At 42.7% G+C, this 144,179-nt stretch overlaps 2 protein-coding genes across 4 annotated transcripts; one reads left to right on the forward strand and one right to left on the reverse strand.

Moving 5' to 3' along the window:
* The first annotated feature begins 16,256 nt into the window (after positions 1 to 16,256).
* PGRMC2 (progesterone receptor membrane component 2) lies at positions 16,257 to 31,758 on the forward strand. Its single transcript, XM_088476105.1, has 3 exons — positions 16,257 to 16,874; positions 26,426 to 26,581; positions 30,340 to 31,758. The coding sequence occupies exons 1-3, from the start codon at positions 16,550 to 16,552 to the stop codon at positions 30,435 to 30,437; spliced, it is 579 nt and encodes a 192-aa protein (XP_088332231.1). The 5' UTR covers positions 16,257 to 16,549; the 3' UTR covers positions 30,438 to 31,758.
* Positions 31,759 to 66,264: 34,506 nt separating this feature from the next.
* Positions 66,265 to 121,563, reverse strand: LARP1B (La ribonucleoprotein 1B). Of its 3 annotated transcripts, none has more exons than XM_088476107.1 (19): positions 120,871 to 121,563; positions 113,895 to 113,941; positions 105,386 to 105,436; positions 104,042 to 104,183; positions 102,890 to 103,030; positions 101,733 to 101,864; positions 101,115 to 101,274; positions 100,818 to 100,962; positions 99,104 to 99,278; positions 98,686 to 98,858; positions 96,236 to 96,586; positions 85,572 to 85,698; positions 84,942 to 85,063; positions 84,555 to 84,661; positions 79,799 to 79,956; positions 75,143 to 75,287; positions 70,140 to 70,249; positions 69,942 to 70,069; positions 66,265 to 67,675 (listed from the first exon to the last, which is right to left on the reverse strand). In XM_088476107.1, exons 1-19 carry the CDS (start codon positions 121,142 to 121,144, stop codon positions 67,523 to 67,525), a joined length of 2,841 nt encoding a protein of 946 aa, XP_088332233.1. In that variant the 5' UTR covers positions 121,145 to 121,563; the 3' UTR covers positions 66,265 to 67,522. The 3 variants fall into 3 exon arrangements, with proteins under 3 accessions (XP_088332233.1, XP_088332232.1, XP_088332234.1); XM_088476106.1 differs by having other exon boundaries at positions 79,799 to 79,959; XM_088476108.1 differs by lacking the exon at positions 105,386 to 105,436 and having other exon boundaries at positions 79,799 to 79,959.
* Positions 121,564 to 144,179: the final 22,616 nt, after the last annotated feature.

Consider the following 144,179-nt stretch of genomic DNA (forward strand, 5'->3'; position numbering starts at 1 on the left):
CTTACTCTAGGGGAGCACCGCCAACTTTATTTGTTGATGGCATTTCTGATTATATAATTATTTCTTCTGAATGTAATAATTTTTTGCTCTCTTGTCATACAACTTCAGACATTGGCTGTATACAATTGTTTCCAAACTTGTGCGGAGACACTTCTCCCCTTTTTTGACTACCAATAAATACGATGTTGCCATTTGGGTTACATGCACAGCCACCTCTCAGAGTATGATGGACAGAATTCTAAGGCCCCATAGACAGTATGCTGCTGCTTATGTCACTGATGTAGTAATCTATAGTCCTGAGTGGCAGTCTCATTTACTCAGGGTACAAGCAGTGTGGACGCCATCTGTAAGGTGGAATTAACATGATCCAAACCAATAAAGTGTTAGGGATGGAAGAGGTGAAGTGTCTTGGATACACTATAGGCAGAGGTTTGATAAAGTGCTAACGTGAAAAACTGAGGAAATACAAAATTGGTAATGACCCCTAAATGTGAAGCATGTGAGATCTTTCTTAGGAATTCAGGGAATTATAGATGATTTATACCCAATATTGCCACCATTGCAATCCCTTTCCAAGGGTAAATAGTAAGTTATGGTTAAGTGGAATCCTGAGTCAGAAAAGGTTTTGATGACACTGACTTTAAATATGAATTTGTTGTGCAGACAGATGCATCATATGTAGGGACAGGTGTTGTCAAAACAAAGCATCTTCTTATTTATTTAAGTTGGTGTGGCCTGGGAGCCGTGTGGAGAAGCTGGTAGCGTGGAAGCTACTTGGAGCGGCCTGGGAGCCGTAGGTGAAAGATGGTAGCATGGAAGCTACTTGGTGCGGCCTTGGAGCCGTGTGGAGAAGCTGGTAGCGTGGAAGCTACTTGGAGCGGCCTGGGAGCCGTAGGTGAGAGGCTGGTAGCGTGGATAGCTGAACGCAGCAGGTTTACGGATAGCACTGGTCTAGGAACCAGCAGGAGCCTGGGACATACTGGTACTCAGAGGTACAGCTATAGCATAAGTTGTACACCACGGAATGTAACAAGATGTTCAAGCACTGAGTGCTATTAGAGGAGGATCTATATACCTAGAGTCTGGCAGCGATTGGTGGATACAGACAGGTGGTCTGGCAGTGGCATTCTGAGTGGAGCAAGGCACAACATGCAGAGGGAGTATTCATCTCTGCATCCCTTGAGAATCAGGACTACACCTGTGATTCCAATTAAGACTAGCAATGCTCACAGACAGAGCAGGGTCCAGGTGTTTAATCAGTGTGGGGGAAGAGCAGTCTACACACACAGAGATGTTACAGCCAGCATGATTCAGCCAGAGCAGATGTCCCAGGAGAATTACAAACACAGATCCATGGAGCAGCTGGCAGAGGTTAGTCACAAAAGGTAAACACTAGCCAGGATTGTGACAGTAGGCACTTCTCCCGCATCCTGCATCATAGTGCAGAATGCAGAGAACTTTCACGCAGATCGGCAGTCCCCGAGTAGGAGGCGGAGCTTAATGATGCGATTCTTCAAGAATCTGTCCCCTATTTAAATATGCTATTCGCGGCAATTTACAGTGAGGAAGCAGGACTTCCCAGGGAGGAAGAATAAAAACTAGGCAAGTATGGCCTGATGCAGAATAGATATATATAAACAAAAGAAACCAGCGCTGCATAGTATAATAGTATTACTATGTATTCTACTTAGGAAATACAATGTTTCAAAAACGCAAGTCTGTGTGATGAACCCTGGTTCCATGCAGAGTAAGATTTCTATTTCTCCTTAGATCTTTCTCTTTTAATACAACCAGACCGACACTTACATTAGTGTTCTGGCTGGGTATGCAATTATGGTATGCAATTATTCCAAAATATGGAATATTCCGATATCCAAAATACCCCTGGTCCCAAGCATTTTGGATATGGGAGACTCAACCTTTATATAAAAAAACTGATGAAACCAGCCTGGTTTCACCCAAAAACAAATGCCAATTTAAATCTTGCTGCTAAATTGCCAAAATTTTCGGCAACCCATGAGCAATTACATTTAGATGTGCTTGTTGAATTCAATAAAAATGGATCTTTTATTTTAAATATTCTTTTCTATCAAATATCAACTCCTAGGGGGAAATGTACTAATAATCATTTTGGTCAATTTGGCAAATTCCATAATAAAGATGCAATTTTGCAAATCGGTAATTTCTATTGGTCAAACCGCATGGATTTCGTATGTCAAACACGACTTCGCAAACCAAATTGTGTCAATTCACCATCGAAACAAACATCGTTAAAATAACATTGGAACCAATGTAAATCACAAATTTACTGAGAATTGTGGAGCGCTAGTTTGATCAACTGACCACAATGTTTCCAATGTAGAAAATTTATTAAAATAGCAATAAGTCAATAAAAATGCATTAGCATTACATGGATACACTTTTAACACACAAGATGAGTACAATGTATAAAGGGTATGTGGATAGGAAGGAGCATATTCGGGGCATGATGAGAAAGAATACGGAACCTCCGAATAAGTCTCTCTCCTTTATGTGTCCACAATACCTTCTGATGAAACCGTGAGTGCTTATGCCCAGAGAAATGCATCAAGGTTAAAGACTTCCATCTAATCATCTGACAGCCAAAAAAGGAGACGGAGCACTAAGGACTTTCACCTTTTAAAAGCAGTGCGGCCCTACATAGAGTTACTGCAGTCTATACACACCGGACGGTGCCTCAGCCCCCAGCCACACGGATACACGGGAGCAGCACCCGGCACACTGCCAGGACTACTACCAGCGGCAGATACCCGGGATCTCGTGAGGAGCGTAGAGGGTAAACGGTGACTGTACTATACTCTATTATCCATTATCAATTATTATTGAACATATACTCTAAATATCTCTGACTATCTTTGCTTTCAATATGGAACTTTTATTCCTCCGATAGAGGACACAATTTCCTGACCAGAGGATTTCGATTTTAAGGAGTGGATGATCTAGTAGAGCCTGTTATTGTGGACACATAAAAGAGAGAGACTTATTCAGAGGTTCTGTATTCTATCTCAGCGTGCCCCAAATGTGCTCCTTCTTATCCACATCCCTTTATACATTGTACTCATCTTGTGTGGTAAACATTTATCTGTGTAATGCTAATGCATTTTTATTGACTTATTGTTATTTTGTCTTTCTACATTGGAAACATTGTGGTCACTTGATCAAACTAGCGCTCCACTTTTCTTTCTGTCTAAACTGGTATAGCAGGTGCAGATCCTGCTGTGTGAGCAGCCTGTTTCTTCAGGGGCATACAATCTGGCTAATCAGCGCACCATGATTATTCTCTTACTGAGAATTGTGTTTACCAAAACAACAAAATTCGCCCCCAAATCGCACCTCAATGCACAAAATCAATGCACTTGTTTTAAAAATCATCTTATCATGTAGAAATCATTTTAATTAGCCCCAACTCAGTGAGGATGCTTACAAATGCCCACAAATTCAACAGCAACACTCTCCTTCTACTTGCAAGCATGGTCAAGGTAGGATACTATGTTCTGTCTACATAGATGCTTATTTCATGTGGGCTGCACCAGCTGACTGCAAGGGCCTAGTAGCAAGAAACAGAACACAGGACCCAGCAGGTAGGGGTGTCGCAAAGCATATGTAGGCCTACGTTCTTTCGTGGGCGGCTGAACCTCAGTGCAGTGTCTGATGACGATGTCAAACAGATGTTCTGCCTCAACCACAACAACTTAATGAACCTGTATGACCTCGTCAAGGCTCAGCTTAAGCCAGACACTGCACTGTATCAAGCCTTATCAGGCCTACACAAACTGCTCGCTGTTCTGCACATCTTTGGGAACTTTCAGTCAGTGATGGGTAGGATGGTAGCCATATCGCAAGCCACCTTCTTCTGTTACCTGGGCCAAGTCCTTACTGCACTGAGTACCCTCTCTTACACTTATATTTGCTTCCCTAGACAGGAGTCACAGTGGCATGATGTCAGGTTAGATTTTTTATAGAATCGGGAGGAATGCCCAATGTCCTGGGTGCTATAGACTGCACACATTGAACTGAGACCACCTAGTGCGTGTGCCCATGTGTACTTAAACAGGCACCACAGCCATTACACCAACGTCCAGGTGGTTTGTAATGCAAACCTAAGAATCATGAGTGTTGTGGTCGGCTAACCTGGCTCATGCCATGATTCCTTTATCCTCAGTTAGTCATCCCTGTGTGCTAAGTTTGAGGCGGGCCAAATGCCAGAGGGTTGGTTGGTTGGTAAGTACACATTCCTCTGGTTACTTACTCACTATTCACCTACAAATGTTGGCATGTTAACCTTCAAATACCTTTATTTATTTGCTTCACAGGGGATTCAGGATACGGATGTTTCTCCTGGCTTCTGACTCCATTGTCGCTTCCTGAAAGTCCCGCTGAGTGCAAGTATAATGAAGTACATAAGTCCACTACATCAGTGTTAGAACGTACATTTGGGCTATTAAAATCTAGGTTCTGCACTCTTGCTAATTCTGGAGGGACTATATTGTATTCTTTTGGTAAGATCTCCGACATTGTGCCCTGCTGCTATATTTTTAATAATCTGTACCTTAATCAACCTCCCCCACCACATTATGCAATGCACAGTCAGCAGGCTTGGTTACTGGTTTCATCTGGCAACTCTGTGAACACAGAAAGTGGGAGGCAGGTTAGGGTTTTGGTGATTACCAACTATTTCAATGTAAGTATATTACACAACATTGTTATTTTTACCTTCAATACCAATTTTTTAGATAAAATATAATAAAATAGTGTTCATACACCACAGTTTAACCATTGCAGCAAATGTTTAATTATGTATGTGTCTTGGTTTCCCTCTAAATGAATTTATTACCTCACCTGTGGTGAACTACTTATCCAAGGTTTTAAAACTCAGGTGATGTCTTGCAACGTGAAATGTGTAAGAATACTTGCAAATCTTGTAGCAACTCCTGTAATGTATCCTATTGCCTTTTCTCAAAAAGTGTTTCACTTCTGCATTTGTAACCGTGCTAAAGTAAAATCAACTAAGTAAGGTCAATGGCCCTCATTCAGAGGTGCTCGCAAAATGCGAGCGCTCGTTCTGAATGTGGGCGGCCGCTTCTCTTTTGAAGTGCGGCCTCCTGGTCGCTAGCTAAGCTGTGGGTTACCACCCACAGCTTTAGTGACCTACCAGGTTGATGGTCGCGATGGTCAAGACCACCGCGACCATCGGGGCTTGCAACGAGACCTTGAGGTTGGGTCTCGGCAACCACAAGCCTCAGGGGGCTTCCTGCTCTGATCAAGCAGAAAGCACCCCACTGACATCACTGCTGATGTCAGTGCGGCCGCCCACAAAACGGCATGCGTTCCTTAAGGAACGCCTCCGTTTGTGAAACCACCCACCCGCCACGCCTACAAAACGGGGCGAGCTGTCGATCACCATCGACAGCCGCCCCTTTTGTAGTGAGCTCCGGAGCGAGAGAATTTCTCTGTCGCTCTGGGGCTTGCACACGCGCAGTGCGGCCGCTGTGCGTGCGCAGGGCCTAAACATCGACCCGCTTGCGAGCGCTCAGCGCTTGCGAGCAGATCTGAATGTGGTCCAATGTCTCTTGAAACGTTACTACCGTCTGTCACTTTAAATTTCAAAAACACATTACATACAATGTATTTGATAAAATACATCTCTGAAAAACACACTATTAGGGTGCCTCTGTATTTTTCAGCAGCATATAACTGGAGTGCTAATTAGTAACATCGATAAAAACTTTACTTTGTGGTGAAGTATGTAACTATTTAGCACACACACTTTTTAAATAAGATGTCAGTGTGTTTACATATTTTTGACATAAAAAGTTTTCCTATTCATTTAGCCATTATTTTAAGGTGTGTTATATACAAAATACAAATTAGTACATGATAACATGTTTTAAAGTCTAATAGAAAAATAATAAAACAATTAACTTTTAACTAACAAGTATGTCAACACCTGCATATAATGTTGTTACAGGTTTTTTGTGAAAGTCGTCTTGTTATAAAAATGCCTTAAAAAGGGAACAAACATAAATATAAAGAGCTCTGTTATTTTTCTACATACAAATATAACTTCTTTTGTTTTCAGCATAGAAATATAATTGCACCATATTTGTATTTTTTTCAGCATACAAAACCAACTGGAAAACATATTAATCAACATTTTTGTGAATATCTCCTTTTAGGTGGCTGACTAGGGGAGGGTGATGAGCCTTGGACATGCAGCTCCATCTGTTGTCCAGGCCCTACACCTAGGTGGTGTTTGTGCAGGTGAGGGGTTTAAACTGCTACTGGTACTACTTGTAACCTCAGGAAAATATGGAACTAAAACTCATCATGTTTTGATTCGTGTTAGAACATTGGGCCTGATTCAGAGCCGGACGCTCTGACAGAGCGCTCGCTCTGAATCAGGGCCGCCCCTCTGGTTTTTTAGAGCGGCCTCCTGGGTGCTCGCATAGCTGTGGGTCACCACCCACAGGCTTGCGACGAGACCCTTGTGGTAGGGCCGAAAGCACTCCCACTGACATCACTTGTGATGTCAGTGGGGCCGGCCCCAGACGGTAGGCGTTCCCATGGGAACACCTCCGTCTGGGCAGCCATGCCCCCGGCCCGCCCACCAAAGGGGGTGTGCTGTCACTCAACATCGACAGCATGCCCCCTTTGGTACGAGATCTAGAGTGACGGTTTGCCCGTCGCTATCCGGGGCTCGCGCATGCGCACGACGGAGCCACCATTGACCCGCTTGCGAGCACATAGCGCTTGCGAGAGGGTCTGAATCAGGCCCATTGTCTTTAGTTTGGAACATGCATAAAAAACTCATTAAAACTGGTGTTAGCACTAGTTTGTGTTCTGGTTAACATTTCTATATTCCCTGTTAAATTGCTATTAAGCCTACTGACATTTTCATTTAGACACAAAAAACTTACATTTATGGCAGAAAGTCTGCTGTCACACCTACACAAATGCCTGGTAATTTGAGACAAATGTCTCATTTGTGTGTCCATTAGGGCCACATGACGGTCATGGAATGCTGCCACGGAGGATAAAAAAGCAAAGGCAGCATCAGCAAGGTGGGCTTGTTGTTTGTGGCCGTTGTGGTGTGACTGGGAACATGTTTAATGTCACCATTTCTTCTTCTTCTCAGGATAACCAAGTGGCTCTAAGGTTGGTGACCAAGGACCTTCAGTCTGTGGATTAAAAGGAAAATAATACATAAGTATGAGTTCGTAGATTAAACACAAGTCTACACACAACAGAATAACCAATTGGCAGGCAGGGGCACTATAAAAAATCAGCTTGCCATTCCAATATGCAGATGTTTCATTTAGCGATGGAAAGGACGGTTGATGTACAGTATGATGCTTATTACAAAGTCGAACATATGATCATTTGTGGATAGTAAACATTTAGCTGTACACAAGCATTTCTCATGAAGTGTTTGTCATTTTTGAAGTACAAGCAGAAATTTCCTTATGTTAAACTTGGTGCTTCGCCACTTTTTAGAGCAGTTTCAGACATGAAACCCTAAGTTTACTTTTTTTAAAGTACTTAAGAAGATATTTGCCTGAAATTCAAAATGATAATGCATGTTGTTTTTCATTACAGGTACTCACCAAATGGCTGCACACAGGGAAGTGTCTGTGGTGTGGGTGGTATTTGGGAGTGTTGGGTCTTCCTACTGCCAAGAGAAGGCAGCAGCGATGGTAGCTGTCTGGCAGATTTGCCTACTGAAGATGGACCTTAAAGAAATAAAGCATGTGTAAAATGCAAGCCAACAATGTGTTTATTCATTTACCAAGGCACAGGGGGTATTCAAGTACAGGCGAAATCGGACGTTTTCGCCGTCGTTGGTGAAATCGGCCGTCCGATCGCCCAATATTGCAGCCGATATCGGCCGATTTTGCGGCCGATTTCGCCAACGATGGCCTGGAGAAAACTTTTCTCCAGCCTAGGGCAGGTGAAAACATTTGCAGAATCTCTATTTTTGGGTAAAAATGTGGGGATTTCTTACAGAACACTTTAGACAGCCCCCCTAATGATACTTTAGCAGAAAAAAAATCATAAGTTGCACACTTTTGCGAAAAACGACCGCTGAAACTTCGGTTCAAATTGTTTTTTTCCACGAAAAATGCGTTTAACATATTGGGGCTGGTATTTCAGAGGGCCATAAGGATGCGCCAATTGTTTTAAACATTGACGCATCCCAATGGCACTCCGAAATACCAGCCCCAATACACGTTAAACGGATTTTTCACGAAAAAAAAAAAAATTTGACCGAAGTTTCAGCGGTCGTTTTTTGCCAAAGTGCGCAAATTACGATTCTTTTTCTCTATAAAGTATCATTAGGGGGGCTGTCCAAAGGGTTCTGAAAGAAATCCCCACGTTTAGAGCCAAAAATAGCGATTTTGCATTTTTTTCGCCTGATCTGGGATGGAGAAAACTTTTCTCCAGTTTTTTTTATCCAGTTTTTTGGCGAAAATATTGCCGTTTTCGCCGCTAATTGAATACAGCCCACAATCTGAAAAATTTATTTACCTGGCCGTACGTCATTCTTCCTTAAGGGTGGTCGGACAGTTTTTTTAATCCCACTACCGCTTTTGCCTTTAATGTAATATTGTGATATTAAGCAAATTGCATTCATGGAAAAACTTTTTTTTTATTTCTTGAAATATGTGTGTGTGTGTACATTTGAACCCAAAAAAAAAAAGACAACAATTGTACAGTGTACAAAACATTACTAGAGCAGACAAGCAGCTGCACATGTCAACCCAGTTGTAATGCATTTATAAATGGCATAAACACATAAACCTGCCTTTTACTTTGTAACTACTAAAGTTCATGTTTTGATTTTTTTTTACCACACAACATGCGCAAGCAGAATAAAATGGCTGTGTGGCAACATATATTAGCTAACTTCAATAATTCACATATACAGGTATGCACAAAACAATGGACATTGGGCCTGATTCAGCTTAGGACGGAATTGAAAAGCTGCACACAAGCAGTCCTTGTAATTACGGTAATGCAGCAGTAGGCATCACACCTCCTGCAAGCATTACTTATCCAAGCTGCGTTGTCCAACGCAGCATCGCATAATCGTCTAAGAGAGCCATGGGGTCACACAAGCCGATGAGAGAAAGAGGCCAGGAAATCTCTGTCGGCCGACAAAGATCCTGGCCTCTTCCCTACCCCTCCCAACGATGGCAACATGTCTCCATTTTGGGAAACAGAGGCCGTTGTCGCCCCCTCCCACCCACTGACAGTCTCCTGGTACTCTGCGTGCGAACACGCAGGACCAGTACTGCACATGCACAGTATGGGTCAGGCACCTGCGCAGATTCCCGACCTGCTGAATCAGGCCCATTGTGTGCTAAGTACTATGGTAATTGGTTCAAATTTCATTGATAAGAATAAAAATTTTACCGTAAACACATTAAAATGACACGACAAAGGTAATGATTAGAATATTACTCACTCTGTTTGTGTCATGGACATGCACAGCCTGAACCACTTCTTGTGGGATGATGGAGTGCAATGGCTCTTTATATTCAAGCCATTCCTGCTGGAAGTGAGGGGCCGGCATCAATCTGCCTCTGGTGTTTGGCCTCTGTGGCCATTCTTAGTTTTACGTGCCGCTTTATGTAGCTGATTTGCTTTTTACACCATACTCGCCAACTCTCCCTCATTGTCAGGGAGACTCCCTGAAATAGTAGCAATCTCCCTGTCTCCCTGAAGAGTCTAGCAATCTCCCTCATTTCATCCTTACCCCCATTATGAAGCTGTTGTATTAAAAAACAGAGATAAATACATTCAAATGGGATCATTAGTGTCATTTCCTTGCATTGGTTATTATAAGGCACAATGGCCCTGATTCAGAGCCGGACGCTCTGACAGAGCGCTCGCTCTGAATCAGGGCCGTCCATGCTACTTTTTGGAGCGGCCTCCTGGCCGCTCGCATAGCTGTGGGTGACCACCCACAGCTATAGCGAGCGGCCAAAATGATGGTCGCGATGGTCAAGACCATCGCTCATGGTCAAGACCATCGCGACCATCGGGCTTGTGACGAGACCCTTGCGGTAGGGTCTCGCTGCCGCAAGCCCTGGAGTGCTTTTGGCTCTATCAGAGCCAAAAGCACTACCACTGACATCACTAGTGATGTCAGTGGGGCCGGCCCCAGACGGTAGGCGTTCCCATGGGAACGCCTCCGTCTGGGCAACCACACCCCCGGCACGCCCACCAAAGGGGACGTGCTGTCAATCACCATCGACAGCACACCCCCTTTGGTGCGAGACCCATAACGACGGCTTGGCCGTCGTCATTCGGGTCTCGCGCATGCGCACGATGTAGCCGCCTCCGTCGTGCGCATGCGCACTTGAGCAACATCGACCCGCTTGCGAGCGCTCAGCGCTCACGAGTGGGTCTGAATTAGGCCCAATAATCCCTATGAATTTCTGAAAAGTATTAGTGTGTTTTCATCAACAAACAGATCTTACTAACTGCTGTTGGGCTGGTTTACATTTGGATGTAAGTCAGGTTTAGGACAGGCCTCTCAGATTTATCAGTACACGCCCACTGTAACACGCGCTCATAGGTGCTGCTTTCACAATCTCCCTGAAATGCTTTTTCAAAAGTAGGCAAGTATGCACTACCACTTATAAGTGCTGAGAACAAGATTTGTACATTAACATTTGAGGTAGTAGGAACTCCACCATAAAATGTCTGACAGCACATTTAATTCCTTCATATACTATAAATGTCTACGAGGCTAGTTAGCTTCTTATTCGGCCAGCTTCAATTCACTTCTTATTCATGCTTCAGTTTCATATTCAGAACATGTTATATTAATACAATTAAATCAAGTTAACATTGTATAAACAAAAAATCATGGGATATTTAGTAATTTTTTTTACTAAAGTCAGAGGCCCTCATTCAGAGCCACTCGCTATTTGCGGTCGTTCGTTCTAAAACAAGGGGTGGCTATTCAAATGAACCGTTCGCTGTTTGCGGTCTGTTCACGCCTCTATGTCTGAACGAGCGAACAAAACTTGCGTTCGTTTTTTGAAAAAATACGCCCCCTGGCCGCTCGCATCCTACGTCATGTCCGCTATTTATTAGATTAATCGAGTACATCGACCAGGGTATGAACTGCTCGCTTTTCTTGGGGCTGGTGTTTGCTACCACAATTTTGCGAGCAGTTCTGGCTCTAAAATAACCCAGTGACGTGGTCAATGACGCTGCTGTTTTAAATATGCACACCCATAAAACGCCCGTTAGGACCTTTAAGCACGCCTGCGATCGGATCTCCACTCCCCGTTTTCAAGCACCTTCCCCTGTTACCACCCACATATGCCTCTTTCTGTCACTCAAATTATCAGGCATTCGCTATTTTGCGAGCACATGAATTTCGGCCGCACCGAGTTGTTCGCGCATGCGTATAACGATCCGTACGCATGCGCAGTTGGGCAAACATCGCTCGGAGCGAACGAGCAGCGACTTGCGTCCGGCTCTGAATCAGGGCCAGAGTCTTTAAAAGTGGAGATTTTGCCTATAGTAACCAATCAGATTCTATCTATTATCTTCTAGAAGGTGATAGATAAATGTTAAGTAAAATCTGATTTGTTGCTATGGGCAACAACTCTATGTACAAAAATTCTCACTTTAGTAAATATACCCCATAGTCTCTTACACAAATTTCAATTGTATTTTACTTGGCAAAACAAGGTTTTAGGCATAGGTGTTATCGCGGGCACCAGATCGCGGGCAACAGATTTTGTAGGAGTTGTGCAAGGGTTAAATAGCCTCGGTCAACACATTTGACACTTCTAGACAACAGAGGGTGGTCACGTACATATGACCCACTTGTGCTTTTCCTTGTTCAACAAAGTTTTGGGCATGAAATAGGGTGGTAAAGCGAGCACAGGCACCAAAGTTTGTCATTTTGAATAAGTAGCTGTAGTTGTGTAGGGGTTAAATAGCCTTGGTCAACAAATTTGACACTTGGAACCCACAGAGGGTGGTCCCTTACATATGACCCACTTGCCATTTGCCTTGACCAATAAGGATTTGGGTATAAATAGATCATTAAAGTGGACACAGGCACCAGATTTTGTCAATTTGAATAAGTAGCTGTAATTGTGGAAGCCTTAAATAGTCTTGGTCAACAAATTTCACACATGGAACCCACAGAGTGTGGTCATTTACATGTGTCACTCTTGCAATTTGCCTTGACCAACAAGGTTTAGGGCATAACACTGAGGATGGTTACTTATATTTGACCTACTTACATTGTCTATACCAACAAGGTTTTGGCCTTAAATAGATTGGTAAAGCTAGCAAAGGCACCAGATTTCATTTTGAATATGTAGCTGTAGTTGTGCAAAGGTTAAATAGCTTTGTTCAACACATTTCACACTTGGAAATCATAGAGGGTGGTCACTTACATATGCCCAACAAGGTTTTGGGCATGAAATAAGGTGGGCACAGGTAATACACTTATTGATTTGAAAAAGTAAATGTAGTTGTGCAAGGGTTAAATAGCCTACTGAGTCTGAGGCATACTTGTCTACCCTCCCGGAACCTGCGGGAGACTCACGATTTTTCAGGTAACCCCCCGATTAGACACTTCTCCCGCAGCCCGTCCACTTCCTGTCACAGCGCGCCGGACACCGGCTGTCACCCACCGGGTCTGGCGGCGCTGGAGTGCGGGCAGCGGGCAGTGTGTATTCCCGGCGTCCACTGTCCTCTGCTGTCTCCTCCCCGGCGACTCGCCGCTCTCTCTCGCCTGGTGGCTTTGTGTGCAGGCAGACGCGACTCCCATAGGGACACGCGCGCTGCTCTGCTTTAGATTTAAAGGGGCAGGCACAGGAAGTAGGTGGTGCTAATTGAGGCTGGTTGGACCCTTACCTATTTAAGGAAGTTCCTGGGATTGATCCAGTGCCAGAGTATAGGCTCTATTACCTTACTCCAGTGTTCCTGTGTATATCCTCTGAAAACGTTCCTGACCTTTGGCTTGCCTTTGACTCAGATTCTGCCTGATCCTTGGTACTGCGTTATATCTGGTTCTGACCTCGGCTATTCCCTGCGACCTGCTCCTTGTCTGCTCCCTGGTACCGTATTGTCTGTTTGGTCCTGAGCCGGCTTGTCGACTACGCTGAATATCCGCTACACTCCATCCAGAGTTTTCCAGCACCTGTATAAGGGAACCTATCCTGAGGGCCGCAACCTGTGTTTCAGACGCAGCCAAGCCCATACCTTCTTGCGAGGGTCCCTGGTGAATACCGCGGGCATATCAAGAGTCCGCGCCTCAGGCTAAATCTACCCGAGAATTGCGACACTTCCTAGTGTAGTGTGTAGAATGGGGAGAATTTTCGGTGGTCCACGAGTAGGGTGCGGAGCTTAATTACGCAATTCTATAAGAATTGCGTCATTTGGCCCCACCCATTTAAATATGCGGTATTTGTGGCAATTTACAGTGAGGGGCGGGACTTAATGATGCAAAAAAGTCAGACCTGTCCCAATCATGCCCACCTGCTTCACCTTCCCGGGCTTCACCCGGGGAGGAAGAAGAAAAAGTTGGTAAGTATGGTCTGAGGCCAAAAGTGCCAATGATGACGATCCACAGACCTCAGTGGAGGTCACACAGACTCAGCACGTTGTCTTCCTTTACAGGGCACAAGAGTGGTAGCATCCTTGTGTTCGACCTGCATTAAAGGGCCGTTGACCGGTGTTTCATCAATGGACTAAGGTTAAGAGCGAGTGGCGCAAGGTAAGATCCCACCTACATGGATCGAAGAGGACCTGATCCAACAATTTTGTGAGTATTAAATTGGAGAATGAGGGATGAGTGGGTGGAGTATTTATTAAAATTCTACAACAATAGGTGTGTGTGTCTTGTGTTATTTTTTTATTTTAAATAATATTTTACAAGAGGACTACAGGTACCAGCAGGCCCTTAATGTTCGTGCATGCTGGCACTTGTGATGGAGCATGCTTGCTGAGATCTGTAGTCCATCTGTAAAAAACAATATTATGTACTATTTTGTTCACTATTACCCCCGCACCCAAAGCCCAGGGGGTGCAGGAAAGAGCCTTGAGTAAAAGTCTATTTTCTGAGGTATTCTAGTCCTGCGCTAACCAGTTAGGAGCTGGTTAATGTTACAGCATGGGGACATCACACCGTGTGTCTCTCTACTATAGCATAACTATAGCAAATTTGTTGACCAAGGCTATTTAACCCTTGCACATACTTGCCTACACTCCCGGAATGGCCGGGAGACTCCTGAAAATCGGGTGGTAGGCAGGCAAGTTTCCCGTACCCTCCTCCACAGCCCGCAACCCCCCATGGCTCACTGTCCACCCTCTCACCCCTCCTCCCCGCGGCTGCCCACTCACAGAGCACAAATGGGGGCCAATGACGCAATTCGTGGTGAATCGCATCATCATAGCCCCGCCCCCACTATACAATGTGTTTTCCCGGCACTGTATAGCAGGGGTGGGGCCACGATCGTGATACCAGGCCCCCTGTACTGCCCACTTTCCCTGCCGTCACGCCCCCTCTCTGTCCCATAGGAAGGGGCAGAAAAGTCGGTAAGTATGCCCTCGCACAACTACAGCTACTTATGCAAAATGACAAAATCTGGTGCCTGTTTTACCACCCTATTTTATGTCCAAATACTTGTTGGTCAAGGCATATTGCAAGTGGGTCAGATATAAGAATCTGGAGCATGAATAAGAAGCTAACTTCAGCCTCGTTTAATGTCATATATTGCAGCAGTAATGTCAGAACAGAATACATAGCATGCTTGTTGGTTATACTTGAGTTGATGATAACACCGCTGCAGCATAAACCAGTAGGGCGCTAGGCAGCAGCCCAGGCCTACTACTAGTACTACTAATGCATAGGGATGGGAATCATATGATGTTTCATCGAAACATCAGTCAGATGGTTCCTATGTTTAACCCTGCAATGTTTAGAATCCAATGTTTCATCACCATCACTAGATTTCTTCCCCAATGTTTTTCCCTGCTTTTCCAATGTTTTTTTTTTTATTGTTTGTGACACTGTGTGGTGCTGTCACTGCTTTGGGCTGCCAGCTGGCTCTCTTCTTGTTTTATATTCAATCACAACTTAAGAAGAGAGTACAGAACACACTGACTGGGCTACTACTGCTGCGTGCATGCTGCTGCTGGGGGTGGTGGCTGACAGAGTGAAAGGCACTCTGGACAGCCAATCAGCTGCAGCACATAGGACAGTCCCACCCCTGGCTCACTGTCACTGGTGCTGCTGGGGTGTCTGGCTGCTGCAGCTCTTGGTAACTGAGCATATGTTGTACTGTATGTACAATTTTTGTTATTGCTACTTATTAGCCTGTTGCTATTGTTACAAAATACATTTAAATAGCACTGTGTGAGAAGCAGTGAGCTGTTTCATTGAAGTTTTTTAAAACAAGTTTGATTTACCACAAAACGTTTCTAAAAAACGCACACATCCTTATTTTTGCACCATTTGTGTGTGTACATATATATTTATCAGGGCCGTAGGGCAGGGTTGTGGGGCCGGTGCCATCGCACAGGGCACCACAGGTCAGGGGGCGGCTGTTTGGGCCTGTCAAATTTCTGTTTATCATCATTCTTGCTTGTAGCTTCCTCTTATTTCATCCCCAGCATCTCCTGGCCTCCCCTATCTCTTCCCTGGCCCTTCCCCATGAAGCCATGGCCCTTTTTTGGGTGCATTATGTCCCTTTGAAAAATGAGGAGGCGCCAATGCTCTCTCTGTCACAGGGCACCAAAAAGTCTAGTTACGGCTCTGATATTTATCATAGAAATTATACACATTTTGAATTGTATGCATTTGGGTATAAATATTTATGAAATGACAGAGCAATGTGCTCCAAATCAGACTAACATTTGTAATATATATCAAATGTCCCCATCTGTTTATTATGCTGCATTTGTATGCAAAAGAATGTATATTTTCAATTATATATATATATATATATAGTTTGCTTCCATGAAGATACACATAGTATAAGCATTATTTAAAAAGTTTATTAGTCTTTTATATGTTTTTAAGTACAGCGTTTGCTTTAAAAAAACATCGGTTTCAGAGAACCAATGTTTATATCTACATGTTTTCTATTCAATGTTAAAAACATCGGTACTTCCAATGTGTTCTGTCGATGTAGTGCATACGTATTGTTAAACAAATAAACCCGCGCATGGCCACTTCCGCCTTCCCTGACTCCCAGCAGCCGCCACCAGCGCGCTTCAACTACGTCATCGAAGCGCGCGCCCTGTCGCCTAGTCGTAACCGTCACCTGGTAAACGCGGCGTGTATCAGCTGTCCGTCCTGTCCCGCCCCCTACCCGGTCACCGGGTCCCGCCGCTACGCCCGGTCTGTGCCTGCTTCCCTTCCCGGCCGCCGTCATACTAGTCTCGAGGAGCTGCACGTTCTGCTTCGCGTGTTCTCTTCCCGGCGCGTGTCGTGTAGTGGTGACCCGGGGGTTACCCGATTCGGGTGATGTCGGAGGGTGTGGAGGAGCAGCAGCCGGCCGGCGCCTCGTTAGGCCGGGAGCAGGAGCCCTCATGGCTGGGCTGGGGATGTTGCTGGACGCTGCTGCTGAACGCGGGGCTGTTAACGCTGTTGGCTTACGGGGCCTGGCGGGTGTATGGGCGCTGGCGGGTCACCGGGAGCCGGGCTGCCGCCCCCGTACCCCGCATGAAGCGCAGAGACTTCAGCCTGCAGCAGCTGCGGGGCTACGACGGGACCAAGGACCCCCACATCCTGCTGGCTGTGAACGGGAAGGTGTTTGACGTGACGGAGGGCAGCAAGTTTTATGGCCCAGGTGAGGGGAGGGCATCGGGGTATCTGAGGAAGGTGGGATGGGCACCGGGAGGGCATAGGGGGGAGGGGGTAAGGGTGCAGCAGTGTGCGTCTTGGCCATGTGTTCTACAGCAGCGGTGGGGGCGGCTGCAGCAGTGTGATATGTCATTATTCAGATACAGACAAATCTGGCAGGCAGCATGCAATGACTATAGACCGGTAACACTAGTGATGGGGAGCACGGTGGCGTAGTGTCTGGCCTTGCGCCTCATACAGTACTTATGGGGCCATGGGTTTGATCCTAACTAGTGTCCCACCTATGTATATGCTACTACGTGATGTTTTGTTTCTTGTGCATATTGGTAAACACCTTGAAACAGGGCTCTAGTGGTGTTTTATTATCTTGAACTGTTTAATTATTGGAAATAAAGCAACCTGGTTATTAAAAGCAGAAGGTGGGTTTGGCATGAATATATATATATATATATATATATATATATATATATGTATGTATGCATGTATGCGACAGGTGGCACTCAGACTGTACATTCGTGAAAAAAAAATCCCACTCAATGTTTTGAAAAACTTATCCCCTTCCTCTGGGCATAGGTATGAGTCCCGCCTGTCTTTTTGGATGTATTTAGGGGAGCTGACCCTCTAGGAAGGCATCAGAGCAAGTACTCACAAAGGGCCTGCTGGAATGCCGGGGACGAGATGGGGAAAAATATATATACATTTCTTTTCTTTTTTTTTTCTCTTCCCTTGTACCAGTTATTTAGCAACAATGGCTGTTCAACATTCCATTCTGCAGCCAACACTCTGTATGGAAGGTTATATGCTTCTGACCTTGGTGAAATGTACTTGAAAAGTTGTGGATCGTATATCAGGGCTTCCATTCAAAACATATGCACATGGTGTCTCTAAATTCCAAGCAGATACGAATGGACTTTTAATGCTGAGTTTCCCTTTAATGGTCCATAACTGCCCCAGAGGATCAAAGTTTATCACTTTTTAGAAGACGGGGTACATTTGTAGCTTATCTCCTTGACGTGGAAAAAAGTTGCAGCTGCTTCATCGCAGCACTTTGTTTACAGATTCAGACCAGACTCGGGCGTATCCAATAAGCTGTGAATTTTGCGCATCGAATAGCTTTCACTATCTCAAAGCATGTGAAAAATGTGTAAACCCCACTTTTTGGCTAAAAATGCGGGGACTTGTTCAGAACCCCTTGGACATCCCCCCCCAATGACTAATAAGGCAAAACATTTCTTTTAATTAACTCAATTCCTCCTAGTAGTATTTAATTTTTGGGGTCAAAATGTAAAAAGTGTTGGAAAATGGGTTTTAAGTAGTGTGGTAGGTCATTTCGGGGACTGTATGGATGGGACAAGTGTTTTTGGAGTTGCAGGTGCATTTTTAATTTTATTAGTAAATAACAGTGCTTCGTAAATTGTTACGAATAGATGCTCTCTACACATTCAAATAAGTAAAATTTAAAGTGCATTTAATAAACTGAACAAAATTCAGACATGAGTAAGATAAAAAAATATATGCAAATATCCATGAAATTCTTACACCGAATAAAACATGTTAAAGCATAAGTCTGGGTGTAGCGTTCCCACGCGGCACCCTTCCCTCCTTCTGGAGGGCAAAAAGCGCCCTGCCCTCACAGCCTGCGGGTGCCGTCTTCAACCACGGGTCGCAGTGTCCCGCGGGTGGGGAACTGCGCATGCGCCCGGCATCTATTCTCCCTGTCAGCAGCGCTTGGGGGCTGCCCAGCGTGTCTGTAAGTGCTGGGCATGCCCCCAAGAGTAACGAAAAGGGTGATGCGTGTTATAGACACGCCCCCTTTTCAATGGCCACGCCCCCTTTTCGGGTGCGCTCGCAGAAGTGCCTTCTCTAGCTCCGGCGCCCTGCCTGCCGCCGGAGCTAGAGTGAACACTATGGGTGTACACGTAAAGATTTTCTGTCCAACCATCCAACTAGTTGATTGGTTGGAATGAAAATCTGGTAACGTATGGGAGTAACTGATGATCAGCAATTTGCTCCTAAATGCCAGAAAACAGATGAAAATGGTCGTCAGACAAGTTTGTTAAATGTTTGATCTAAACAATTTGTTCAAACAGTTTCTGTCCATATTCCAGCATTTGGGAGCAAATTGCTGATTGTCATTTGCTTTCATTCCTTACCAGCTTTTCATTCCAACCAATCAAGTAGTTGGATGGTTGGACAAAAAAATCTTTGTGTGTGTATGCACCTTTAGTGAAAGGGTCTCTCTGTGGATCACAAATGTGAGAAACTCCTTTGGATTGTGAATTAATTGCAGTCTTTTAGCATGTGTTCAAAGGAGGGGAAAAAAATGTTACGTCCTGAAGATGCAGTTGTTACCATGCAGGGTTAATTCGGCGATGGCTTGCCGCTTTGCAGAAATAGTCCCCTCTGTTTCATGGATAAATGCTGGACTTGTTTGTAATAGCAGCTTAATTTCGATATATAGGCTGCACAAGGACTTCGCTGATTAATATCACCTCTCACGGATATGACCGGCCAATCCAACTCCACAGGGGTCCTGTCGGCTTCCTTGAAATATTTAGGGGATGTTTGAATTGCCCACTTAACGCGTGTTGCTGGTACCCCAACTTTGTCATTGGTGTATGTGGGTTCCACAAAGACACTTTATATACCACTAACAATATGGCTGCAAATTAGCAGCTAGTTCCAATTCATCATAGGAAACCTATTTAGCATAAGAAAAAATATTAAATACCTATACACATACACTTAGAGCATCTAAAACAATATAGTGGAGGCAAACCCATTTTGACAAAGATTTATACTCTATAGGATAGATTATTAATACTAATCCAAATAGTGTCCGAGGTCCCGATCATGTGACTCTGGCCTTGGTGTTTATTACTGAAATGAGCTGTTTATATCAACAAACAGCCTGCTATTCTTATTCATAGACCATACAAGATATGTCATATATTAACATAATAAAAAATGTAGCTTAAACCGACCACTTTTGTATATACACCAAACTTAATATACATTATATTTGCTGTGAGATCATATACTTTTGAATGAAAAGATAGCAGTCTAAAATGATAGTTAAATAAAGGATTGTTAAAAGATGCTGTATAAAATACTGCACATTTCTCCTGTCCTATACCTTAGGCATTTTAATAATATGTCACTAAGATTAATTGTTAAAGGTATGTCACTGGAGCAGTCAGTGTCAAATCCAGGCAACAGAATAATACTCCTTTCACATTGCCATCAAATAACCCGGTTACTGCACATGAGCGCGCAGCAACCCGGGTTGCTGTGCAGTGTGAAAGGGACCAGTTGAAATAACCCGGGTCGAGCTACCTGGCATTTCGACTCGGGTAGCGAGTAGGGTTGAACATGAGTACTTTTTTTTTAATTAAAATTTCAATAAACAACAAACTAAGGTACTAAACATACAAGATGAGATTAAATACAAAGCATCTTGCAGTTCATAGAATGTAGCCATCATATTAAAAATACTTAGGTTTACCACATATGTAATTTGCAGAACACATACAATGGTATTAGATATACTATACAAACATACAAAACAATAGTAACTGGTGCAGATTGAGAAAAGTATAATCTTTACAGAGTATAGAATACAGTTTCCCCCAAAAAACAAGGAGACACACAGCAGAACACGAGAATGTACTATCCTCCATTTACCAAATGCGGTAAAACACTACAGTAGAAAAATATCAGCTGTAGTATAACTCCAAATCCATATACAACCCCGTAAACTTTACTCCAGACAGCTTGGACTGATTCAACAGCATTTAGGCGTATTTAGATTGTAGCCATCTCTGCTAAATCCGGTCGTACTTGGATTCAGCTTTACAATTAATATATAAATGTTTTTTCATGGGATATTGTTGTATTTACTACTAGAGCACAGGTTCTCAAACTCGGTCCTCAGGACCCCCAAACAGTGCATGTTTTCCATGTCTCCACACTGAATCAAGTGAAATAATTAGCTCCACCTGTGGACCTTTTGAAATGTGTCATTGAGTAATGATTACACCTGTGCACCTGCTGGGTGACATGCAAAACGTGAACTGTGTGGGGTCCTGAGGACCGAGTTTGAGAACCACTGTACCAGAGCAACCCATATTTGAAACTCAGGACCTGTAGTAGCCATCCAAACTCGTGCAATACAGACCTTGGCCAACGTGCAAAGATTGAAGCTGCATATACACACACCGATTTTTTGAACGATTATCGTTGAACGATAATTGTTTGAAAAAATCGTTCACTTTCTGACTCAAACGATGAACGATTTTCGTTCATGCGCGTTCACGTTTGTAGTTCAGTCAGACTTGTCAACTCAACGATTTTCATTAAGGGAATATGCAAAAATCGTTTGTAGTTCAAAAAAATCGTTCATTACACTTTAAAAAAAATCTGACAGATAATCTGACAGAAAATCGTTCATAAAATCTTTGGTAACAAAATCGTTGTGTGTTTGCAGCTTAAGAATGTTTTGTCTGGTGGACCTGTCAAAAACATCCTCAGCCAAGGTATCAAGAGTACAACCCACTGTGGTTAATACAGACTCAGGTATATCTAACGAAGCAATCACTCCAGTCACCTGACCCCAGGTGCCAAAAGTTACCTTGGGAACTCATGCATTTGGTGCAAATATCGTCAGCCCGACCCCAAATTAAAGGCGCACAGGGGTAAGATGGTTCCTATTAAGTATGAATAATTGAATTTGCTAGAACCTGATAGCTGCCGTATGTTCTCTTGGACTACCAAGGGATATAGTCCAGTATTCATCACGTATTGGCCCAACCTCCACCGTCCATTTTTTTTAAAGACCAGGTAGATTAGATGAATGAAAAGCATTCCATTTGTGTATAAAGACACGAGAGAGATTTACGAGGACCTAAGGACAACAAAAATAGCTTGAGTGCAGAGTCCTGTCAGGGGTGCAACTGCAAACTGAACATTTTAAAGTGTGCCTAAGTTGTAAATATCTATAGAATAGCATGGAAGTAAGATTAAATTCACTACACAATTGGACAAATGATTTTAACACTGTACCATCATAGACCTTACTCAGTGACACTTCCCCTGCTACCTCATACTTTCCCAGCCTCTAAGGATAGTAATTCTGTTGGCACCTTAGCATTTAATAAGAGACTATTAGCGTCAATATCCATACAACCAAGAAGTTTGTGGACCTCCATCCATATTTTAATAGCTTGCATAAGTAACCAGGCCCATTCTGTATTCCTTGTCAGCCAAAAGGGCCTGCAAGGGCGTATGTCTCAGGGATGCCAGAGTTACTGGCAAATTATGCAGAGCACTAACTGAGGTGTCCTGCAGCCAAAGCCTTAAATGTGAAAGTTGAGCTGCATAATAGTAGAACCGAAAATGAGGCAATGCCAGACCACTGTCGGCTTTGGCTCTAGTAAGGGTAATTAATATAACTGATTTGAGCACGTTTATCCACCCAGATCAGAGAGATCAAGCCCTCGACCTTACGGAAAGTTGATTTTTGATCAGAATTTTTCATTATGAAAGAAAGCATGAACAAATTAGTTTAAGCAGCAGTCGTGGTGGACCTTATCTGCAAGATCTTGGTCATTGTTTTACCCATAAGGAAATACGTACAAGCTATGGTACAATAGTTGGCCTATATCTTATTATTAAAAAAATGAACTTTGTTTAAAAATGACTTAAGTAGCCACACTCTTAAAATAGTCTCATCTCATTCAGATATTGACAATGTGACCTTACAGACTTGAATTCTCTCTTCTTATTCGTTGACCTTCATACAACCTTTTAATATATAACGTAGTAATCTCAATTATGCTGTTCTATTTTTACTTCTTAAACCAGAACCTCACTAAAGAAATGATCTTCCTCATAAAGGCCTAGACAAGGGCCACATCCCCCCGCCCCCCCATCCTCTCAGATCTCATATGTACTTGTAACACCGCAACATGACACTTGGATCTCCACTTAAACTTCCCCACCTGGTCCCACTCTCTATCTGTTAAACTTTAGAATAAATACTTTTAGTATGGAGCCCACAGTCTGCAAAAGAAGGAATGCGAGTGTGTGACTTTATTGGTTGTGCTACATCACCTACCTACAAAAAAACAGAATAAGCGAGTGGGGCACAGAGCTGATTGCCATAAGTGATGTCTCACCAAGCACCTGATTGGCTGCTGTCCACAACTGGCTGAGACATACAAGCTGTTATCCTACCAATTTTCTTCTTTGCCACAGAAAGTTCTAAATAATGCACAAAGTGCCAATGTCACTTTAGCATATCTGGCAGTACACACTTGTGTATTTGTTTATTTTTGTTTGCTTTCTTAAATTTTTTTGGTTACTATAATACTATCAATGCAGAAAAACTGCATATAATAAGTAGATAATGCAGAACAAACTACATCTGGAAAGAGCAATAGCAGTAAAGTGGAAGCCATCTTCCATACTTAAACCTCTGTTATCAGTGAATTAACATCGACCAGCGCGCATACAGGGTTCTCACACTTCGCTCTCCATTGCTGGGGGGACGCATGGACTTGGCCTGCACTTTGAGGTATGGTAAGTTTAAGTAGCATTTGATACTTGATGAAAGGCACATCAAATAATGCAAACTGTTCTCTATGACAGAGTACGCGCCTGAAGACCTGGTGTAGAGATTAAGGTATGCCTGTTTGCATAATATATCTTTTATAAATGTGCACTGCACACACTGAAGATGACAAAACACAAACTAACGGCGCTAAATATGACCAATAACGTAAAATAAAATATATATTAAATACCGTAGATGATAATGTGGACTGCAGCTACCTACTGTGGGATGCTAAACCCCGCCAACAGACACATTGATCAGGAAAAAGAAGGAATATAGGAGCACTGACCACCGATATTATTCACGGTTTATTGGATGGTGTGGGTACATATAATATGGAAAAACCCCACATGTCCCAAATAGGTGTGGATTCTCTGATTGGGTAGGGTATCTCCGGGCTGGTTATCCCACTGGGGGTTGGACTTGACACGTTTCTCAGCCTTAATCGAACGGCTGTTTCCTCAGAAGTCTTCCCCTATTTGGGACGCCACTCCACGTGTCTACACACAGACGCTAGCGTGAGAGACGAGCAGCAGGTGCAAACACTGTCTGGGATACCAGCTCACACTGTGCTGCCGGAGCCAGTGACCGGACCCGTACAGATAAATGAACAGAACAGATAAGTGCCTTTTTCATATAGCAGTGTTGGGATTTGATACCAATATAAGGGCCCCCCTTTGTACCCGGACATCTATTATTCCCATGTGAGGTTAGTTTATGGAAAGTGAGAGGACGTTATCACTACTAGCCGTGCACGGCAAAACTACCAATACTAACCTCTGATTACACTGCTGGATTGTGGATTAGACTGTTTAGTTCTATCTGATTGGGAAGCAGGAGGCTGTGATTTTCCAATACTCTGACAGAGCAAGGATACTACTAAAGGTTTCTTTACACTGGTACATCAATTTTTATTGTTCAAAAATTCTCTCAGACGTTGGAAAATTGTGTACTGACACTCATTAAGACTTATCTTTATATATAACTCAGTCATCTCACGACGACAACTGAGAGTATAAGGGTTAATAAGGATACAGCTCTATTTTTATTGGTATATTGCATTATTCTCTGTCCACTGTGCAATTTATTTCCAATTTCATTGGTTATACCCGTGATCTAACCATCGTATTTAGTATCTGCTCTCAATATATACAGCTGGTTCTGTATTTTAGGCAACCTTTATTTAGTATTGCCAATTTTTAAATTCATTGTATGTTGTCTATTTTTATAGGCATATGTCAATTACATGTGGGGTTTTTCCATATTATATGTAACCACACCATCCAATAAACTGTGAATAATATCTGTGGTCAGCACTCCTATATTCCTCCTTCTTCCTGATCAGCACACTGAAGATGACTGCTCAGAACTACAAAACTGCAGGCTCAAACACATTCCGAATGTATGTACACTTACAATAAGGTTTGCGGAATGAGGGTGTGACAGGGCGTTAAGTAAGGGTGTGATCACACCCATTTAGACAAGCACGTAAGCCTATATATACCTGTTTGGATGCATATATTTTACATCTAGTACAGGGCAGGTGCACACTAATGACTAATAGTAGACCAGATGTATAAGCTGCCAATGCAGAGCCATGCATAACTTGAGATGCATATGTGCAATATTACATTTTTTCTTAAGCCAATTTGTTTGTGTAGTGTACGCTTATTTTTGTGTCGGCCCCAGAGTTTTCATGTGGAATACATATTGAGGTCTAAGCATTGGGCAGCAAGTACCTGAATGCTGTTCTAGCTGTCAGTACCACGGGTGTTGTATGCCTAGATGGGCAGCAAGTGCCTGAATGCTGTTCTAGCTGTCAGTACCACGGGTGTTGTATGCCTAGATTGGATAGCAATATCAAGGGCTCAGAAATATAGAGAAGTTCCAGCTGCAGTTTTGAGGTAAGAGTGTGATAACTTGGGGGAGACTCTTACCTGATTGCTAGTGGAAATCTTCCTCAGTGAGGAGAGAGTAGACTTATCTTCAGTTACATTTACTGTGTGGAGACAGTTAAAAAAAATATTCTAGAGAATGACTCTGAGTCTACATGATCAGTTATTGCTATAGTGTACAAATTGCTCATCTTTGTCAGTGGCAGGACTACGATCATATGTTGGAAGTACAGTTTAGAGCATATCAAACATGGTTAAACACAGTTTATTTTCATGTTTATGGATATAAAGGAAATCCTTGTGTCTGGTATAAGATGTTAATATTTTGTTATGTAGAAGTGTATTTTTTTTACCTATAATTTTTATATAGTGTAAAGGGGGTATCCACTAGACGATTAAGTTGAACGATAACGATAGTTTGCAAAAGTGTCTGAAACGACCAGCGATGCGCGAGCCCGCTGGTCGTATAGACATCTATCATCTTTCCAACATGCTGGTCAACCTGACGATATCGTCAGGTTCAGCATGTTTCCAGATGATTGATTGACCCTGCACTGAATGACTGCTTGTTCAGTGCCGGCTCATCACACGACTGACAAATGACTGAACGATTACAATGTCGTAATCGTGCAGTCGTTTTCAGATCTTGTAGTGGATACCCGCCTTAAGGGGTTTATATTTTTCAACCCATTACAAAATACGAAATGAATAGGCATACAAATCCCATTTTTTTTAAAGGCATTTCCTCTTTTGCCAGTAGAAATCTTCAGTTGATGATGTGGTCAGACACCTGCAGTGGGTAACAGGAAGTGTGAGGCTGCACTTATGACTGAAAGTCTCATGTCACAGCGGGATACTAGCTTAAATATCTAACAAATAGAACTTGTGAGCTGTTCTAGCAATATTCTCCTTTATTTCTGTAACATAACCAATTTCAAGCACATCTATACCAGTTGCAGGCCTTTAGTGCTGTGTTGAATGTGTACATTTAGTAGCTTGTGCGTCAGTATGGCATTCTATTCTTTGCAGATGGACCATATGGAATCTTTGCTGGCAGGGATGCTTCCAGGGGACTTGCCACATTTTGCCTCGATAGAGAGGCACTTCGAGATGAATATGATGACCTGTCAGATCTGAATGCTGTGCAAATGGAAAGTGTTCGAGAGTGGGAGATGCAGTTTAAAGGTATGAACAAGCTGTAAACTGTATGATGTTCATGTAATAACACTGCTCTAGCAGTGATGATGTATGTAGCCATAATCCAATTGATTTTTTTTTTTCTTAATACATTATATATTTTAGCTGTCCCCTGTCTTGAGCACAGATAAAGACTGGCCAAATTCACTGCATTTTCCTCAAGGTGACGTGCTTGTTAGCTTAGAGAGAATACAATTCTCGGTTGACATGACAGTCTTTTCATGAAAAATAATTGATAGCTAAACCATTATCCATGAGAATGAAACCTGCCACCACTGTGTAGGTGACAGGGCACATTAGTACCTAAGGGCTGACTGAGTACATAACCATCCTATCTTCTGATAAAGGAGGCAGTCACAGATCTTGCACCATATCTCTGTGCGGTTATTAGTGTTTTGAACAGTTCTGTTTCATTAAACACTGTTTATTTAGAGTTACTAAATGTACAATTGTGCCTTGTATAACAGTTGCTAATAATATATATGTATTATACACATACACTTGGGGACACCTTCTCATTCAATGGTTTTTGTTTATTTAAATTATCTTCAGCATAGATTAATACTGAAGATCTCAAAACTGTGAAAGAACACACATGGCATTATGTTGTAAACAAAACAAATCAAAATGTTTTATATTTTAGATTCCTCAAAGTAACTCCCTTTTGCTTGGATGACAGCTTTGCACACTCGTGGCATTCTCTCAATCAGCTTCATGAGGTAGTCTCCTGGAATGGTTTTCCAACAGTCTTGAAGGAGTTCCCAGAGGTGCTGAGCACTTGTTGGCTGCTTTTCCTTCACTGCGGTCCAACTCATCCCAAACCAGCTCAATTGGGTTTAGATCGGGTGATTGTAGAGGCCAGGTCATCTGACGCAGCACTCCATCACTTTCCTTCTTGGTAAAGTAGCCCTTACATAGCCTGGAGGTGTGTTTAGGGTCATTGTCTTGTTGAAAAACAAATGATGGTCCCAGTAAGTGCAAACCAGATGGGATGGCATGGCGCTGCAGAATGCTGTGGTAGCCATGCTGGTTAAGTGTGCCTTGAATTTTGAATAAATCACCAACAGTGTCACCAGCAAAGCACCATCACACCTTCTCCTCCATGCTTCACAGTGGGAACCACACATGCAGAAACCATCAGCTTACCTTCTGTGTCTCACAAAGACACGGAGGTTGGAACCAAATATCTCAAATTTGGACTCACCAGACCAAAGTATAGATTTCCACTAGTCTAATGTCCATTCCTTGTGTTTCTTGGCCCAAACAATTCTCTTTTTCTTGTTGTTCATCCTCATTAGTGGATTCTTTGCAGCAATACGACCATGAAGGCCTGATTCACGCAGTCTCCTCTGAACAGTTGATGTTGAGATTTGTCTGCTACTTGAACTCTGAAGACTTTATGTGGTCTCTAATCTGAGGTGCTGTTAAGTAGCTGTTTCTGAGGCTGGTAACTCTCTAGAACTTATCCTCTGCAGCTGAGTTAACTCTTGGTCTTCCTTGCCTGAGGCGGTCATCATGAGAGCCAGTTTCATCATAGCGTTTGATGGTTTTTGCAACTATACTTGAGGATACATTCAAAGTTCTTGAAATTTTCTGTATCGACTGACCATCATGTGTTAAAGTAATGATGGACTGTCGTTTCTCTTTACTGGGTTGAGTGGTTGGTGCCATAATATGGATTACAACAGTGGTCAAATAGTGGTGTCGACTGTGTACTTAACCCTACCTCTTTACAACACAAGTGATGGTCTCAAATGCATTATGAAGGCAAGTAATTCCACAGATTGACTCTTGACAAGGCACACCTGTTAATTCAAAACCATTCCAGGAGACTACCTCATGAAGCTGATTGAGAGAATGCCAAGAGTGTGCAAAGCTGTCATCCAAGCAAAAGGGGGCTACTATAAGGAATCTAAAATATAGAACATATTTTGATTTGTTTAACACTATTTTGCTTACAACATAATTCCATATGGGTTCTTTCATAGTTTTGATGTCTTCAGTATTAATCTACTATTTTGAAAATAATTTAAATAAACAAAAACCATTGAATGATAAGGTGTCCAAACTTTTGACAGTACTGTGTGTGTGTGTGTGTGTGTGTATGTATGTATGTATGTATGTGTGTGTGTGTGTATATATGTATATATATATATATATATATATATATATATATATATATATTCGCAAAAGTGCGGCACTCGGCGGACTAATAACATGCAATGCAAGGTTCCTTGGCAAGCTTTCGGGCTTTAATGGCCCGTCCTCAGGCTACAGACATGATGTCTGTAGCCTGAGGACGGGCCATTAAAGCCCGAAAGCTTGCCAAGGAACCTTGCATTGCATGTTATTAGTCCGCCGAGTGCCGCACTTTTGCGATTATACATTGATGTGGTAGCGGGCGCCGCGGCATACAAACGTTTGGAAGGAGAGTGTGGGTATCTGGAAATATATAAATATAAATTTTATATATATATATATATATATATATATATATATATATATTACACATACATTATACTCACACTATTTTCAATTAGGTGCGAAAAGTAAAATTTTTCGCCGTCATCACTGGTTTTTCATGGAGAAAAGTATCACGCGTGTCCCCGTTTATCCCCTTATTCAATTAGATATTGGTGAAAACAGCACCCGGTGAAACGCAAACAGGCAAAGTGCCGTCAGATTTTGGGAAATCAGCCTGACACCCCTAATAGATGCACTAACATTGGGGAACATAGTAGATGCCCCTGAATAGCCCTGCTGAAGCTATTTGGGGTACTTTAATGCTCTCATTAGCTGCTAAATAGCGTCTTTGCACAAGTGGTGAAGAATAGCATTTAGCAGGTTTTTATTAACTAGTCCCAGCAAATTTGGGGTACATGAGAATGGGTGCAAGCATGGTTAAAAATCACAAAAGTTTGACACAGTTCACCTTTGGGGACCTGTCCCAAGGGTGCAGGGTGGTTTCCCCACCTTTGCACCCCAAAACCGCAATTCTGCACTTTTTTTTCTGCCTGGTTTCATAGGCGAATCTTTTTCACCTATACATTGAGTTTCCGCACCTGCGAAAAGTCGACACAAATGAATACGGGGATAAGTTTTTGTCTGGCGAAAAGATGTCACCGGCGAAACTTTTTTGCAGAAAGTAGCTTTCCGCACCTAATTGAATATGCCCCATAGTGTTTCAGCACCCTCTCTTTATTTTAACTTTATTGAAACAATTTAGAAATTATACAAATATAAAAAAATAAGTAAAAAAAAAAAATGTATAAATCCTCAATGAATAAAACTGTTTCAGTATGGGACCAATATACCATGCAGTATACTAGTTATGTTCTATGCTTTGGAACATTACAGGAAATGTTCCATATAGATCTCTGAATAATATTCATAGATATTTTATTTAAGGCAACACGTATTTTGGGCATGGATTTCTTTATTATAGCTGTTGGAGCAGTGTGTTTGGAAGGAGATATGAAAGCACAGCTGCATGTTTTTAGATGGTCGATTCCCAAGTAGCTGTAATGTGGCTTCCATCCCTGTAACTCTCTATCCTTAAGCAGTTTTATTACTTTCCAGAGATACGTAAGAGGGAGAATGTAGTAAAGGTTTCTTCATTTTGGTCAGTTGACATTTTCAAGGAACAGTCCAAAGTATCTTCAGACTTTAATGTCCATGTGCCACAGATGTTCTTTGACAGTGCGGGATCTGCAAATTGTTACTTATTGAGACATTTCTCTTAACAGAAAAGTACGACTACGTTGGCCGATTACTGAAACCAGGAGAAGAGCCATCTGAGTATACAGATGAGGAAGATGCACGGGATCATTCAAAACAGGAATGAACGTTGTTAGTAACCAAAGTCAGGGGCCTTTCAGAAACTGCAACCTGTTATTTCCCAACAACAAACAAACATGGGTCTTTTGGGGGGAACATGTGCTCAACACTATTGTCCAGATTTTGTACAAAGAAATAAGCATAATGCATAATATTTCAAAAGAAGATTTTTAATAGGCATCGTGATCCTTACTGCCAACCATTTTGCTCCCCACAACTCCCTTCCCCATCCAGGAGTTGCTGATTCAGTATAATGAACCATAGTCCAGGAATACAGTTTTGTGAAAAACGTGTGTATAGCTATACCTGTGTTTTGTCAGTAATTTCGGACATGTATTAGAAAACTGTCAGTAGCTCCTTCAATTGCTTGTTGGCCGATAACTAGCCGGGCATGGTCCATGCAGGCAGAGCTTTAGAAATGCAACAGAGGAACCAGGATGCCACAGTGTGTGCGCTCTTCCCAAGCGAAGTAGAAACGTTGAATTCCCTGTTTAGACCTTCTTCAGACTGCACTACTGAACCCAATGTTTCCATGTGAAGTCCACAAGTTGTTTTGTACGTACTTATTCACTAGCAAAGTCAGGTTGCCATCTCATTTTTCTGAAAGAACTGCAGGTGAAAGTAACATATTGATGTTACTTCCTTTTTTTTTTTCTTTGAGGGAAGGGGTTAATTTTTTTTTTTCCACTGACTAAATGTTCAACACTTCAATAACAGCAGCTGTTGGCCTGGTTAGATTTAGGGGGAGAGGGAGTATAAATCCACTTGTATTAAAGGCAGCCTTTCCAGCAAATGGTAGGATAATGTTTAATCTGCACTCCTCATGAAATCAATTGGAACTACTTTGCTGCTGCAGAGGGCTCTACCACATGGATGAAATGCATTTGTCTTCTGCAACAGCACAGCTGTTCTCTACGTGCCTTACTTCTTCTAAAGACTTGAATTGCTTTAAGGGAAAAAGAAAACCCATGATGTATTAGTTCAAGGTCACTGCAAGCAGCTTTGATACTGAAGTTGATGTTGTGTATTGACTGGAAAACCTTGATGTCATTCTGTGTAAATAGAATGGGAAAAAAAGGAATCTTCAGTATTACTGCCATATATATACATGTTAGATTACATAAAGGTAGCATAGTAATTGGCAGAAGCACCCCCCTCATACCCCGACACTGCTTTATTTTGCTCAGAAGAGAAGTTCAGTCTACATGTTTATGTGGAATAGTTTGTATGTCTGGGAGAATGTGTGGATATGAGAGGTGTGAGCTGTGTTTTCTGAGGAAACTGTAAATATGGGTACCATTTTAATAAAGCATGTACATTAAACCAAATTAGTCCTTTTCTATCATTGTAAAGTTTTAATGGTGCAGTGTCCTGGTAATGTACAGTATAATGACTGGAGAGTGACAATTGTAAGGTACTTGCTAAACTACACAGAACTAAGCATAAGACAAGTATATAATATGTGCTCTGGGTGGCTAATGGGAAAATAGAATCTCATGAACACATGCTGTATAGAGGTACTGTCCTTATGTCTGCGGCATGCTCCCTGCAATCTTACACCAACATAAGTGTGTTCTGTCTGTACAGACATGAGTCCAGTTACAACCTAAAGCTGGCCATCCACTATACAATTATCTGTCAGATGTCTGTCCAATCTGGCTGGTTGGAATGAAAACCTGGTAATGTATGGGAGCAAATGACAATCGTCCATTTGCTCACAAACACTGGAAGATAGCCAAAAATGGTCATTCAGACAAATTGTTTAAAACACAAATTTAACCAATTTTATTTATTTTTTTCCCTCTTTTTCAGTGTTTAAAACCATATGATCGACTTATTTGCTCCCATACATTACCAGGTTTTCATTCCAACCAGCCAAATTGGACAGATACCTGACAGAAAACTGTATAGTGGATGCCCAGCTTTACAAACTGCTGAAGCATTGGTCCTGCGTAACCAATTAATACTTTGCTAATAAATTAAATGCACCTAAGAATGGAGAGAGACACAAGTATTTGATAAATGAATTTACACTCTCTTTAGGTATCTAATGCTGGTTGCATTGTTTCAAAATTCCTTGTGTGGCCTTGAGCGAGCAAGATTTCCCCGGATGATCTCTTGCGAGTAGGTCTAGGACGCGGAGTTCTACATGTTATCCGGAAACTTAGCCCAAGTGCTTAAATGTCCAGATCTGTACGTATACTTTGGCTACGTGTGGCTTACTTTTTTAATTTTAATAATGTGAAGGAGAATTTTATAACAGCTTACTGATGTGCTTATATAATCAACTATGCTGGACACCTATATGTGAGAGTGCATGTTTATAAACCACAATTCAAATTTGTGATTGCACTTTACTAAAAAAGCTGCTGTACCTGGGTCCCTGTTTTCAAACAGAATGCTTTCTGGTCCAAAGACTAGACCCTCAAGCTCGATTTGATTCTTGGTCCCATGACCACAGCAATGAAAAGAACACTATTTATAGTGCAGAGCTCTTTACACTTCCTCATTAGACATGAACATCTTGTGATGTAGCAAAGACATCCCCCACAGTATTAGAGGTGACAATATGGTTTCCTCTATCATCCTGCACAAATAGAGCCAGATACTAGATGGTAACAGAATGGAACAGCAGCTTCAGAAGATTGTGTGTAGCCATAGACATTGATATAGTAAAGGGATGAGCTCAGCATTAAGATGGAAAATAAGAATGATAGATTGTGGTGCACATTATTACAGTAGACAAGCTAGCATTATCTATTATGACACATAAGGAAATCCACTGATGTATATAAAAGTCTGTTTTGTTGTCATAGATGTCATTGTTGACATCAGACAGCTGTTAATATGTCCAAATCTAAAAATGGGTTTATGTCTGCACTTCAGAATTCACTAGGACTGTTTATCTTAACTACTCAAATACAGGATATCATAGATGGAGGCGTAAGAGGATGTGATGTGGGATGTTTGCGCATTCTGCATCGAACAAATGACGTGGCGTAAGGAGTCTAAAGGGGTAGGAACAAATCAGTGTGTTTGTATGTGCTTCAGATCCGAGTGGCTGAGAGCAATGAAACAGAGATGGAAACAATGCTAGAGTATGCCTGCAGAATAAGGGTATGCCAGAAGTACCCAGGTTATCCGGCAGGGGAAACAAAGATGACTTGCTGTAAAGCCACTGAGGACGGAGTGATGGTTCCGCCACAATTCTATGAACATATTATTTGACATGTCTAAGGATGGATGGATGAGATGCTATTTTATACCATAAAGTCAGCTAACCATGTGAAATGTATTCTGAAGTGATGTGACAAAAAACTGTATATATTGTGACTGTAAATAAATCTATATCGTGATCAACAAAGATGACATGTCACCTATTATTTTCACCTTCTGTGCACCACTTCACCTCTACATCCTGTGACATAGAAGGCAATTCAATTCAGTGCAATGTTAAATAGCCTTGGGAAGGAGTTCCCGGAGTTATTCAATTGACAGTGCTGTTAAGCCTGACTAGAACCACTAAGTTGCTGTTACTGTGCCTTAAGCTGAGTGTTTAGTTGGAGAATGCAGGTTACCGTGACTAAAGTGCTAGGTGGGATGTTGTTAGCGCTCCGCTAAGCCGGAAAACAGCATTGCAGCCAACACTTAAGTCAAATTTCTGCTCGCACCTCAGGAGGGTGCTAGCAGGAGTCCTTGTCGGACTTAACAGCGCGGCCAATTGAATAGCTCTGGGAATTTCTTCCTGGGAATTTATGAATTGAATTGCCCCCTATGTGTGTTCAGACCTTCATGTGCTGGATTTCCCTGTTTGGATAAATCTTTTTTTCCCCCACTAGTTTGTTTTTATATTGATGTTTGTGGGTAGAAAAAGACACCGGAAGATCCAGATGTGGTAAAGGCAGCCACATACAGAGACTGGTGAAGAATTGGATTCATTCTTCACCAACAATTATGGCTCAAGATGCATTGAGTTCTGTAAGGGTAGTTTATAGGGCAGTTTTATGTAGAACAGTAGTATATGTGCTTGGTTTATGACATTGGTGGGGTTTCATAAAGTTTCAGCAACCAAATTGTGTACAATATAGTAATTTAAGTATATCCATAAGACAGTGTTTGAGTCTGAACAGTCTTATTAATAAATGTTCAGTTGCATTTACCATATTAATTAAAGCTAAATACAAAAGTGTTAATTAACTTTAAATACAAACATCAGTGGTCTTTCCCTTTAAAACAACCAAATGTGCATTCTTTTGTGCTGTAAACCAATTGCAAATATCAAAACAATGAGAATACCAGCCACACTAAAAATAGTAATAATAACGGTGGGAGGGATCAAAAAGGCAGTCAGCCAATCAGAAGCGACTGCCATGCATCAGTGCTTACTTCTCCTACATCTACTAGTGCACACTAAACTATACACTATCCTGAGGAAAACTGTTGATGTCAGTGTACTACCCCAGATCACATAACAGCCACTGTTACAAAACCGCCATAGTTAGCAGGCTGGGGTTGCGTTTTAGTGGTGGCACAGCCATTCCCGTACCTCCACTCAAATAGCTGTGCTGGGAGCCTCCTGCTGGAGCTCCTTATTGGCCCGGCCATTCTGCAAGCCTGGGAAGAAGTCTCTCCTGTTTGGTGCACGTTCCTCATGTGAACCCCGCCATTTTACACAGCAAGAGTGGCACAGCAACAGCTCACTGGCCTCCTCTCTATAGCTGACTACTGTGTCTAACCCAGCCCTTCCTCTCTTCGAGCAGGCTTCTGTATGCTGCCTGCCTGGGAAATGGGCTCATCTGTGGGGGTCTGAGTTACTTTGATATTGCACTATACAGTAGATGCACTTAATTTTGTACTTATGTAGCTTATGGCCAGCCTTGGGTCACATTCAGCAGGAATGTGTTAAAGTTCACTTCTGCTTGGCTGAATATTGTGCTGGTTTAATCCTGTTCAGCACTGTCTTCAGTGTCTGAAGTTAGATTAATTTGCTGCTTAGCAAGGTCCTTATGGCATGGCTGCTAGATTGTCTGTCTGCTAAATTCTAAACCTACTGGTCTTTACCCTGTCACAATATGGCTGACAAAGGCACGTAGAGCTCCCCCTGAAAAGTGGACTGGTACAAACAGTCTTGCTTGTGTGAATGGCTCTGATGATGTTACAGTATTCTATAATTGATAAGATTGTAATAATCTGATACTAGCTTTAAAACCTGCTGCAGGTTTCACATCAAAACAAGCTGCAGCCACCTCCAGCATGACTGACACAACATGCACACCTATCAGTGAGCTTATCACTGGTAATGCTGATAGCATGATACAAAACAAAGTGTCTGTCAGACAATGCATATCGCTCCAGGAAGGAGGGATAATGGCTGGAGTAGAACTACGGAAATTATATATATATAATATATACACACACACACACACGCCGAGAGATGTGCTAAGAAGTGATAGTCTTAAGGCAATATGGAAAATTATGCTGTACCCAATAATGGATGTAACTTCATAAGGAGATAGGGTAGATACAGGAAACTGAAAAATCCCAATTGTCTGACCAGGTATATCTAACATAGGGGAATGGAGAACTAGTGGAACAACTAACATAGAGGGGCATATTCAATTGAGCGTGAGGTTTAGCGAGGAAAAAACCTTGCGGCCAATTTCGGATTACTGCGGATATGTGTGCTCCCAATACCCGCGGTATGCAATTAAAAAAAAAAAAAGTCACAGGGTTTTCAGCACTGAACACCACATGCCGCGTAAAAAGAAAAAAAAATTACACTTACCTACCCCGGGGTCTCCGCTCCATCTTCTCACTAGGGATGGGGCTGCTGAGAGATACAGTGAACCCAGTGTCCATTATGGGGGAAGCATACATACACTTGGGGGGGAGCGACGACTACACACCAGCGGTCACAGACACTCATACAAACACTGCATACTCACTGCTGCTGCAGACCTGACTCTGTATGCAGAAGACAGTGCTGCAGAAGGTAAGTAATTAAGGACTAATTAAGCTAATTGGAAACTTCCAATTGCTTAATTAACGATTTTAGGAAAAATCAGACTTGCTCTGGAGGTACGAGAAAAAAAAATTCCCGGCGCTCATTATAGAAAAACCCATGCACCTAATTGAATAGCTAAAATTCTGCACCTGCAGGAAAAACCTTGCAGGTGCGGGATTTTTGCTATTCTCGCCAATTGAATATGCACCATAGTATCAGATGTAATAGTTGCTGTACCCCTGGTCAGGGTGAAACATTGATGTATGAGGAAATATTGATGTAGGAAGTCTCCTAGGGTGGGCGGCCAAACTGATGAGAAACTGCTTATCCTATAGGGACATATATCTGCTTAGTATAGGTGCTAAGGTCCTAAGATGTTAGGTGTGCACTGTCGTACAGTGAACTTGTTACCCTTCTAAAGGGAACTGTGTCAAGAGTGTCTGCCTAGAAATGGGTGGAGCAAGGCCCTTACCTGCGAGCGACCAGGAGCCCCCTGATTGTACATTGTACAGTTTTACTGACCCCTGTCCAACGTCGCAGATACCAGCACCCTCAGCAAGGTAGCGTATCATATTTTCCATAGTAGTTAGTGGAGACAGGTATGGTCACACTAAGAGACCACTCTCTGACTCACAGAATCACAACTGTGCACACACTAGAAAATCTATATGTACTCAACATGGGAGGAGAAAGGAACTGGGTCAGGGGAGAGATACTACTAACACCCGCATAACCTGAGAGTGCTCCATTAGGGGTGTACCTATACATAGAAATATACATATACACAACAAGGCGATCTACACTGACCAATCTATTTGTTGTGAGATCGAAAGGCCCATCATTAAAGTACAAACAAGAAAGCTTAGCGTGAGCATTGTTATACTAACACTTAGGCCCTGATTCAGAGCCGGACGCTCTGACAGAGCGCTCGCTCTGAATCAGGGCGTCTTTTCTTTTTTTTTTTTTTTTTATAGAGCAGCCTCCTGGCCCCTCGCATTACTGTGCATTGCAACCCACAGCTAATGCGAGCGGCCAGGATGATGGTCGCGATGGTCAAGACCATCACGACCATAGGGCTAGCGACGAGACCCTTGTGGTAGGGCAGTGTTGGCTAATCTTGACACTCCATCTGTTGTGGAACTATATATCCCAGCATGCCCTGCCACAGTTTTAGCATGCCCTAATAGCAAAACTGTAGCTGTGCATGCTGGGTTATGTAGTTCCATAACAGCTGGAGTGTCAAGGTTAGCCAACACTGTGGTAGGGTCTCATGGCCGCAAGGCCCTGAGAGCTTTCAGCTCAAACAGAGCCGAAAGCTCTCCCACTGACATCACTTGTGATGTCAGTGGGGCCGCCCCTAGACGGTAGGTGTTCTCATGGGAACAAAAAAAAAAGAGAGAATACCCAAATAGGTATACACAGGCACTGGAATGAGCTGTTAATCTAGCAGTTACTATGATATGGGATCGTCACTCCCTATACAATAGAAAACACCAACACAGATAGCAGCGCTATTAAATAAAGTTATATAAGCAGGTAATGAAATTCAATTCAGTGCCAAATAAAATAAACAATAATTTAATAGTTAAAATTGCATGGTATTCACCATATTAGCTGGGATATAAAAGCGTCATATACAATAATAACATACAATCTCACCCACAACTTTAGGTTAGAATGTCCTGATGGTAACGGACCGATTGGTAAGTTCTTATAAAGTCTGCCAAATGGAGAATACAGATATTTATAGCAGCATAGTCCTCCTGGTATCCGCTAGAGGGATGTCCCTTGATCAGATTACTGGATCCTCAGTAATGCGGTATCCATGGGCAACACGCTGGAATCTGATATAATGTACCTCCTTTATGGCTGATAACTTTAGCTACAAAGAGCTCAGTTGGGACAAATTAATGCGCTTATGTAGGCATCCGCTAGAGGAAAATCCCTTAAGGTGGTGGATCAGTAGAGTATGTCCTCAAATAGTGCGGTGTCCATCAACAAGCAACTGGCTTTAGATGATATATAGCTCCTCCGTGGCTCAATTTTTATGGTCCCAAGAACTCAGTAGTAGCAGTAAGATGAATCCAAATCAGGGTAGGTGGTGAGAATGGTGAGAATGGAAAAGGCAATGTGTCTTGCATACCTCTCATTACTCAAGAACAAGTCTCTTTCAACTTTAAACATAAAGGAGTTCACGTAAACAGGGGCCACACAGGACCCCATCGTACATCCCAATAGTTGCAGGTAAATCGTATCATCAAATAGGAAGTCATTTCTAGTTAAAACTAGATTCAAGAGTTCCAAAAAGAAAGATATATCTGGACCCTGGAATTGTCAGCAATTCCTTTGTTGCTTGAATACCCCTTTGATGAGGCATACTAGTATACAGGGATATGACGTCGATTGTGTCTAAGGTTAGTTGAGAGTCTGTAGTTTACAAAGGAAGGTAGTAGTATATTTTAAAAACGTTGATTCAGTCTGAATGACAGTTGTAAATAGTGATCCAGATATCTTGATGCCTCATAAAAGAGAGAGCCCCAGGCAGAAATAATAGGTCTACACGGGGGACTATTTAGGTCTTTATGGACTTTCGGTAAAGTGTAAAAGAGTGGTATACGAGGAGAGTCCACTGTTAAAGCTGTTGTCACTGTTTTTGAGATAAGTCCCTCATCTAATGCATTATTCAGGACTTATTGCCGTTCCAATCCATCGGAAATCGTCAAATTGTTGAAAATATCGTCTAGTGTGTACCCAGCTTAACAGTGTTATAGATTGTATAAAATGGTAATCACTGTACCACTCACTATCACAGTAGTTTCATTTATAAAGACAAGCTTGTGAAACTCTTCCCTGCCAGCTTTTCCCAGCCCTGTTTAGACAGGGGAAGGCACAGTAGCAGACTACATAGCAACAGCAATTAACCTCATTTCAGACACCGAAAGGATTAAGCGCGCACACAAAATTCATGCTAAAGACTGTTGTTATTCATCAGAAAAGCTCAGACCCCTACTGCGTGACAGGAGGCAGAAGTCAGTGCAGCATTGCAGCTGCTCATAGTGTCAGGCAGCCTATGTGTGCTCCAGGGGGAGGGCTAGATCTCTTCCTCCTGCAGGCTAACCGACAAAACTGGGAAACAATGGGAGCCCTCCCGAAACGGGAAAGGCTCCCAACGCAGCTCCTGAACGAGGGCAACCCTGTGGTGGGTGCCGACGTTAAGCCCTGCCACCCAGCCGCGGCTCAGCATTATTATAATGGCCTCTGCAAGCAGATGGCAGTAAAAGTGGGAAGACCTCTTCCCCCTGTATTAAAATGTGAATAGCCTCCGGTAGAGGAGAACAGTACAGTGCTGTCTAATTGAATATGAAAATGGCGCTGCTGCGCTAGCCGCTATCTAGTACTGGGAGCACCTGCGACTGTGCAATACCTATACCCCTTGCTAATCAAGGGTGGTGGTATACACTCTCCACTGCCCGGTCGACTGGTGCGCGGGGGCACCTAGGGTCCAGTGGCTAGGGAGTCGGACACTAGTCTCAATTAGCTGTGACTGGTCCCCTCTGGACGAAAATAAATTAAAACTGTAAATAAACTAAAAAAGTCTGGAGACCGCCTTACAAGCACCCGACACTAATCTAAAACTGAGGCCAGTGGGGTATAGAGGGGGAGTAGCCAACTTTTATTCTAAAGAATTTTTAAAGTGCCAGACTCCACTCATCACCCATCTACAGTATACCCCAATGTAACTCTAGTGTCCCCTAGTGGATGAAGGAGAAAAAAAGAAATACTGAAACAGTCACAGCCAGCTTACTGGCATCCTGGGAACCTTACAGAGCACAGATTCATTGGAGACTGTAATGCAGTCACATCCTCGGCTTCACTAACTACCAATGTTCCATTGGGCAGCAAGGTAATCATTTATAGGTCAAGAAACACTGTGGCCGACGCCTGCAAGACATTCAAAGCAACCTATACTTTATTGAACTCTCTCCCTCTCCCCGTCAGACTCTCCACAATCATTCAAAAGGGCTCTCAAGACCCACTATTTCATTAAAGCCTTCCAGCTCTCATCCTAACTTGCTGCTACATACTCCTTCCTCCGCGTCTACCCCATCTGTGTCACACCTGTTTGTCTGCCCTTCCCATGGGCGCCGAGAGAGGGGGGGGGAGCGGGTACAGTTTACCCGGGCCCGGGCTTGCTAGAGGGGCCCGGTGTCGCCCCCCTCCCCTTACAGCAGCTCAGCACACAGCTTGTGCTGGGCTGCTGTGTGAGACTGCTCACGGCTGCTGCAGCAGCCGGAGCAGTCCCCTATGGCTGTGGGGGAGAGCGATCACACTGATTGTGCCCACCCCCTGCTTAGCGCTGGGCTGGGGGGCTACAGCGCCCCCCTCCCCGGCGCGCTGCAAAAGTGATCTTTTTTTTTTCTTTCAAGGGGGCGTGGTCACGCCTCCCGTGATTAGGCCATGCCCCCTCCTTTGCCTGGGCCCGGCTCTCTATGGCCCTGGCCCTTCCCCTTATGAGCAGGGCCCTCTACCCTCTTGTGCTTCTCCCTACTTTACTTTCATCTACTTCTTACTCCCCACTAGGGCATCTAACGCTAAAGGCCCCCACACATCAGAACGATATCGTTCCAACCAGCTGGCTGGTTGGAATGATAATCGTCTAGTGTGTGGGAGCAAACGATAGTCAGCCGTTTGCTCCCACACGATGAAAAACGGCCAAAAACGGTCGTTCCAACTAGTTGGGGAAAATCAAACATGTTTGATTTTCCCCAACTATCGTTCTAGTGTAGGGGGATAGTTCCCCCCGACTGAGCGATAAGTAGGCGGACACTGCCGGGAGTGTCCGCCTACTGCTGTCACTCACCTCTGATGACTGCCCCTCGGAGATCCGCCGGTACCGCTGCCACCGCTGTCTCTCTGCTGGGGGGAGACATCCGGGAGCTGTGTGCTGCCATTAGCCGGCCCTGCAGAGGAAGCGCCACTTCAGCGCTCCTATACTCCCCCAGTAGATATACAAGCGGTACCACTAAACCTCAACCCCCCCCCGTGCAGGCGGCATCTCAGCGTCGATCGCCCCCCACCAGCAGCACCTCTCCTTCATGTGCTCGGAACACAGTGTCCCCCCCCCCCCCCCCCGTGCAGGCGGAACTCTGATCCTCCCCCCTTCTGGTACAAGCGGCACCTCTTCACTGATGTGTCTCTCCGGTGCAGACAGAGCTCCGATCCTCCCCCCCATATGGTACAAGCGGCACCTCTCCTCATATGATCCCCCCGCCTCCCACCTTCTAAAAACGGCGACTCTCCTCTGATCCCCACAAGCAGCACCTCTCCTTCTGTTCCCCCCTACCGCCCCAGTACAGGGGGCACTGCACCTCAGACCCCCCTATCAAGACAAGCTGCTCTGCACATGTTACTCTTCCCCCCCCCATTAAGTAAGGTTGGCACTGTGAACCCCCCTCCACCCAGTTCAGCTGGCAAATGAGTAGAACCCCCCCTGAAGCTGGCGCTGAGCACATTTCCCCCACCTCACTAAGTACAGCTGGCACTGTGCACCCCCCTCTGCCAGTACAGCAGGCTCAGGAGGGTCACAGAGCCAGAATCGGTATGAAATACCAGCTGACGCATGGCCGGCAGTTCGATTCTCGGCAGCGTCAGTCCGACAGATGCAGAGATCCCGACAGCGGCAGCACGACAGCGCTGGAAATCCCGATCGGCCCTAGGTAAGTACAAACTAACCTAATCCCCCTAACCCTCCTTAGGGGTGCCTCTTGTGCCTAACCCTAATCCCCCCTCTAAGTGCCTAAAACCCGGGGGGTGCCTAACCCTAACCTCCCCCCCCCGGGGTGCCTAACCCTAAGTCCCCCTTCCCCTAGCCTTACCCTCCCGGGGGGGGTGCCTAATACTAAGTCCCCCCCGGGTGCCCTAAACCTAACCCCCCCCCTGCGGCTTTCTGCTTGCGGTGCTCTGCATCACTTCGATCGGTATGCCTGTCTCCCGGCGTCAGAAAAATGACAGGCGTCTAGATTTAGATGCCTGTCATTTTACCCTCGCCGGGATAAAGCAATCGGGAAGCCAGCTGTCGGGCTTACGTCAGCCAGTTTCCCGATTGAATACCCACTGAGCTCAAGAGCTTACCACTACAGGACTGTCTTCCCAGTACCCACCAGCTCTATCTCCGGCGTGTGATTGGGGGGGGATCCTCCTGCTGCCCCGCTCCCTCTGGTGTCATGGCTGCAATATATATACTCATGAGGTGTAAGCATAAACCAGCTGGGTGCCCTCCACAGGTGATCTGTAAATTGTATCCATAAGGTGGCACTCCGTAATAAAAAAAAGACATGTCACCTTAGCTCATATTGCAACGTTTCAGCGCTTTAATGCGCTCTTTAATTTGACAAAAGCGCGCATTACAGCGCTGAAATGTTGCATTATGAGCTAAGGTGACTTATGTCTTTTTTTTACTACGGAGTGCCACCTTATGGATAATTATATATATATATACACAAACAATGGCGGCACTCAGCGTCTTAGATAAATGCAGAAAGGTGTCCTTTATTCCTGATGACGGGTTACAGGCCCGAAACGTAGGAGGAACAAAGGACACCTTCTTGCATTTATCTAAGACGCTGAGTGCTGCCATTGTTTGTTTTAAGTGTTTGGAGACAGTGAGTGAGAGAGTGTGAGTGAGAGTGTGTGTGTGTGTGTGTGTGTGTGTGTGTGGCCCATTTATCAATGATCGCATTTGCAATGCGATCTAAGCGCCATGTTAACACTCATGATCATACCACCCGGATGTATGAATTTGCACTCACAGAAACCACAATCACTTCACACCTGAGCCAGGGATCCTGCGCATGCGCAGCCTATGGAATCCTCTCCCATACAGATTTGTGATGTGTAGTATATATATATATATATATATATATATATATATATATTAGTATATTTCCAGTACATTCAGTGTGTGTATGTATATATACATACACACACACACATATATATATATATACACACACATATACATATACACAGATATATATGTATTCAATATATTTATTTAAATCATGCAGAAGTAGGCAGGCACTCTCCGCCTACTTCTGTGACATCACCAGTTGAACAGAAGTTGGCTGGTCTGTTGAAAAAGTTGTCAAAGAAAAAAAGAAAGAACTCTGTTTGGTGAGCACTCTTTTTTTAGGATGAATAGTCAAATAATTAAATCTTAACTTTTAATAAATATCTTAAAATAAGAAGAATAATTCATATATAAACAGACACAACATTGAGTAGAGATCCACAAATACTATAATGTACAAAATAAGACAAAAATTAATAAATAAATTAGCACATATAGCAATAAACAGGAAAGTGTCACTATGATGACATCAATGTTTATTAATCCATCTAATTTGGGGCGAAATATTAAGAACCTTAAGTGTATAATTGTCTGGCATCAAAATTGATAAGACATGCGGTATAAATACTTAAAGTGTCCTTGAAATCATATATTCAAACATATCAAGTGTTGAATCGGAACCCCCATTTTTTAAAACTCCAAAAAGAATCTAATCAATTCAACACAATAGTAACATATAGAAAATATCCGAGTTTATCCCTCTAACATATCATTTCGTGAGGGCATAAAGAACATGAAGTATCAGAAAAGTCTGGGTATAGTGCTACTATTCCTCATTCTGCTGCTCCCCACCTATGCAAATTGCTATTTGTGAGGAGTGAGAGATTACCGGATAATAGTTTACCCTTGGAAACAACAGAATAACAGGGACGTTACTCAGGTTTCATTTCTGCTTTTGGGTGTCATACTAATGCATTGGACACTCAATGAGAGAACTATTGACTAGAGATTGTCCTCAGTTAATAGAGATAAAGAAAAGTAACACACTAAGAATAAATGGCATATGATTAGAACGTATGAAGGTTTGATAAGTGTGTTTATAAACTCCTGTTGTCACGTTCAAAAATTACATTATTCATACATTTAAGCATTAAACCATGTTACATAGTATTTAGCAACTTATGATAAGTCATATAATAAAAGAAAAAAAAGGGGAAAAAAATTTATATCATGAAAATACCGCTGTATACAAAGTGTTCAGTATCCATCATAATACATGCATAGATATTATACTGATAGGGTCTATATTTATCCAAACCCAACACCACACAGGCAAGGTTAAAATACTCAGCCAAAAGATGGTATGAAATCAAAGATTCACTTGCTGTGTTTGGGTTCGACACTTATGCATATATGAAAAAAATCCCTTGTTGCAGATTTGGGAATGTGTTAACAATAATATAAATACATATATTGCATATTAAACTCCCCACAGTGCATAAGTCAAATGCCTGATTATAACATAATTAAGGGGTAGATTACAAGCAATGTTTAACATTACTGTCACAATATGCAAATGACAGTACTAAATTACCAGTAACATGGCTACCATAGCAAACAACAAATATAAAGATGAACGTGATTCCTTAGAAAAATGAATAGACTATATGCTGATCATCAAGGAATAATACCCTGCTACTGTCCAAATGGTATAGCCTCTATGAGAGTAATTACTCGGATATAGTTAATTCAAGGAATAATACCCTGCTACTGTCCAAATGGTATAGCCTCTATGAGAGTAATTACTCGGATATAGTTACCGGGATTGGAACAGACTTGAGACGTACGCGTCCATCATAATATGGGCGCACATAGTCCAAAAATGTAAATAGATATAGACCACAATCAATAAGATCCTGATTCGGGTACAAACTTGTGGTAAAGATGCTGCGCCGTGCAGCCACAGGCATCCATCCGTCCCGTCCTTCCCCGTCCCGTACGTCCTCGACGCGCGTTTCGCCGCTAGAGCTTGATCACGAGGGTGATCACATGTGACAGTGTTCCTGTTAAGTACAGGTGTGTATGTTAGGCTAACCAATCAATTCCCTAAGTTTAGACTGACTCTCGTCCAGCCTATCGATGTGCCGGTTCAAGAGAGATAGAGTATGAGGACAGCTCGTCAGAAATTAACCCTTATTAATACCGGGCTTTCTTACCATTGATGTGACTACAGAAATTCATACTCGATAGTATATATTATCCATTACATTATAAGAGGTTTAACATCAAGGGGATCAAGAAGGATATCAGTAAAGAATACTTGATACTATATTCAGCTGTTTAGGATAGAATAAAAATAATTAAGTATTACGTGATATATGGGTGAAAATTATGTAAAATATCAATAAGAGGAATTACTTATACTCATGTTATTAAGCGGACACTAATACATGTGAGGGTCAGTTGCACTACTGACCATTCTAGGTACTGAGAAAATTTGACATTTGAGTTGCAAATTTGCATTCCATGGTGTCACTGTTTTCTAATAGCCATTACCTCATATATAAATGAACGAGGTAACAATAATAGTTCACTCCCACCTTAGTATGTGTTCTCATATACCAGAAACTGGTACTGATGCTCTACATCTAATATAGTCTAAATCACTCAGGGTTTATCATACTCATACTTGATTGAGTAAGGCATCCTGGAGTTGCATATTGGTAATTAATGGATGAACAAACTATTAGTGAGTCCATAATTGTGAATACTTATCAAAAGTGAATAAAAGTGACAAGTGCAAATAACCTAGATTTTGTAATAATATGTGTGTCGAATGGAAAATAAAAATAATAAATATAAAAATAAATATAAAACCAAAAATAAAATAAATATAAATATAAAAATAATAATAAAAAAGGGGGGGGATTATATAGATGTGAGTGCAGAGAAAATAATTAATCAGACTGTGAACATTACTGTTGGTGTAGTTATGAGGACAAGTGTTACTGTTGAAAAATGTTGCATGCTAGCCTAACTGATGATGTGCTCGTAATAAGACTAAAAAACAATTCTGGACCAAAAGAAAAAAATTATTGGGTGAGAAATTTTTTTAATTTTTTATTAAATAAATATCCATACTCATGTAAAATAACACCTAAGTTTGCGGTGAATAAACCTATAGATAGAATTGATGCCCCACTCAGGGTTATTTAAGTTGTTTAACAATCAAAAATAGGGATTAGAACAATAATAAAAAGGTGCCATAATACTATTTACAAGAATGCCTGATAGCTGTTAAACTCATTCAGACCGCCAGGTGTAAGAGTGCCCAGTTTGAATATCCATTCTGTTTCTTTTTTAAGTAGGGTTGTACTCAAATCTCCACCTCTTATGCCCATTTTCACCTGTTCTAAACAGAAGACTTTGAGACTCTTAGTGTCACTGTTATGTTGTCGTGCAAAATGCCTAGCCACTGAAGTGATCTTCTTCATCTTGCTCATATCAGTTAGTGCATTCCTGATATTGCCCAAATGTTCCAATACACAAATTTTTAGGGCTCTTGTTGTCATGCCTATATACTTGTAGCCACATTCACATGTTAGGCAATAAATGACTCCAACTGTATTACAGTTGTAGAAGCCTCATAGAGAAATATGATTGCCATACCTGTCTTGGATACTAGGAGTCAATTTGACATAGCTGCAGGCTCTGCAACCCCCACAGGGATAGGTGCCCTCCAATATGGGTTTCTTCCTAGGATTCTGTTCAAAGTGGCTGTGAGTTAAGTAATCTCCTAAATTTTTAGCTCGCCTCCAACTTAGTGAGACGTTTGTTTTAAGGTGTGTCCTCAAGTCCGCATCTAATAAGAGAATTGCCCAGTGTTTCTGTAAAATCCCCTTCAATTCTTTCCACTCCCTACAGAAATCTCCTACAAATCTTAGTTCCTTGTCCTCTCCTTTCTCCTTTAGTTCTGGAAACACCAATGTTTCCCTATTAGTCTGAGAGACTTGATATTTGGCTTTTTTGATGATCCTGTTACTATAGCCTCTGTTTTTTAATCTCACAGTGAGGGCCTCACATTGTTCAGAATACTCCACTTCATTGGAGCAATTTCGTTTTAGACGAAGGAATTCTCCTTTAGGGATATTGGAGATTGTAGGAGGAAAGTGGCAACTTTGTTCATGTAACAGGCTGTTCGTAGCTGTAGATTTTCTAAACAAGTTAGTAGTGATTTCCCCATCAATCTCCTTACTGATGGTTAGATCCAAAAACGTAATTTTTTGTGCACTGATTTCCCATGTAAATTTTAAATTAAGGTTATTGGTATTCAACACTCCCATAAATTCAGAGAATGCTGATTCACCTCCCCCCCAGATGACAAATATGTCATCAATATACCTCAGCCATTGTATTACATGCTGGGTATATCTGTCATTGGTTTCTGAGAAGACCACCTCCCGCTCCCACCACCCCAAAAAAAGATTGGCGTAAGTGGGAGCGCAAGTGGTCCCCATGGCAGTTCCTCTCGTTTGAAGATAGAAACTATTGAGGAAGGTGAAATAATTTCTGTTGAGAATAAATGACAGTAATTTGATCAAAAAATCGTTAAAGTCACTTTTACTGTCCATTTCCAGAAAATAACTCACCGCTTTTAAGCCATCTAGATGCTGTATGGATGTATAGAGAGATTCTACATCTATGGAGGCAAGTATATAGTGATCTTCCAGTTTGATCCCATGTATTTTCTGTAATACATCTCTGGTGTCCCTCAGATATGATGGGAGAGTAAGGACATATTCCCTCAGATGGATATCCACAAACTTGCTTCCTTGTTCTGACAGGCTGCCTATGCCTGACACTATCGGCCTGCCAGGGGGGTTCTCCAGATTTTTATGTACCTTTGGGAGTGCATAAAATGTAGGTACCTTGGGGGATTTGACTTGTAAAAAGTCAAATTCACTTTTCGTAATAATGCCTTCTCTAAGAGCTCCCTGAATCAACTTATTGTAAAGTGAGTGAAAATTCTCAGTTGGATTAAACAGCAGTTTAGTATAGCACGAAGTGTCATTTAATTGTCTGAGTACCTCTCTCATGTACATTTCCTTAGGCCACAATACCACATTGCCTCCTTTGTCTGATGGTTTTATAACTATATGTTTCCATTCTTGCATGGTTTTCAATGCTAATTTCTCAGCTTTTGTGATATTATGGCTCATTGTACGGAATTGTTGTTGTTTTTCCTGTAATCTATCCATATCTTTGGAGACCAATTCCATAAAGACTTGTACTTGTGCACATGTATTATCTGGTGGAAAGAAAGTAGATTTCTTTTTACATGTAGGTCTCTTTCTTCCAATCCTAGGCATGGTTGAAAAAGAAGAAGACTCTTCTGCTAATTCTTCCAGAATTTTAAGTGCTTCTTGATCTTGTATGGTATCCAATGTCGATGTTTTACTAACCATCCTATTATCTCCTGTTTCCTGTGAAATGGAACAAGATAGTTCCATATTTCGTCTTTGGTTCTGAAAAAATTTGATTAGGAGGAGCTTCCTCCCGAAAAGCTGTAAATCTTTTTCCCATAGGAAACGGTTAAAATTGGTGGTTGGGGAGAAGGTAAGTCCCTTCTTTAGTAGAGAGAGTTGTACTGATGAGAGGGTCTCGTCCGATAAATGAATTACTTTAAGTCCGTCCTCTTGTATATTATCCCCTATCTCCGCCTGTTGATTCTTGCTGATTGTCGTGGTGGTAGGGGTGGGTCCCAATTTGGGGTACCTCTTCCTCTTCTTCCCCCTCCGCGTTGCCCTCCTATATGATATCTGCCTCTGATATCCCTTGCCTCCTCTAAAAAAGGGACCGCAGCTAGTGGGGAATCTAACCTAGAATCTCTTCTCAAATCCGGGTATTCCTCTGTGCCTGATGATTCGGCTTCAGATGAGGAATAGTTGTACTTATCTCTATTCTGGAATATCTGTTTGGGTTGTTGATTCCATTTGAATATTTTCCCAGACGAGAAGTCTTTCTTGTCCCTTGAGAACTTGTGACGTTTACGTTCTATGATCGTTTTTTCAAAATTCTCCAGATCTTTTTTGTTTCTCAAAACATCTCTGAAATTGCTGATCTTGTTCCCACTGTATCAGTTTTTTACCTTGGCTCTCTATTTCTTTCTCAAGTTCTTCCAGTACTAGATGGTTATGTTTAATGAGTATAGTCATTAAATCCTGTGAGCATTTTAATAGGCTAGATTCCCACTCTTTCTGGAGGTTATTGGTAATCAAGTTGAAAGAGGGGAAAATTTTAGGTCTAAGACCACGGGGGGAGATTTTGTTTTTCTGATAGTTTTCCAGTGTCGTAAGATCCCAATTGACCCTAAGTTGTTTATGTAAGAGGTATTTCAACTGCGCAAAGTCCTCCTCCCAATTTATATTGAAATTATCATCCAGTCCTGTAGATGAAAAAATACTGTCCAAATCCTCATGCGTTCTTCGCTTCGTGGTCAGCTCATCTTTTAGGCTAAATCCAGCCATATTCTAAGTAGTATTCCTAAAGGATGTTGCACTATTATCCCCTAGTACTATAACTCAAAATTGTGTAACAGTAACACTATGCCGTGCTGTCGTCGTGGTTAGACTGAGAAGACCTCAGTATAGTCAGATATAACGTAAGGGAAGGGGAACACACAGGAATGATGACGCACAGACAAATAAACAGATTAAATAGTAATACAAAGTATTAACCACCGTTCCTAAGAATAATGAGGGGAAAAAATTCAAAAGTATATGTTGGCAGTGGTGGTGCTCACTACAGTTAGATACAGATTGTCAAAAAGAAAAAAAGAAAGAACTCTGTTTGGTGAGCACTCTTTTTTTAGGATGAATAGTCAAATAATTAAATCTTAACTTTTAATAAATATCTTAAAATAAGAAGAATAATTCATATATAAACAGACACAAAATAAGACAAAAATTAATAAATAGGCATTTGACTTATGCACTGTGGGGAGTTTAATATGCAATATATGTATTTATATTATTGTTAACACATTCCCAAATCTGCAACAAGGGATTTTTTTCATATATGCATAAGTGTCGAACCCAAACACAGCAAGTGAGTCTTTGATTTCATACCATCTTTTGGCTGAGTATTTTAACCTTGCCTGTGTGGTGTTGGGTTTGGATAAATATAGACCCTATCAGTATAATATCTATGCATGTATTATGATGGATACTGAACACTTTGTATACAGCGGTATTTTCATGATATAAATTTTTTTTCCCTTTTTTTTCTTTTATTATATGACTTATCATAAGTTGCTAAATACTATGTAACATGGTTTAATGCTTAAATGTATGAATAATGTAATTTTTGAACGTGACAACAGGAGTTTATAAACACACTTATCAAACCTTCATACGTTCTAATCATATGCCATTTATTCTTAGTGTGTTACTTTTCTTTATCTCTATTAACTGAGGACAATCTCTAGTCAATAGTTCTCTCATTGAGTGTCCAATGCATTAGTATGACACCCAAAAGCAGAAATGAAACCTGAGTAACGTCCCTGTTATTCTGTTGTTTCCAAGGGTAAACTATTATCCGGTAATCTCTCACTCCTCACAAATAGCAATTTGCATAGGTGGGGAGCAGCAGAATGAGGAATAGTAGCACTATACCCAGACTTTTCTGATACTTCATGTTCTTTATGCCCTCACGAAATGATATGTTAGAGGGATAAACTCGGATATTTTCTATATGTTACTATTGTGTTGAATTGATTAGATTCTTTTTGGAGTTTTAAAAAATGGGGGTTCCGATTCAACACTTGATATGTTTGAATATATGATTTCAAGGACACTTTAAGTATTTATACCGCATGTCTTATCAATTTTGATGCCAGACAGTTATACACTTAAGGTTCTTAATATTTTGCCCCAAATTAGATGGATTAATAAACATTGATGTCATCATAGTGACACTTTCCTGTTTATTGCTATATGTGCTAATTTATTTATTAATTTTTGTCTTATTTTGTACATTATAGTATTTGTGGATCTCTACTCAATGTTGTGTCTGTTTATATATGAATTCTTATTATTATTTTAAGATATTTATTAAAAGTTAAGATTTAATTATTTGACTATTCATCCTAAAAAAAAGAGTGCTCACCAAACAGAGTTCTTTCTTTTTTTCTTTCTTAGGAACAGTGGTTAATATTTTGTATTACTATTTAATCTGTTTATTTGCCTGTGCGTCATCATTCCCGTGTGTTCCCCTTCCCTTACGTTATTACTGTTGAAAAAGTTGGCAGGTTGCCTGGTTGGATGAAAAGTTGGTTAGATGTGTGGGGAAGCATTTTAGTTGGACAGACAAGTTGGACGGTTGGTCAGTTGGCTGGTTGGACAGATAATCTGTAGATGTGTGGCCAGCTTAAGGGGTCTATGTTCTAAGCAGTGATAAGAGACAGAGTGAAAAGTGATAAGGTGCCAGCTAGTCAGCTCCCAACTGTCATCTCACAGGCTGTGTTTGAAAAATGACAGTTGGGAGCTGACTGGCTGGCACCTTATCACAGACTTATCACTTTTCACTCTGTCTCTTATCACTGCTTAGTACATAGACCCCTTAGTTGCTTAAGCTCTGCTGCTTATGTGGGAGTTATGGTCGCTAATGGAGCAATGTCCTTGTCCTGCATTGCATTGTATTGTACTGTAAGTCTTTGGTCATGTCTTTGTTTATATACTTTGTAAGGCGCTGCGGAACACTTGTGGCACCATATAAATAAATTATGATAATAATAATAATAATTTGCCTCAGAAGACAAACTGGTTAATAACATTCCATGTTTACGAATATCTTGTTGTGGATATTTATAACAACCACTGGATGGATCACTAATTTACTTTCACAAGACTTCTACTAACCAAGTTTACAGTTTTTGCTTGATGATGAAAGGTTTTCTGACTTGTGAATGTTATGGTTTCTGGTTTCCTCAAGAAGTCATTCAAAACAATAGTAGAAATCTACCCAACTCCCAGCGCTAGTATTAAATTGTAAATGAATCGTCAATAGTGATCTGCGGCAAATGTTGTGAGTTTAGTGTGAACTCCCTAAAATAGATATATTCAAACAACACAAACATTGGGCTGTGATCACAGCGCAATGTTTGTGTTGTTTGTTTGAATATTTCCTCATGAAGTCACACTAACATTTAAAATGTTACTTTCTCTTTCAACTTTATTACCAGTTATTTATATAGCGCACACATATTCCGCAGCGCTTTACAGAGAACATTTGGCCATTCACATCAGTCCCTGCCCCAGTGGAGCTTACAATCTATGAGCCTGATTCAGACATGGTCGCAAGCGCTGAACGCTCGCAACCGGGTCGATGGTGGCTCAGAGCGCATGCGCACGATGGAGCCGGCTCCGTCGTGCGCATGCGCGAGACCCGGATAGCGACGGGCAATCCGTCGCTCCGGGCGCTCGTACCACGGGGGGCGTGCTGTCGATGTTGAGTGACAGCATGCCCCCTTTGGTGGGCAGGCCGGGGGAGTGGCTGCCCAAACGGAGGCGTTCCCAAAAGAACGCCTCCGTTTTGGGGGCGGCCCCACTGACATCACGAGTGATGTCAGTGGGAGAGAATTCGGCTCTGTTAGAGCCGAAATCTCTCTGGGGCTTGCGGCAACGAGACTCTACCACAAGGGTCTCGTAGCAAGCCCGATGGTCGCGATGGTCGTGACCATCGCAACCATCTTCCTGGCCGCTCGCTATAGCTGTGGGTGGTCACCCACAGCTGTGCGAGCGGCCAGGAGGCCGTTCTAAAAAAAAATAGCCCGGCCCTGATTCAGACCGAGAGCTCTGTCAGAGCATCCGACTCTGAATCAGGGCCTATGTTCCCTATCACATGCTCACACACATACACACTAGGGTTAATTTTTGTTGAGAGCCAATTAACCTACCAGTATATTTTTGGCGTGTGGGAGGAAACCGGAGTACCCGGCGGAAACCCACGCAAGCACAGGGAGAATATACAAACTCCACACAGTTAGGGCAGTGGTGGGAATTGAACCCATGACCTCAGTGCTGTGAGGCAGTAATGCTAACCATTACACCGCCTGTGCTGCCATGGGGTTCTTTGTGGGGATCGAAGGGAGCTGGCACTTAATTTAGACAACTATAACTTTAAGGGAGTAGCTCATCCCCTCTGAGATCCTCCCCACTGCAACCCGTGGTCTTCAGTTTGTTCAGCCCTGTACTTTAGTTTTTATTTTATTTCTTAACTTTATTTTTATTTCTACTTAGTCTGCAATGTGTGCTGTATCCGCAGCACACATCAAGAGATCCGGCAGCTGTTTTAATCAGCACTGCTGCCGGACTACTGGGGATGTGAACTGCTTTCACTCCCGGCCTGCTGTTGATCGGGTCTCCGCTCCAGAGCCCGGAGGTCCTGCGGCTATAAAGCTGGTCTAGGGCCCACAATATGGCTAGCACTAGCCACTGGGGTCGATTGTTACCAAAAGTTGATTTCTGATCCGGGAGTTGGAATCTCCGCTGGATTCTACATTGCCTTGGTGCAGAGTCTGTCCCACGTGGACTTACGCACTAGTTCTGGGCTGCTCTACATGTCGTCATCATTGGAGCGTACAGGTCTCTATCCTGTGGCGGGGGGGGGGGTGGGGGGAGGTTGTTTTTTTCCTCTGTGTTTTATAAGTAGAATGTGTCAGACTGCCTTTTGTTTCAACATTGCTGCCTGGATGGCTTAGAGTATGTATCCTCTTCTTTTGGGGTACAAAGAGTGGGTCTGAATCCCTGGATCCTATTTCCAATTTCTCTTATTGGACGTGAGTGCTGCTTACAAGTCTTATGTTTTAGGACTCCCTGACGTCCTCTCAGACGCTTATTCGAAGTGAATATCGGCTGCAGTTTCTCGACTCCTTAGTTTAGTCTTCGCAGTGGTCTGATTAAAGTCTGTTCCTTTTCATTCTCTCGTCCTTGAGGCGGTAGCGGACTTGCCATTGCAGTGGCGACTATATAGGGTGGGCCGAATCCGGTTGCATTCTGGCTTCTCCAAATTGTTTTCTCCCAGATTAATTTGGTCGTTGAAGCTGCTTCTGTCAGATACTTGCACTTTTTGCTCATATTGTCTAGGTGGCCCGACATTGTTGTATGGGTTGGTACTCTGTGATCAGAGGGAGTCTCAACTTGTTACCGTACTTGTCTTGCAGTCATTGCCTCTGCAGATCAGGTATCCACATTGAAGTCAGCATCAGCCTGGTGGCTCTGGTTGACCTCAGGTTCACCAGGTTAAGTAAGACAGGTTTCCTGGCCCAGGTTGTCCACAGGGCATGTCTGGGCCAAGGGGTGGATCATACGTGGGTTTACGCCTAGACAGGGCCAGTATTCTACAGTCTTGATATCAAATCAGGACGCTGTCTTTTTTATTTTGTGAATGCGATTTAAGCTTCTTTCCTTCCTCTGGGGAGAGTCCTTCGGGGTCTGGTATCCACGCAGCCCTGACGGGGCGGCTCCCTACTAAACTCACAGGGACTGTTTTCCTATTCTGTAAGGCTCCCTCCATGCGTGCTGTGGCTTTCTGTAGAAGCCATTCTGTCAGTGATGGTGAAGTCAACTGTTCACCAACAGGTTCACCAGGTTTTTCTTGCTTTCCGAAGTTCGCATCTTAGAATACTAGTTTCGGTCGGAAAGTCTTACGTTCAGGTTTTCTGAGCGTACCCTCCCCTAGGGGCGGCTTTTGAACGTCCCCATAGTCCAGTGTTCCCCAGAGGGGATGAAAGAGAAATTCGAATTTTTGTACTTACCGTTAAATCCTTTTCTCTGAATCCATCTGGGGGACACTGCGTTCCCACCCTTAGGCTCAATTCTTTGTTCGTTTGTGGGTTGTGGTTGATCTGTAAGTTACACTAGGTGGTTTACCCTTGGTTTAGGGCTACTTTTGAAGTTGTACTGAAGACCACGGGTTGCAGTGGGGAGCAGCTACTCCCTTAAAGTTATACTAGTCTAACTTAAGTGCCAGCTCCCTTTGGTCCCCACAAGCAACCCCATGGTCAAGTGTCCCCGAGATGGATTCAGAGAAAAGGATTTAACAGTAAGTACAAACATCCGAAGTTTTGCGTGTTTGGTAATTTTTTATTTTTTTTTACTCATTTGCTTATGGTGCATACACACGGTCAGATTTTGTAGGACGATATACACTATATTGTTTATCGTTATATTGTCCATTTTTTTGGCCCCTTCCAACCCCCAAACAACGGACGATGCGCGGGCACGGATGGTTGATAACGATAACGACCATCGCCCGTGCATGCAGTCCAACCTGGTCGATATCGACCAGGTTACTATAGGGACCCGCGATCGTTGATTGCGGGTTGTTATAGTGGTTTGGGGGTTGGTGGTGTGCTGGATGATCGATATTGATCATCCAGCACAGGACGATCAGACAATGATATCGTTATCGTCTGATCTGACCGTGTGTATGCACCATAAGAGTTTGCTCCCTTGGATATTGGTATTTTTATATTTCTATTTTTTTGTATAAAATATATTAGTATTTAGACTATTCCATGTAATTTATTGCTGAAACATTAGCAGTTACATTTCTGTGTATTTGTATTATATTTATTTTTATGTAACATTTATGATTCAACATACAGCACCATCTCATCTTGGCCTCATGGTGACTAGCCTTCTCTCTCTCCTTTCCATTCCCTCACTCCCAGATCTCATCCTATTCCTTTATCATTTCCCTCACACCAAACCCAACCTTCCCCAGTGTAATACTTCTCCATCATCTCTCATCCCTTCTCATGCATTCTTTTTGCTTCCAGGTCAGTTTGCAATATGCTTACCCCCATCCATGACTTAAATTCTAACTCCCTCATCCTCCTTCCTTCCATTGACATCTGACTATCTCCTACTAACACCACCGCTCCAGGTGACCTATCCTCCCACACCAGAAGGCCATCATGGTAGAGACATCACCCAATTGCACCTTCTGTGACATTCCCCTGGACCAATCTTTCCTCTGCTGGTCTGGTCTCTCAATATCTTAATAACGTAGCTGCTACTTTCTCTCATCTAACCTACCCTCCTCCATCCTGGAGGACTTTAATATCCTGATGAAGATGCTCTCCAACCCTCCTAACTTCTATCCTTTGGTTGGTCTCTCTCAATAGACCTTCTCTCCCTCTCGTATCAATGGTCACTCCTTTAACTTTGTATAGTCTTGTCTCTGTACTTTTTCTGACTTCAACAACTCCCCCCCCTCCCTATATTTACTAAAGTGTGGGTTTTTAGAAATGGAGATGTTGCCCATAGCAACCAATGATTACATTTAACATTTATCTAGCACCTTATAGAAGATAGCTAGAATCTGATTGGTTGCTATGGGCAACATCTCCGCTTCTAAACCTACTAGTCTCTCCTCCTCAAGACTCTCCTGTATTATTACACTCACCTGCCCAAACTACGTTGTCCTTCACTACTGCCCTTGACTCTTGTGCCCCAACTGCTACCATAAACCTTTGTCGGTCCACGCACCCTGGTACTCTTCTCTGACCTGCTTTCTCCAAAAGTGCTCTCAATTGCTGAGCACCTCTAAAGGAAGTCGCTCTCTTGCCAACTTTTTCAATTTCAGGTTCATTCTCCAATTCTTTTCCTAAACAATCCTACTTCTAGAGATTTGTCAGCTGAATCAAATCTATACACTCACAACTACTTGTTCTACCTACAGATCCGCCACTTTGCTTCTTCTCTGGGAGGTCTTGCTAAATTCAATAGACATGACTCCTTTTGAGACTGTGTTCTCATCTTAATGGTCCTGTTCATGTAATTTCCGGCATATATCAAATACTTTTGACATCCCATTTACCTGATAGTCCAGGATTCCAAGATGTTTGGGAATGGGAATTTCATTCTAGGGGTATACAAATTAATTGGGAGGTGTATCAGACTGCTAGTACCTGTTCTTCAAGTATGGAAGTTGTGGAAACGCAATATAAAGTACTGTCGAGGTGATATCGTTGCCCGGTTACATTACATAAATTTTCTCCAGGAGTGTCTACGCTCTGCTGGCGATGTCATCAGGACAGGGGTTCGTTATTCCATATATGGTGGGACTGCCCATTGATTGTCCTGTTTTGGAGAAAGATTATAGCCTTGGCATCAGAGATTCTGGGTTCACCTTTCCCGACTGGGCCTGATTTTTGGCTCTTATCGCACTCAGATATACACATTTCTAAATATAAAAAAATCTTTACTTAAACATCTGAATAATGCAGCCAGAGCGGTGATACCAGTCCGTTGGCGTTCTTCTGTACTTCACTCACCCTGGGAATGGTTCCAACGCATAGATTTCTTTGACAATGGACGAAATTTTTTATTCGACCGCTGAAAAGCATTCTGATTATGTGACACTCTGGTTTGGTTGGATGGACTTCAAATCATCTTCTTCCTATAAGGATTTGATACCCCGAGATCAAGTATAAGTAACTTTTCCTGGGCTATAATATGTAGCTTTGGTTGCCAACTAGATCTTGAATGGCCACATACTTTTATTTTTATTATATATTAGATATCAGTGTTCTGTTATAGATCATTCTTTATGCCCCCCCCCCCCCCCCCTCCCCCCTCCTTTTTTCCTTTGTGTATCCCTGTAGTTTGTCTTGTATTATGTTTTTGATTGTATTATTATTATTTTTTGCAGTTTTATGGCTATATACAATTTGGATGTCGCACTGGTGTCTTTTTGTGTATCTTGTTTATTATATTGAATGACATTGTTTGTACAGTATTTATTTTTCTCTGTTCTGCTATCATATGTTTATTGAAAAACATACAAAAATAACTTTGAAAATAACAGGAGATATAGGTGAGTTCTTACCATGTTATCTCAGTTTCTACAAAGTCCTTAGGGTCCACAGGGATACCTTGGGGTATAGGGCTTGGCTCCAGCCATGGGCACCACATAGTTAAAGATGTCCATCCCAGGATGCACCGACCCCCCCTCCTATACCCCGCCCCCAGGCCAAAGCACCTCAGTTTTAGTATCCAGCCATAGGCCGGGAGAGAGGAAAAAGGAAGAAGAAAGTCTGAAACGCACAAGATTCACATTCTCACAGACAAAGGAGACAGAAACTGGCAACCAGAACAACACCCTACAGAAGCACAGGGCATCAGGGCGGGCACCCTGTGGACCCTAAGGACTTCGTAGAAACAGAAATAACAAAGGTAAGTTCTTACCATATCGTCTGTTTTCTACCTCAGGGTCCTTAGGGATGCACAGGGATACCTTGGGGATGTCCCAAAGTAGTATCCTTCAAGGGAGGGAATGCTCCTGTGCCGAGAGGAGGACCCCCCCGCCCAAAGGAAGCATTCTGAGAAGCAAATGTGTCAAAGGCGTAATGCCTGATGAAAGTATGGACAGAGGACCACGTGGCCGCCTAGCAAAGCTGAACAGCCGAGGATCCACGTCGAGCTGCCCACGAAGGCCCCACAGACCTTGTAGAAGGAGCCTTCACAGAGGGTGGCACTGGAAGCCACTCATGAGTGTATGCCTCAGAGATCACCATGCAGATCCAGCGTTCCAAAGTCTGTGTATTGACAGGCCAACCCCTCTTATGAAATCCATATAGGACAAACAAAGAGTCCGATTTTCTTAAAGAACTGGTACGGTCCACGTGAATTTGCAGAGCCCGTACCACATCCAAAGAAGCCTCATCAGCCGAGAGATCAGATGAATTAAAGCCTGGGACCACAATTTCCTTGTTAATGTGGAAACTAGACTACTTTAGGAAGGAAGTCGGAACGGGTACGAAGTAGCGCCCTATCCAAATGAAAAATTAGAAATGGGGGACGACACGAAAGAGCCCCCAAATCAGACACCCTTCTGGCTGAAGCAATAGCCAAAAGGAACACTGTCTTTGCCGTAAGCCATTTAAAATCCACGGAACCCAAAAGTTCAAATGGAGGACCCTGGAGCGCCTTCAGGACCACAGCCAGATCCCATGGAGCTACCGGATGGACATAGGGAGGCTGGATGCGAAGGACACCCTGCATAAAGGTACGGATATCAGGCTGCATAGCAATCCTACGTTGAAACCAAACAGACAGGGCAGAAACATGCACCTTCAGTGAGGCGAGGCGTAGACCTAAATCCAAGCCCGCCTGTAGTAAAGCCAACACTCTTGATATCCGAAACTCGTGAGGATCATACGCTTTAGGGAGCAACATCACTCAAAATAGGTATGCCACACCCTGTGGTAAATTCTAGCTGAAGCCGGCTTCCGAGCATGTAGCATGGTATTCACCACTGCTCTAGAGAATCCCTTGGACCTCAAGAGGGAAGTCTCAAGAGCCACGCCGTCAAAGATAGCCGACTCAGGTCCGGGTAGAGGCAAGGGCCCTGAGACAACAGGTCTGGCTGCTGACGTAACAGCAATGGAGTGTCGATGGACAGACACTGAAGATCAGAGTACCAACTCTGTCTGGGCCACGCAGGGGACACCAGCAGGATCTTACCTCCTTCCTGCCTGAACTTTCTCGAGGCAGCAGGGAGAAGGGAGGAAACAGGTACGCAAATTGGAATTTCAATCGTGCCGACAGAGTGTCGACCAGGAGAGCGCCTGCGTGTCTTGTTCGGGATCTGTACGCCCACAGCTTGCGATTGTGTCTGGAGGCCATGAGGTCTATTTCAGGAAGACCCCACTTGTCCACCAGGAGTTGGAACACCACCTGGTGAAGAGACCATTCCCCCGGGTGTACATCGTGGCGGCTGAGGAAGTCCACTTCCCAGTTGAGCACACCCGGAATGAAGACGGCCGAAATCGCTGGAAGATTGCCTTCTGCCCAAGTCAGGATGCGGGACACCTCCCTTAGAGCCGCTTGGCTTCGAGTTCCTCCCTGACGATTTAGGTAAGCCACCGTGGTGGCGTTGTCTGACTGAACCTGCACAGGTTTCCCCAGCAGGAACGGTCTTGCATGCTGCAGCGCCTTGAACACTGCTCGAATTTCCAATATATTGATCAGCAGGTCCGATTCATCTGATGTCCATCGGCCCTGAAAGACGTGTGGGCCTGTCAAAGCGCCCCAGCCCCGAAGGCAGGCATCCGTTATTAGAAGGACCCAATCCGAAATCCAAAACGGACGTCCCCTGCTGAGATGGGACTTTTGTAACCACCAAGTCAAAGACAGGCGCACTTCCGGAGCGAGCCTGATCATCTGCGTCTTTATTCGACAGGGATTTCTGTCCCATCTGGACAGGATCAACATCTACAGAAGCCTGGAGTGGAACTGGGCATACTCCACCATGTCGAACGTTGACACCATGGAACCCAGTAACTTTATCGCTGAGAGAAGAGACACTCGGCGATTGCTTAGAACATTGCGTATCTTGGACTGCAACAGGGCTATCTTTTCCTCCATCAAGAAGATCCTCTGTTGCTGAGAGTCCAACAATGCCCCGAGATGGACCATTCTCTGAAAAGAAATTAGAGAAGACTTCTTCCAGTTCACTATCCAGCCGTGAGCCTGCAATACTGATATTGTCAGTTGTAGATGGCTGCAAAGGACCTGTGGTGACCATGCCAACAACAGAAGTAGTCCTATTAAGGTAACAGGCGAACTCCCTGCAACCGCAGGTGTGCCGCCATGACCGCCATTACTTTTGTGAACACCCGAGGAGCCGTGGAGAGGCCAAACGGTAGAGCCTGAAACTGGTAATGGAGGTCCGACACTGCAAATCTGAGGTAACGTTGATGAACCCTGGCAATGGGGATATGCAGGTAAGCATCCTGAATATCCAGGGACACCATAAAATCCCCAGGCTGCATAGCTAAAACAATAGAACGCAGAGTCTCCATTCGGAACCGAGGGACCCTTAAAAACCTGTTCAGGGACTTGAGGTTGAGTATAGGTCGGAATGATCCATTTGGCTTTTGAACCAGAAAAAGGTTGGAGTAATATCCGGTCCCTCTCAGGGAATAACGGAACAGGTTCTATTACTCCCATCTGAAGCATAGAACGCACCGCCTCTTGGATCGCTAGAGCCTTCGTTGGATCTGAAGGTCGTGCTGTTACAAACAACTGATGAGGAGGCCTTCTGCGGAAGGAGAGGGCATATCACTGAGATACCACCTCCCTTACCCAAGTGTCTGTGGTGGTTTTGTACCAACACTGGGCGTATCGCAGAAGTCGGCCTCCCACCTTGGGGTCCCCCAAGGGGAGGCCCAACCAGTCAGGCTGAGGGTTTGTCGTCCGGCTTGGCAGCTGGACGTCTGGTACTCCAAGCTTGTCTCTTGGTTTTAGTGGTCTTTTTGCGGCCTGAAGGTCTCGGAAAGGACTGAACCTTAGGTTTTCCCGAAGGGCGATAGGGCCAAAAGGACGAATTTTTAGACCCAGATGGAGTCGGGGCTGAAGGTAGACATGCAGATTTGTCCACAGCTGGCCCAAACAGGACCTGCCCATTGTAGGGTAAGCATTCCAAGCCTTTCTTGGATTCAGCATCCGCCCTCAAAGAACGTAACCACAAGGAGCGTCGAGCGGCCACAGCCGCTGCGGAAATCCTAGAAGTAAGCAGGCTGAAATCCAAAGCTGCTTCGTTAATGTACAGAGCAGAATCCCGAAGGTTACCCACTAACACCACCTGTTCGCTGGTACCCTCAGAAGCAAATGATGCTTCCAAAGTGTCCGCCCATCTTTCCATAGCCTGAGCCACCCAGCAGACAGTCATAGCTGGTCTAGATCCTCCTCCAGCTAGAGAATAGATAGACTTAAGGCACACCTTACGGTCTGTAGCATCCGTCAGAGAAGAAGGAGACGGCATAGGCAAAGTTGCGGTCTTTACTAAGCGCGTCACATGAGAATCCACCTGAGGAGGAGACTCCTATTTAGTGAAATAATCTTCCGCAAGGTTGAAATCTTTTTCCCGGAGATTTCCATGCCTCCTCCATGTGATCAACTAGCTGACCAGATAGAGGAAAAACTGCTGCAGCTCCTTTAACCTCCTTAAAATAAGCATGAGTAGGCGCTGCAGATAAGTTGTCGTCCATAATTACCATGGCCGCACGGACTGCCCGTATGAGCCCTGGAATGTAAATACTAGACTTAGCCTCTGCCCCTGCTTGAGGAGTATTCGTGTCCGACAGATCTAGAATTTCGCCCTTATCAGATGACCCATCAGATGGATGAGACAATAATGGTCTTTTAGCAGGTCTAGACTGATCCTGCTGAGTGCTCCGCACCCCAGAATTAGACAGACCTGGGTCTGCCGGAGTAAGGACCTGTTGCGGGGGGCACTTTGTCATTACTATCGGCCCCTGAACCCCTAGAACTGGAGGTGGGACTACCGCCTGCTGTGTGAACTCCAATTGTGGAAAAGCAGGAGGGGCTGCCAGACTATTTACAAGGACAGTCAAGGCTTGCACAAAACAAGCCCAAGGTGGTTCCCGAGAGGTACCAGGAATAGCCAAACATGCAGCACATAACCCGGCCTGAAGTACCGCCCCCTCCCCTTTACATCTGGAGCAGGAAAATAGGAGAGGTGCTCCGCTAACAGAGTCCTCACTGGACATAGTGGTATGTGACACTCTCTCACAGTAATAACTTCTTAAACTGTGAGGCAGAATCCCACCCTCACAGTACTGGCACTGAGAGGGCTGGTCAGGAGGAAGAAATAGGGTTAGCTAAAATGGCTGACAGGAGAATATATTCAGACACACAGTCACATACAATGCAGAAATTCCTGCACTAAGTGCACGATCACATACACAGACTTACAGCCTGGCAGTGACAGTGCTACATACGCTGACCTTACTGGAGGAGAGGTATGTAAGGGGCACCCAGGCTCCACACCCTGCACCACAGCGTCTGTCTCATAAAATGGCCGCTGGAGGATGAAGGGAGGAGGGCCTGGGGAGGATCACTGCCTCAGCCAAAACCACAAGTAAGGCGCCGGAGAGCAGTGATGGGGAGGAGCCTCCTGTGCGCTACAGGGAAGGCGTCCTCCCCTGGAAGGCCATTAACCCCCGGGATGCTGGAGCGTGTTCCACAATGCTCCAGCCCCGCATCCCTGGCGGTCTAGTGGAGAGCGCAGGCATTAGCCTGGCTCCACTATACTGCAGTCCCCAGGGAGCCCCCAGCCCTGGGGATGCCGGACTGTGAGCCAGTGGGCGCCTACCGCAGACGCCCGCTGCTTACCTTATGCAGACCCCCGTACAACCGGCTATAGTCCGCGGTCCCCGGGGGTTCCGCTAGCTAGAACCCCCAAGAGCCCACCGAGCTCCCCGAATAGGCGCCTGCGGGGGTGTCGGAGCGGTAGCATGGACGTCCACTGGACTATCCAATGCTACCGCTCTTTGAAGATCTTCAGGGGCTGTTACACACAGCCCCCCTTTGTGATGACCCAGCTCCCGGCCGGGCACCTACTGAAACTGAGGTGCCTTGGCCTGGGGGCGGGGTATAGGAGGGGGCCTGGTGCATCCTGGGATGGACATCTTTAACTATGTGGTGCCCATGGCTAGAGCCAAGCCCTATGCCCCAAGGTATCCCTGTGGATCCCTAAGGACCCTGCGGTAGAAAAAGCATTTTTTTAAAAAACAAATCCTACTTCAATGCACTCATCTCCTCACATCAACTTTTGCTACCTTTAATTGCTACCATATCCTCCTCCCTCATTGCGCTTAATTTTACCACACACTTAATATTCAAAAATAGATTCCATCCGCCATGCCACCTTACGCCCCCCTTCCCTCTCCCTCCTACCAAGACTGCCAATCTGGTCCTTCTTCAATCCTGTTTCCAAGGCAGGTCAGTGTTCTCTTCATCTGCTACCTTGACCCCATTCCCCCTGATCTACTTCAATCCCACCCACCTAAGTTTGTTCTCATATTGCCCACCTCATCAACTAATCAATATCTAGCATTCCTTCATCTGTCAAACCTGTCTTGGTCTACCCCATTCTTAAAAACCCTCTCTTGACCCCTCTTCCCTTGCCAACTACCATCTCTTCTACCGTATCCGCTTTGTACACAAGCGTGAGGAATATGGGAGGCAACCACCTCACCTCTTTCCTCCCAATCCCTTCTAGATCCTCTCCAATCTGGCATTTAGTCTCTTCATTCTGCTGAAGTGCCCTAAACAAGGTGACATTCTTATGGCCAAATCCAAAGACCAGTTCTCTATCCTACTCTTCTGTTCGTCAAACCACTGCTCCTGTATCTGCCACTCACCTCTATCTCCCCTAGGCTTCCCCTTCCCGTTGGAGCCCCCCCAGGTTCTGTCCTGCCCCTTTCTATTAATCTTCCAGATATCTTCCCTTGGTGAGCTTATTTGTTCAATTAGACTCGCTATCACATCTGTGGTGACAATACAGAAATATACCACTCTTCCCCGGACCTACAGTGCATCCGGAAAGTATTCACAATGCTTCACTTTTTTCACATTTTATGTTAAATGAATTTATTCCATTTTAGAATAAGGCTGTTTGTCCTCAAAATTCTACACACAATACCCCATAATGACAACGTGTAAAGTTTTTTTTTGAGATTTTTGCAAACTTATAAAAAAATAAATAAATAAATAAAACTAAGAAATCACATGTACATAAGTATTCACAGCCTTTACTCAATACTTTGTTGATGCACCTTTGGCAGCAATTACAGCCTCGTCTTTTTGAATATGATGCCACAAACTTGGCACTTCTATCTTTGGGCAGTTTCGCCCATTCCTCTTTGTAGCACCTCTCAAGCTCCATCAGGTTGATGGGAAGTGTCAGTGCACAGCCATTTTCAGATCTCTCCAGAGATGTTCATTCGGATTAAAGTCTGGGCTCTGGCTGGGCCACTCAAGGATATTCACAGAGTTGTCCTTAAGCCACTCCTTTGATATCTTGACTGTGTGTTTAGGGTCATTGTCCTGCTGGAAAATGTACCGTTGCCCTAGTCTGAGGTCAAGAGCGCTCTGCAGCAGGTTTTCATCCAGGATGTCTCTGTACATTGCTGCATTCATCTTTCCCTCTATCCTGACTAGTCTCCCAGATCCTGCCGCTGAAAAACATCCCCGCAGCATGACGCTGCCATCACCATGCTTCACTGTAGGAATGGTATTGGCCTGGTGATGAGCGGTGCCTGGTTTCCTCCAAACATAACACCTGGCATTCACGCCAAACAGTTCAATCTTTGTCTCAACCGACCAGAGAATTTTGTTTCTCATGGTCAGAGTCCTTCAGGTGATTTGGGCAAACTCCAGGTGGGCTGCCATGTGCTTTTTACTAAGGAGTGGCTTCAGTCTTGCCACTTTACCATACCGGCCTGATTGGTGGATTGCTGCAGAGATGGTTGTCCTTCTGGAAGGTTCTCCTCTCTCCACAGAGGAATGCTGTAAGCTCTGACAGAGTGGAATCCAATTAAGCTGTAGGAACATCTCAAGGATGATCAGTGGAAACAGGATGCACCTGAGCTCAATTTTGAGCTTCATGGCAAAGGCTGTGAATACTTAAGTACATGTGATTTCTTAGTTGTTTTTTTTTTATTAAATTGGCACCTTTTTACACATTGTCATTATGGGTATTGTGTGTAGAATTTTGAGGAAAAAATTAATTTATTCCATTTTGGAATAAGGCTGTAACATAAAATGAGGAAAAAGTGAAGCGCTGTGAATACTTTCCGGATGCACTGTATATCCACCTGTGTCACCTGTATGTTAACCATCTCATCCTGGATGGCACAACACTACCTGAAATTAAATATATCTAAAAACATATACACATTGTCTTTGCCCTAATACAGTGATGAAAATACATAATTACATTTAGCAATCCTGTGCAATTGCTCTCAGGTTCTCTTTCCTATGATGGCTAACTTTGGAGGTAGTGGAATACTTGGAAGAAAAAAAAGCAGAAATAGCAGCTTGTAAACCTGACACAACTAGGAATGAAATACAAACAAGTTGCATAAAAAATATATCGTTTATTTTATAAAAAAAAAATTGCCACAATTTCACAAATTTCCACAAATGTTTGCAAAGCAATAGCATACTAAATTGTATTATACTTTATATACACAGATATAATAGAAATAAATTACTATTGCATAATTTTTCAGATAAAGTTTAGTTGAAATGAGATAATCAGCAGACAGCACTGAACTATACAAAAATGTGCATCAATCCAATATCAAAAATAGAATATTGAACAAAGCAGATTACTGCCATTGGTAAAAAAAAAAATAAAGGACTACAAATAATGACTTGTGCTTAACGCTGTATGTAGCACATTTTTACACACTACGGATTTTGTGAAATTACCAGATTATAAATGAGGGCAGTGGGGTAAAAGTTCAGGGGATAAAAATGTGCATATTGTCAAAAGAAACATTTATTGACCACTGGTCAAGGTTAAAGTCAGAAAGAATCACAATTTGCATGTTAAGGAAATACTTGTCTTGCGAAAAACATTTCATTATTGTAAAGGAAAAATATATATTTTTAGAAATCTGCTGCACACAAGATATCATACAAAGACAAATAACTTTTGAAAAGGAAAATAAAGGATGCTTTACAGCCAAAATACATATTAGCAAATAATTCTGATGGCAAAAGCGAGATCATTAAACGTACAGTAATACGGAATAAGGACAATTTATAAGACTTAATTGAGTAATGAAATTAACATGTAAAAATGCTGTATTCTGAAATTGGTGGAAACGTTACTTTGAAAAGCGTTCCACATAAATCATTGTTTTATTAAGTTTGCAGATATCTAGCAACAGAGAACTACACCTCTAATTTCTACATACTGAAATATCAGGATGAGAGCGCACCTCCATTTCCCAAACCCTTGGATTAAAATACTTAATGTTGTATGCCTACATTTTATTTTCTATAGTTTTTACAATTATAAACACAAGCTGGTATTTAATGTAGATGAAAAGTTACTAATATGGCTAGTTTAAAAAGGTTTTAAAGCACCCTTTAGCGATATAAGGCATCCGCATTACCTGGAGCAATTACAAGGAGTGCAAATTCTGAAATCCATTTTCATATTAAAATCCATTTTTGAAAAAAGTATTTAAAACTACATTGTAACAGCATAAATAATGCATTGCTGGTCTTTATCCTTACTGCACAGCTTCCACCCTTGCCTCGGAGGTGCCTTAAGCTAAAATACTGGTGCCTCATCTGTCATCCTGGGCATAATCAGTATAGATGGCATTATTATCCCAGCAGTGTGATTATTTAGTGCGGCCATGAGTATGACTAGCAGCTGATTGTTTAGTTGCCAGACTGTTCTTGGAGAAGCCAGATCGGTGTTTTCGATGGGCAGTATCTTCATCTGCAGAATTAGATGGATGTCTGCGTTGCCCGCATTCCTCAGCTATAGGAGGCTGTAATGTATGCAGATCAGATACATGAGGCCTCACATATAGGATTACAACAGTAGACTAATTTAGAATTGAGGTGAATGTTTTGCTACAGTGTTATTATAAAGATCCATGTCTATCAGAGCCTGGCAACAAGTCAACAGTTCACTTCTCAACAGCAAAAGGCTGTCCCACCAACTACTGAAATCATTGTGGCATGTGCAGCATAATGTATAAAAGGATTACTTTGTATAATGTAGTGCTACACACACACACACACACACACACCACACACACACACACGTTTCCTAGTAGGGTTTTGGATCTTTCCTAGTGCACTACTCTGGTTTCTTATTATTGCAATTCATGCTGAAAATAGGTGCAGAGACATATCCACTAAGGAACATTTGGATTAACTTTCTCAACATTTTTTTTTGTTTAAGACAAATGTGTAATGACCCTTATTATTTATTATGGCCTCAACCATTTATGATGTTTTGTTCGTTAGAGGAAAGTGTATAAAGCGCATCTGGTTTCCTATACCAAGATATTACACTGGGATGTGCAGTGTTCACTGTTGGCAGGAAACTCACTGTGTGACTGATAGCACTGCAAGGGATTAATTTAGAGGAGGATACTCTGATGTTCCTTTCTATACAGAGCAGAGCAATTACAGTACTGCAAGGGATAAATTCAGAGGAGGCGGATACTCTGATGTTTCTTCCTGTAAAGAGCAGGAAACATTAGGGCCTCATCCGATGATGAACGTACATCTCTGATGGTTAGGGGTCTGCACTTGAGCAGAACTGTTCCTACGATCACACCTGCAGATTCCCCCCCCCCCCCCCCAAAGCTGCATGATTGACATGCTGCAGCGTTTGGCTAGTCACCATTCCCGGAAACGGGGGCATCGCCCCCATTTTAATGGGAGGGAGCGTAGGCAGATTCCTGGCCTCTGAAGTAACCAGCACCCGGTCAGGCTGCGGGAAGCTTCAGCTCCAGCAGCCTGACCAAAAGAGCAACCATTTGCGATGGTGCTAGCAAATGCAGCAAGGAGGTGTCCAACACCTCCTTCTGCATTAAGATGGACTGAATTGCAAAGCGGCTTGTATGCGGCTCTGCAATTCCGTCCATCTCTAAATCAGGGCCATTATGCAGAGCAGGCACAGTGTCGGATAAAGAGATGGCAGGTTCCAAAGTTACAGTTACACAATATCTCCAGGCCTATGTCCTAACGTTTACTGTCTTGTTAACAGAACAAAATGCTTTAAAATGTATAGTAATGGTGTTTTATATGAGATTATGTGTGTTTTGTTGATAATATAATGATTATCTATTTCCATTCTTGTCTTTTTGTATAACGAGGTCTACTTAAGCTAGGGGCGTACAAACTTTTTTTTTCCTGTGCAGTTTTAAGGAATTGACTTTGAACAGTGGGTCAAATTTTTTTCTCACATTTAGCCTCCCAGCAATTGGGAAAGGTTTATTTGAGTAAATGTTATTCTCAGAAATGCGAACTCTAATAAAAATATCTTTAAATAAACATTTTTTTATTATTTTAGATAGCAATTTTACTCACTGCAGTGAGATGCTGTACTAATGCAGACTGTGGGGTTGTGACTTCGCCTGCAGGCGTGAGTCATTGCGCCATATTCTCCTCAGATAATGACTGTGGTCTGTATTATGCTCAGATTATAGTTTCTCTCCTCCTTCTAAGATACTGTTCCTGGATCCTATGCTCCTTGCCCCCATAACACAGGATTCCACCCGATATACAGTCCCTAGTGCCGGTCCTCCCTCAGATAATAGCCTTTACCTCAGCCTCCTCATGGCATAGTCCCTATTCTCCACAAAAGCAGTCTCCGATCTTTGTTCGCCCTGAGTCCGACTCTACGGCTGGGTGGGAGAACCCGGGCTGGGTCAGGGGATGGCCTAGGGGTGGAACTTAGGGTGTTGCCTCAGCTCTTCCTGTCTCTCGGGCAGGGCACATGCAGCTTTCCTCACTCACTATCTCGGGGGAGATACAGGGGGTGTAATAATGGACAGTAGATGCCAAACTGTGGTTTGGTCAGATGAACAAATTGGAGAAGGTGGCGGGATGCATTTGGCGTTCGATTGGATGCCCCTGTCTAAGCATTGCTTTACCATTAGCTCTTTCATTATCGGATAGGATAATTGTGTTGTCACCACACACAGTGCGATATCAGGCAAATTAATTGATCATGCCACGGCGTACCTGGCCAGCTTTACTCTTAGGGGTGTTATATGCAGTTACAGGATTATTGCTTACATCAACTCTGAAGTCTTCCAGTCTCTTGAATTTGCTCAGGTGGTTCTGTAATGTAGGGTCTACAGGCCTACTTTTGGCTTGTGAATATTTAAGATAGGCCCAAAATTTCTCCAGTCCGTAAAGTTGACCTATACAAGACGACAGGTTTAGAACATATCCTTGATCGATAGATCAGTTTCATATATATTAAATTATTACCAGTTTGATAATCTTTCAGAGTTTCTTCTTGAAAATCCTTGAAGATGTCTGGCCTGAATTTCTTTTCCAATCCATAGCTGTAAAACCTGAACAAGCACTCCAGTCCGTATCTGTGTGATCAGAATAGGTGCAGGAGAATATGATGTCCATAATAAATGCAGGATATTAAGATATGTACAGATGCTCAGCAACAGTGGAGCATAAGATTCCAGCTGTTTTATTCCACATAACCACTAGCCACTACCATATCACATTATAAACTCATCTTATCCACAGAATATTTAGCACATGTAAAAAAATACATTTAACTTGCATAGTACTGTTGTGAATTATTATGAACACTTCTGGTTTCAATTAGTATGTCTGACAAATACAAATGAAAAAGGTACATTATTTGAACTACAAATACAGTGAGATAGGATTAAAGAGAGTTTACGTTTGCATTTGGCTTGTACAAGATAACAACTTCTTTTCTAATAAATGCATGTTATAACAACATCTCAAATGGTCACAAACAAAATTACATGTTTCTAGTTGCATTCAAACACTAGCGTGTACACGTAGTATATCACAAGTTACATAAAAACCTGTCAAACTTGATTTGACCTAATAAGAATATAGTTGTGTACATTGTAGGGTGTAAAGAACATGCACTTTGTATTTAGCATGGTTATATACTTATGCTATTGAGCTAGTAGATTTATTTTTTTTCTTCTATTACACAAACTCAGTGTTCTACTAAAAGGAATCCTTTACGTTTTCCCTTTTAAATGAACATTACAAAGCATTCATATAAATGGTATGCATATGTAAATACTGCAGATTTGGGCTCCCGGCACAACACAACTTGCCCCTTTTAGGAGAGACTCCTGTGGTCAACTTACCGCTGAATCCTTTTCTCATAAGCAGGCTGGGGAACACTGGACCATGGGATTGTCGGTTGGGGCTGGAGCAGGCAACTTAATGACACCGTAGCTTTAAATCCTAGCTCCTCCCCCTGCAACCCCATAAGCCCAGCACTTCTTTAAAAGAGTCCGGAAAGGAGTAGCAGGAACCCCATTAAATTGTCCAGAACAACCAAACAAACCAGTAGGGAAAAAAAACGGTCAAGAACCAAACACCTCGCACGCCTGAGTGTGAGGGAGGGATCGCAGTGTTCCCCAGCCTGCTTAAGAGAAAAGGATTCAACGGAAAGTTGACCAAAAATCCTATTTTCAAAAGCCCAGGGGGGAGAACGCTCAGGCTGCCTGAACTTGTACGCCCAAAGTTGGTGCCGGAGGCAAAAAAAAAAACTTAAAAATGAGCATCGTGCGGACAGGGGACCGGATAGCCGCACGACGGCCCTGTGCTGCCTAAGTCCCGCCGCCCTAGCGGAAGGTGCTGATATCCGGTCTGGTGGAGGAAGACCCGGACCAGAATAGGCTGAAGTGAGACCGAGCGGCCCCAAAGCACAAGGGGCTGCTGAGTAGCCGCCCAACCATGTGAATGCATGTCAGAAGGACCCGTCGAGAATAGTGCGACGTACCAAGAAGGCAGATTCAGGAAACTGCAGAGCTCAGCACAACTAGCAGAGCTAGATCACCCCAGTCCCGGGAATCTGCCGAGGAGGAAGAACCGGAAGGACAATATCCTGGTGTAAGTATAAGGCCGAAATCCTGTACAGAGAACCACACAATCTTCATGGAAGCTAAGTAAACAGGCAGCTTGTCAACCCTAACAAGGAACTATGCTGAGGGAAGGCAATAGCCCTAAGGAAGACCAGCGTCCAAGCAACAGACTGAAGACCCTTGAACGCAGCGACTCCAATGGAGCCTGTGTGAGCCGAATAGACTTGAGTATGCTTCCAAGGCACCCCCTGTGGACGAAATGGTGGCTTAATTTGCAGCACATCTCATAAAAACGGCTGAGTCCTCAGAAGAAAAACCAACGCCGCTGCAAAGAAAATGACAGGGCCTGTAAAAAGCCTGTATAGACACAAAACCAAGTCGGGAACCGGCCTCCAAACCCTCCAGAAGGAAGGCCAAGAAATGGGAGAGGTGAAAACCTGTAATGGTTACACCAGAAGTGGCAGAGATTCCAAACCCGGAGGCAAGTATGAGATAGAAACGGAGTCCGGGCACCCAGCCTGGAGCGGCCCACAAGAGAGAAGCACCTGCAGCTTTCTCACTCTGAGTCACAGAAGTCCGCCTGTGAAAACCAACAAAGGAAGGTGCCTTTGCAGAAAACGGTCTAGTCACAGCCGGTCTGGACGAAGTGGAAGACAACACTCCTGACCTGTAGACTTTCGGAAAATGTCCGCTTACCACAACCTGCGTAGCCAGCCTGGAGCCACTAGGAGTGGGGACAGCGGAAACAAATGCTCTGTTTGAAAAATTCCACGAAACAGTCAAGATTGCCACTTGCGGAAACCAGCGGATACCCGAATCCCATACCAAACTGCATAGCCTCGCAAATGTGCAGCCCATGCGATCCCCACCCGGAAGGCCTCACGCCCGAATAGTAAGACCACCACTGGAAGGAGAGACCCCCATCCTGGGAGAAACATGGTTCTACTGAGGACGTCTAATGTCCAACTAACGGGACAACCACCACTTAGAGACGCGGAACAAAGGTCTTCTCCCCGGAAAAACATGGGCAGCGCCGCCACACTCGTGCCTGCTGGAAGATGTACCGATGCCACTGCCAAGTCGTTGTCCGACCGACGGCGGCCGGCCAGCAAGGTCAGCCAGTGCCCTCAATAGAGGCAGAACGATGGCTTGGAGCTCGAGCCCATCGAACAGTTGTGGATGGTGACCCAATGTCCCCGATGCCGAAACGCAAGTTCACGGAACCTCAGCTCAGAAGACTCGCGACTGTGATCACAATGAACTAAAAATTAGGGCCTGACGAATGATTGGACCTGGAGGAGAAAGGAAATCCTCCACCAACAGAGAGTAATGAATGCTGTCGGACAGAACGGAAACAGAGGCAAGAGGGATGCAGAGCAATCCCGTCACGTTTAGAGAATTATCCACTGGCACTCTTGTGAGTAGAACCCGGACCACTGAATGGTCCCTAAGTGGAGACCAACATACTCCACAAGCGAATGTTCCACAAGGCCGACAGACGAGCCACCGACCGAATCTTTGACCAAGGTCACAGATAGACAATCCGCTGGCCGCCGCAAGAAAAATCCTGCAGGTGTCGGAGGCCACCTCCAGAACTGAAGGTACAGACAAGGAAACAAGGGTGACCTTGCCAAAATCTGGATATAGCACTGAATCGAAAGTACTTGAAACAAGCGACCTAGGAAGGCCGAGGCAACCGTCCCAAGCTGAGCTTCCAAAGGGGGTCGAATTAAGATATGTTCTGTGCACACTATGCGCGCAGCAGCAGCAGCACAGACTGTATGGTGTTGCAAACACACAGAGCCTAGGCTCCACCGAATGTTAGGGCCCAGAATTAGACAGGGGACATGGTTGATTACCCGCTGAAGATGTAGCACGAGGGGAGGGGTGATCAGATTCTCTCTTACCCTGCTTTTAGAAACCGGTGTTCTCATATTATACAGCCACGGCAGTCCCAGTGTGGTAGGTATAGAGCTTGGTCTCAGTGTTTTAAAGGACAAATCAAGGTACCAGATGCTGGAATCCTGGAGGGTAGTAGTCCTAACCAGTTTCTCTGCCAATGTTCAGGGGCAGTTTCATCAGTCATCGAGAACACAGGCTTCTAAAAGGAGGGTAAAAGAGGATCTAATCACCCCTCCCCTCTTTCCAGCTGATTGCATTATACGAGACTGCATGAGGTTGAGAATAGTGCTGGGTCCATTATGCATGTGGTCCGCCACTCTCCCTCCATGTACTGACAGCCTATAATTTGGAGGTCGAGCATAGGATAGAGACTAATAATTACAGTGAAGTCAAGTTTGTTACAATACTGCACTTTGCACCTTGTATTGGTGAGTCTGAACTTTCGGCAGTATGACAAATTCCTTGATCCCAACAGCGGAGTGAAATTAAAGATATAGGCGCTTTACTCACTGTTCACTTTATGGACTTATGTTTTTATATATATATATATATAATTTTCAACAACTAAGTGTACCGGAGATATACAGATTTTACTTATTTATGTGTATTTTGCTCTCTGTATTTAAATATTAATTATATGCGCGCACTGTCCCTGGGTCCAGGCGGTCTCTCAGAGACCGCCTGGACCCAGCTAGAAATAAAAAGTTCACAAATGAAACCCAAAAACATAGCTACCTACAAGAAAGCACTGCAGCCCATCCAAAATGTTCCCTACTCCTCAGGCACATAAAGACGACTGGGTTTATGGGATTGCAGGGGGGGGGGGGGGGGGGAGACTAGGATTTAAAGCTACAGTGTCATTAAGTGCCTGCTCCATCCCCAATAGACAATCCCATGGTCCAGTGTTCCCCAGCCTTGCTGCAAGAGAAACGTTGTTTTGCCTTAATTTGATAAAAAGAACAAATATCACTTCACAATTTGCAGACTAATAGATCTGGCGTAAGGAAGACTTACATTTGTGCATCCCTAATTCCCCACTTGCTGGTATGGTGGTGGGGTCTGTGTTGTTATTGGACTCCCCACAACAGAGAGCTAACAGGGCTGAAAATGTTCCAGGGTCTATACTGAGATGGGGAGGAGCTGTGACAAGTGTTGTGGGTGTGGCCAGAGCCACGTTGGTGTGTACATCCCCTATACTCTCATCCCCACTGTCTCCGTAAATACGCAAAAATAGAAATTTTATAATTTTGTAAGAAAGTAAAAATTCAATTTTAATATGTATGATTTATGGCCAACCATGTGATCAGCTAGCCATCATAAAAAGTTACTGCACTATACAATTATATTCTGCCCGCACTAAACATACCACACAAGTTGCTACTTACAATAATGTATGCAGTCTCTGTAAATGGGACATGATGGAGCTTGTGGACAATCTGATTGGTATGCATTTAATCTCCTATGTAAGGTGCTAAGGATTACAGCATTAGGTACCTGTAGGTTTCTTTGGCCTCTTCAACAGCGAGCTGTTTAAACTCCTCATACATTTTCTTGTTGAAATGATCTCTGAGGAAAAAGGACCAGAAACGGAACAGTGTGTTCATCTCCGGGGACTGACCAATTCCCAATCGTTTTCTCTCTTAACAGAAAAAAACAAGAGCTAGATAAAACACAAAACCACAATACCAATTTTCTTGTTGTGATTCCCATGTGTAGAAGTACCATATCTCTTTCACTGACAGTTATGCTTATTCCTCTTGGAACATAATTAAAGTGATATTTAGGCAGAACAAGCTACATACAGAGAGGCTACAGACATGAGTCTCACCTACACCAATACACCAGTGGGTGCACTTATTGCTGCACCTTGTACTTGTACACAGAAGGAGAGAATTCCAAAAGGACCAGAAGCTATTAGAGTGTTGCTGACATTCAGTAAAGAGCTGTCCATTATGTCTACCAGTGCATTGGACCATGCAGTTTTCTTTCAGCTATAACAGTACAAGCCAATAGGAATATAATGGGCAGATAATACCAGGAGAAAATGACCTATTCCAGTTTGCAGCTGGGCGGTAGGTACAAGTAATGCTGGGTACACACTAGACTATATGTTGTCCGATCCAGCGGGTCGAAGCGACATATCGAGCACATCATCTAGTGTGTACCCACAAAGTCGCTGCAGATGCGCGCTATCGCGCGCCATCAACAACATCCTCCATCGCCCCTACATGCAGGGCTGACTGGAGAGGTTAGTGAGGGTCATACTGCCGAATGGCACATAGCCCCCGCCGTCGCTGCCTGCATCGGCAAGTGTGTATGCACTTGCCAATGCCAGCTCCCGTCGCTGAAGATGTCAGGCTGGGTACACATAGTCTAGTGCAGCGGTCGCCAACCCGTCGCTCGCGAGCCACCGGTAGCCCGCAGCAGTAAGGATGGTGGCTCGAGCCCTGCCATTACAAAACCCTTGTTGTGGCAGGCACGGGGGCCCGCTCCTACCTCCCGCAGCTGCACAATACAAGTGACAGGCAAAGGCCCGCCCCCCCGCTTCATCCAGCCCCCCACTTCTTCGTGCCCTCCCGGTCCGCTTCCTATCTAGGTGCCACGGCCGGCTCCTGCAGTAAAGCTTTACTTGTTGTAAGCCAGCGCGCGTGACGTCATGAAGTCACAACGTGCCGCTGAAAGAGGAGCCGCGACATGCGATGAGTGGACTGAGCCCAGCAACAACCCTGGACGGAAGAGCAGCCAGAACAGAAGGAGGTAAGGTAAGTATCTTATTATTCTTGCTGTCACTGCTCCATGGGGTTGTGGTGAGGAGGTGGTTCGAGCACTTTGAAAGGGGGTGTGGGGCCTGTTAATCCACTGTTCTGTCTGCACAATCCATCCAGCAGCCCCCTGCTCCCTGCTGACAGCTCTCCACATTTTATTTTTGAATACTAAAATCTGGCTAGTAACCACATTTTTCATAGAAAAACAACAATGCATTTATTAATACAGTGATATTTATCACTGTATTAATACATGCATTGTTCTTCTATGAAAAATTTGGTTATTAGCCAGCTTTTAGTTTTCAAAACTAAAATGTGTCTCATTTTTCTGAAGTAGCTCCCACCGCAGTTAAGGTTGGAGACCACTGGTCTAGTGTGTACCTAGCCTAAAACTTTTCAATGAGTAGCAGATAAAATTGTATACCAACATGCTACTTTTTATTATATTTCATCTTTCTCATAATTGAGATTTATGCACTAATGGTACCTGTAGAGTATGTAGTTTATTTAATAACATGGTACAGTATTTTGTAATCCATAGAAATGATCAAATTGTTTCCAGTTTCTAAGTGACACTGAAAATAGCATCTTAAATCATATTGGTTGCTAGGGGTTCTAGAATATTTGTACACATTGCACCCAAGTGATTGTCAATTATAAAAATGATTAGTAATCTGATAATTCATTCTGTGTTTATTTTACTTTTTGTAAGGGGTTTTTCTCTGGTCGGTTTAAAAAAAATAAAATATGTAAAAATATGCAGTATGTATTTTATTTAGGCCTTTGCTGTGCCCATATTAAAGTTTTTTTGCTCCCATTTGTAGACTCAAAAAACTACCAGATTTTCTTGTTTAACATGTAGCTTTACAATGCAATTAACTGGGTACCATGTAGTCACAAGTAGCCAAAATCTTACAATACCTATAGAAACCATAAACTGGGGACAGAGTAGATGATTTAGTTGTTCAACTACAAAATAGTAATTTACGGCACTCAGTGGAAACTTCTTCATCTGTCCACTAGAGGGAGAGAAAGTACTAGGTTTATGGCTTGTAATAAAGATACACTCAGACCCTGTAGCTGTGGGGATTATTTCTGTTCATCACTTAAAATGAGTATGTCAGCAGAGGAACACATAAAGGGCCACAATCTGCTTCTTATTGTATTGTACAGTTATCCACTCTGCAGCATTACACAGCTTCTACCCAAATTATGCACATTTAGACGCAAGGGGAGTTCTGACTGAAATGCATATGACTATACTTAGACAAAAGCCAACAGTACCTACACCATGGTAATGGGCAGTTCTGTACTATGCTAACAAGATAAGCCTGATATGTACTGTTTGTCCCACTAGGTTCCCCTTATGGCTTCATCTAGTGACATATCATATTAGTGACAGGATCCTTGGGTATCTAATACTTTCTAGTGTTCTATCATCCAAATAAACAATTGTGATTCATTAATGATTGAGAGTACAAAAATGTATACAGTTACTTTATATACAGAGAAGAGAAATAACACTGTCATGCTGCAGTGCACATTTCATTACAATGATAACATATAACATTTCTAAAACAATGCACAGCAAAATAAAAAATGTATGTGTAAGTTTGGTATAAAAGGATTACAAAATGTGATCGGGGATGTTCCTTGTATTACGCTATTTATTACTAGTGGCTCTTCTCTCTTATTTGTGATTACCAATATCAACAGGATTTTCATTTTTGTTATTTTGAATATACGAGAATTATGTAAGCTGTGCGCCCTCGTATTCTCAGGGGTGCCCACGCTGTGAAGGCACTCAGTGGATGATATTATTCAACCTGATGCGATGGGCACCCCTTGGTAATTATCACAGGAGTAAATCTTTGGTCTGCTATATGTTGGGTTAATTAGATACTGTAGCCTTCAGATTGTTTTCAGGATCATTTCAATGGACTCTAGATTGTATATCTGTAGTATATATGGAGGTTTGCTTTTTTTTTCTTTTTACAGGGAAAAAATCCCCCATGAATAGTACATTTCTATGGATTACAGTTTAATAATCTACCCTTAAATCAACATTTCTATATCAAGTATTCCTCATTCCCAATTAATTAAGTTAACCAGCACTAATTATTACTGTACAATTATTCTGTTCCGCCAAGCGTGTTCGTTACATAAAATCTAATATTGATATACTGTTCTTCTAGCTTATGGGGGGGTATCCACTTAACGATTTAAACAAGTGATTGCACGATAACGATGTCGTTATCGTGCAATCACTTGCAAATCGCGCATGCATCGGGCATGTTTTGGACGGAAGCGACCAGCGATGCGTGTGCCCACGGGTAGCTTCCGACATCGCCTGTACATGCAGGTCAACCTGATGATCTCGTCAGGTTCAGCATGTGCGGGGATGAGGGATGTGCCGGGACTGAACGTTCAGTCTAGACACATCACTAGCTATACAAACGACAGCACGATCGCAATGTCGCAATCGTGCTCTCGTTTGCATATCGTTAAGTGGATACCCCCCATTAGCCCCTGTGGACCAAATCTGGTAGACAAACAGTTGCCAATTCCACTTACTGTATATCAAATAAAATTGGATTTGTTTTAAGTTGTATTCTGCCCTGCTGCAAGGTGTAATTTTTTAGGAGGGACGCAAGAAAGGAGGAAATCAAGGGGGCCATAAAATAAAACTATCAAAATTGAGTGTGGGGTGGGAATATTTTATTTGTGTAGGAAAACCTAAATGTCCAGCACGCCAAAGCTCCTTAATGTTTCAGAGTTGCCCACAATAATAGTTGAATACCCGTGCTCTAGGCTTTATTATAGGTTACTGGCTCTGTAAAGAATTTGTTTTTCTGTTTGTGACCTGAAAAGATTATTGGAGGATTCTGATCTGAAAATATAGAAGTTGGCTCATAGTATCTAAAATCAAACTTGTCAGATCTACTACGCTGTCCTTCTGATAGCTGCCAACACAGATTCTGACCCAGGGAATCTATTTCTACCATAATCCTAGTATTTCATGATCAATTAAATGGAGACTTGTAGTAGCCTCTTTTGACCTATGACAAAGCGCAACCAAATGAAACCATGTAAAGATGGTGAGCTTTATTGATTTTCTGGTCCAGTGTTACAAAACAGACAGTGCCCCAAGAAAAACAACTACACATAGTATCCCCTGGGGTTACAGCTAGTGTCACGAGGAACGTTGGTAAAATATTTTCATAGGTGGAAGGTAGTGCAGCTTTAAAGAATTTCTACTTTTACCTTGAATTAGAGAGAAATGTGGTATGTATGTATAGAGTAACAAGATACATCATTAGTCTACATTGAAAAGCGACTACTTCAATATTTCATCTTCAACCCAAGTAATGTATTATGGACTTACCATTTAAGCACCTTCGCCGATATTTATGGTACACTTGCTGCGTAAATCCATTCTCTTTCAACAATTCATGAGAAGGGTGCTGAAATTTAGGTAGAGAATGAGGGGTACATCCATAGCTCCCTACAGTTGGGGTGCCATCCGAAGGAGAAGCATTAGAACTGCTGAAATTGAAGCAACCATATTAGATCAGCCTAAAATAGATCCGTGTTCTGCTTAAAGGGATGAGAAAGCATGTGTGGCCTAACCAAAGTTTACACCAAAATTTTCATTGTTTCATGAAAGTCATTGTAATTAGTACCTATGCTATAGTAACTAGTAACTTTGGCCCTCATTCAGAGCCGTACGCTCTGAGCAGAGCGCACGCTCTGAATGAGGGCCGGGCTCCATTTTCATGGAGCGTCCTCCTGGACGCTCGTATAGCTGTGGGTCACCACCCACAGGCTATACGAGCGTGCATTGTGATGGTCGCGATGGTCGAGACCATCGCGACCATCGAATTTGCGAGCCGGAGCCTGCGGTTGAGGTTTTCAACCGCAAGCTCCGGAGTGATTTTGGCTCTATCAGAGCCAAAATCACTCCCACTGACATCACTAGTGATGTCAGTGGGCCGGCTTCTGACGGGAGGCGTTCCCGTGGGAACGCCCCCGTCAGGGAGGCACGCCCCCGGCACGCCCACCAAAGGGGGCGTGCTGTCAATCAACATTGACAGCACGCCCCCTTTGATCGGACACAACGAGCGAAGGACTTTCCTTCGCTCGTCGCGTCTGGCGCATGCGCACGACGGAGCTCCCTCCGTCGTGCGCATGCTCAGTCCATAACATCGACCCACTTGCGAGCGGACAGCCGCTCGCGAGTGGGTCTGAATCAGGCCCTTTATCTACAACACAAATTACCTAACCTGGTTGTGTATATAGGGGCACAGGAAGAAAAGAAAAAAAACAAAACACTACCACATATTGTAAACACTAGAATCGGGTATACAAACTGCATTAACAAGAAAGATACAAAATCTAAAAATACAGTGTGGTTCCAGGTATGAGGTGCCAGCCACATGTACATTGAAAATTAAATATTTCTATTCACAGTCAGGCCCAGCTAAAGAGAATTTCTTGCACTCAACATTGCAATCCTAACAGATGGGAAAAAGGCTAGTTTTGACCTACAAAGCCTTAAGACTGTCACGACCCGAGTAAGTTCATCCTAGAAGCCAAACTATTGCAAAGTCTGTCCTGTACACGCTGGTAAAGGTTGGTGGTACATGAGTGTCTAGAGGCCTGCCAGCAATTTAGCATATAAACACCCTAGAGATTCCTCTAGACCCACTAGGTTATTTTTCGCAGACAAAAAGTTGTTTGTTTCAGGTGAAACCCTCCAAAGTAAAAGCATATTGTGTAAGATAGGCTAACTATTGTCTTGATATTTCCCGCTCTCCTGTGAAGCCCAGATGGGGCAGAGGGACTACCAATATTCACCTGGTTTTTAGATCATGCTAATACCCCTTTTACACAGATTTGAAAATCCCAGGTTGATGCACGTGAACGCGCATCAACCCGGGATTTTTGTCGGTGTAAATGGATCCACCCAGGTCCGGGGATCCAACTCGGGTAGTTTGCAGGGTTGACCATGGGTCGTTCCCGTGTTACCCTGCAGTGTTAATGGCGCGATCCAAGTTATGATGACCCGAATCGTGCCGCATGCCACCTGATTGGCCGGCTTCAGTGGCGCTTGGAGAGGACATCATCTCCAAGCATCTACTGCAACCAGCGCCGGCCCGAGCAGCGCACCCCACCCGCCCTCCCTGCCTCTGGATCGCTGTGGAGTGAGGTAAGAGGGTCGAGGGAGGGTGAAGAAGCGCTGCTTACCTGCGCCGGAAAACCCAGGTCAACGCTGACCCGGCTCCGGTGTGTAAGGTGCCGCGGTGTAAAAGTTGTCTGTCCTGTATTAGAAACATGTTCCAAATCCCGGTTCAGGCCCGGGACTTTTGGTATAAAAGGGGGTATTAGTGGAGTGTATTCTCCTTCATTGCGATGATGTGTAAGAGTACAATATGCATGGTCTTACGCACCCGCACAGGGCAGGCGGTTTGAGCTTTATTTCCAATGTGTCCTTATACACTGTGGCCTCACACGTCAAACTACCCCAACTCAGTGCACCAGGTCCCGGGCAACTTTGCATATATAAAACTGGAAGCAACAAAAGGTACTGCTAGGTTACACGGATCAATTGTGCCAATTATTCTGTGCATACAAAGTACTATGATGCAGCTGTTGCATCTTTTTCCCACATCAAGTTCCGTTGTGCTTCAGCTGTTTAAAACCAAGGTGGAGATGTATGAAGGAAAGGCTTTTATGTGATATCAAAGAGAAAACATTTTTTTTGCATGTCAAGCCAGGTCATTTGAATGTATCTATTACACAAAACGGTCCATTGAGACGTTCACTTGGCTAAAGAACTGCTGCTAATTACAATTTTCACATGTGATTTGCATATGGTGGATATTCACATAACTTCTCCCTTTTTTACTTTTTATGGAATGCAGATTAGAACCTTTATTAATATACATACACAATGTTACAATAATGTATTACTTGATTAATTGTTCAATGAATTGTTACATTGTATTCTTATGTTAGCATATACTTGAGACTATTTACTTGCTATATAATAAAACAGATTTTTTTTTATACTAGTAATTTGCCTATTGTGGATGCCAGCGCAGTTTATTTTTCTTTATTCCTTTGGGAGATGTATGAAGGGGCAATATGGGGGTTTAGTGGTATGAGCGCCCGTTATGTGCGCCGATACTGCTTCTCCCTCATATTAATGTAGAGTTGGCTTTTCTCAGGCTCAGTAGTGCCGGACGTCTCATGCCTTATGGCGTATAGGTGCTAGGTGTACATCTGTACTCATGTCTCTTCATCTTCATGTTTGACCTATTGAAATTCAACACCAAGACCTTGCTAGCAATGTCTTCACACTACGGTGGCATCCACACTAAGCCTAAACAGACACATTAATGCTCCAAGGTGACTGCTGCTCTTTGGACTAATTTCTAGACCATCTTTTTGATAGATGTGTAGAAGATGCATCTCCTAATTAGCTTTGAGCAGCGTTTGGCACTGGCATCTAATGCAGACACGGTAACAAGGGAATCACAAAAGTCAAATATTGCAGCTTGAGGGGTGTTTGTTTTTTTTACCTTTTCTGCAAATGCACACTGATCATTCCCCACAGGGGTGATTTTAGGTCATCAATGGCCCATGGAATAGGTTAACTGCCAAGTTCAGAGATGAAGCTACATAAGATCTATGGCCCTCATTCAGAGCCGTTCGCTATTTGCGGTCGTTCGTTTAAAAACAAGGGGTGGCTATTCAAATGATCCGTACGCACATTGTAGTCTGTTCACACCTCTAAGTCTGAACGAGCGAGCAAAACATACGCTCGTTTATTTGTTAAAAACGCCCCCTGGCCGCTCGCATCCTACGTCATGTCCGCTATTTATTAGATTAATCGAGTACATCGACCAGCGTATGAACTGCTCGCTATTCTTGTGGTTGGTGTTTGCTACCACAAATTTGCGAGCAGTTCTGGCTCTAAAATAACCCAGTGACGTGGTCAATGACGCTGCTGTTTTAAATATACACACCCATAAAACGCCCGTTTTGACCTTTAAGCACGCCTGCGTTCGGATCTCCACTCCCCATTTTCAAGCACCTTCCCCTGTTACCACCCACATACGCCTCATTCTGTCACTCAAAATAGCAGGCACTCGCTATATAGCGTACAAACGATTTTCGGCCGCACCGACTGGTTCGCGCATGCGTACTAAAAACCGTACGCATGCGCAGATGTGCAAACATCGCTCGGAACGAGCGTACTGCCGCTAACGAGCGGCTCTGAATGAGGGCCTATGCCCACTCAAAAAGGCCCCATACAGGCACTGCCGCTATTTTCTGATTTTTAATACAATAGATCGGGAAGGAAAGTCACATAGTCCTCATCTATTGAAGTGGGAAGTAATGTCCGTTTATGAAACAAATTAGAAGGGCGTACTGGTGGGAATAGGAGAGGAAATAAATATAGCGTTAATGAGTTGCTGGAAAAGGAGAGGCACACATCTTTCTCCAACTCACTGGTTGCTCTACTACAGATGTCATTTTTTGATCGCTCCATTCTATTTTGTTATATATAGCATTTTACAATTTTTGGGGGTTTCATTTTACACTAGTTAATCTCATTTGGTCGCATTTCATTCTACATGCAGGTGCTAACACCATTTTTTTTGTTTTTAGATTCTGTGCTTTGTATTTGTATAATTAAATACTTTAAAAAGAGAGATGAATATATGTAAAGACTACAGAAATACCTATTATCTATGAAGCGGTTATTAAATCTGCGTGGAGAGCTCACCTACCAGTAGACGTACATATCAGAGCCTTCTCATAATCACCTCACAATACAGTACCCTGAGATATGACATCACTGAAAGTGACCTAGAATGTCATCATCTAAACACAGAAATGCAATCACTGGGGTCCAAGCAAAGGAACACTGTAGGCTGTTCATTCACTGCAGGATACAGAAAGCTTCCTGTGACTGAATGAGTCTCGCTATTGCTAAAGACACACCATTTTACATTTAAGCAACCAGTCAAATAGTTCATGGACTATATTCAACTAATATATTCAAATAGGTAATTTTCGAATTATCAGTCATTGTGACATTGTTATTCAAGGGCATGGTAGTAACATTTTACCTAACGGATGAGGTTCGTGGCCTGTGATCCCTGGAATCCATTACCCAACCAACATGATGTTCAAGAGGTGGATTTGAGCTGTGCCGAGTTTTTCTCTTTCTTGGGGTCTACAATACAATATATGACAGTCAATTATGTGACAAAAATGTGCCATTTTAATTGGACAGACACCAATATAAACCGCACAAACTTGTCTAGAGTTGATCATTATCCTGAAAGTCAAGATGTACTGTAATAATGCAATAAGTAATACATAGTGTGTAAACAACGAGGAAAAAAAAAAAAAAAAAAAGGTTGCTTGTTACTAGACTGACTTTACCTGACAAATATAAAAATCCTAGTTTAATACATAACATATTAAATGAAAAAAAAAGTTCCTACACTCACCTGAGCATCAATAGATTGGGCTTCTTTCACTACAGGGTAAAACCTTGGTGTTTTGGTGGGATTTTGCAGGCGTGGTGTACGTGGAGTTTTTGGTATTCTAGAAGGGCAGGAGACTGGCGACTCTGGAACATTGTATTTAAATAATAGGATTCTCAAAAGTACACAACAAAAAAAAATAACAAAAACAGGTTCTTAATAGAAGCTCTTAGTGAGTATTGTTAAAAATATTCTTATCTTAGTCGATTAAGTGATATTAGTAAATAAGTAAACAATACATGATAGGATGACTGAGAATGCATAACCAATGACTGTTTTGTTCACGTATGAATGTAAAGTAAATGACAAAACCGATTATTAACTACAAAATATCAGTCAACCAACCAGTCTCACCAAATAACCACTTTACATACAGAAACAGAAAACCGGTAACGCCATGTAATATATGTGGTTAGTTAGTATATAAACACCACCCCAAATTCTCTCCTTAATCTCAATTGTAGCCAAGGCCCACACGTAACATTTGTTGTCTTTAAAAGGAAAAAATAAAAAAAAGTGGCATCTGTGAGAAAACAACTACATAAAAGCAGAAATACACTAATAAGTAGTCAGTGTACAACTCTAAATAAATACCTTGAGGAAAACTGGGTATATTTGGTGGGGACTGTCCAATATTTGGTTCCATTGGTGCTTCTGGTGCAAGACTATCAAACTCTTCTTTACTGATGAAATTCAGTTTCCTGAAGTTTTCTATTTCTTGCTGAATTTGAAGGGCAAAATTTTGTTATAGTATTTGTATGTACCACATACAGTCTACACTCCATATATTGTTAAATCAAATGATAGAATTATTATAGCTAGGAAATTAAAAAAAAATTTCCATAAGAGACCTTGGAGTATTAAAAGACGTATATGGAAAACTGCTAACTCTGTTTTGGTCCAACCTTCAAAAATAAAATAAATAAAGCTAGGACTCACTTGCCCCATTCACTAGAATTAATCTGAATTAAGGTTAAAGGTACAGTATAAAGAACAGCAGTTAATTAATGATAACATAGCTGTCTGTTAATGATGAAGACAATTCTGATGGTAGTCTTTTTGGATTAGATCCAGGTAGATTAAGATGCAAAAGGCACCTATTTTGTTCAAGTTAAATGTTTTACTCCAGTTCGAGGTAGGGACGGCCATCGATGGCGGAGATCCAAAAAGCATCCCGTCAGCGATGCAATTTCTTTCCCGGAGTGACATTCGAGTTGCTAAGCCTACCCACACATCTCAATGCTAAGACCAGTCATGCTCCCAAGCAGGTATGGCCATTGATTATTTCATACCATCAATGTGTACAAAGCAAGCATATTTTGTTACATAAACAAATACAAAGCATATCGGTTAGTATTAGAGACTACAAAACTATTTTTACAGATGTTTAAATACTAGTAATCAGACCTCTTCATATCTGTGAAGGCCTTTTATAGGTAGGATAAAGAGAAAATGCAAGAATACTGAAAAAACACGGCGCTGTCAAGAGTTACCTCTCCAAGCAGCTGCTGAATGGGAGATAGTCTCCTGGGTGAGAAAGAAAATAGCTAAAGCAGCGCTATATAAAATTTGAATATCACAATTTAATAACATACAAAATTAATAAAACAATACTTCTTCAGTAGTAGATGTACAAATGAATATGGGCACATGAAATATTCAAGATAAGGACATGCATGTCCAAACTGTAGCTCTCATGAATAAGAGCAAGCACCCAGGCACAATCAAAGTTCATTAAGCACCCAACAGAGTTTAGTTCAATAAAAGTGCTCCAGTTTGAGAAATCAATATGTATCACTGCCTAATGGCAGCTTTTTCAAGGTGAAAAAGCTGCCATTAGGCAGTGAAACGCGTTGGTGTTGCACCCCAACCAGGCACTTGGTACCTTTTACAAACAGCACCTTTTTTTAATCTATTGGCACTCAGTCCACTATTGGAACTGCCCATTTTCCGGATACCGGCAACAGCGCTACACCAGGAATACCACTCTGAGTTTGGGACCTTTTACGACAAAGACCATCGCTAACCAAGGGTACCGCTGGATCATTCCTCAAGCCGGTAAAGTTGATTTCTCAAACTGGAGCACTTTTATTGAACTAAACTCTGTTGGGTGCTTAATGAACTTTGATTGTGTCTGCCCAGGTTGCTTGCTCTTATTCATGAGAGCTACAATTTAGACATGCATGTCCTTAACTTGAATATTTCATGTGCCCATATTCATTTGTACATCTACTACTGAAGGAAGTATTGTTTTATTAATTGTTGTGTGTTATTAAATTGAGATATTCAAATTTGATGTAGTGCCGCTTTAGCCATTTTCTTTAGGATAAAGAGAAAAGACCACAGCTCCTTATACACTGGGCATTTAAAAATATTAGGAGCTGGGAAAACATCCTCCAAAATGGAGATTTTAGGACAGTTAATTCCCACAACTTCTCCAGCATAAAGGGAAGGCTGAGCAATAGCTTCCTATTTGTTAACGTTAATAGATATTTATAAAGCAAAAAAGGAGCGTTATGGTAAAACTTACCATTGTTAACGCTCTTTCTTCGAAGTCCATAGGGTCCACAGGGAAACAATGGGGTGTAGGTGGTACTTGGAGGACCGGACACCAACAGCAAAGCTTTTTTTCAATCCCAGGATACACTGGTCCTTCCCCCTTTACCCTGTCCACAGCCTGAAGGCTACTCGGTTTTATTAACAAGCCCAAGGCAGGAGGAGGATAGGAGAGAAGGAAGACTGGTACACTGAAGAATCACACTCTCACACAGAGAAGGAAACAAGTGACCAAGAGAAGAAACCCATAGAAGCCTTGTGCGTCAGGGCGGGTGCCCTGTGGAACCTATGGACTTCGAAGAAAGAGTTAACAAGGGTAAGTTTTACCATAACTTTTTTTCTTCTTCAGGGTCCATAGGGCTCCACAGGGAGACAATGGGGATGTCCCAAAGCAGTCGTTCAAGAGCGGGGACGCTCCTGAGCTGAGAGGAGAACCTGGCGCCCAAAGGTAGCATTCTGAGAGGCAATTGTATCAAAGGCATAGAACCAAAGAAGAAAGGGGTGGACATACGACCACGTGGCCGCCTTGCATAGTTGTTTGGCAGATGTGCCACAGCGGGCTGCCCACGAGGGACCCACAGAGCGAGCAGAATGAGCAGATACTGTAGCTGCCACAGGAAGGCCAGCTGCATGTAAGCCTGTGAGATAGTCATGCGAATCCATCTGGCCAGAGTCTGTTAGCTGGACATCCCTTCTTGTGTAATCCATATAGGACAAAGAGGGAGTCCGATTTCTTGATGGCACTAATACGGTCCACATAGATCCTCAGAGAACGGACCACATCCAAAGAGGCCTCACCTGCCGAGAGGTCTGGTGATTGAAAGGCCGAAACCACAATTTCCTCATTGAGGTGGAAACGATAGACCACCTTGGGAAGGAAGCCAGGGCGCGTTCGAACAGCCCGGTCCGGATGAAAAAGATCAGAAATGGGGAGCGACAGGTAATGCGCCCCTAAATCCAATACCCTACGGACAGATGCTATAGTCAGAAGAAACAATCTTCACAGTGAGCCATTTGACATCTACTGAATCCAGGGGTTCGAATGGAGGTTCCTGAAGTGTGTGGAGAACCACTGACAGATCCCACGGAGCCACGGGAGGGACAAAGGGAGGTTGTATTCGTAGAACACCTTGCAAGAAGGTGTGAACATTTGGTAGAAGAGCAATTCTGCGCTGGAACCAGATGGACAGAGCAGAGACGTGTACTTTCAGAGAGGCTAGGTGGAGTCAGAGATCAAATCCAGCTTGATGAAAGGAAAGGATTCTAGAAACCCTAAAAACCTGACGGTCATAGTTTCTAGTAGCACACCACTGGAAATATGTATGCCACACCCGGTGAGAAATCCTGGCAGAGGCCGGTTTACGCGCTCTGAGCATGGTCTGGACCAGAGATGGAAAACCCTTTTAGACCTTAGGAGCCAAGCCGTTAAAGACAGACGGGCCAGGTCCGGATGTAGACAGGGACCCTGAGACAACAGGTCTGGTTGTAGAAGAAGTTGGAGAGGAACATCTATGGAGAGACTTTGAAGATCGGAGTACCAATGGCACATGGACCAACCCGGAGCTACCAACCCCTACCTACTTGAACTTCCGAAGAGCTTGAGGCAGAAGGGAGACTGGAGGAAAGAGGTAAGCCTAATGGAAGGTCCACTTCACAGATAATGCGTCCACGAAGGTTGCGTCAGGGTCCCTCGTCCTGGCCCCATACACTGGAAGCTTGTGTCGTGAGGCCATGAGGTCCATGTCCGGTAAGACCCCATTTGTTCACCAGTAGCTAAAAGACTTCCAGATTGAGAGGCCACTCCCCTGCATGCACGTCATGACGGCCGAGGAAATCAGCTTCCCAATTGAGAATTGATGAGCACTATGGAGATTGTGTTCGGCCCATGTGAGAATGTGGGACACTTCTGCCATTGCTGACCGACTTCATGTGTCTCCTTGGCGTTGTCAGACTGTACTTGTACTGGCTTGCCCTGAAGAATATCCTGAGCCAGAGTGAGGGCTTTGTAAATGGCTCGGAATTCTAGGACATTGATTTGTAAGATCGCCTCGGCTGGAGTCCAGCGTTCTTGGGAGGAGTGCTGGCCAGTCACTTGGCCCCACCCGCGGAAGCTTGCGTGCCCAGTCTGTGATTAATAGGGGTGACCCTCGATTAGGTGGGACGTTTGTAGCCACCAGGATAGGGATAGGCGAACCTCCGGAGAGAGGCCTATCATCTGAGATTTAAGCAGATGAGGCAGCCCATTCCACCAGGAAAGGATCAGGTGTTGTAGGGGCCTGGAGTGAAATTGAGCAAACGCCATGGATCCCAAGGTCTGCATTGCAGAGTGAATTGACAGTTGGCGACTGTGGAGTAATCTGCACACTCGGTGCTGTAATATATAGATTTTGTCTGCTGTCAGGAAGATTTTCTGAGCCTGAGAGTCCAGGAAGGCTCCCAGATGTACCATTCTGTGAGAAGGGGTCAGGGAAGACACTTTCCAGTTGATCAGCCAGCCATGCGTATGTAGAAAGGCAATGGTTACTTATAGATGGTGGTGAAGAATTTATGGGGAGCTTGCTAAGAGCAAGAGATCGTCCAAGTAGGGGAGCAGTCTGATGCCCTGAAGATGAAGATAGGCCGCCATAACTGCCATGATCTTGGTAAAGACCCGAGAAGCTATAAAAAGCCCAAAAGGCAGTGATTGAAAATGGTAATGTTGCTGTAGGACAGCAAACTGGAGATACTGCTGATGAGAAGGTGCTATAGGTACATGTAGGTAGCTTTCTGAATGTCCAGATATAACATGACATCCCCAGGCTCCATAGCCAGGACAATAGAGTGTAGGGTTGCCATATGAAACCTGGGCACGCTGATAAACTTGTCCAGGGACTTGAGGTTGAGGATAGGCTGATGAGACCCGTTGGGCTTCTGAACCAAGAAGAGGGTAGAATAATAGCCCTTCCCTCTATGTGATGAGGGGACCGGATTTATTACCCCAGAGAGCAGTAAGGATTGAATGGCCTTCTGGAGGAGCAGGTCTTTGGATGTATTCGATGAAGATCCTGTGCAACAGAAGAACTGCTTGAGGGCCGCCTCAGGAATGAGAGGGCGTATCCGTGGGAAACCACTTCTTTTACCCAGAGGTGGTCTGACACCAGAACTGGGCGAACTGAAAAGGTCAGCCTCCCACCCTGGGAGCCCCCAGGGAGAGGCCCGACCCATCAGGCTGAAGGCTTGTCCTCAGATTTGGTAGGTGGCCGTCTTGTAGCCCAGGTCTGTTTGGTCCTAGGCTTGGAGGCCATAGTGGATGCCGACTGCTGTGGAAGAGACTGACCTTTAGCTTTTCCTTGGGGACAAAAGGATGACATCCGAGCCTTTCTAGTAGATACAGAAGGCAAGAACGCCATCTTGGAAGCTGCCAAGGCAGTCACAATCTTGTCCAATTCTGGGCCAAACAGGATCTCCCCAGAATAAGGCAGAGACTCCTAAGCCTTTTTAGAGTCCTAATCTGCTTTCCATGAGCAAAGCCAAACAATACGCCCAAACAATAAAGCCAAGCAAAACATCTGCTACTTACCACAGAAGTGTGCCTTGAAAGCTAGGAGACAAGTATCCAAAGCAACCTCTCCTAAATAGGAGGCAGCTTCCTTAATGTGAGATATGTAGGACAGCTGTTCCCTCGAAGCATCAAAGGGAAATGCATCTTCTAGGGCCTGTGCCCAGCTCTCAATGGCTTTTGCCACCCAGGCCATAGCCCTGGCAGGATGAGTAATAGATCCTGTAAGAGTATACAGACTTCAGGCAAGCTTCCATCCTCCTAGCCGTAGTCTCCTTTAAGGAGGTTGCAGTGTGGATAGGTGAGGTAGTGTTCTTAACTAGGCGTGTCACGTGGGAATCCACTGCAGGGGGAACTTCACATTTAGTGCTATCAGTAGCTGGAAGAGGGTAAAAGGAAATTAAGCGTTTAGGCAACGGAAACTTTTTACTAGGCATATTCTATGCTTCACACATATGATCAGATACCTGATCAGAGTGAGGAAACTGGCAAAACGACCTTCTGTCGCTTAAATAGTGTCTATTTTGCCCTAGGAGTGAGTTCCGTCTCTTCTATTTGAAGAATTGATTTTACAGCTCTTACAAGTGCAGGTATATTCAATTTAGAGGGGTGTTCCTCTTCTCCCGAGGTGGAGTCAGAGTGAGAGAGGTCTGCTTCTTCTGTCTCAGAATCTGATAGCTGGGTGGACTGGGAAGATAACACAGTAGGTTTACTGGGTAAGGGTCTCTTTTGCAGCATTTATTGAAAGGCTGTAGAGGTAGCTGCCAGACTCTGCACTGAGGTAGAAAGTACGTCTACCCATGGGGGAGGCAAAGGATTTGCAGGGAGTACCTGCTGTGGCCATCCCATAAGGGGAGCTAACAAAAGGACCACTAGGTGGTCCACAATTTTTGCCAACACCTGTCCTGAGGAGAGGATGCCCGAGACCGAGGGGCCAGGTGCTGTATAACAAGCTGCACATAGACCATCTTGAATAAGATCCTCCGAAGCTAAGCCTGCTAAACAGGACTTGCAAGACACCAGAGTAGGCGCAGTAGGCTGCTTGTTATTCTTGCCTTAGCTAGACATAGCTCCAAGGATAATTGTAGCACACAATCTGGCACAGTGCACTGAGAAACACAGATATACAGTATGTGATAGCCCTCACAAATATAGGTAGATGTGAGTTATAATCAATCCCTCATACCTCAGTAGGCCAGCGCTAGCACAAGTCACATACAATGCAGAGCATACAATATAACTGCAGTGGGCACTAAATTCAACTACACAGACCGCAGTGGGTGGTAGGAAATAGCGCTGTATAACCTGGCTCCTGGGAGCGGTATGCAGGGAGACCGGATCCAGTGTTCCCTGAGACCTGAGGCTGATGCAGAAAATGGGTCCGGTGAGTCTAGGGGGGAGGGGGGGGGGGGTGGGGGTGAGGGAGGGTGAGGGATGAGCAGCAAGACCTCAGTGGAATGGTGCCCTGAGCTGAGGGAGGGGCTGCAGTTAGAGGGCCTTCCCCCCCCTATGCTGACGCCCCTATGCTGACGTCAACCACCGAGTCCCTGGCCATAGTATTTTGTCCCCTGCGCTAATGCTCATAGCAGCCCCACTGTTCTAACAGTGATCCAGCTCCTGCCGGACACCAATGAAACTGAACTGCCTTCAGGCTGTGGGCGGGGTATAGGAGGAACCTGGAGCATCCTGGGATTGAAAAAAAGCTTTGCTGTTGGTGTCTGTTTCTCCAAGTACCACCTACACTCCCTGTGGAGCCCTATGGCCCCTGAAGAAATTATATATATATTTTTTTTATTTAGAGGATAGGACAGGAGAACACCTGAAACATAATCTAGATTTAATGCCTTTTCAGAATGAATTGATGAAATGATTTTACATATTTTAAAGGAACTTCTATTCCCTGATTCAAATTGTTTTAAGCTTTGTAAGGAGTAGCAGAATCTTTCTTCTTCTATATCTAAAACCATCATAATATCCCTAGTTTGTGCCAGGCAACATTATTTGCTGGCGAAGTCTACTTTGTTCCAAAGTGGGGCAAGTAAGGATGGATAACTAGACAAACTAAATCACGATAAACAATAGTCCCAGATCCTGAATGAACAAACATTATCCAGGTGTATACGAGAAGCAGCTGGTCTCACTTCAGCATGTATGTCAGCCCAATGACCTTAGAACGTATAAGGGAAAACATACTATTACCTGGATATATAATAAAGTCTAATGAGCTTCAGGTTTCCCCTTAATGATTTATGAACCCCAAAGAAACAGCTGACCTTGGAGCTGAGCCCTTAAGAAATGCTCTTAAAGCTCAAGGACATTTGAAGGACAACTTCATTCTAGGACCAAAGTCCCTGTAGACAAATAACCAACATCACCTCTCCCCAACCCTGAAGACTGGTGTCCAACATGACGATGGTTCAGGTCTCCACAAACAGGAGATCTGGCCCTGGCCAAGGATGCGTCCTGTTCAGCCAACAAGGAAGAGAACGGCGATTTGCCTGAGAAAGCTGGAAGAGCTGGCTTGCTAGGCAAGTATTGGAATGTGACCAAAATGCCAGTAGCGGAGCCTGAAGGGTTTTGTAAATGGAAGCATGCAAATGGGACTGCCTCAAAGCAAGATACCATTTCTCCTTAGCAACTGCATGCACTGGAGAACTGACAATCAAGTAGAGTGACACCGGCCGCAAGATGGCTAAAAGCTTATCCTGTTGCAAGAAGACACAGAAGAATCTGGTGGAGACCTAGGCACTTGAGACTTATGGTAATGGTACCAAGTGAGACTTCTGCTAATTTATTAACCAGCTATGCATCTCGAGAGTCTCTATCATTGATTGGAGATGGGACTGGGAAAATGCAGCCAACTTTGCTTTTATAAGCAGGTGTGAAGTACAGGATAAGTCACGTCCTTTGACTACAAAAGTGCAACATCACAGCCATGATCTTTGTGAAGATCCGTGAAGCTGTCGCTAGACCAAACGGAAGAGCCCAGAACTGGAAAGCAGTGCTACCCACTGCAAATGTGGATAGGCAGTGGTGCCACTCCCAATTGGAACATACAAATATGCATCCTTGATGTCCATGGAAGCAAGATATTTGTCTAATTCCATGGAATGTATCACAGAATGGGAGGTACTTTATACAGAATGCAGATACACGCATGTGTACATTCAAGGATTTTACACTTAAAATTGGATGTAGGGTTAAATTCAGTTTCTGAACCAGGAACAAAGTGGAGTAAAAGCTGAATCCTTCCTGGGCCTTTGGGACCGGGACGATGACTCGACTGTAGTAATGACTAAATGACCCCTTGCAAGGCCATGTACCTGACCTCTTAGAAGGTGAAGAAGCATTGGAGTGGATGTCCAGTGGGGTCTAGAATAGTGCTTCCTTCGATGCTACCTCTCACCCATTGATCTAGTAGAAGCGGTCACGGAGTCCAAATGTGAAGCAGACAGGCCCCCACCACAAACCATTCTTAGTGGGAAAAAAAAGCCATGTTATGCTGACGTCTTGTTGGCAGGCTTGGGACCCAACCTCCCTGAAAGGACCAAAACCACTGGCCCTTTGGTCTCACAGGCTTGAGTAGCAGGAAAGCATTTTTTCCAGCCAAGGAATCCACAATGGTGTAATCTAGCATTGCTCCTAAAAAGATGGACCAGCAAATGGTAATGCTTTCAAGGTCTTCTTAGATTATACGTCCGTCTCCCAGCATTTATGCAACAGAATAAGTCTGTTTGCAAAAGCAGAAATCTGTGCCAAACCAAGGGAGGGGGGGGGGGGAAAGAGAGAGAGAGAGGGAGAGAGAGGGAGAGAGAGGGGGAGAGAGGGGGAGAGAGGGGGAGAGAGGGGGAGAGAGGGGGAGAGAGGGGGAGAGAGGGAGAGGGAGAGAGAGATACACAGCGAGACAGAAAGAGATACACAGCGAGACAGAAAGAGATACACAGCGAGACAGAAAGAGATACACAGCGAGACAGAAAGAGATACACAGCGAGACAGAAAGAGATACACAGCGAGACAGAAAGAGATACACAACCCACTCAGTCACACTTATTGAAAGAGATGGGTTCCCAGCTGCCAAATTAGTATAACACCTGTGCTCAGCAAGTACAAAAAGAGCACAGCTGTGGTTCAAAGTCAACAACTCCAGGAGCACAACAGCAGACACTCCTTCCTTGTGGCGGGCATCGCAGCAAGCATCCTGGGGTAGATGGTCTCAAAATGGTGGATACCGGTATAACCCTGCTCCAGGGATCGGAGATCACAGGGGCAGGCGTGGAAGATGGGGCGCAGAGAGCACTCTTTTCCGGCCCCCTCCAGCGGAGATCTCTTAAGCTGGGTACACACTGACGATATGTCCTCCGATTCCGCGGATCGGAGCGACATATCGGTTACATCGTCTAGTGCAGGGGTTCCCAACCACGGTCCTCAAGGCACACTAACAGTCCAGGTTTCAAGGATAGCCTTACTTGAGCACAGGTGTATTAATTAGTACCTCAGTTATTTTGATTTAACCATCTGTGCTCAAGCATGGATATCACTAAAACCTGGACTGTTGGTGTGCCTTGAGGACAGAGGTTGGAAAACACTGGTCTAGTGTGTAGCCATGATATGTCCTTCCCTGTGGGTTGTGAGCGACATCCCCCGTCGGCCTCCCTGCAGGGCCAATGGGGGATGTCGCTAACTATGCCAGGCTACAGAATGCAGCATGGCATGTCCATCCTCCATGCTGGGTGCCGGCGCCCGCGACATCAGGCAGGGTACGCATTGACTGATGTGTACCTAGCTTAAGAGAACTCTGCAAATACAGCAGTATTGGCTCTGGTGTGGCTCGTGGGATGTAGAAGGAAGAGTTTGGCTTAATGTAGCCAGCTCCACGCAGCACACGCTACATCCCATAATTACCAGTGCCCACCAGATAGGAGGATAGAGAAATACACATTCCAGCTACAATGTTTGGCAGAGCAATGTGTTATTAAATGAAGATTCAAATATGCATTATAGAAAAAAAATGTACACAGGCATAAATTGTAATCTATTCCACATTAGGAGCAAGTTTTTTTTTGGTGAAAAATACTATTATTTTTATTGTGGGCTATACAGCTTAATGTGAGATGTTCCCACTACCCCATTAGGTCATCTGCATAACGGTTTAGAATAACCATACCTTTGTTATCATATGTTCCTGTTCACCTTCTTCCATCCAAAGGTCCTGCTCATAATAGTAAAGACCATCATTGATAACTTTGGCAAGTTCAGAAGTAATTTTGGCTCGAGACACATGATTTCCTGTGCGATCACCTCCAGGATGTTTTTTAAGATGAGGAGGGGTCTGCATTACAATAAGAATTTTGTTAAGATCTTGATCATCGATTTCATAATCTGAGTCATCATCAGACCAGTCCGTGAAGTTGTTCTTGCGACCCTCTAGATGCTGAATCTCTTCATCAAACATGAAATCTAGCTCTTCTTGCTCAACTTCTTCAGATTTGGCTGTAACTTGAGAGAGTTCCACTTCCTGCAAGAAATAGTTGCAGAAAATATTACACAGTTGTTCCCCAATTAATAACCTAAGTGCCATGGATTCTACAAAGTCTCAACATGTTTTCAGAAGACAGATGTACCAGGTTTTTCCAAATAACATGTTAAAAAACAATATATAACCCTCAGTGTTACCTCAAATCCACTATCATTTGTCCATGACATTTTAAATGTATAGTCCCATAACACAAACGCATTCTTGTCATAACCACCCCAATCACAATCAATCCTACAATATAACCAGATGTGGGCATCAAGAAAGGCTATTCAGAAAACAAAACAGAGGTTGCAAAACCTAATCTACAAGGAATTAAAAAAAAAAAAAAAAGTGATTGTTAAATAGTACTTTTCAGATTCCGTTCACCAGAAGCTAGTAGGCTTTTATCACAACCATTCTCCACAAATAGCTTTATTTTATTTATGCATGACCAACCAGCTAACTCAGAGTGTCAACTCCTGTAGCTGTATAACACATACACATCTGTCATTTTTGCTCCATTCTCTAAGAATTAAAAACGGTCACAAACATGTTAAAATGTTTTGGTGTCGCAAGAAAGCAAATTCATAGCTAATGTCAATATAAGCAAGTGGAATATTTTAATATTCACAACCACCTCTGAAAGCAGGTTAAGAAGAACATATGCCGAAGACTTTCCCAACCGAGGACTTGCCAATAGCCTGAAATTTGTCTATTTCACTTGGCGTTCCAAAAACTAGCACTTTGCCTGTAATCACCTGGTACCAGGAACTAGTGCTGTACCTGTAGCTGTCTGAAGCAAGAACTAGACCAGTGACTGTAACCACCAACAGCCCACAGCCTGGTAGAAGTGCTGCACCTGTAATTAAATCAACTGCCTGAGACCAGGAGCTAGCACACAATCCATGAACATGAATCCCCACCAAAAGCTACAATGATACCGTATGCATTATTCAGTGAACCCCACACTTCTTAGATTGTTTGATTATTTAGGCAGGGCAATCTTTACCTTTTTCTCATGTCACTGTATGCAATTGGTTTGTATCATTATCCCCCTTAATATAATAATTTTACACTTTAAACATCAATAATAAAGTCTTACTGAGAAGTCCACATTTTCTCAAGTGTTTAAACATCTCTTCAAGAGTTAACATTAAATTCAGGTACACTACACCCCAAAAAAATACAGACAGCAGGTGATGTTCATACACCAATTGTCGTAAATGGACTTCACAATTGAGGCTTTGCCTAAAGCCCTACAGATCCATAATCTGAGCACAGTAGTTATACGTTAATTATAAGTGTTCTCTCTCCCAAGCTTATACAAGGAATATGATCAGCACGAATATCTACTTGCAATAGTCCAATTGTTTCACTTAAAGCCTTTGACACTGCTCCCTGGTTTCAGCTGACATCTATAACTCCTTATCAGTCATTGCGCATTCACCTCTGCTATATTGTGATATAATTCTCCAATAAGGGGCCAAATGTAATAGGGTGAGAGATTAGAGCATGTGAGAGTTTAGCAGTATACACTCACACTTTTTAAACTCGGCCAATGTAATAGAGTGTGAGAACATACAAACTCTCATGTTTTCAGACTAAAAAAAACTCACGACATAAAATCTCATCCAGATGTTTCCCATTTTGAAGATAAAACTCGACCAATGTGAGATTACTGCTAAACTCTCACATTTTCTAAACTTTCGCCCTAATACATTTTGCCCATGATCTTGTCCAGCGACTTTCTATATTACCATGTGTTAGCATACACTGCTTTTTATAGAACCACGCCATGATTATATTAAACAATATAATAAATGACCTCGTTTAATTCCTTCTCCAAAAGGTAGTGTGTACCTTCTTGAGGTCACGCTCAGAGAGATTATTTTTATCAACTCCATATCTAGCCCTTTTCTCACACAGGCAACATTCAAAAGGATTTTTGAGGGCAATCTGTTTAGCCATCACTGGACAGCGGAATTCTGATGTAGCTTTTTAAAACGGTGTTGTATTACCTTTATTTCTGGACCCTATAATATTCAACAATTTAGTTGTTGATTATTAGCAACCTAGTCCAATCACTATTAAAAATGTACCTTCTGTTTTACAGGAGATGCTCTATGCCTTCTCTTAACTTCTATCCATGGCTCAGAATCCAGCGCTGGTAGACTTGTGGATAAGCCTTTGGACATAGCTAGTAAATTGCTTGGCTCTTTAATTCCATCCTCAAACAGAGAATTTCTTTTCCTTGGAGAATTAGGAGCGGATCCTAAAAATGCAGACATTATAAATTATGGAAAATATATGTGGAAGCCAATGCTGTTTATGTTAGCACAATACCTATACAATTGCCTTGTTAATTCCACTATGAAAATAAGCCTTATGTAATACAAATGTTCTTCGACCTAACAGACATCTTCAGTTATTTCATGCGGAATGAATTCATGATAATAGCAGGTTCAAATATTCCCAATATGCATTAGTGCTGTGAATAGCTAAATAGAAATACAGTACCAGTCTGATACACATTCAGTTTTCCAGGTATGAATTCCGGACAGTTGATCAATCTAGTAAAGTCCGTTCGTTTCAGCTCCTGAGCTGGGATAGCAGAAATAGGCCATCTTTCTGGATCAATTTTTCTTCTTATTTTATGATCCATTATTTCTACTTCTGCACTGTCCTTTAAAGCCTGAAAAATACATCCCAATCTAAATTAATGAAGCAGAAACATACTTGATGTTAGACAAAAATACATTTTACAAATTAAAAATTAGTATTTATTGTCACATGACTATAGATCAATAGCTGTTTAACAAAGATTTCCTCAATGTGTAATGTTCTGACAGCAGGAACAATATTGCCTCAAACTAATGTATGTTTTGTCTGTCTTCACTCATAGCACTTCGGGACATGTGCATAGAAGATACTGTATTTCAGCAAACACCCGTTTACATGGAGGCCCTAGCATCAAGAACACTGGAGGACTCTAGAATCACCTGGTCACAGCTGTGCTGTTAAGTACTGGTCAGCTGTGGGATTCTCCTGGATGCAAAAGATTTAAACATCACTGTTCAATAAACAATTTGCATGGAGACTTCCCTCCAGTTCAGTTTTATTCTCCGATTTACTTTAAAAGCCAAAAACAAACGAAGAGTGTTCTCCACATCGTATGTTCTTCTTTGCACATTGTAGGGAGTTCAAGCAGCAAATCCAAACAGGGGAGGAAGGAAAGCGTTGTGCATTCCCCACCAGTCCTCTGCGGGGTGTGGACTAAAGCGCACTAGATTAGCTAATGAATTACTGTATATACTGCCAAGCAGAAATGCTTCATTTTATTTTACTGCAACAAATGTAGAACACGGTGAGTATTATATCATATTTCCTCCAGGAGTATTTCAATCTCATTTCTTAAACATGAAATACCAATGGCACATTATTTTATGGCCCCACTGCTTCTTCCCATTTTAAACATATTTTTGTAAAAGTTAGAGGGTAGATATTACAAATGCCATTTTCCAATTTTCTATGTTGTCCTATAAATGAGTGCATTACCCATTGTGTTTTATTTAAAAAGGATTTGTAAAAATTCTACTTATTTAATAACAAATAAAGCATAGAAAAAAAATACATATCACTGAAGTGAAGTGAAATTAATATTTGTCAGGTGCATATAAAAACAAAAAACTTAACATACATAATACATGTGCAAATATGTAACCATCAAATAGTGCTGTTCCCCTTTCAGCTGTCTAGCTCCTACCTCCACAAAATGACAACTTTAGAAAGGGCTGTAAAATCCTTTAATTTAATCCTAATTAATTTAATTACACTTATTTGAATACAAAGCATAGAACAGAATTAAATAGCTTATTCTGGGTGACAGATACATATTTCAGTGATCACATTCTTATTTTCTAGATCGAATATTGTGTTCTCTCCTATGAATTATTTGCGTGACCAATGCCCCCCATGTTTTTTTTTTTTCCATACAATCTGTTTTCTGTCCCTCAACAACTTTCTTGGGGTCAATTTAGATTCACTATGGTTGGTTTGCAACTTTGGATTACAGCTCAGAGCATCACTTCATTGGTAAAAAGGTAGTGTTTAGGGCCCTTGTCTTTTAGTTTGACTAGAAAAGCAAATGGAGCCGGATAATAAACTGTTTCATAAAGCAAAATAATACTGTAATATACCAATGCGGTGCACATTAGTGATCATTAGACATTACCTCACATATCAGATTGAAATCGGTAGTCAGAGACTGCACGCGATGGAAGCTTGCAATCAGAGAAAGCGGTAAAAATCCTTGCACGTCCATCTTCCGTCTGAGAAAGAAATCTCTTTCCAGATTTTCCAAACTGAAGTAATATTCGCTACAAGGCAATAATGAAATACAGGAGAGTGTTTAAGGTTATATATTGTACAGAGACTATATTCTAATTTCTGCTGCTTTAATAAGGTTTACTATATGGAGGTCACAGTTATAGACCCCATAACACATCTTACAGTACAAGACTATACTTACATCTGACGTTTAAGGTATTCCTTCAGTATCTTTTCTTCCACAGGATATACCTGCACCCCACTTCCATTGTCATAATAATACATCATATTGGCACTACTTTCAGCCAGCTTAGCCTTGAATGAGTCAGTGCTTGTACTGGATTCATGAATACCATAGTGATCTTTTATAAAAGAAAGATGAATTATAGTGTGATGGGCAAAAAATACAAACCCCAAAACGAATCGATTTCATAGTTTTTCCTTTGGCAGAATACATGCACCACTCTCTTGGATGATCTGATTATATCTCGATGCATTCTGCAGTTACTAATGGGAGAGATTACTGTGCAACAACCAGATTAGTAGAAGTGATTCCATCTCCTTTACCAATACATAATGGGGAAAACAAAAAATGACACTGCAGGAGGAAGCTCTAGCAATATATGCAAGTTTAGAAATGAATAAAGCACACATTTACATTTTAAGGGCCAAATTAAATGAACAAAAATATCAAGGACATCATAAAACCCATCTCACAACACAAAACATACTTGCATGCTTCCAAGACTGGAAAGCCTCAAAAGGTAATAAAAGAGCTCTGCAACAGGCTACTGGAGTAAGGGTAGTAATAAAAGCATACTGTGGGAGTGTCCTCTTCCTCTGCCTCGGCCTCTGCCTCTCCCTCTAGATTGGCCTCTAGAGAAATCCCTTATACCGCTGGACTCACTTCTTGTGCTTGAGACTTCATCACGATCACCATCGCGTCGCCAACCTGTGCAAAACATATGAGAATGAAAGCTAGAAAAATATAAAAACTGTGCTTTAATTGAAATATTAAACCATAAATATACAGAGTCCACACATAAACCTACAATGGTCTCTAACATTTTTTTTTTAATCTCATTTGGTATTTGCATAGTACAGCCCATGGCATTGGGCAGCAGATAATGCGACTAACATAGCGATTTGTACTCAAATTAATTACCTGCTTTAGTGTAAAGGTGGCCATACACAGTGAGATTCAAAAGTTGGTCAGACCAGTTGTACGATTTCCCTTGAAAATTCTTCCCTTCAGATACAGGACGATTTGCATTTAAAATGCAACTATTTCACATAAGACCATACGATTTGATCAATCACATCACATCACATAATGTGTGTCAATTCCTACACGATCAGTTGAAATCTCAATGTAAAACCATCTGATCTGCGATCCAATTAGACGACGGCGGGGACGCGCATCGGGGGTCGCAGAAGACTCAAAATACAACTATTTTCAAATGATTGGTCTGTCCAACCTATAGAAACTGCCCAAATCGTGTGATCAATCGCCCCGTGTATGGCCAGCATAAGGCTGCAGGTTATCCACTTGCTGAGGGACTGGAGCACATTGACAACGGAGATAGAACTCTATAGTAGGCAGACATTTTAGGTCCAGAATTGAACACATTTTATTTTCATGAACATTTTATCAATATTTTACCTTCAAACTTATTTTACTGACACATTACTTAAGTTATATGAAAAAGGTAGCAAAAACACAAATCACAATTATGATAAATCTATCACAGGAAGGCACAAAAATAGTAGAAATATGAAACTCCCAATCCTACCGTTTCACTAATTAACAATAACATTGTGTAAGAATCCTGCTTACAAATGTCCTCACACCGGTCTACGTAGTCAGATGGCTTCTTTATTTTGTCACAGATTCACTGTAAAACAACAATTTACACACTCCACAGCTTCCTGACACTAGCTGAACTTATTATTTTAATAATTAAATACTGTACTCACTATGCATAGAATGTCCTCGTTTGCTGTTTTTAGATGTATTAATTTCAGGTGGAGCCTGCAATTCTATAGGAGAACTGCAATTTTCCTGTGTATCTGCATTCTTGTCCTCCAAGTGTAGTGGAACCCATTTTTGTTTAACAACTACAAAACAAAGAGCAAACCAGTTAGTTTCTGTGGATCGTTTATTGCCATAGACCCCTACAAATGTGTACTTGTAAAAGAAGAAACCTGGTGATTAGGGTAATTTTTGAAGTGACAGATAAGTACAACAAATGGCAATTTTAACTCAGGCTGAGCATACATTATGGTATTAGCCGATCTGCTGCTTATCTCACAGTGGATAGCCACGATGTCTGCTGGGTTTCAGGCTGTCAGATGAAAGGTCTGTCGGTCTGAACATTCACAATACAAAATATCCTATAGATTACATTATTTATTATTATTAAATTGGCTGTTATTACCAAGATGCGTACAATCCCAGCATTATTTCCACACACTCAAGTTTGGAAAAGATTATTAATGAATGCGATGCTATGTTAGGAGTATGGAAGCAGCTCAGAAATAAAGGTGACCCAGGATCCACCTCAAACATTTGAGGGTAACCTCATTCCGAGGCCAAGTACCATCAAAATAAACTTATTAGATACATTCTCTCAGCGGCCACCTGTCAGTTAAACAGCTGACTGGAAGCGGCCCTCTCCCCCCACCCTTTTGTCACTCATTAATAGGGTCTGGTTAGTCAAATGTATGGAATGACCAGTATTCTTAAACACTCCCCTAAATCCTTTAATAAGATTTGGAACCCCTGGTTATCCTTATTCAACGCTAGTTCCCCATTCACTTAACTTTCCCACCGCTTTCTCCCCCTCTTCTCTCTTGTGGCTCTAGCCACGCTGTCTCCCTCCCCACATTTTCTCCCCGACTTGCTCGTTATCTGTTTACCCCCCAAAAAATGGGTCTCACAGTAACAAATATGTTATTGCCTGGTTTATAATCCTGCTCACGGATTATATGCTTGTCTGCTCATTCTGTTATTGTTACATTACTTGTCTGATGCTGTGTTGATCTTGAATAAACATACTATTTAGAAAAAAAAAGGTGCAGGAAGACATCCATGCTGAATCTTCCCTTGCCAATGTTAGCAATAAATACCTCTCTTCTTTGCAGCAGTCTGCACATCCACGTTACAATTCTCTTTGCTATCATGGTCATCTTGCCACGTGGACTTATCATCGCTTTTCTCCTTTATAGCTGGTGTGGTTTTCTTTGGAAGATTGGAGAAAATCTGTTGGCACTAGAACACGTACAAAGAAGTCAACAGAATAATATTTATATTATAAAAATAGATTTTGTAGGTGCCTCAGTTAAGATCAAGTGTAGTCCTATATTGCTTTTTGAGGATTCATAACGCAGAGTTAACATTCAAATGTGTATGATTTATTTAGGATATTGCACACTATAAAAGATATACTGTATTAGGATTATATTAAGATTATTTTATTAGGATGGAAGATCGGAACTGCTCATTAAACAAACATCAGCAAAGACAGTCATTCTGGTTCCAGATGCACAAAGAATTTCTATTCAAAGTTTTTTAAATCTATAAAAAAAATGTAGGCTGTGGGCAGGTATGACATATTTATGTGTCTTACAAGCCCTACATTGAGTTGGAGTAAATAATCCTTGCCTGCAACATACATAACATGGTTAGTATACAGCTTACATGTGTATCCAGTTTCCACCCAAAATCTTTAAACAATAATTTATTCTTCCATAGTGTTGAACTATATTTTTAGGATCATTTAGAAAGGTTCCTCTACCGGTTTTATAAAGGTGTGAGGAGGATTTTACAGAGTGAACACCAGTTAAATATTATGAGTCCTATGTTAGAATAAAGCGCTTACAACAGTATTGTAAATCAAATCTATAAAAGATAGAAACAAAATATAGAACTACTTTAGATTGATGTTCTGAAGCAGACCTGTAGAGAACAGTTCATAATAATTATATTCTCTCTCTTCAAGCAATAATAAAACAGGGCGTACTAACTGCATAGAACATTAAACCGCCTTCATTCTGGGAGGTATATGGGCCTGATTCAGAGATGGACTCGATGCCGATGTTTACGTAGCTGAGCGATTGGCGATTTGCGCATGAGTCTTATTCGTAGTGCACAGCAATTGTGTACAGACGGCAGTAGAAGTGAGGATTTAAGCACAGTGATTGACAGTCAAGAACGGTTTGTGGGAGGTAATGGGGGAGTGGTGGCACAAATGCTCTTGGGGGTCGGGTCTCTGACTGTAATCCCGTACGCAGAGGTTATAGCTCAAGTGCCTCAGTTCTCACGGCCATTTCTGCGCAACCATAGGGTTACTCAGAAGGCCGATTACCGACCGACCTGCATCTGATGGTTGTGTCCCTCTCCGCAAGCCGCGGCTCTGCAGTCCATCTCAATCAAGCCCCATGTCGGATCACTAGTTTTGAATGGAAACTTACAGCATGGTTGGCAGTCTCGCTCGGTGTTGGCCAGTTTGTGATGTCACTAGCCTAGAAAGAATATACAATACAAATTTATGTTCATTCTGCCCATCATTAAATCTTCATACAGAAATAACATTCTTTACATACATAAGTGTACTGGCATATGGGCAATTTTTATGGACTCTACTGGTGCTGGCAGTTGCATTTTTAACAGGAGGAGAACTGTGCAATTTCTGTGGACACTCTCCCATTGGAAGAACTTGTGCCAGAACTTGTACTGAAGACATTGGCACTGTGCTGGAGTCTTCTGTAAACGCACAATATTTTCTGAAAACTATTGCTGCCGGTGGCAAGGTAAGTAAATTCAATGGGCGTATGGTGTGCAGTGTGAACCCACCCTTGACTCAGGGGACCTGCACCCATTATACGAGGATACATCATTGGATACTGGACTTGGGATACCATTTCCAGCATGGGACAAATCCCTGTCAATCTGTCACCATCTTGAAAGCCCTGACCATCCTCCTCTTCCCAGTGGTAGATGCAGACAATGAGACTAATTGCTCATTCCTTTCTAGCAACTCCTATCAAGAGATTAAGGGAAAAATCAGTGGTCTGTTTCTAGAGCAAGAATGGGATTTACCCAAGTAATATGACCTCATTTATTTGGACCACAATACCCTGGTGGGATATGTTATACACAGGATTTAAAATTAATCCAAAAAGTATGGATTGAATTTACACGCCAAAGGAATCACATTGAATGTTTTGAGCGGAGGCGAATTTGCGCGTTTCCATACACTGGCATGTTGTTTGGATTCCGGATCATAATGATGAATCCACGATACGTCACAATCGATGTCAGGAAATCTGGTATCCTCTCCGACATTCGAACTGTGTTCTTGCACGACTCAACTCGTTGTCACATCTCTTCTGTGAGATTTTTTGGGACCCACCCAGCACACGTGATCCATTTTCAGTTCCTTTATCACAATATTCTGAACCAGTTTGAATGAGAGGCAAATGAAGGCGAAAGCTTGCATACAGTTAACCTTCTGTCATTTTGCAACATCTCCGCAGCTTTGGCAATGTTGACATCTGTAACTGCAGTGGATGGTCTCCCAGAACGCGATTCGTCAGTCACTCGCTTATTACCCTCTTTGAAGTGTTTCCACCACCGAAAAATACTGCAGCACGGCTAATTATTTCTCCACCATATGCTTGTAGTAACATTTCACGAATTTCATATCCGCTTTTTCTAAGTTTAACATAAAATTCAATCATACATCTCTGACATAATCTCACAGACAAGTCTTCCTCCAAATCAGAAGCACTCAAGACTTAAATCATAAATCAGATTATACTATATACTTACACATTATGACTGATCCAGCTGCAGTAATTTTCAAGGCACAGATCCATGCATTGAACACTGGGCTAACTATGCCATGGAGAAAATGTTACATACCATGTCAGATACACCCACTATATTTACTGAGAGTTGCAGGCAGCTGCAAGATATCTACAATGTAGCCACTAGCATTAAAGCAACAATTTGCTTAAAAGCAAAACCAACCTAGACCTTGGTCTGCAAGGGAGGCTTGTACGAGCCATTAACATTTGTTACCAGGATATATAGGAGTTCTCATTTTCAGATTTGACCCAGTGAATAGCAGAACAGTGAATGGGTGGGTGGACATTCCATTGATGTGTGTGACAATAAATGTTTAAAAGTAGAGAGGTGGCAAAGGCCGACCTAAAGTATCAGAAGAACTACAGGGTTATGCTTCCTTACACAGGCTGTCATTCACAGAACTACAAAGTTGAGAGATATGCAATATCCCAAGTATCCAAATTTTTTGTTGTTTTAACCATTTAGCTGACTGAGGAAATTAAAATTTTTATTTATTTACCACTACGGCATCTTCAATATTTGAATGCGGCCCTTATATATACTGAATGAGAGTCCAAAGCTTTTGTGCTGTAATGTTTTTTTTATATTTAAATAAGAGACCAACTGCCATCAATGTTTTGTCTTTGCTAAAAGTGCAAATTTACTTGCAAGTGACTTATTTCAGCACTTTCCACTGACCACAGCACAAGCCGTTTAGAGTAAGCCCACCCAGTTTATTTTTCTTTAGTCGGGTAAACACTGGAGAAATCGGCCCAATATGTAGTTTCCGTCCAAATCAGAACATATTGGCCAGATCATACGGGGTGTATTGTCAATCTGCAGGTTCATTAGCGATATCTTCCAGTAGGCTATGCTGCACGGCCAACCAGACGATATTGCATGCGGCACTGTGCAAGGTAATGAATGATGGAGCAAGGGATTGTTCAGTCCTTGATTACATCGTCTTGATGTGTACCGCGGATATACGTCAGCCCGACAGCCACCATATCGTCCAGGGACACATCGCTCATGTGTGTACCCAGCTTAACTGTTTTACAGCAGCCTTGAGAGAGAACTTGCTACAGTGAGCCACACAGTAATAAAATGTGGCTGGGGAGATTAGTAGGCTTAGCCTCCTATCACATGTAATAATCTGTACAATGATTACATCAATAATCACACATTTATTCAAACAGTCCAACATAGATCTCTGAAAGCAATATTTCTTGATGTGCTAGTCACCGCTTATCTTGGTAACTGTGGGCCTGATTCAGAGCCGCTCGTAAGCGGCCGCTCGCTCCGAACGATGTTCGCATATCTGCACATGCGTATGGGTCGTAATGCGCATGCGCGAACCAGTCAGTGTGGTCGGAAATCGTGTGCTTGCAAAATAGCGAGTGCCTGCTAATTTGTGTGACAGGATGAGGCGTTTGTGGGTGGTAACAGGGGAAGGTGCTTGAAAACGGGGAGTGGAGATCCGAACGCAGGCGTGCCAAAACTAGCGGTTTATGGGTGTGCATAATTAACAAAGCAGCGTCATCGACCACGACACTTGGTTGTCTTTTAGCCTGACCTGCTCGCATGATTGCAGCAGGAAAATGCTACCACAAGAATAGCGAGCAGTTCATACGCCTTTTGATGTACTCGATTAATCAAATAAATAGCGGAGATGACGTATGATATGAGCGGCCAAGGGGCGTCATTCGAAAATAGCGAGTGCATGTTTCGGACGCTCGTTCAGACATAGAGGCGTCAACAGACCGCAAATAGCGAGCGCTCAATTTAAATAGCCAGCCTCTTTTTCTGAACGAGCCAGCGCAAATAGCGTCCGGCTCTGAATGAGGTCCAGTGTCCCTTTAGCAAAGGCTTAATCTACATATAAGCAGGTGGTATTTATGTTAACCATACTTTAACAATGGTTTTCTGTTAAACAAGCATTGTATATTAATCCCTTTTTACAGTTTTATTGCTTGACTATAGTTCCCCATATAGATATACCTACAGCCTATCTCCCTCCAACAGAGGATTAACAAACAAGAAAGAGTGTACTTTATTACAGGGAGAGAATACAATTGTGACAACTTAAAACACACGACTCAATACAGCAATACTCAGCCTGTATTATTTTGATAAATTATTATTACATTTTATTTATAGGGCGCCACAAGTGGTCCGCAGCACCGTACATACAGTACAGGGTACACAGAACATTACAGTAACCAAAATACTCCACATTCTCCATACACAATACAGCTGGGAAGGTGAAGGCTGTCAATGAAGTGCTTGAGAAGAGGGCTGTGAGACAATAGTGAGGAGGACCCTGCTCCTAGGAGCTTACAATCTACAATCGAAAAGTCCTATCAGTTTTAGGGAAATCAGCCTGTGTCACCCCCCTAGAAGATGGTCTGACATGGGGGGGGGGGGGGGGGGGGAAGAGATCACTATGGGTACCCCCGATTTGGCCTGCTGAAGGTAATTGGGGTTTTTAAATAGCCGCGGCAGGTGCATAAATACGGCTTTGAAGAAGTGGTTAAGAATAGCACTTAGAGGGTTTATAAAAAAAAAAAAAAAAACACACCTAGTCCCATCAAATTTGGGGTACAAGCATATTTTTAAGTCCCTAAAGTGACTTTTTAAAATTCTTCAAAAATACACCTGTCGCAACCACACGCATTCTAGAAAACACCTGCCACATACTTGGGAACCCCTCCGGAATGAATTTCGCTAGTTTAGAAGATTGTCCCCATTTTTTTTTTTTTTTTATCACCCCCAAAATGAAATTATCTTTTTTGGGGTGTCCAGAGGACATTTTTTTTTGACACAGAATACCTTTGGGGGACATTCCAAGGGGTGCAGGCTACTTTTTTAAAGTCTGCACCCCAAAACCCCAATTCTGCACTTTTTTCGCCACCTATTCAATGGTGAAAACTTATACCCGTTTTTTTACAAAGACTTTTCGCACCTGCGAAAAGTCTTTGTAATTGAATACGGGGATAAGTGAAACAGGAGAAAATTAAGTCATCGCCGATAACAGACTTTTCGTTGCAAATTCATTAAGGCCCATAGTAGGAGAAGAGGGCAAGGAACAGTCGCTGCACTGCTGTGGGGGGAGGGGGGCAGTGGTCATACTTATATGATTGCAACTGTTTTGCTGTAGGCAGAATGGGGTCGTCCGGATTCACCACTGTCCAGCACGACCCCAGGGTGACCTGATGAACTTCTACCCAGGTGTAGGTGACCCGAACAGCCTCCGACTCTTTAAGCCACACAGAAAAAAGAAGCTTTAAAAGTGAGCCTACTGCGCAATGATTGGCTCAACAAAGACAGCGTGTAACATTGTCCACCAAGTAGCGTACAGCATGGGAGGTAAAGCTCCCGGCCCGCAACACTAATAGCAAGATAAAGCCAGCAACATTCTATTGGCTGCAGCCCGTCGTGTCCTTAGAGACCTGCTTATTTTAGTAAACAGAGTCCCCCATCGCCTATAGCACATACATTACGTACATTGTGATAAGTGTGTACGGTTGGATTTCTCCTCTGTACTGAAGTCTAAGAAAGACATTGGTAACTTCAGGGGGTAAGCTTTGTTCAATAATTTTAAAACAGCAATAGGAATAAATGCTAAACAAGCCTACTTCCTATTGCGGTTATAAAACTAATCAGTCAAAGCCACCGATGAACCGCCTTAGAAAATCTACCTCAAAGTCTACCAGAAGTCATGCTGTTGCGGATAGCTATTTTTCGGTTTCTGGTTTCTAGGATTGTGTGTCCTATAGAACTGTAACCAACAAAAATCCCCTCCACTGCTCTTTTTTGTAGCTTGCTGCATTTTTCTTCAGAAATATAAATCAAATGCTTTGCATCCAAAACTTTTACCCTAGATTTCTTGCTATGCCAAAGTTCACATGGACAATATTTGGTTTTGCAAGCAAGTACTGTAGCAGTCATTGCTGCGTGGTATACGTTCAGGAAGCCAGCGGATGCAATGCCAACCGCCGGCTTCCAGGCTACTTAATCCTGATCGAAGGGATGCCGGGCGCGGACAGCCGCGGGGGAGTAGGAGGATAAGGTTTAGGGCTCCCGGGGGGGAAGGGGGGGGGGGGGGACTTGAAGTGTTAGACCCCCCCCCCCAGGAGGTTAGGGTCAGGCACCCCCGGGGGAAGATTAAGGTTTGGCACCCCCCCCAGGGGACTTGGATTTAGGCGGCGGGGAAGGGCGGGGTTAGGTTTAGGCACTTAGAGGGGGGTTTATGGTTAGGCCCAGGGGGGAGGTTGGGCTTAGGCAGCCTAAAGGAGGGTTAGGGGGCAAAATTAGGTTAGTTTATACTTACCTTTAGGACGATAGGGATTTCCTCCTCTGTCGGGCTGCCGCTCCGGGGATTTGAACCATGCGGCCGGCGATAATTCATACCGAATGCTGCTGCGTGTGATCATTTTAATCAGTGTTCTTCTCATGCTCTCAGCTACCCCATTTTGCTCTGGTGTATATGGAACGGTTTTTGATGTTCTATGCCGTGTGGTCCTAAGAAGTGTTCTATTTAATGTCCTATAAATTCACCTTTATTGTAATGAGTGTAGATTTTGCCGAAACGATACTTATTGTAAGTCATGTAATTTGTCCAAAACTTAATCTTTGGTCTTCATTAGAGAACTTATTTGTTCAATATCAAGAGATCCTCATGATTTACTGTAGGACTTGTGACTTTTGCAACAATCACACCTCTTAATTGCAGCGTAATCTGATAGTATAAGATAGTTTGTCAGGCCACAGATGTCTGTGCCATGTATGAATGCAATTATCGTGTGTGTGCACTTAGTATCACCTATTCCTTTATGGTGTTGAGATTATACAGGTTTAATCCGCTCTGGTTATAACCTCTCTTTCATTCAGGATAGTACACTTGTTATATTCCTTTAGCTGCCATGCGTCCTACAGATAAGTGCCCGCTTTCCAAGCTAGTGCCATACAGCACATCTTGTGTTCAATTTCTTCTTTATGGTGCAAGTCAAGATTTATAAAAAAGTTTGGCACTCATCATAGGACTTGTTTTACTCCCAACTATTCAGTAGCAATGGAACAGATGACCTTCTGTTAATTAAGTTTCCTCCCACTGATTGGTGTATGTGTCAGTGAGTGCCATTTTAACTTTTGAAAATGTACTATATTATTCTGCTTTGCATATTGATCAATCTTCAAGTCTCTTTCATTCTTCTATTTAAAACATACGCTCATTACCTTATTGTGCGACTTTATATACGCAGCTTTAAGGACCATTCTGGCATCACTTTCCATGTTATGTAAGATTTCCATTCTACCCTGACATTCATCTATAACTCTGTTTTTCACAAAGTCTTCAGGCTTTGTTTGCAGGGTGCCACATAGGTGTAAGGTAGACTGCATATTAGTATGTCCTCCACGTGGTTACAACTGACCAGAGATGTGCTACTGTCTCTAAAATTCCATTTTTTATGTCCTGCATTTCCTTGCAAGTGTCAGTAGGAACAGCTTACTGTTTAAATTGGAGCTTTCAAGTAGCTTGTGTAACACATCCCATATGGACTTTTGCAGTAGCCTCATATCTTATGGAATGAGCTGGATCTTTAAGTAATAACTTATGGTTCTTTATGCCCGTATTTCTGATCCCAACATTGGTTATTAAGCTTTGTTCTGGTCTCACTGTAGTAATAACCTGCCCTGTCATTTCTGGATAGCAGCATTTTTAGCCATTGGTAGTTTAGCGCGGAGTTGCCGACCATTTTCTTGCTTTCCTTACTCCCTCTGAAATACAGTGTTGATTTACTCACATACACTCTGCAGATTTCACTGAAAGATTCCTTGTATTCTTCTGTTATGTTGTGCCTGGGCCCATAACCTTATGCAGAATGTGCTTCTTTGTTCAACCATCAAACACGCAGGGAAACATTGTGGGATAAACTTTACTGTGACCAGTACATGTAAACTTCATAACATAATAGCTTGTAACTTTCAATGTGCTGAAAAAATAATAAATGTATGATCATTAATAGTGGATAGTGTGGTCTATAATTCAAAGTCCAGAGCAAACAGTGAATTGATCAAAACATTTACAAGTGAGACAAGACTCTTGTGCAGCCTCATGAAGAAACACTTTTGTACAATACAGTAGTCACTCTAAATAGAAGAACATAAAAAACAATGATTAGGCCATTAAAGCAGTACTCCCTGGTATGGAAAATAATTACCCTACTCAGGGCACCTACTGAAGAACCAGGGTATACTCTATGCTGCTCGTATGGGGCCCAGTTGTGCGACTGACAGGAGATTGTGGATTTTTATTGCCTCTCCTCTCCCTAAGCTGCTATTTTACAGTAGTAAGCAGAAACTGCTTCCATGTCTATGTGGGAGTGCAGCTTTAAAACTAAAATCTTCTGCCTTTGAGCCTAGATTAAAATTACTTGCACACAATGATGCAAAAGGTAAATCTAAATTTATACAATGTTCCCAAATTCACATAACTGCTCAAAGACACTGCTGTGATGATCTGGGGTTACCATTCTATCAACTGCATCCAAGTATCATTGCTCTCTATAAATGGATCGCTGTACATGATGCGGACAAGTGTTATGTGTACATACCCCAAAATAGCTGTTCAAATGCTAGCATAAAAATAGCATGGAGTGCCATAAAAAGTGCACAATTTGAAACCTGTTTACGTTTATTTCAGTGTTGATATGGTGATTGTATTTGTACATTTTTTTTGTTACTTTAATAACATGATTTGATTTCCGGTTAATGGAGCATACACACGGTCAGATTTGTCAGATCTGTCAGATGAACGATTGAATGATTTGAATGATTTTACCTTAGATTGAACGATTTTTGACTGCATTAAAATGAATGGAATCGTCCAAGTCTGACTGCAAACACATCAGATGTCAGATATCGTTATCTGACCATCGGGAACGCGCATCGTTCCAATCGTTCATCTAACAGATATGTCAGATTTTCCTTCAGATATGAACGATTTTTTAAATCGTTATCGTTCAGATCTGAAGAAAAATCTGACCATGTGTATGCACCTTAATACACTGTTCTGTATCAATACCTTATCCAAATTTCATACACATACAAAAGTAAAATGTCAACACCTACCTTCTTAGGAGTAGGTTTTCCAGCTCGGACAATCTTTGCCGAGAAACCTGAAAGCAACACATTGTATGTAAAATACACACACAAAAAAAAAAAATAAATACCAAGAAAATACTAGATAATAGGCTATAGTCTAGTTCATATATATTTTTGGGTGCAGTACATGGTGTCATGCTACTCTATCAGCTGATCCCATAAGTTTTTTTTTAAACAGAGACCATGAAGTGCACCCTCTCCCTTTTTGCACAAATACATCATACAGTGATGCTAGGAAATATGCGAACACTTTACAATGCTCTGAAGTTCTGCCCAAATGTGGCCTCAAGTGTGTTCAGATCGTCATCTAAACCACCCAATAAATCAAATAACACACACATAGAAATATATTATTCTCATCATGTATTGATTGATTGAGAGTATGTGACCACCATGCCATGATTCAATCAATGACTGGTACAAACATCTCTCCGATATTACATTTACGAACACATTAAAAAAAAAAAAAAAAAAAAAACTTGCATACATCCCAACTTACAGGATAGACTTCTAAAGCTAGTAAATGGTTTTGAAAGCATTATTCTAATGCTAACCAATTTTATAGAGCAGCAGACTCAGTATGTGTACCAGGAACAAGGGCAGGGAGTGAATAGCAATAAAAGGAAAATGAATGTTACTTCAGTTATTTACGGTGTATGTAGAAAAACTGGTAAACTATGGGGCAGATGTACTATAGCTATAGTTATCGTGCCGCTATAGCACTTCCTGCTTCGCCTCTTATCGAGGTGAAGCAGAAAGCAATAACGCCGAGATGTATTATCACCACAGCCCCTGGAGTGGGGAAGAGAAAACTACCCGCTCCAGTGACCCATGCAAGACCAACAGCGCAGCCTAGTGCTGATGCGTTGTGTCTTACCAGCTGGCCGGCCCACAGCGCATGCTGTAGGGCCGGCAAACATCCCACAAACATCGCAGGTTTGGGTTAGGCACTTGGGGGGGAGGTTTAGGGCTAGGCTTCTGGAGGGGACAGTTAGGGCTAGGCACTATGAGGGGGTTAGGGTAAGGCACCATGGGGAGGGTTAGCTTAAAATACAAATAAAAAAAAAAAAAAAACACCATTGTGTGTTGACCATTAGGCTTAAAATACTAAATAAAATTGTGTCAACCTTTTATGCCACACCCATAATAATATGTAAAAACATCCTTAAACTGGTGAAGGTAATAAATAAAATAAAAATTGTTCTAATGTACTAGGAGTAGCAAACAACACAATTCCTCACAATTCAATTTCTACCAGTAGACAGTCTGGGCTGAATCACCTTAAAACACAGGGTTCCCATGTTAGCATTGAAACCAGGCCTAGGCTAATCTGAGGAGGCCTGGAGCTTTAGTAGAAAAAAGGAGCTTGGAGTATTTCCAAAAATAATAATATAGAATGAAAATACACAGCATGACATTCCCACCACTCCAATGCGGAATATGGGGACAGTGGCACCTCAACAGTCCCCAAATACTATTCCACTGTACTTAATAGTAAAAATATTAAAATGAATGGGCTTTATTTGATTTGGGATAAAATCTTCTCCAACACTCATCCTCCAATTCATATTATTATATATATATATATATATATATATATATATATATATATATATATATGAAAATTTTACAGAAATCTTCATACAACCAATGGGAAATTGTATGGGAATGAGCCCCATCTCAGAATGACAAAGCCAGAAAATCCCCTTAATTTCTCAGTAAATTACAAAGCGAGAGACATAACTGTGCCGCAACAGGCCACTCTCATGTAGGCATAGTTTAGTGAGGGCAAGTAAATACAGCTGCAGTACAATGTGGAGTCAGGCGGTATCGTAAAAGCACACGCATGTTTTCAGATGTTTCTTTTACACTCAGTATATGGTTGGTGCAACTGTGCACTGATGATGATTACAACTAGTGTCAAACCAAGCAAACAAATAGGGGGCTGGCACCACAAGACGCATACAGGAGACTGTACACTTTTTTCCGTGCATGAAATGTGGAAGCACATAGTGCTCATTCTAGGTCCGGCGCAGGGGCAGGGCGCTGTCTGAAAAGGGGGCGTAACCATGAGAAAAGGGGGTGTCTTTAAGATGCACTCCCTTTTCATCACTCTTGGGGACGTGCCCAGCACTTACAGACCTTCTGGGCTCAATATGAATAGATGCCATGCGCACAGTATCTATTCACCGGCGGTGAGCACTGCACCGCAATTCCCCCCTCCCCCCCGCAGTGGACACTGTGGCCCACATGTGGGGACGGCACCCGGCAGGTTATTTTAGTGGGGCGCCGCCATAAGGGGAGGGTGCATTCTGCCCTTCTGAAATTAGGCAGGACGCTGCGCCTCGCTAAAACAGCCTTGTGGGAACACTAAGCACATATTCCCAATTTGTGGCCAACACCTACAATCTCTTGATTAAAATGGAAATCGGATACAACCTTATCAGAAACGTTGGATTGGCTCGCATGACCATCCAAAACATGTCGCGACTAAACACGATGTCATACGAATAATTGCTTTAGTATAAGGAAGTAAATCTGGATGCCGTAGCCATCCGCACTTCTGAACAGAATATAGATTTCATTTCCTATATGCAGCAAGTTTTTTGTTGCCAGAGAGGATCAAACTTCTAGTAATATTAATATTGCTAAGACTAAACATGGGTTTGAGAGACACTGGTTGTTAATGAGTATAGAAGTGAAAGAAGGCTAGCCAGGCGTTGTACAGTACTCCTCTAGTGAAGTATATGACAAATGTGGAAACACCAAGAAAATTATATGTGGATGTCTCATTTCAGCTTATACAGTCAGGGAAGACTAAATATATATGCTTAAAAAAGTTTTCTGATTTATTCACTATGTTTTTTTCTACAGAACGATCCAAACTAGACACTAATATACTGTGGTATAAGATTAATACTCAGCAGAAAAATAGCTTTTTAATATTTCACAGTGTTTTCCTGTTGGGAAAAGGCTAACTTGAAAAGTATTACAAAATAAAGGATTGTCTGGTCCAAGTTAAATAACAGATTTTGAGACTTGTTTGATTCTGCTGCTGGCCGTAAATACACTCAGAGCTACAGAATTGCCCATCCACTCATTCTAATAGGAGAGCATCTGGCAAGATGACAAGCTTTGGATTTTATTCTTTAGCATACAAGCACACACATGCAACCTGTGAAAGACAGTTCTTAACTAAGTGTAGGTGTAAGTAGCAATTTTAATAAAAAAAACAGACCATCATAATTGGGTGGGGTGGGGAGTGAGTGTAAGGTTTTCTAGATAGTGTGATGTTAGGAGCATTTTAAGATACATGTTCGCCTTCTTTTAGTGCAGCCCAGTTGATCATATCTAAACATTAACCACTTGCCTGGCATGGTGGCATCTGATACGACCATGCCATGCTGGGCTTTACCTGACATAGTTCCTATCTGCTGGAAGATTATCTTCTAGCAGCTTCACGAGGATCAGCACACCCAGCCGGCCACCTTACCCCTTGGCACTCCCCCGTCTCTTTATGGACTGCGTACACTACAGAAGGGCAATCCTCCACAGCTGCTGCAGGAGGAGACTCTGTAGCCCGAACACAGAGCTCTGAGCCGTTATGTCCTACACCAGGAGTGGGGAACCTTTTTTCTGCCAAGGGCCATTTTGATATATAGAACACTATATGCGGGCCTGGTGCAGACCACACCCCCTTAGTGTGATGTCACACGGGGGCAGAGCTACAATCACCAGTGATTACAGCAATGCCCGTTGCAACCAGAGGATGCTCCGGGGAGCTGTAAGGGCAGCAGTGTGGCCATTTGAAGCTTCCTAAGGATGCTTCTGGCATCACTGCTGCATAGATTCTGGCTGCAGGGTGCCATTCTAGACACCCTGCTAGCCAGATGAGGCTAGCAGAAAAAAGCTCTGAGGGCCAGACCAAATGATTCCGCAGGCCTTATATGGCCCCCGGGACCGACTGCAGCACCTGTAGACTCAGAGCCTAACCCTTCCCCTAAAGCAGGGGTGTGGAACCTTTTTTCTGCCAAGGGCCAGTTTGAAATATATAACATTATTTGCGGTACAGGCCACGCCCCCTCCTTGTGACATCACACAGGGCAGGGCCACAACTGATGATTACAGCAACGCGGGTAACTGTAAGGGCAGCGGTGTGACTGTCTGAAGCGTCCCAACGACACTCCAGGCAGCACTGCTGTATAGATTCTGGCTGGAGGGTGCCATTCTAAGCACCCTGCCAACCAGATGAGGCTAGCAGAAAAAAGCTACGAGGACCAGACCAAATTATTCCGTGGGCCTTATACGGCCCCCGGGCCTGAGGTTCCCCATCCCTGCCCTAAAGCATTACCTTAACCCTAATACCTACCTTCAGGGTATCAGCGGTTGAGATTCTGGAGCCGGGATCAGTACACCTCAGATCATCTACCGTCCCCCCGGCCCTCCCTCCAAGTTCCTTGACAGCTTTGCTTCCTGGCTGACTCACTTTCTCTCCTCAGACTTTCCCTCTATTATCCTAGGCGACTTCAATATTCCCTCCTCGTCTCCCCTCCTTGCTCTCTGCCACTGACTTTGCTACCTATTTTACATCTAAAATTGATTCCATACGTCAGGACAACATATCCAACCAGTTCCCCAGCTCTCCACCACTTTCCTGGATCTCCCCTCCCCATCCATTTCACTGACTCTGACATCCTTCTCCCCTGTGACTGGAGAGGAAGTTAAGGCCCTTATCCAGTCCTCCCCCCCTTCCACCTCTCCCCTCCCACCTCCTCCGCTACCTCTTCTTCTGCCTGCTCCCATCTTGCCCACCTCCTTAATCTCTCCCTCTCTTCTGGCACTGTTCCTTCTGCATTGAAGCATGCCCTTGTCTCCCCCATTCCTAAAAAACCTAACCTTGATCCTAACATTCTCTCTAACTACTGATCAATCTCTCTCCTCCCTTTTGCCTCCAAACTCCTTGAACGTATTGCTTACAACCGCCTCACCACATTTCTTTCCACCCACTCCCTCCTTGACCCTTTTCAGTCTGGCTTCCGTTCGCTCCACTCCACTGAAACTGCCCTCACAAAAGTCAGCAATGACCTCCTTGCTGCCAAATCAAAGGGCCACTACTCCCTGCTCATTCTCCTTGACCTCTCTGCTGCTTTTGACACTGTGGACCACCCTCTACTGCTGCATATCCTTCACTCCCTTGTTCTACGTGACACTGCTCTCTCCTGGCTGTCATCTTACCTCTCTGACCGCTCCTTCTCTGTTTCCTCTCACGACAACTCCTCCACACCTCAGCCTCTTACAGTAGGTGTTCCCCAAGGTTCTGTTCTTGGACCTCTCCTATTCTCTCTCTCTATACGTCCGCTCTAGGTAAAAACTCATCCGCTCTTTTAACCTCCATTATCATCTCTATGCTGATGATACTCAGATCTACCTTTCCTCACCTGATCTTTCCCCCTCTCTACTGACTTGTATCTCTAACTGTCTCTCTGCTATCTCTTCCTGGATGTCCCAGCGATTTCTCAAACTTAATATGTCTAAGACTTAGCTGATCGTCTTCCCACCCTCCCACATAACATCATGTCCCACTATTTCTTTATCAATAGATAGCATAACTATCTCATCTAGTCCCAAAGTGTGTTGCCTTGGAGTCATCCTGGACTCTTCCCTCTCCTTCAAACCACATATTCAGAACCTCTCGCAGTCCTGTCGTTTCCATCTCAAGAATATTTCCAAGATCAGACCCTTCCCTTTCTCACCCAGGATGCCACCAAAACCCTCATACATTCACTGGTCATCTCCAGATTGGACTACTGTAACCTCCTCCTATCTGGCCTCCCCAAATCCCATCTCTCTCCTCTCTGATCTCCTCTCCCTTCACTGTTCTGTCCACCCTCTTCGTGCACTTAATACACACCGCCTTTCATGCCAATTGATTACTTCCTCCCACTCCCGCCTCCAAGATTTTGCCCGCGCTGCTCTCCACCTTTGGAACTCCCTCCCTCTCCCCATCAGACTCTGCACCTCTCTACAATCTTTCAAATGAGCTCTTAAGACCCACTACTGCATTAAAGCCTTCAAGCTTTCATCCTAACTTGCTGCTACATCTTCCTTCCTCCCCGCCTACCCCATCTATGTCACTCCTTTTCGTCTGCCCCTCCCTTAAAGAATGTAAGCTCTTTCCAGCAGGGTCCTCTACCCTCTTGTGCTTCTCCCTACTGTAATTTCATTTATCTCTTACTCCCCACTAGGGCAACCAACACTCAGCTGCTTATGTGGGCGTAAAGGTCGCTAATATAGCAATGTTTATTATACATGTCCATGTCCTGCTTTGTATTGTAAGTCACTGGTTACTTATTTTTTCATGTACTCTGTAAGGCGCTGCGGAACACTTGTGGCGCCATATAAATAAATGATAATAATAATAATAATTCCAACATGTAGCAAGATGTATGATGATTTTGATCAAAATTTTGTGTGTCCCCAAAAATAACCAACATCTAATTGAGGTTGTCTCAAACCAGGATATCAGATTATACAGCCAGATTAATGAATGTTATATGCAAACTATAAAACAATATGTAATGCAACACTGTATGAGAAGGTAAGCCACTGTGTACATTGTCAGACTGATGGACCCACATCCTATGGTTAAGCCACTAAACATAGTTTACATTAAAACCCACCAAGAACATTAAAGATACACAAGTTTGTGCATGTTTTTGGCGACATTCGGGGAAAGAGAAGTCACTTTCTTCCTATTTCCTGCAGGTCAGTAAGCAAGTAAGTGCAGTCATCATGTGTGTTATTGGTCAGTCTGTGACACTACAGCTGCTGTACACGTTACACCAGATCACATGACATGGAATGCACACTTCTTCCAAGCATTGCATTTGCCATGGTCTGAACCAATTAAAAAAACAGGACGTGTTAACAACACATTTCTTACCAGAGTGTTCATGACCAACAAATGGGAGGGTACTGTTGCCTGAAGCCATATTGGTTTTCTTGGTCCAGGGGTTCATGCTTGGAACTGGGGCCTCAATGGCGTTTCTTTTATCATGTATGTACCAGGCTGAGGGCTGAGCAGGTCCGTGTTGAGCATTCTCCTTGTTACAGATCTGCTCCTGTACTGGGGGCACTAACATGGCATCTGCACCCCCCTCTTCCAGTCGCTTACAGGCAGTGGGTACGGGGGGCTGCTTATACACCTTGGAGGACATCTCTAGGACCTATATATAGTGTATATAGTGGGCAGTAACGTGCGCCTAGCTTCCTATGGGTATGATTCATGCAGACGTGAGTAACCCCTCATGTACAATAAACTAGAGAGAGTAGACCACCAGGGACGATGCTGCTGAAATACAAATAGAAGTAATAAGAGAGCTGCCGTGAGGTTGGACTGTTGGGGAGTCACACTGTGACAGGACAGCTGATAAGCTGTGTACAGGGTGAGCTCAGCAGCTGTTCGGGTTACAGAATAACAGGCAGCGGGAGAGGTGAGCAGGGATCGCACTTACAGCAAACGCACAACAACCAGCGACAGGAAACAGGAGGGTGTAAATATGTTTGCGAATCCTGCTCGTTGCCCCCTAGATATTCGGTGCAGAGCGACACCTCAGCGTCTATTTACTTTACTTACAGCCCGTGCAAGTGCACGTCCCGGGCCCCGCCCACTCGCGTGCGCGCGCTCGGCGTCTGAGAGAGAGAGAGGCGCATGCGCCATCTTCTACGGAGGACTTGCAGCTGTGGACGGGCAACTGTCACGCTGTGAATTCGTCGGGGCTGCGCTGAGTGCGGCTTCCCCGGAGCATGGGTGTGAGCATCAGCAGCCTCGCCTTTATCCGGGCAATACAGGCCCCGCAAGCCACGCTCTCAGTTCAACAAAACAAGACCTTATTAGGGCCACCACACTTACTCCCTGTAATCTATTCTGCACCCCTTCTGGTGGTAATCCTGGCCATACACTAGTACAACCAGCATAAGATGCGATTCAGCATAGGATTTCTCTTGAACTCCCTGGCTATCACGGTCGCATGATTTGGTGCTTTTTGACACACGATGTACATACAATCTCACGTAGGATATACGACGGGTCGTGATACGATAGATTGTGTGCCTCACTAAAAACATACAAACTTAATAGATTTAAATAGAGGAAAATGTCACTCAAATGACGCCACTCGGACTGTAGGATGCACGATGCAGCGAATATGCAAATACCCGGTCCGATCTGCATATGATTACGACGGATAATATGGGCTGTACGTCTGATCATAACATACGATATAAGAGCGACGGGAGCGCGCATCGGATCGTATTCGTACATAAATACTGCACGATTTGCACACAATGCATCGTAAGAGGCGTCTAAAATCATACAATCTGCACGAAATGGCACTAGTGTGGCTAGCATTAGGTAAGGCAGTGTCAGAAGTAGAATTGTCAATCAACTATATGGTTATCTATGGACTGGTCTCCAATATTTTGGGACATTGGAAGTACCAATGTTTTTAACATTGGTCACAAAACATTGTTTATGCTGGGCATACACTACACAGTTTTCTGGCTGAACTTCCCAGTATCGACACAGTATATGCGGGCGACCGATCTGAAAATATCGATCGGTAGGGCATGTCGGATCGCCCAGCATGCCTGTTTGATGCAATATTTTGTAAGTGAAAGTCGGCCGCATTGGGCAGTGTATGCACAGCCAACCGACAAACGCAGAGCCGGCCGTAGTCAAGTTGGTGCCCTAGTCAAGATTTTGGCTGGTGCCTCCTAGCAGATAATCCCATCACCAATCTTAAAGGGTACACACCTTAAAGATATATCTGCAGATCAGTCGATCTGCAGATTATGGTTCATACACACTGAACAACCATTATCTGCGTTCCTGCTGGCCGGGGGTCACATAGTGACCGCCAGCCTCTGCAGCAAGTGTACTGGCGGTCGGCTGATCGCCAGTACACACAGCACGATGAGCGGAGATATATCTGCCAATAGCTGAGCCGCACAGCCAACGCGATATGTCTGTGTCATTGTTCACAGACATATCGTGTGTACACACTGGCCAACGGGCACACAATATATCGGCCAATTAACTGAACGGCCGATATGTCCGCCTGTGTGTACCCGGCGTTAAGTGTTTATACGTAGATGCCAAAAGATGATATATATGTGTTTAAGACCAGACACAAGGAAATTATATATATATATATATATATATATAAACGAGGGTTGTTCAAAAAGTAATGCCTAAATGCTCACAGCTCAAATTTTATTATAGATACAGAGTTGAAAATTTGCAGTAAAGCACTTTGAAGTCTTAGTAACAGAATGACTCTACTCAATAAATTCACCATCTGCCCTCAAACATTTTCTCCACCTCTCAATCCAAGCTGTGAATCCACTTTGGAAAAATTCCAGTGGTTGGTGTTTGACCCAGGAACGTATGGCGTTTTTAACCTCTATGTCTTCAAAATGTTGACCCCGGAGACAGTATTTGAGAGGCCAAACAGATGAAAGTCAGAAGGGGCCAAATCAGGACTGTATGGTGGATGTGGCATTATTGCCCACCCTATTTTGGCAATGTCCGCAAATGTTGCCATCAAAATGTGAGGTATGGCATTGTCATGGTGTAAGATGACATTTGACTGGAATTGTTGACCTTTTTTTGCGGATGGCTTCTTAAGTGTAATAATGTATCGATCACTTGATTGATTGGTTTGGTTCCAAGTAATCAATGAGAATAACACCTTGTCAATCCCAGAAGAATGTGGCCATGACTTTGTTTACGGATCGCCGTGATTTAAACTTTTTTGGCCTAGGTGAACTTTGGTGTTTCCATTGCTTTGATTGGGCCTTTGTTTCTGGGTCATAAAGGAATACCCAAGTCTCATCTCCGGTAATGACATTTTCCAAAAACGTTTCAGGGTTGGCTTCAAAGATGGTCAAAAGGTCATTGCACACTTACACCCTTTGAGCCTTATGATCCCTGGTTAATTGCTTTGGACCCCATTTAGCACACACTATGATATCCCAAATCATTGATTAGTGTTTCTACAGTGCCATGGCTACATTCAAGTTCATCACTGATATCTCTGATGGTCACACCATGTTCTCTCTGAATCATGGCATCGACTTTATGTCGGTTCTCTGCTGTCACTGCAGTTGATGGTCGGCCACCACGAGGTTTGTCGCACACGGATGATTCTCCCGATTGAAAACCCTTCATCCACCTTCTGACATTGCTATAGTCAATTGTACACTCACCATACACTTTTTCCAGTCTTCTGCGGATGTCTGTAGCACTGCACCCTTCTTTTTCCAGAAATTCAATGACGGCTCTTTGTTTCATCTTGGATTCCATGGTATTTCTTGGACTACCTAAACAAAAATACATATATAGCTAGCAGACATATTAAACTACAAACTGACAAAGTTTAAAATGTTGCATATTATTTCAGAGTTATGAGCATTTAGGAATTACCTTTTGGACAACCCTTATATATATCACACATTTATTTATATAGCGCACACATATTCCGCAGCGCTTTACAGAGAATATTTGGCAATTCACATCAGTCCCTGCCCCAGTGGAGCTTACAATCTATATTCCCTACCACATGCCCACACACATACACACTAGGGTTAATTTTTGTTGGGGGCCAATTAACCTACCAGTATATTTTTGGAGTGTGTGAAGAGACCGGAGTACCCGGGGGGAAAACCTACGCAAGTACAGGGAGAATATACAAACCCCACACCGTAGTGGGAATCGAACCCACAACCTCGGTGCTGTGTGGCAGTAATGCTAACCATTACACCGTTGTATAGTCGGATGATCAAATCCAGGGGCCGTCACTCGCCACCTATAGAACAAGTTTGTCAAGACACGGGCATTCTCCAAACCGACCATCCACCCATTGGGGCCGGCAAAACCAGAGGGGCTGGCAGAGGAGGAAAGAGAGGGACGAAGACAAGGAAGAAAACTTAATGTTCAATCTCTCACAGATCCCTGAGTGCCACAGAAATGCATGTTTTGAGAAAGGGACTAAGCTTTGTCCCAACTAATCACTTCAACAAATTTAATTGGAAACGGGATGCTCACAGGTTTGCTCGCAAATTGCATTTAAAAGAATTCTATCAACAAAGCAATACCCAGGGGGATATAACTGTTTTTGACTCTTTTCTGGCTTCAAAATCTAGATCTAATTTTGATTCCAACTCAATTAATGCATCGCTAAACACTTTTAGCCGCTTATTGGATGATGCTGTGTACAAATTTAACTCTGCTTCTGGTAAAGTTAAACGTAATCTTTCTCATGAAGAATCATTGGCCCTAAAAAACTTGGAATCATTTCATGACATCATTATTAGGCCCGCCGACAAAGGCGGTGCCATTGTGATCCAAGACATTACGGAATATCAGGCAGAAATCGTGTAGCAACTATCCGACCATGTGGTATACAAACAGAGTTTCAGAATTAATTATTTGACCACAGCAAAAGAGCAGGGCCAGATTCCAGAGAAGATACAGATGGCTCTATGTGTACTACACCCTATGGTGTCAGTGTTTTATACCCTTCCCAAATTGCACAATAATAGCACCAAGCCCCTGGGACGTCCAATCATATTGGCTCGTAATTCTTTGTACAAAACTACTTCGCAATTATTTGAATGTGTATTACAACCTTTGTTGTTGCTTGAGAATTCCTTCCTTAAGGATACCACCACTTTGCTGAAGAAACTTATTGAACTTAGGGAGGTTACTCCTGGCACGTTGATATGTTGCCAGGATGTCTGTAGTTTGTATATGGTCATCCCGCACCATGGCGGCTTTTCAGATATGAAGACCTTCCTGGAGAAATATCTCTCACCCACTGTATTTGATCATACCTTGTTTCTTACTTTACTTAATTTAACCTTGTACAGAAATTATTTCCTGTTCAACGGGGACATGTTTTTGCAGCTGGGAGGGTGTGCAATTGGGTCTGCCGTAGCACCCTCGTATGCGAACATTTACATGTTTGAACAGGAACAACGTTTTTTTGATGATCCCAATATTCGACAACATATCTTGATGTACACCCGGTACATAGATGATGTGCTACTTCTATGCACCAGGGGAGTTGAAACATTTGAGGGTTTGATGATGAAGGTGAATGAGTCATGTTCACCCATAAAATTCACCTTTGCACACAGTGTGAATGAGATCCATTTCTTGGATGTAAAATCTCTGGTTAATAACCTGATTGTAACTGAGGTGTATAGAAAAGACACAGACGGAAATACAATGCTCATTTCATCTAGCCATCACCCTGAGCCTTTAAAGAAAGGGCTGCCTCTATCACAAATTATGCGAATTGCTCACATAACTAGTGACTCCAACAAGGTCCCCAAATTGATAGATCTCATTGGTAGATTCACTGCTCGAGGGTACCCTCTCAAATGATTGCAGGATCAAAAAGTTAGAGTTTTACAGATGTCTAGGGAAGAACTACTCAGTTCTGCTAACAGGAGATCAAAAGAAATAATTCCATGGACAAGTGACTATACAGTGGCTAGTCCTATTATTAGGAGAGCTACTCAGGCGTTGTGGCCTACCGTATCATCTGACAATGATCTACCTGTATTTAAAAATTTGAGACCTATGGCTAGAAATCTCAGGGATCGTCTTATCCAGACAGACATTACAGGCAGAGGGATACCTGTCCCTCCGAATGTACATAGGAAGCCTTTTGGTTGCTATAAATGTACTAATTGTACCACTTGTTCTTACTCAGATGCCTGCAAATCTTTCAAACATCCTCATTCGATGAAATCATATGACATCCTCCATGTTTTAACTTGTAGCACTGCTTATGTGGGATATATTATTGTGTGCCCATGTGGCCTATACTACATTGGCCAAACACTAGAAAATTCAGTGAACGGATGGCCGCACATCGGTCTGCAATGCGCTTGGCCTTGGGGGTAGAACCATTGACCAACTGGTCTCAAAACATTTTAAAGAACGAGAACATACATTGGCTTCATATTTTATCATAGATCAGGTACCACCATCCCTTTGCGGCGGTGATAAAGCAAAGTTATTATTGATCAGAGAAACACAATAGATCTTACGTTTAGATAATTTTATCATTTAGGCCCCTTGGGTTAATAGGAACTGTATCAGTTAACAATATTCAAAGGTCTTTGTTTCATGTTTTTTCTATATATATGCAATGTGGTGAGCTATGGTTCTGCATTACATTATATTAATTATGTGGTGATTCTGAATAACTAACATGCCGGAGTTTTGCTTATAAGATGCTGGGTATTCGGTTTGATATTCTTTGTTTTTTAATCACTTATTATTTGTTTTGTAGGTTGCTGTCTTGTGTATTCTAATGTGTTTATACCTCAGTGCTGATTTGTATTTGGCTCACAGGCCTGTTCATCTGGAATTGCCTGTCTTTACTGCTGGTGGAACGTAGCTGATGGTGCCTTGTGAAGCACAAGCTTTTGCATGGTCTTGGTAATGTTTGTGGCAACCCCGGGAATGCGGGGGCATGGGACTTCTGGCGGACGGTCTGGATAAGCTGTGGCATGGAGATGAGCTGGTGACTGTCTAAGGGGTATTTAATGGGGTAAGTGTAAGTGTTTATTGTTGTCTGTTTATGGTCCTCACGAAGAGGTGAACTCCCCGAAACGTTGATCTTTGGAATATAAGTCTTTTTTACAACACTAAAGCTGGCCACACACTAGACCAACTTGCATCCAACCAGCCAACTAGTTGATTGGTTGGAATGAAAATCTGGTAAGGTATGGGAGTAACTGATGATCAGCAATTTGCTCCTAAATGCCAGAAAACAGATGAAAATGGACGTCAGACAAGTTTGTTAAATGGTTGATCTAAACAATTTGTTCAAACAACAGTTTTTGTCCATTTTCCGGCGTTTGGGAGCAAATTGCTGATTGTCATTTGCTTTCATTCCTTACCAGATTTTCATTCCAACCGATCAACAAGTTGGCTGGTTGGACAGATAATCTGTAGATGTGTGGCCAGCTTTAGTCTCTGAGTGCCGTCCGTTACTATATATTTGCCCTGAAGAATGTCTTTTTGAGCATTATAGTAGTCTTGCAAGAGAACACAAATACTTTAATTGGCCAACAGTGTTAATAAAGATGGCGCTGGAGGAACCTACCGTCTGCATTATAACAAGTCAGAATTTCTCTGCTGGTAGTCTGTCCTGCTGTGCTCCAGTGCCAGTCACCAGTGAGTGGACTGGAGCCTGCCTTTTGAAGTCCCCCTGGTCCAATCTGTGCTTGGCGACAGGTGGCAATTATGGAGGTGGAGCCGTGAGTTGTCACTCACGGCTCTGCTCCACAAAGGACCATGGGAGGAGTGGCCAGGCATGCGCAGCATACCTTCCTGCAGCCGCGGCCATCTTCCTTGTCCCCTGTAGCCAGAATGAGCTTCTATGCAGAAGCTCATTCTGGCTTGGCTGTCACCTGAGAGGCTGACCACTTCGCTGCCCAATCGGAGTTGAGCTCCGATAGCGGCAGGGGGGAGGGAAGTTGCAGAGCCATGGAATGCCCCTAGGCATTACAGGTGCCCTAGGCATTTGCTTAGAATGCCTAGGATCAGACGCCTTCACAGAGAAAGAAACATGGAAATGTCTCCTCGTGGGTTGGGTTGGATATGGGATCCCGGCGGTCAGAATACATTCAGAATCCCGACACCTTGATGCTAAGTATGCTTTCAACCCCCCCATGGTATTTATTTCTGGTATGGTGGCAAATTTTTCCTCCAAACTAAAGGTACGGCCATGGGGATATCTTTTGCCCCCAGCTACACCAACCTGCTTGTGGCGTGGTGGGAGTACCAACAGATTTAGAAAAAAAAAACCACATTTTTAGAGAACATCATAATTTGGAGAAGATATATAGATGACGTCTTCTTCATCTGGAGTGGTACACAAGAAGAATTAGAGGAATTCAAGCTATAAATAAATAAGAACAAGTTCAATCTAGAATTCACAACCAACTCCAGTAAAGAGAAAGTAGTCTTCCTGGATCTAGAAAATTTTGCCAAAGAAGACAAATTTCAGACAAAAACACACATAAAAGAGGTAAACGGAAATAATATCCTGGCTGTTGACAGCAATCACCATCGGAGATGGATTGGAAACATTCCCAGAAGTCAATTCCAACTAATTAGGAGAAACTGTACAGGGAATTAGTCTTTCAAACAGCAAAGTGAGGAATTAAAGAAAAAAATCTCCGAAAAGGATATGAGGAAATAAATTTGCAAAAAGAGATTGACAAAGTGGCAGAGCTCAACAGGAAATAACTAATTAATTACAAAGCTAGAAAACCTAATGAAGTCGAGATAGCCTCTATAACACAGTATAATGGGAGTCTTAAAAAAATCGAAGATATCCTAAAGCAACATTGGCACATATTGATGCTGGATGAAGAAGTAAACAAAGTACTCCCAACTAAACCCAAGATTATTTATAAAAGAGCTAAAAACCTTAAACAACATCTGACAAAAAGTTTTTTACCAATTGAAGAGCAACCATGAAAAAAAGGAACTAAAGGATTCCATTATTGCTCTAACTGTACAGGATGTAGACATCGGACTGGATATACAAGACTTATTCAGGAATTTGTATCAAATAACACCAAGCAATCTTTTCCCTTTCAGAGAAAATATGCGAAACGGAGAGAGCAGTAAATTTAATTGAATGCCCATGTGGCATCCAGTATGTCGGCCAAACAAAACGAAAAATTAAGACACGCATATCAGAACATATACTGTATATAATATTAAAAAGGACTGACCACTCATAGTCTTCCAGAACATTTTCAAAAATATCATAATCAAAATCCAAAGGGTCTAAGGTTCATTGGGATTCAAAAACTGGAAAAAAATTGGAGAGAAGAAAATGAAGTTAAAACTCTGAAAAAAAAATGGAAACCAAATGGATTTATTTATTAAACACCCTGGAACCCCATGGCTTGAATACCGATATAGAACTTAAATGTTTTTTTTTTATAATTCCCCCCCCTTTTTATGTGACCTCCATACTGTGAACACTTCATATTTCCCAAAACATATTTTCATGTATTCTACCTCTTTCTTTATTTACTTATTTTTTTAACTTTGAAAGAATAATAATATATATTTCTATAAATTTAAGATTCTAATTAGAAGCATGTGCTTCCCACCATTTTAGACAGCACTTCCTGTTTTTAACTTCCTGTTTGACTACATTCTTTTTAGTATATATACCCCTGAAAGGGACATTAATGAATATCCTTGATAAAGCACCCATGTTTGTGAAATGTGTTGGTTTGTAGAGCGGAGGCATCAGCTCTGTTAGAGACATTGAGCGAATATACCCGGAGCTGCGACATTACACTCGCCCGGAGTCTGACGTCATTATCGGCCACTGTGGACGCGAAGCACGGGACACTGCCAGGCCACTACACCGCATCTTCCAAAAGCAAGGACCGGATGTGGTCTAGCGGTAAGTGAGGGATAGCAGTGTGCTCAGTATATGTGCAGCAACAAGGACTATTCTGCCAGCCCCACTTCCACCATCTTTTCAATTAAAGATCTTAAACATTTTATTTTTATTTTAAATATATATTTTATGCTGTCAAATATTTTAATTATTTTACTTATATTTCCTAAGGCCTGTCTGATACAATTTATAGATACTTTAATAGTGGTAAACGGGCTTCTTTTCTCCCTTTTTTTCACAAGCGCAGACAACTGTTTTTTTTATATATAACTTAAGGACTTGGTTTGGGAACAAGATTATATCTTGGTAACAACGATAAAAATATTAAATTAGTATTTGATATTCAACAAGAGTATCAATTTTCTTGATGTTACTATCTATGTTGAAGGTGGAGTTATACAGACTAAAACATATCAAAAATCTACAGACTCCAAAATGTATATCCAAGGTGGTCAGTTTAAGATGTTTATGAAGAATTGTAGTGATCTAAAGGTTTTTAATGAATAGGCCCTAGAAAAGAAACCATAATTTTTGGCCTGTGGCTATATAAAAGAGAGAATAATGGATCATCTTGATACTGCATGTAAAGCAGATAGAAATAATTTACTTGAACCCAAATCAAAAACTCCAAAAAAATTTTAAATTTCAGTGGGCATTCATCTCCAATTTTATTTCACAGCATAAAGACGTGGCCAATTTTATAGAGGGACCCAATTATAGGTAAAGTCATCCCTCACAAATCAGTGTGTATTTACAGGAAAGCCGCCAATCTTAGAACAAAGTTGGTAAGGAGTGCCCATCTTAACATAGAGAATAACAGAACGGAAGTTAAATCGATAGACTTCCATAGATGTGGGCTATGTCTTGGATGTAAGAATATTAAGAAGAGTTTCAAGACTTTAAAAATAGATGAGTTGAACTTCAATGGTAGAAAATTACAAATACGGGAGTTTATATCATGCAACACGAAAATTGTGATTTATGCTGTGGAATGTAGTTGTGGGAAATATTATATTGGAAGGAAAACTAGAAACCTGAAAACACATATTGGGGAACATCTGCGCAATATTCTAAAGGGCCTGGAATCCCACTCACTTTTGGCACATTTTAAAGCTGCACATAATTGCGCAACCAATTAAATAAACATTTTTTATGGGATAAAAGCAGTAAACAAATTCTTAAAGATTTAAAGATAATTTGAGTCTATTAGCAACGGAAGAAATTCAATGTATTTTTAATTATCAAACTCTAATTCCTACATGCCTTAATTCAGATTTTGAAATAAAGTGGTTTGTATAAATATATTATCCTATATTACCGTTGTTTGAGAAACATTTTTTATCTTTCTAATCCTAGTTTTATTATATATACATTTACCCCCTTTTTTAGGCTCCCACACCTTATTTATTACCCTTTTATTACTGATGTATTTTTTTTATTGTTTATTTATTCAATATATTTCTATTATTAGTGTATGGAACTGCCGATCTATATTTTTAATGAAGGTCATCTCATTTATATTTGATCCAAAGACTTATGAAGGACGCAAATGAAAACCGTTTTCTCCTTTATATGCCCCATCATACACTGTGAGGGGTAGGGGATAATACGGCACGCACTTGAGAGAAGAAAACGCTCACAACGATACCTTGATGTGAAAGTTAAAAACGCCTACCAATGTGAGTAGGGTACACTCGTCTATACTATTATCTATATTGGGGTGCCTGTTACGGTTATATATGGAGACTTGAGATTTGTGTGGATACAGAAACCTCTACATGTTTACTCTTTCCTCACTACATTGTGAGTGGAGTATGCCATCTTTATTTAGGTTCATATACACAAACACCAATATTAGCTGTATAAATAGATTTTATATGTGACGAATATCTGTCTCTGTTTCTTTTTTATGGCATATTTTATACACATGAATTTGGGAAGAACAGTCAACCAAAATACAACTGGAGGATTAATATTATGATTCACAATATTGGATATCGATTTTTGAAGGATTAAGTATTCTATATTTTATCTGTTGTTAAACAAACTAGTTTTACAAGCGCCATCTCACTCCCAGGGTGATTTGTTTATTTTTGGAATGCCGGTGGTCAGAATACCAACAGCATCCCGACCATCAGAATCCCGACACCGTGAAGGTAAGTATGCTAACCCTCCCCTCCAACAGCCTAACCACCCCAGACTAACCCTCCACACCCCGCAGTCTAACCCTCCCCCTAACTATAATACCGTCGGGATGCTGGAGGTCGGAATTTCGGTGCCAGTATTGTATTACACCAGTGTCACCACAACCCCCCTTGCTGCTGCCATGCAGAAAATAAAGATATTGGGCTTGAGTCAGAGATGTAAGTTCATCCGATGATGAATGTGCATCTCCGATGGTTAGGGGTCTGTGTCTGCGCAGGACCCGTTTTGCACATGTGCAGAACGGGTCCTGAGATTACGCTTGCAAACCCCAAGCCACAGCATGATTGATATGCTGCAGCCTTTGGGGGGCAGAGCGGGGGCGTGGCTGATCACCGTTCCCAGAAACTGAGACTTGCCGCCCCTGTTTTCCGGTTTGCCTGCTGTTCACCACTGAATCCTATCAGTCTGTCTGTAATCTATTGTTATATGTCGGGGACATCTAATTGACAAAGCCCCCTGGTGAAATGCACATCTTTGATCCTCTGGAGTCCCAAAGTGCACACATGGGTCTCTAGTTTGGCTGATCTGTTATACAGTACAGGTACCTTTTCTTATTCTGGAACCAGCACATTTGGTGCAGTATTGCCTTGTGTGGAACCCTGTACTGGGATTCCATCTGATTCTACAGGGATTACAAGCTCACCAAGGCTAATCCTTTTACTTGTTCAAATATCTGGTGGTCAGACGTGACCGTTCACTCAGTGTTCACGGTACTTGGTAGTCACAAACATTGGGAAGCAGTGTCCTAGTCTGGTTTCACCAGTTATGCATTCTCTTCTCACCTGTCATGTGTTTATCTATACAGAGCAATCCTGCTCTGTACCTAACTAAATATTCTGATGCTTTCATTGGAGTGAGACCTGAAGGTGAGTGACAGAATCATCAGACACCAGTGCAAGTTATATTCAACAGCAGATGCTTTTGGTTTACCACCACTTAGTTCTTGAGTGGGATCCGCTCACATGCTGTTCATTGCCTTAAAGCAGGGGTCTTCAAACTTGGCCCTCCAGCTGCTGTGGAACTACACATCCCAGCATGCACTGCCACCTTTTTGATATAACAGCATGCTAAAACTATGTGCAGTGCATGCTGGGATGTGTAGTTCCACAGCATCTGGAGGGCCAAGTTTGAAGACCCCTGCCTTAAAGCAAGCAGCCTGAAGCAAGCCTCCCCCCGGCACATTATTAGAGGGGTTCTTTTTCCCTCAGATTTGTTACATCCGGTTTGTTATATATTGATTTATGCAAACATTTGTCAATGCACCCTTCTATATTTTGTATGGTCACCTCAAAGAGCATTATTCTGTGATTCTATGTTGGGTCACCTCAAAGAGCATTATTCTGTGATTCTATGTTGATGAAACACTGCTGTTATACGCTACAGACTGCCATATTATTTTGTTTATGTTGCTGATAAATGCCACACACTACCATATTACTGTGTTTTTATATTGATGAAATACTGATTGTGCACACTGCTATATTATTGTGTTTATATGTTGATTAAACACTTGTTATATGCTACACACTGCCATATTAGTGTATTTCTATGTTGATGGTCATTATATGCTGCACAAAGTCATATTACTGTGTTTCTAAGTTGATGAAGTTTTGATTTTTAGATAGTTTGATTAATTATTATACATAAAGAAAGCCTATCTGTTTCTAATAGTCATATGTGCGGACACTAAATAATTATATTCATATACAGGTTGAGTCTCCCATATTCAAATATTCTGAAATATGGAATATTCCGAAATACGGATTTTTTTGGCATGATTCAGATAATGAAACCCTTGATTTTTGATGGTTCAATGTACACAAACTTTGTATAAGGCACAAATTATTAAAGATATTGTATAAAATTACCTTCAGGCTGTGTGTATAAGGTGTATATGAAACATAAATGAATTTCATTTCTGTACACAAACTTTGTTTGAGCCACAAAATTATTGAAAATATTGCATAAAATTACCTGCAGGCTGTGTGTATAAGGTGTATATAACACATAAATGCATTCTGTGTGTTTATTTGGGTCCTATTCCCAAGATATTTCATTATTGTATGCAATTATTCCAAAATACAGAATATTCCATTATCCAAAATACCCCAGTTCCCAAACATTTTGTATATGGGAGACTCAACCTGTATTACCATTCAACTAATTTAATATCTGCAAGTTACATACTTCTCTAGGTGACTGTCAAAATATGTACAAGGAAATTTCCTACAAATTATTGTATTGATTATTCATTTAATATTTTGCCATATTCAAAACATTTTTTTCGCTATATAGCTGATAACTGACAGTTTTATACCAAGCAGTGACTATTATGCCAAAGCTGAGTGATGTTACAAATGCTTTTTATGATGTAAGCCTGATAATCTAAGGTGATAAATCACAACCCACCTGCATTTTACCGATATTTACTGTATCTGTGTTTCAGCATTCTACCTCTTTCCTTTTAAAAATATTTTTATATAATATATAGGTTAAAATAAGCTTACCTAACACTGAGTCATCACATGATAAGCCAACTAAGGTAATAAATCACAACCTGCCTTTATTTCACCACTGATGCCCATCTATCTACTATATCTCTCAATCATCTATTTATCTGTATCCTTCTACAATTATTTTAATACATTTCATTTAAAATTATGCTTACCTTACACCAGTGGTTCCCAAACCTTCTTGAATCACTTCGCACTAAAGTATTATCTATTTTTCATGGCACCCCTAGGCCAAAAGTTTCATAATTTAATATTTTTGATAAATATGTCAATAAGTAAATTATGCTTACCTGTCACCCTTAGGTTTAGTTATGTGGTCGTGGACAGGGTTGTGCTTCTGTATGTCCACATATTTCATGACTGACAGCTATCAGCTCTGGTTTTGCCTATCACACAAAGACCATAAATAATTTGATTTGGCCCTAGATCACCAAAACTTGGCAACCTTTCAAGTTTCACAGTGGCACCCAGTTTGGGAACAACTGCCTTACACTGTGAGATGTCATGGAAAGGGGAGGAGGGGCTTGGACTGCACACAAATTTTAAACATAATAAGAGGTGCTACCATGCTGAGACTTGTAGTACAATGCAGGAAAAAGAATATGCAGGTGCACATTTTAATCCATAAATTCCCAAACTCTGCTATTACAGTTCAGGTTTTAATCTGGACAGTTAAATCAAATTGACTGGGGTACTAATTAAGCTATCTGTGCTCAAGCAAGTATATCCTTAAAATGTGGATTGTAATGATGGAGTTTGGGAACCTCTGCTCTAAGAATACTGATAATAAAATAATTTTGATAAACTCTACAATTAACATGGAGTATAAGTGAGGTTCTTAGTACATGTTTGGCCAAAAATGTTTGCCCATCCACCACGTGAAGGTGAACCCCATAAGATGGGTCCCTAACACAAAGATATATCAATTTATCTAGGACTTACCTATAATAGTGCCCATTCTAATATGTTGAGAGCAATGTAGGAACCTGTGCTGATCAAAATCACCTAAGCCCAGGAGGGTGGGGTGCTAATACCAAGCAGAAGGAGTCTCTGTATATATATATATATATATATATATATAGAGGGGAGGGGGCTTGGACTGCACACCGTAATTTTAAACATAATAAGAGGTGCTACAATGCTGAGATTTGTAGTACCATGCAGGAAAAAAAGAAAATTGAGGTGCACACGCTAAGCACTAAGAATACTGATAAAAATTTTGATAAAGTCTACAATTAGCATGGAGTATAAGTGAGGATCTATTTGGCCAAAAATGCTTGCCCATCCACCATGTCAAGGTGAACCCCATCAGATGGTCCCTAACATACCTAATACTAACACATGATATAAATTTATCTAGGGGGTGATTCTCTGTGTGATGTATGGGACTTTTCATACATGCAAGTACGTGAACTTTTTCTATACCACAATTTTCTTTTTCTATTGTCCAGGTCTTTAATGTTTAATTGTTAGAAAATATTAACCAGAAAAAAAATGTCACTACAGTTATCAGTTCCTTCTGGGCACCAGAAAAAAAAATAGTAATATAGAAACAGTTCACGTCCTTGAATGTATGTAAATATCCCATGCGTCACATGGAGAATCACCCTAGGACTTACCTATAATAGTGCTCATTCTGATATGTAGACAGCAATGTAGGAACCTGTGCTGATTAAATCATCTAAGGCCAAATTGGAGGGGTTCTAATTCCAAGTAGAGGGAGTTATGCATGTGTGAAGGCCGCACTGTGCACGTGCAACGTTTGCATTACAATCACACTCGTACAGAGAAACCACTCGCAAAGTGAGTGAATGATTTTCAGTATTTGGGGGTAATAACGGGTGGTTAGAAAAACACAGGCGCGTCGGACTGTTTAAACGCCGTTTCATGGAGGTGCATAAATTAGCCATTGCGATCTCCTTCACAGCATGAGAGCTCTCTGCATGTCAGGAGAGCTGCAGTATTTGTGGCTGGTCAGACTTGACTAACATGCTGCGTGACTGCCGATTTACGTCAATATTATACATGTTTAGAGTGTTGCATGTCATCAGAAGGATATGAGAAGGCAGCAGTGAGCGTCCCTATGCTTGAATATGCTTTGGAAGGCATTAGCATATTTTAGCAACTGCGATCCGTGAAAGTATGCAGATGCGATTGCGTAAATCTCTGAATAAGGCCCTTAGTGCCCTGTTTCTCAGAACTCTGCATCCTCCTAAATGCCTGGTTCCCAGCAAGAATTCTACATTTTCCAAAGGGCCTGTTTCTCAGCAAGTGCTCTGTTTACTACTAGTGCCTGTATAGAAAATCAAACAAACAGATTCCCCCAGCATACTGCAACTAGACCAGCAAAAGTGATTTACATCCTACATAATAATATAATGGAGATCTCAGTTGCATACATTTGCAAATATATGGTAAGCCACCAGCCACAACAAGGCGTCGGCTGGTCCCTAAGCTACATGATAACAGCGTCATTATTAGGTCATATATTTATATATTTCTAAATTAAGAGCTAACTTACTTAGAGACACCCCAAATCCTTCAAAAGCGGAAATGAAACTCATGAAATATAGCATACGGCGGAGAAACAATTAGCCGGGCTGCAGTATTTCTGTGTTGGAAGCACTTCAAAGAGGTTAATACGCGAGTGACTGACAAAGCACGTCCAGGGAGACCATCCACCGCGGTTACAGATGTCAACATTGGCAAAGCTGCGGAGATGTTGCAAAATGACAGATTAACTTTCCGCGGACATTCAGCTTCACTTGGCATCTCATTCCAACGGGTTCAGCATATTGTGACAAAGGAACTGAAATTGCACTGCGTGTGTGTGCCAGATGGATACCAAAAAATCTCACAGAAGAGCAGATGTAATGATGAGTGGATTCGTGCAAGAACACCATTCGAATGTCGGAGAGGATACCTGATTTCCTGACATCGATTGTGACGTATCGAGGATTCATCATTATGATCCGGAATCCAAACAACAGTCCCGTGTATAGAAACATTTTGGCTTTTTTTTAACACAACATTCAATCACAGATATCTGATGTAATCTCACAGACACATCTCCCTCATCTGCCATGACGAAACATATGAAGATCTTCCACTTGCTGTGACCAAACAAAGATATGGCAGTCCAACCGCAGGTTCAGGCACATCGATGTATGAGCTCCACAGTAACCAGCATAGCGTTGCCACGTCTACCTATGGGACAAAAAAACAGAAGCAGTCTCATTATTTTCAATCAGCCCTTCCATATAAAATAAAGTTTAGGGGTCTGCCTGTTCGTTTGGGCTAATCTTTTGAACCACTGGACAGATTTTAATAGATTACTCACTCTTCTATACAGTATTGGTCGAGGAAGGTTTAGGTGTATGAACCATTCATCTATGACAAAAGGGAGCCGAGCAGTGATGATTTTAGTGAAGCAAATTTACAGAAAAACTATTGCGCCAATCTGCTATATAGGAGCTGGCTGAAACAGCAAGAGATAATGAGAGCCAATCAGACATAGCAATGTGCCCTGTTGCTTAGCAGCAGCCTAGAAAGGGGAGGGAGTCAAGGACTGAACAGTCACATCTGAGGCAGAGTAAGAGAAAGCCTCCAACAAACCCATGAATATGCCCTGATGCACAAAGAGTAGCCAGGAAGGAGCCAGGAGAGGCATAGCCATCAGAATTTTTTTTTAAAAACAAGCAACCATTGGAACACCATCAAATGATTGCCATTGGATGGTGGGAAACATTGGACTGCCACCATCAAATGTTAAAAATACTACCATCGGAACATAAACATGTCCATCCCTATGCTGAACCTGCAGACGGACTCCGGCCACCACTACTCCACCGTGAAGTGCTCCCTCTCCCGTGTGATTTTCCCGCTCAGCCACATGCCCTCGGTACACAGGATGCACCTCCCATGGAAGTCAGTGCTGTTCTCTGACAGGGGCACCATGGCGAGGAAACTTAACAGGAAGCCCAGGAAATACAGGGTACGTTGTGCAAAGACGACATTGTTCATCGCCATTTTCAGCAGCTGGGGAGGGGTTTGCATGTACGCTGCGGAAATACGCACAGGTGCCCCAGCCCTGGGGATATGCTGCTAATAATGCTTACTGTAGCTGCAATACAAATCTCTCATCCAGGATCCTCCCGCCCTTCCCAGCACCTCCCAGTGGCCAGGTCCCAGCCAGCTGCAGGGCAGCAGTAGTGGGGGTTGTGGTGACATTGGTGAGCTGCAGGGGACAGGAGTGAGAAGCAGTGTGTTGTGGTGAGATGCAGAGGACTGTGGTGACATGGCGTAGGTTGTTATGAGATGCAGGGGACTTTGGCGAGATTAAAGTGCTCCCATGCGAAGCTGGGGCGGGTTGCTAGTATGAAGATATATTGCAGGAAATTGGTGCCAAGTACGTGAATCATTACTCAAGACATTGAAGCGCTATAAAATTCAAGCCAAGAGAAATTGACAAGCCATTCCAAGCTTAAGGCCAGGTGACAGAGTTTGGCTATCTACTCACAATCTACGCCTTAGAGTTTCTTTAATGAAATTCGCTCCTCACTTTATTGGGCCATTTATCATCTCCCGGTTATTAACCCAGTGTCTTACAAATTAATTTTCCGTCATAACTCAGTCCTCGATTGTTTCATATTTCCCTCTTGTAACCACTGGTATTGAATTGTTTCTATACACACAAGCTAGATTCTCCCAGAATTCAGACCAAATACTAAGTCAAAGATATTCTGGACTTTCGGTTTAGGCACATTGGGCCCGATTCATTACAGATCACTATTGCGATCATGGCTGCGATTATGCACGCAGGTCTGCTGCGAAAATATGCTAATGACTGCAATTGCAAAGCAGTCGCAAGCCAGCATAGATACACTCACTACCGCTATCTCACATCTGTAATACCTTGCAGTCCTGTGTATACATCAGTTACATCGAGTAACATCGGCCCCTCGTGCACCATTAGAGCAGGTCTGACCTTACACAGAAATTGCTAACCTCGTTGCACGCAGTAAGTACTAAAGCTGCGTATGCCGTCGCAGTGGCTAATTTATGCACACCCATGCAACAGTGTTCAAACAGACAGGTACGCCAGCGTTTCTCCGACTACTCCCGTCACCACCCCCCAAACGCCGACAGTCTGTCACTCACTCTGCGATGGGTTTCTGTGATCGCAGTGCAATCACAATTCAGCTGATGCGCACCGCGGTACATATGCATGCGCAGTACGTCTGATCTTCATACACTGTTGCAGTTGCAATCTGTAATGAATCAGGCCCATTATTTGGTAGATTGTAAAAGCTCAGGTCCAAAGGAAAGGGCCTGGATCAAAACGGAAGTCGCTCAAGAAATTGCATCTTAAGCCCCATCCGAAGTGTCGGTGGTCAATCGTAAGGGGGGTTCACAATGATGTCTTAGCCCCATTTATGTCCAGCAGTGACACCTCAGGGTTATCTGGCCGCCCATAACATCCCTGAAAAACTGCATCTTCATTGTATAAAGTCTGTGCGCCTGTAGTAAGCTTGCAGGCCTAACTTCTTCATTCCTGGTTTTAGCATCAAGTTCCTGATTTCAGTTTTAGCTTATTTCAATTCTGAGTCTCCAATGGCTGTATCTCTCCTAGTTTCCAGTAGTGGACTCCAGCTCAGAGTCCCTCGATTTTGGTTCCGTGGTTGGGTTCTCCACTATAAGTTCTAATGTCCTATAGCTGCGTGTTCCAGTTTTGTAATTCGGTGCAATTCCTGGTCTTGGATGCCGTCCCTCCTGCCAGTGCTACTTTGCCTCTGGTATATCATAAATTAGCAGAAGTCTTATGAAAACCTCTAGCTTCAACTTCACTACTGCCTCAGCTAGAACCAAGGGTCCCAATACGGATCAACAAATACAGATGACCATGACACTGTCTTCATATTATCTACTGTATTTCTTTATCCATTATCATATAACAATTAGGTTGAAATAGACTTATACTCTGTGAGATGTCAGATAAGCCTGCTGAGGTGATAAATCACAACTTGCTCATATATAACCACTGATATAGATCTACTGTATTTGTTTATCAATCCTGTATGCAACATTGTCATATAACATTTTGGTTGAAATAAACGTATCTTACATTGTCACATGATAACCCTACTGAGGTGATAAATCATAACCTGCATGTATTTCACCTCTAATGTTTATCTATCTCTATCTAAGTAACCTTACAGTGCATCCGGAAAGTATTCATGGCAAAGGCAAACTTTTTACACATTGTCATTATGGGGTATTGTGTGTAGAATTTGAGGACAAAAATTAATTTATTCCATTTAGGAATAAGGCTGTAACATAACAAAAAGTGGAAAAAGTGAAGCGCTGTGAATACTTTCCGGATGCACTGTATTTCCATATAACATTTATGTTATACCTTACAGTGCTATATGTCACATGGTAAGTCTAGGGAGGGGGGTGAGGTTTCCCGCCAGCCGCCGTCCAGGTCAGTGCGGGCATCAACACTACACACTAAATCAAACACACCGCCGCTCGGTAGAACATTCACTGACAGTGAGTGTACTGCCCGACGACGGTGTGTTTGTTTTAGCAGCCAATAAGAGTCAGTGCCGGGCTGGAGCTCACTCATGAGCACCTCCTGCCGGCTCCCGCAGTGGGTGAAAGGAGAGACGTCATGATGCCATTTTTCATTTTGCCCTGGGTACCAAATACCCTAATTACACCACTGATATCTATCTATAATCTACTGTATCTGTTTATCATGTATCTAACATTTTTTTTTAATGTAATATTTAGGTTAAAATAAGCTTACCTTGCATAATGAGATTTCATATCAGCATATATAGCTGAGATAACTGACAGTATTATGCCGCACAGTGATTTTCATACCAAACTGAGTGACATCACAAAGACGGTTTATGATGTAAGACAGTCATATAATAATCTGAGGTGATAAATCACCACCTTCCAGTATTTCACCAAGTAAATATATGTGTATCAGCTTTCTACAGTACCTATCTCTATCCATGTAACAATATTTTCTTATAACATTTAGGTTAAAATAAGTTTACCTTGCACCATGTGATGTAAAATCTACAGATACATCTGATAACTGACAGAAATGTAATTCCAACGCTCACTGACATCACAAAGGCTCTTTAAGCCAGTCTCATGATAAGCCTACTAAAGTGATAAATCAGAACCTGCCTGTATTTAGCCACTGAAATCTTTCTTCTTCGTTCCTCCATGGCAGCCCTTACGTTGGGTAGTGATCCCTCCTCCTAGGTTTAGACAGGAAGTTTTTTCAAGGGACAGCCCACCTGGAGTATATATCCCAGCTCCTCTGCCCCTTGTCTTTTTTTTTTCCTGTCTCCTAGAAAGACTAGCGTAGGGAAGTTGTTGTTTTTGGGTCCATAGGACTTACCTCATATTGTAAGCCAAGCGATGCGCCGCAGGGGTGGCAGCCCGGGGATATCACTTCCAGAGTGTTTAAAGGTTGGTACGTGGCAAGTGAGCAAGTGGAAAGTGAGGTCGGCACCCCCCCCCCCCCCCCAACAGCCGGTCAGCGCCCAAATGATGGTAAGCCCTTATTAGGGGTGCTTAAATATGTACTATGTTAGATTAGGAAGGATAATTAATGCAGAACATATCTAAATAAATCTATTATGTGCCTGCAGCAACAGTGGTCCTTACATAAAAGCATTTAAGAAACACTTCATAGCTCTCAAAGGCTTTATACACATCACTCCAATCACACATTTTATGCAATGGATACCTTTCCTCACCAATAAATATTAGAGTGACGACAAGGGATGTCCCCTAACCCCTCTTCTCTTTGCCGTGGCACCAGGTTAAACCTATTAGGATTAATCTGGAGGAGGTAAAACTAGTACTTTTCGCTGACATGCGCCTCTTTGTTTCAGACCCAAACACCTTTATTCCCTAGCCTCTTTCACACTTTTTCTATGTTTGAAGCATTTTCAGGCTATAAAATTAATTTGGAGAAATCTGAAATTCTCCCACTAGGTGGAGTTGCTGTTCCATAATCAATCACCCAATTATTTACTTCAGTTTTAAAATATTTAGGGACTTTTATACCTTCTCAATTAACTGATCTCTATAAATCCAATTTTATCCCATTATTGCGTAAGATTAATAAAGAATTAGAGGATTGGGCTAATTAACCAACATCTCTGTTGGGTCGAGCTGCTGTAATAAAAAGCATCATATTTCCAAAACTATCCTATATCATACAGATGATTCCATTACGTTTATCTAATGCAGATACAGCACACTGGGGGAGATGTATTATAGCGGCACGTTACCGAGGCGAAGCAGGAAGCACTAACAATGAGATGTATGAACATCTCATCGGCCGGAGCAGGCGATCCCTGCCTGAGTACACAGCGCATCAGCCTAGTGCTGATGCGCTGTCTCTCAGTCCCGGCCAGCTCCACTGAGCATGCGCGGGATCTCGCAAATATTGCAAGATCCCGCGGGCAGCCCTGTAGCCAGCTGTCCCCGCTGTGGGGATAGGGCATTGCCAGACTGTAGCTGTCGATAGATACAGTTGCAGCGGACGGAATGGTCAGACGAACTGACCGTTCATACATAGCAGTGCTGATAGCCTGGGCAATCTTGTAGATAGCAGCGCCGATAATGACAGAGGCGCATAGCGCCCCTGTCATTTACTGCCAAACCCCCCAATCATACATCGGAGAGAACCGGTATCAGCGCACATCACATGCGCTGATACTGCTTCGATGCTTCATACATCTCCCCCACTGCGTTAAGATATTCTCAAATTTCTTAAGGTCTGGGAAAACAGCCCGAATTTCTATGGGTTGGCTCTTCCTACCATTAGACTGTTTATGAATGCAGTATTTTTTAGATGTATCTGATGGTATATGTTGAACGCAACAATACCCAAACTTACATTTAGAAGAAGCCTTGGGCTCCCCATTTTCTTTGAGCGCTTTACAACATATCCCCAAAATATGTCTGCCTGTTATAGCAAAGTC

Source organism: Taudactylus pleione, unplaced genomic scaffold (genome assembly GCF_031769625.1).
Source record: "Taudactylus pleione unplaced genomic scaffold, aTauple2 ptg000183l, whole genome shotgun sequence".
Classification (NCBI taxonomy): domain Eukaryota; kingdom Metazoa; phylum Chordata; class Amphibia; order Anura; family Myobatrachidae; genus Taudactylus; species Taudactylus pleione.

Coding starts and splice junctions, on each gene's coding strand:
- PGRMC2 (XM_088476105.1), top strand. CDS start 16,550: ATGTCGGAGGGTGTGGAGGAGCAGCAGCCGGCCGGCGCCTCGTTAGGC. Junction 16,875..26,425: donor CAGCAAGTTTTATGGCCCAG/GTGAGGGGAGGG, acceptor TATTCTTTGCAG/ATGGACCATATGGAATCTTT. Junction 26,582..30,339: donor GTGGGAGATGCAGTTTAAAG/GTATGAACAAGC, acceptor TTCTCTTAACAG/AAAAGTACGACTACGTTGGC.
- LARP1B (XM_088476106.1), bottom strand. CDS start 121,144: ATGTCCTCCAAGGTGTATAAGCAGCCCCCCGTACCCACTGCCTGTAAG. Junction 103,031..104,041: donor GACTGCTGCAAAGAAGAGAG/GTATTTATTGCT, acceptor TTTGTTTTGTAG/TTGTTAAACAAAAATGGGTT. Junction 70,070..70,139: donor TCTGAAAGATTATCAAACTG/GTAATAATTTAA, acceptor CGTCTTGTATAG/GTCAACTTTACGGACTGGAG.